The 144,179-nt window shown below is 44.9% G+C and overlaps 3 protein-coding genes and 1 long non-coding RNA gene across 5 annotated transcripts; 2 read left to right on the top strand and 2 right to left on the bottom strand.

The window, feature by feature from the left end:
- Positions 1-41,193: 41,193 nt before the first annotated feature.
- Positions 41,194-52,481, bottom strand: LOC126544937 (uncharacterized). The gene is made up of 6 exons (XM_072284842.1): positions 52,294-52,481; positions 49,193-49,423; positions 45,071-45,917; positions 44,161-44,229; positions 43,306-43,395; positions 41,194-41,500 (listed from the first exon to the last, which is right to left on the bottom strand). Exons 2-6 carry the CDS (start codon positions 49,414-49,416, stop codon positions 41,384-41,386), a joined length of 1,347 nt encoding a protein of 448 aa, XP_072140943.1. The 5' UTR covers positions 49,417-49,423; positions 52,294-52,481; the 3' UTR covers positions 41,194-41,383.
- A 19,637-nt stretch (positions 52,482-72,118) lies between these two features.
- On the top strand, positions 72,119-76,746 carry LOC140213600 (uncharacterized). Its single transcript, XR_011890498.1, has 4 exons — positions 72,119-72,206; positions 74,954-75,000; positions 75,776-75,849; positions 76,621-76,746. It is a non-coding gene; the product is annotated as an uncharacterized lncRNA (long non-coding RNA).
- A 3,360-nt stretch (positions 76,747-80,106) lies between these two features.
- On the top strand, positions 80,107-86,942 carry LOC126544942 (glycine receptor subunit beta-type 4-like). Its single transcript, XM_050192496.3, has 5 exons — positions 80,107-80,373; positions 82,015-82,097; positions 83,219-83,362; positions 84,606-84,835; positions 86,794-86,942. Exons 2-5 carry the CDS (start codon positions 82,040-82,042, stop codon positions 86,932-86,934), a joined length of 573 nt encoding a protein of 190 aa, XP_050048453.1. The 5' UTR covers positions 80,107-80,373; positions 82,015-82,039; the 3' UTR covers positions 86,935-86,942.
- Positions 86,943-124,328: 37,386 nt separating this feature from the next.
- On the bottom strand, positions 124,329-133,852 carry LOC126544933 (uncharacterized). Of its 2 annotated transcripts, XM_055077995.2 has the most exons (7): positions 133,718-133,852; positions 133,382-133,524; positions 128,315-128,702; positions 126,821-127,024; positions 125,458-125,675; positions 124,973-125,092; positions 124,329-124,576 (listed from the first exon to the last, which is right to left on the bottom strand). In XM_055077995.2, exons 2-5 carry the CDS (start codon positions 133,504-133,506, stop codon positions 125,601-125,603), a joined length of 792 nt encoding a protein of 263 aa, XP_054933970.1. In that variant the 5' UTR covers positions 133,507-133,524; positions 133,718-133,852; the 3' UTR covers positions 124,329-124,576; positions 124,973-125,092; positions 125,458-125,600. The 2 variants fall into 2 exon arrangements, with proteins under 2 accessions (XP_054933970.1, XP_050048444.1); XM_050192487.3 differs by having other exon boundaries at positions 133,382-133,852.
- Between the last annotated feature and the right edge of the window lie 10,327 nt (positions 133,853-144,179).

Genomic DNA, 144,179 nt, shown 5'->3' with positions numbered 1-144,179 from the left:
GTATTGTTCGCCGCTTAACATTTAAGGCTGCACATTACGGCAGCCGTAAAACTATCGTATCACACATCACATCACGCGGCTACCCAACACTGCTGCTACGTCGACATGTGAGGGTCGACCGCATCAGACCACCCCCTGTGACGATGTAACTCGTATTGTTCGCCGCGAGCTCGAGGCCGCCTGTTTGCCAGCTTTCTCCGCGACGCCTCCCGATCCACCAGCAACCACGATTGCGCTGATTCAGGCCGTCGTCAGACAGGAATTTCAGAACATGGGCCTCAACTCCGTGTGTTCATCGTCCCCACCCACTGTTCCCCAGTGTTCTAGCAGCCCACCTCGTCCCCGGCAGTCCTTTTCTGCCACATCTCGCCGCAACCCATCCGAATGGCGTATCCCTGATGACAGGCCGATCTGCTTCCACTGCTGTCGCATCGGCCACGTCGCTCATCACTGCCGCAACCAATGGCCACCACCTTCTCGGATATACACCGCCGCTCATTCCCGCCCCTTTGGACCTTCTGTTCCCTATGCCACCCGCCATGAACCCATTGCCGCTGATGCTCCTGCCCGAACCTTCGCTACAGCCGCTCGCCCTCACCTCGACGCCATCAGTCTCGTTCACCCCAACCCCGTCGCTTCTCTCCGTCGCCTATCGCCTCCCGGATCCAGCCGGAAAACTAGGCACTGCAGCTTCTGGAGGTGAAGCTGCGTTGTCTACCCTGGCCTCAAATCCTCTGCTCACGTTGCACACAAACCAAAATCTTCTTGACCTTGACGTTGACGGCTATCCTGTCACGGCACTCATCGATACAGGTGCACATCTTTTTATTATGAGTGCTGCCTTCCGACGACGACTGAACAAGCTCCTCACCCCAGCGTCGGCACGCGTCGTCCGCGTTGCGGATGACGGTACTGTGCCTATCATCGGCATGTGTACGGCACGTGTTAGCATCGCAGGCCGCCACACTCCTGTCCTCTTCACCCTGATTGCTCATCGCCCCCACGACCTCATTCTCGGCCTCGATTTTCACTCCGCGCATTCTGCTCTTATTGACTGCTCTGGCTGTACCCTTCGCATTGAGTTGCCGCATCTCGCAGAACCTTCTCACCCACCCCAGCTCCCCGCTGCCTACGCCGCACCGGCTTTATTCGCATGCCGCCAAAATCAATAGCCTATTGAACTCTTGTTTTCCCCACCAGTCCCTGATGGCGAGTACCTCGTCACTCCTCTGCCCGACATTCCACTACAGTATGACGTTACCGTGCCTCACAGTATACTTATTATTACTGCGAACCGCAACTTCATGCCTATCTTTAACTTTGGATTGGCGAAGCAAATTCTACGGCAAGGTATTTGCCTCGCCAACGTTGATTGTCTCGGTGACCATCACGTGGCAACTTTATCGACCGATGCTTCTTGCGAGCTTAGCAGGCCCATCGTGTCAGCCTCGGCTGCCGATCCCAAGATACAGAAAATGGTTGCGACGGACCTGTCTTCTGCGCAGGCTGAAGACCTTTACCAAGTATTATTGTCCTACAGAGATATTTTCGACTTCAACGATCGCCCTTTAGGCCAGACGCTCGCGGTCAAGCATCGGATTCTTACTGGCGATGCTACTCCTATTCACCGACGACCGTATCGAGTTTCTGCGTCGGAACGCCGAGTAATTCAAAGTGAAGTGAACAAAACGGTAGACAAAAACATCATTGAGCCTTCTTCGAGTCCCTGGGCGTCACCTGTAGTGTTGGTTAAGAAGAAGGATGGCACGTGGCGCATCTGTGTAGACTACCGCCATCTGAAGAACATTACTAAGAAGGACGTCTACCCACTCCCACGTATAGACGACGCCCTTTACTGCCTCCGCGGTTCCAGCTATTTCTCTTCCGCTGATCTTCGTTCTGGATACTGGTAGATTGCTGTTGACGATATGTACAGAGAAAAAACAGCGTTCATCACACCTGATTGCCTAAACCAATTTAAAGTAATGCGTTTGGATTATGCAACGCCCCTGCCACCTTTGAGCGTATGATGGACTCCTTGCTCCGTGGTTTCAAATGGTCCACATGTATCTGCTACCTCGGCGACGTCATCGTCTTCTCGCCCTCATTCGACACTCACCTTGAGCGTCTAAAAGCTATACTTGATGTATTTCCAAAGGCTAAGCTGCAACTTAACTCGTCCAAATGTCGTTCCGGCCGCAGCCAAATTATTATTCTGGGCCTCCTCGTTGACGCTTCCGGAGTACAGCCTGATCCTGACAAAACTCGCGCTGTCCGAGACTTTCCGGTTCCGAAGACAGCCGCAGACGTTCAAAGTTTTGTACGGCTATGCTCGTACTTTCGTCGTTTCGTTCAAGATTTTGCGGCGATTGCTAGACCCCTCACTAATCTTTTGAAGAAAGGCGTACAATTCTCGTGGGGTACTGCAGAAGCCGTCGCCTTCGCTCGTCTCGCCACTCTTCTCACCACCCATTCTCGCCCACTTCGACGCTGATGCCCCTACAGAATTGCGTATAGATGCCAGCGGTCATGGCGTAGGTGCCGTCTTAGCCCAGCGTCAGCGTGGCCAGGAGCGCATTATTGCTTATGCGAGCCGCCTCCTCACACCATCGGAGCGCAACTGTTCCATTACGGAACGAGAATGCCTTGCTGTAGTCTGGGCGCTTGCGAAGTTCTGTCCTTACCTTTAGGGTCGCCCTTTTTCCGTAGTGACTGGCCATCGTGCTCTCTGCTGGCTCTCATCGCTAAAAGTTCCTACAGGCCGGCTTGGTCGATGGGCTTTGAGGCGACAACAATTTTCATATTCCGTATTCTACAAGTCTGGCCGCCTGCACCAAGACGCTGACAGCTTGTCGCGTTACCCTGTTGACGACCCTGACTCCTCAAATATTACCAGTGCGGCTTGCGTACTCTCTGTGTCGCAGCTGCGTCATTTCGCCGACGAGCAACGTCGTGACACCTACATCAGAGCACTCATCGACCGTTTTGAACACTCTCCGGTCGACGCGACTCTACGCCTCTTCGTCCTCCGCGATGGTACTCTGTACAGTCGTAACCTTCATCCGGACGGCTCTGAGTTCCTACTTGTCATATACCTAAACACCTCCGCTAAACCGTTCTAGAAGAGCTTCACGACGCACCAACGGGCAGGACACCTCTGCGTATCTCGACCCTATGACCATGTACGTCGCCATTTTTTCTGACCGGGCCTTGCCCGTTCCGTACGACTCTACGTCACCGCTTGTGAACTTTGCCAACGACGCAAGAAGCCGTCCCAGCTCCCCGCTGGTTACCTCCAGCCGCTCGACATCCCTGCCGAGCCCTTCCATCGTGTCGGCTTCGACCTTCTCGGCCCATTTCCGGAATCTACATCAGGAAACAAGTGGGTTGCAGTCATGGCGGACTACGCGACCCGCTACGCCATAACCCGCGCTCTTCCGACCAGTTGCGCAACTGATGTTGCGGACTTCCTCCTGCATTATCATTTTGCTTCATGGTGCTTCGCGTCAATTGCTAACAGACCGTGGCCGTACGTTCTTAGCCAAAGTCATTGACGACATCATGCGTGCCTGCTCAATACAGCATAAATTTACCACCTCCTACCACCCTCAAACGAACTGCCTCACTGAGCGTTTGAACCGCACCCTTACGAAATACGTTTCAGACGACCACCGTGATTGGGGCCAGGCTCTACCTTACATTACCTTTGCCTACAACTCTTCCCGTCTCGAAATTGCTGGCTTTTTGCCTTTTTACCTCTTCTATGGCCGTGAACCGACGCTACCACTGGACACTGTGCTTCCGTCCACCACAGCTTCAACTAGCGCTTATGCCCGTGATGCTATCGCCCATGCTGACAATGGTCGCCGACTTGCTCGTCCTCGTCTACAAGTCTCTCAAGGCAAACAAAAGCAATGCTACGACGTCCGTCACCGTGATGTCCATTTTGTGCCCGGCACCCTCGTGTTGCTTTGGTCACCATCGCGTAAAGTTGGCCTTTGTGAAAAACTGCTTTCCTGCTACACAGGCCCATATCACGTGCTTCGCCGAGTGACCGATGTCACCTACGAAATCGCTCTAGCCACGTCCACTACGTCCCCCGCTGTGACAACCAGGGACATTTTCCACGTCGCCCGACTCAAACCCGACAACTCTCCACGCGCCTTGGATATTTAACAGCACGGTGACGGCGCTTTTGCTGCCGGGGGGTAGTATTACGATATCATCGAGCTATGCTCAAGGGACGAGCCGCCTCGAGAACGACGACGAAGTGGGTCTGTGCCCTTGGCGCAAGCGACTGTTGGCGGCAATATATATATATATATATATATATATATATATATATATATATATATATATATATATATATATATATATATATATATATATTGTATGGTACTATCTAGTCTCATAAAGACCACCCTAATTCCTCGCCATAACTTATACTGCCCCCAAGAGAGGGATTCTGGGTGCTTAAGATGTACAGCGCTGTTTTTGCTATCCACGCTACGTCCTATTTGTTATTTTTTTTTTGCAGTTTCATCCCTGTCAGTTCATAACTTTTCCTAATTGACTCATTCTGAAAAAATCAAATTGTCAATGAAACGTCAAAATCAGAATTCGAAACCACTGAATGCATAAAGTGACCAGCGTAATCAGCTGGAGACGTGAAAAGGCTTCGATCGCGATATACCGTAGGAAGCGAGCGCGATCGATTGTCTTCACTGGCGTTGATGGCTGCCCGCGACTGCCTTAATGACCCTGTCGGCAAGGTTGCTATTGGCGCTATCATTAGTAGTGACATTGACCTCGACGCGCTGCGCCGACCATAGCATGCATTATTAAAGAAGCAGCTGCTGCACTCATAGCGCATCACTCATGCTGCACTCATTCGCCTCACTCAGACCACGAAACACGCCATTCTATGGATACGTGCACAATATATCGATAAGGGTGCAGGTGTAGAGCGTGAACATGACCCGTGAAAGAGGGATTCGCTCGTGCCCGTTTACAACCTTCAGCGCACAGCGATCCTTTAGTAAGGACAGTGTTACCGTAGCGATGGGTTTCAGTAAGGCTCGTCGCTGTACTGTATCGAGAGAGCCATCATCCACTATAACTGCAGGTGTGCGCTTGTCGAGAAACTGAACTCGTCGTTGAACATCGTATATCCTTTCCTTCCCGGCAGGACGTCTACAGAGCGAGGGAGAGCTCTGGCACCAAGGTACGTACTATGCTGAAATTTCAACCTGCGCCTTGAGTGTCGCATTCTCCTTCTTATCGTGGTCGTTCTCTGTGCTCTATATAAGACGAAGATCATGAACCAACGAGCTCAAAATCCCACTATCTTACCAAAAGCCAGCTTTTGCGCGAAGTTATAAAATGCCCAACTAATTTGGCATCTGCGACTCAGTCGAAGCTGCTTAGGTATCGTTGCTGGCGTTCAGATTTACCCGATTAGGCGATAGGAGAAACGGGCCAAATTTATATATATATATATATATATATATATATATATATAAAGGATTTTCGTTCGTCTCTAATGTTTGAGGTGTAAACCTTAATAGGGACTGCCAACCGATGTTTGAGGACTTAGCTTTTTATGGCGCATGGCAAAGCTCCCGCTCGGTAGTGTTTACATCTGCATCAGTTACTTGTAAAATCGCCTGAATACTTAGTGAGCAGAATTTTCCGATCTGAGCAGTCTCTAAAAAAGTGAAAGTCCCTCCTCCAGCAACGCTATGAAGTGCGAGCCATGTCGATAGCCCGCCTCGCAAATTCCCAAAGCCGCCCATTGTTCTTTCATAGGAGTGAGTGTAACTGGTGGTTAACTACCTACATTTTGACCTTTTCAACCCCTTTTGGATATAAAAAAAACTAGTGCATTAAGTATGGCGTTGTTGTACAAAGACTTGTTATATGAGTACCGCGTTTTCCTCCCAAGTACACGCCTACGTCCTGGCGGGCTGGCCTTTGTCGTCGTTGTTCTGTCGATAGACGAGCCAAGCCAACTCATCGAAAGCGAAGGTGAAGGCTGCGCCACTTTTCTGGTCACTACATACGAAGGCTTACCTGCACATTGCAAATCTGGAAAAGCTTATAGTAATAAAAACTGTACTGCATTTCGATACTAATAAAAAGACCAGGAATCGCGTACACTAGCAGAAGGTCCCGTGGTGGACATCTTATGCAGATTCATGCTTCTGCCGCGTAGGGTACCAAAGGCAATTTTTGTGACTTTAGGAATGAATTAAACACATAAATTCACGTGTAATGAGAAAAACATGGCTCGTTTTAGCCACTACGATAGGGAATCATTCCATAAGCAGGGCTATCTCGATTCATGTTCTGGGGGCTTGTCGGTCCCTTTAACGTAAAAGGAAATGCTAGAATGTCATGTCAGTAAAACTTCGAGGCATTCTTTGAAAGCCCAGTTCATTGGCCTCGTGATACTATATATCGGCAAAAAATTACATGAAAGTGTCAGGGAACCGTTTACAATTTCGAGCTGGTACCGCAGCACCAAGGCCGTCAGAGCGACATCGCGGTTGAAGTAATAGCGGCTTACCCTAATTCAACTCTTCTGAAGCATTGAAGGACATCTCCTGGGCAATTTCCCTGTGCCGTTGAGCACAGGTGGTTGGACGGACGCCGTAGGAAAATGTTACGTTAGGTTGTATGACGAAATTATGCTTCCGCAACCAGCAAGATGGCTGCCCTTGTTATGAGGAGGCTTAATAGGCGAGAGCTGAACGAAAAAGCTAAAGACAGGTGGCGACACCGTGATGAAGTTTCCGCACTAGCTCCCCATTAGGTCATTGACTTGACAGCATTTTCCTTGGTATAGTTGTGCTTAACGGCAATCTAAAAGTATGATAAAGAAATGAAAGGTTTGATAACTAGCAAGTTGTTAGTTTTTCTGTGCCAGAGTCCTCCAGTTACTGCAAAATACTTATAAATCCGTGACGTCACATTGTCGTACTGGCAGTGATGCTTCGGTGGCAAATATCAAGATGCTCGGGCTTCCTTTTTCTTTCCCGTGAGAATCACTTTTTTTGCCGCCAAATGAATAAAAATAGAAATGTTTCTTTGCTAATATAGACACATTATTAGCGGTTCTTTAGTGGCATTTGAATAAACTACACTAATAGATTGCATCCTGCAGCATTTAGTGCACCTTTATTTAAAATGCACAAAGCTTACGTAATGCACACTTCCTTTCGAATATTTGGGCACGACGAATTTTTCTTGTTTCTTTTCCATTTCAGATGTCCTGGTAGCTGTACTCGTGACGGCGAACACGATCTAATGCTCTCCGGTGACGTAAAGACTAAGTTTTCTTGTTGTCATTATACGGCCGATCGTATGACAGCACCATGACATCCTTCATGACGCGACACTTCAAACCATATTGCTGGATCTGCTTAGTTTCTGGACTTGTTATTTTCCGGGGACTTCTAGCAAGAGAACGACATCCGACGAGCCTGATTCGGAAAGCCTCCCACCTATTTTACGCCTTCATCTCCTTTGTTCTATTCATGTTGCTTAATGTGTTCTTTTTTTATGAGATGACCCTAAGGTTCTTCATCGGCGTTCAGGTATTCACCAGGGGGCTCTACATTCTCGTTTTCACTGTCGTCAGTTTCAAAGTTCTGCTGAACCTTCTCTGCATTGCCCTCAAGTCGCGCCACCTCTTCGATTTCTTCAAACAATCGGCGAGGTACGAAATCTCGGTAAATTTTGTGCCACCAGAGTGCTGCCGCCAAACCAAAAGCTGCTATTTCATACGACTTATGCATTGTCTTACATTTATCGGAAATTTGTGCATTAGCAACTACCTCGTTTGCGAATTCATCGACTACCTCGAATATAGTGGTGCCCAAAGCGTGGTTCTGAAGGTATCCTGCGTCGCCGGTAACTTCATCTTCTACGTGTACCAAATGGTTGACTTCATTGTTCTAAGACCGTGCCTAGAAGTCCTGCTGTTGTACATTCGCCAGCAGCACGAGGTTGTTCGCTGCATGATCGACGGCGGCGGCAGCTTGGTTTTCGTCAACCGAGCTAGGAAAGTTGAAGAGGTTAGGATGAACCTTTGTGCTATAGCGCTGCTCAAGACGCAGCTGAACGGCATTTGGCGGTGGTCCATTATGATCTCCGGCGGAGCCGCCCTCTTATTTGCTTGTATCTGCACATATTCGGCTTTCGTAGAGGGGCTTTCAACACTTCAGTCTATAGTCGGCGTACTCTATAGTGCTTTGTTGGTCTTGGACATTCTGGACATTGCCGGATTGAGTCAAGAAATGGTCAACGAAGTGAGTACAAGGTCGTACAAGTTTCTTACACCTTTTCACATTTATACTTGTGAATTTGACGTGTATAGAGCGGAGCGAACTTGCGTATCGTTGTGCGCGCACGTGTGTGTGTGTGTGTGTGTGTGTGTGTGTGTGTGTGTGTGTGTGTGTGTGTGTGTGTGTGTGTGTGTGTGTGTGTGTGTGTGTGTGTGTGTGTGTGTGTGTGTGTGTGTGTGTGTGTGCCAGCATGCGTGCGTACGTACGGGATTACTCGGTAGCACTTGTGGCAGCATGGCGGACCATGTTCGTCAGCAAGCCTCTAAATCACTGGAAGGTTTATTTTACCACTCATCATCATTCGTTCATTAGAAAATTTAGCATGACGGAGAAGCCTGCAACATATTGTATTTGTTACAAACATTTACAGTATATTAAAATACAGCAGGCGGTTGGGCATCTATTTATGTAAACACTGGGCAACTCAAAATACGTTTCTATTTCGGTCGAACAACGTCTGAATACGAACGTCACTCGCTGTAGTAATTCTGTTGAAATGGTGCATTCTTAGGCGCTTCCTATAGCTTTATGTAGCCGTCACATATACGGGCTGATTTCATTCCAGTCAAGGGCTTCATCATTCTTGGGTAGCACGTTAATTAGGCCTAAGTCTTTGCAACGCAAAGAACCATGTTGACTTACTGCTTTTTGCAGTTGCGAAGCATGCGGCAAACTCTTCAGAGCGCTCCAACCGGCCAGCAAAACGGGGAATATTTTGCTCAGGTGCGTAGTTTGTTGTCGTTGTTCTTAATATCCATGCTTTAAAAAAATATGGGTTTTTTGTGTGTGCTTAAGAGGAAGCTTTATACCAGGAGCACTTCTATAAATACAAATGAATGGCGACTAATTTTGGTGAGGTTTGCGACTCCTAAATTTGTTATGTAAAATTGATCGACTTATGGAGGCGGTTAGGTTTTTTATTTAGCCCTATATTCCTTAAGGATTTCTTTTCCCGAATGGTGAAATAAAAGATACTTTGGTATGCCGTTTACAACTCTACTCAGCAATAATAAAATATGTCACAATTCCGTAAACTGGGCGCATTCAGATGCGTCTAAAGCTGGAAATACTAATGTGTTTTACGTTATTCGGATAAAAAGCAAGAATTTATGACTAGAACAATTATGAGTAGAACATTTGTAAAGAAATTATAAGAGTTGTAACTATTCACGCCCAAGTTCTAAACTTCTATGTTGCAATTTTCCGCTGCAAGTGCTCTACCAGACGGAGTTTTCAGAACTGCCGTCTCTATCACTGGTGCAGAGTTACCCTACTTCGGCGCCTTCTTTATTAGTTTTCGTACTTCCCTATTTCAGAAACTCCTTCTGACAAACTGAGGCCCTTGGCTCTGCTTGTGTATAGAATATAACTATTTCTCTTAAAATCCACCAATTTCTTTCAGATTGGCCTAACAATTGTCTAATGAAAGCATGCGTGTGTATGACATATCATTGAATAGTCAAGCCATATTTGGCTCCAACCAAAGGCTTTCTCCTTAATGTAAACGAATGAGTGTATTACCTTGACCATGGTCATTGTTTCGTTGTTACAGATAAGCTATCTGCGAGATACCATAAAGCCTAAGGAGATGGCTGTGTCTGGAGCTGGCTTCTTTTCGTTAAATCTCCCATTGGTTGTTTCGGTAAGCAAAATTTCGTGCTTCTTTTCACAGGAATTCATATTTGTTGCTGGTCCACCTTTTGTAAACGTGGGCTGCGTGTGTGGCTATGTCGTGTAATGAGAACTTAGGCACTCGTATGCCCATTTTGGTACATATTGAAACAACCTACGGTGTTTCCTCGATGATGATGATATGTAGTGTTTATTGGAGCAAGGCCCAAGTGTGGCCAAAGAGCGCCAAGGTTTCCCCAAATCTAGGCCGTTCACAATTCTAGGCCAACGCCCCATATTTGGAAGGTCAGAAAAAAAAGAAAGATGTCCTACAATGTCCGCTGAACAAAAACGCCATATGACTTTGAAATTAACATGCAAGCTTCTGAAGGAGTTGCACTTTTGGAGTGCACGCATTATGAGATATGCCTGAGTTTCATCCAATGTCACCGAGAGCCATTTGAATACTTGACTAAGCCAAGTAGACTTGTCCGTCATATATGAAAGTAGACTGGCGTCTCTTAAGCGATTTCTCAACCGAGCGTGTGTTTCTGGAGATTTTTTCGAGTGACACCTGAAACATTTGCAACTTCGTTTACCCGTATGATGTCCGTTATTGCAGCCATCCTTACTGAAAAAACAAACGCATCGGTCACATAACGGCCAAATCTAATAATCCGATTTACAATATATAGAATCCGATATAAAAACCCCGCTTTTGACATACTCATTGACAGCAAGCAGCCTGCCGGAATTTTGAGAAAGGGATAATTTCATGGCAAGCCCTACAAATTCTCACAGAAACGGCAAAGAACCACCTGCAAGATGCTTAAACCGCTCGGACTCCAAAGCCCGAGTCTCTGCTGGAGAATAACGCAGCTGGCACCTCCTCCAGAGCTCACGTGTACAGGGCTTTCTCACAGGGCGTGTCAAGGAGGACTGATGAAATCCCAAAAAACACATCGATATTGTGCAGCACTACAGGCTGCACATAAGAACTTATCCGCCACGTCTCCCCAGCCGAACTAGAGAGGAGGCAGTAAGGCTCAGGAAATTGAAAACCAACAGCTACGTCCACGGTATCCTATTGCATCGAACCTCACCTACTGGACGTTCATACATCTAACTGCGCGTACTTGATGTCCCAGATAACCTATGTCAAATGGTATGGGGCTGTGTAAAAAAATATGGCACCGTAGACTCACAAACACTAAGCGACGGGCAGTGAGAGGCCAACATCCGAAGACACAGTGCAGCCTGACCGAACGGGCACGGCAGATGGCTATGGCCTGCCGCTACCTGGTATAATGAGGCTTTTATAAACGACCTGTCAGGAGTGAGAGAGAGAGAAAGAGAGAACTTCATTTAGACGCCTGCAGAACGATACCGTGACTAAATGGCGGCGTGACGCGGGCCCTGACGTCTTCTCAGCGGCTGGTCTCTACTCAACTCCAGAGCGTGTTACTCCCGCGGTCGGTCACCCTCATGGGCAACGTCCCGTCGGTTTCGCGAGGCCTTTGTATTTCAAGAGCCGCCGAGACCGGTTTGTTTCAAGAGCCGTCGAGCCAGGCGGTGGAACTGTGGAAGTTCGTTGAACGTTGTCATGCGGTTCTTTGCACTACACCACGTTGGACGGTCGGTTGAAGCGGCGCGGTTAGTCAGCGCTCGTGCCACTGCGTGTGCCGTGCTTCTCCGACGCATCGTTGCCCGCGTGCGCCGGAAACCACTTGATTCTAACATATCTATTCACTCGTTGCAGGTCAGCCGAGCACAAAACGCGCACAGCCTCACCACACACTTTCCCCTTGGCATAATTCCGCGCTGCACTTCGCGAATCACACAACACCGTCTGGCACCCGGGGACGGCAATGGCCAGGGCAATTGCCACCTCCTCCGCCTGACATGCCTCCCGGACCCGTAAGCTCGCCGCCGCCCTCGTCGCGCCGGACGACGCCTCTATGACGGTAGCTACGAATACCGTGTTGTCTCCCTGGTATTCTGCCGCATCCACGTGAACCTTGCATGCTCGTCCTTGGCGTGAAAGTCGATGAGGGCTTTGGCCCTCGCCGCTCTTCTCTCCTTGTTAAACTCCGGGTTCATGTTTCTCGGGATGAGGTCTACCCGAAGCCGGTACCGGGTCCCGTCCGGGACAGAACGTCGCTACTCGCCTTTTTCGCCCCGGGCGTAAAGCCCAAGTATTGAAGTATGCGCCTGCCGGCTTCGGTCATAGAGAGCCGCTCCAGCTGGGTGACCCGTTGCGCTTCCGCAATTTCCTCGAGGGTATTGTGTACTCCCAGGCTCAAGACCTTGTTGGTGTTCGTACACTCGAATAGTCTGAGCGCCGCCTTGTAAGCTCGGCGTATCAGGGCGTTGATCTTATTCTTTTCCCACTGCATCCAGTTATGGAAGGCTGCAACGTAGGTCACGTGGCTGATTACGAAGGAGTGCACAAGCCGAATCAAGCTTTCCTCCTTCATCCCGGCCTTGCGGTTGTCGACCCGTCTGATGAGACGTACTGCGTTGGTAATCTTGGCTGTAAGGCGGGAAATGGTCTCGCCGTTGCCCCGTCGCTTGCCTATAATCATGCCGAGCACCCGTATTTTGTCGACCTCCGGGATCACTTGGCCGTTCCTCGTCGCGATCTTGCTGGCCTGGTAATCCCTCGGTTCGCTCTTGTTACGTCTGACGTACTTCGGCGGTAACACCAGCAGTTCTGACTTGCTCGGTGAGCACATCAAACCGGAACCGTTCAGCAGGTCTTCGATCTCGTCGAAGGCTTCTTGCAGCATGCTCTCAATGTGACCATAGCTGCCTCCCGGAAGCCACAGCGTGATGCCATCGTCGTAGATAGAGTGCCGGACGTCCTCCACGCAAGAAAGTCGCTTGGCCACCCCGATCACAACGAGGTTGAATAACAACGGGGAGATTACCGAGCCCTGGGCGGTCCCGACACTGCCGAGCCTCTCTTCTTGGAGCCGTAGATCGCCGGCGCAGAGCTCGGTAGTCCGCCCCGTCAGAAAATCCTTGATGTAATTGTACGTTCTTGCGCCCATCCTGAGTCTGGACACCTGGGCTAGCATCGCAGAGGGCTTCACCTTGTCGATGGCGCTCTGCAGGTCCAGCCCCAGAATGGCCTTGTTTTTGTTAGGGTGTCATCGTCAATGATATCTTTCTTCAACTGAATCATCGCGTCTTGCGTGCCGAGGGAACGCCACAACCCCATGATCGTGGTGGGGTATAGTCCCAACTCCTGCAGGTAATCCTGCCACCTTCACATGAGGACGTGCTCCAACACCTTGCCCACGCAGGACGTGAGCCAGATGGGCCGGAGGTTGTCCGTGTTCGGTGGCTTGGTTTGGGGATGAGGAGGGTCTTGGCAGTCTTCCACTGCTGGGGTAGTGACTCCGCCCTCGAGCACTTGTTGCAATAACCGGTGAGGTTTTCGATGGCCACATCGCTGAGGTTCTTGAGCTCTCTGTTCGAGATGGGATCCGGGCCGACCGCTGACTTGCTGTTTAGTTCGTGTAGGGCCGCTCGCACCTCCTCGACGCTGATGTCGCGGTCGAGTCTCTCGTTGGCTTGACCGCCGCACTCGGGATGCCTTTCCGTGGGTGTAACTGAGAGGTACTTGCTGTCTATGCGTCTGATTACTTCGGTTCCCCGTTTTCCTTGACTGCTCAGTGAATGATCTTTGTGAAGCGGTCGCGTTGGTGGGATTTTGTTTTAGTGTCGTCGAGCAGATGCCGCAACAAGTTCCAGGTCTTGACGCAATGCATGTGCCCGTCCGCAGCGCTACACATTTCGTTCCACTGTTGCGTGCAGAGCAGCCGACAATGGACTTCGATGGCGCGATTCAGCTCTGCCACCTTCTTCCTTAGGCGCCGATTTAGTCGTTGCTTCTTCCACCTGTTTAGGATAGATCGCTTTCCTTCGATTTAGTGCGCGAGGCTGCTGTCAACCTTGTCGACCTCGTCATACGTTTCTATGATTTTGGCCGCCTCCTTGACCTTCCCCGCGATGTGGGCTGACCATTCTTCGATGTTCTCGATTTCCTCCATCTCCCTTGGTAACAGACTACAGAAGGCATCCCAATCCGTAAAATTATGTTTTCTGGTGTCCTCCGAGGCCTTGACCTCCTCCGGTATGATGACCTCTACGATGTAGTGGTCGCTGCCGAGCTCAGACCCCATGTTGCACCAGGAGATATTTCCCTTCTCATCGTTCTTCCCGAACGTGAGGTCCGGCGTCGTATCCCTTGACACCGAGTTCCCAATTCTTGTAGGATCAGTCTGGTCTGTGATGAGGGTGAAGCCCAGGTCTATTGTATCTTGGAACAGGTCTCGCCCATTGGCCAATTGCTTGTTATATCCCCATGCCGGGTGCGCCGAGTTGAAGTCCCCGCAGGCGACGAGCCTGTGAGTCCCCGCCACGGTGAGAGTGAGAAACATTCAAACGGGCTTCCCCACGTCAATATAATTACCCTCTTCTCCGAATCGACATCACCTCCTTCTCCACGAGCTGACACAAAAGGATAGAAGCAGAAGCCGAGCGTCAAGACGACGTTACGCTTTCACCCGAGCTGACTCCAAGGATGGGCAAAAGGGAAAGACAGGCTCCGCTTTTCCCCGAGCGTACACACAAGGATAGAAGAAGAAACCGGAGGTCAAGGTGACGTCATGTATTTACCCGATCTGACACCAAGGATGGGAAAAAAGGAAAGACAGGCTCACTTTTATCCGAACTGACACAAAAGAATAGAAGAAGAAACCGGAGCTCAAGGTGACGTTATGCTTTTTCCCGAGCTAACACCAAGGATGAGGGAAAAAGAAAGACAGGCTCCGGAGGAAGACGGTGATGACGGCAGGACCGGCAGTGGTTATTCAAGGCCGTGCTGGCTCCGGTGTTAATAAGAACCGCTCGAGACTGAGGTGAGAATGACATCCATGTACCAATAAATACAATCTTTTATACTTTTTTTCATCATCACTATGCCCGGCTACGTCGTCGTTTCCTGATTCCTGCGGTGAAGACCCACCTCAAGCGGTCGAGATCGTATCAAGGCCGACCACAAAGGCCGCAGACTGCGCTTGTTCAGAAAAAAAGTTTATTCCTTCGCTCTCTCCCTCCCATATATTATGTGATGTTACAGCATATAGAAATTATAGGGAATGCGGAGTTTTTTCAGTAGAAATTCTCTCTTCTGCATTTGTTCTCATATTATCGGCAGCTTCTGTTTCCACCTCATGGCATCGATCTTATCGTGGTCGGTGGTGGCTGGCGGTTGCGACCAAACCAAATCCTAGAATATAAGATGGACTCCCGACTTTTGTGCATTTTCGTTTAACGAAAGGTTTCAGCCTACATTTGAGGGAGTACGGTAAGTGAACATATGTTTGAAACCTGAGGTGTGCATACATGTATTAGCCTTCCTACTGAAGGTTCCTAGAAGGCATTTTATATTTAACGAAGACACGAAATAGCTGTCTTGTCTTGAATTAGCTTACTCCATTGCAATTAAAAAGCTGGTGTATATTTTCTGGAACTTCTGCTCAGAAATATGCTTGCTGCTGACCTTTATTGTGTTGTTATTATTTATTCAAGGGCAGTGCAGGGTTTTGCTGATTTAACGCAAGGATTCGTTGGCGCCAAGGTGTAGAGCTTGTGGAGTAACAAGGGGTTGAGTTTGTACTTGTAAAATGAAATGTATACCTAATATGGGCTGTCTAGCAATGCGTCAGGCTCTTCGCATTGTCAATGAGGTGGAATCGTCTTTTAACATCGTATTCTGCTCATTCAGCAATTATATCAGCAATTACTGACCGAACTAAAGCGCGCTTGTCATCCAGGGATATCAAGTGTACATCGCTTTATTCTGTTTTAACATGTTCCTACACGAATACAGCGTTCCTAAACAGACGGAGATAGGAAAATGCTGCTTTCGGCGGTTGCATGCCCCTATAGCAGCGGCCGGTTAAGTACGTTTAACAAGGAGCGTGGTTTCGGTGCACTTTTTTCGGCAGATGTCAGTACAACTATATTGTTAGCGCTGTTTATTAATGCAATAAGCGATTTTGCAAATCAATGACGTATGCAACCAACATCTGTCATTGTTCGGTTCGAAGCTCGATGTTACATTTATTTTTGTTTGTGGTATAGCAGTGATTGTGGTGTCCCCACGCGGTAAAGTGCAATACAAAAGTGTCGATAAAATTGTACTTTATTGAGCAGGTTAAGGGATGTATTTGGTCCCTACTGCTGATCAAAAACGTTTTGTTGATTTTTTGTCGGCTAAACATAAATAATGATTACAGCCTTTGTTTATTCAATATTATAATAAAGAAACGGAGATATGCGATGAGCACAAAAACTATTAAATATGAGAATATGAGTTTATGCGATGGGAGCCCGGTCATTCTTGACCAAGCTAGAAATTGTAAAGTGACTCGCGGTTTTAAATGTGCTATATAAAGGTTGCCGCCTTCTGACTGCGAAGTGTTTGGTGGATGCTGGTGTGTTAGCACGTAACTAATACTTGAAATGGTTTTGGTGATGTTATTAAAGTAGTATTCTATGACATATATTTTAATGCTACTAATAACGTATGTTTGCAATTGGGTGTGCTGGCAAAGTGTATTATTATTGTGATACTTTTTTTTCTGAGAAACCAATGGCTGCTGCTCTAGCAAGGAGAAGGCATTAAGAGCAGCATGTGCTCCAGTTGCCTTGGCTTGCGGGCGAGCGTTGTTATGGCTCAGATAATATAAAACAACGAGAAGGTCGTTAGAATAGCCATGTTCTATATTATATATATATATATATATATATATATATATATATATATATATATATATATGTATATATATATATATATATATATATATATATATATATATATATATATATATATATATATATATATATATATATATATATATATATATATACCTTTTTGTAATTTTCAGCTCGCCGGGTCAGCCATCACCTACACTGTCATTCTAGTGCAAACAAGCGAAAGTGTGAAGACAACTGCCAAGTAAAAGCACCAAATACAGCCCTGTTTCTTGCCGCGAAGGAAGACACTGAAACGCCGCCGCAGAAAATGGCCGTTCGCCTTGACGTAACTGAAAAGCACCAGGCCTAAAACGCAGTACAGTATCTTGGTTGCGGCACTGTAATAAAGTCCAGCTTTGCAGTAGGAGGCGGGAGCATTCCACTTGTCAGTCTGGACAAGTTCATGCTAAATGGTGAACGTCTCTTTCCCTCACTGGAAGGGGACAGTGTGGACATGCTGCATCCAGCGGAAGGTGCGGTCAGGTTTAAGGACCTCTGGATGGCTCGACAACACATACCGCCTGAAGAATGTCTGAATTTATGCACAACACAGGTCTCACACAGCACACATATACTGCATACCCAACCATATGCCTCCTTAGGGCAAATCTACGTCGCAAAAAAAAATTTCGACGTCTGGAGTGCCACACCGTGGATTATTTCTTGCTTGTTATGCAAGAAAACAAAACGCGCATCCTAAGAGATAGATGAGGCGCATTAACGCGTCTATATCTTTCGAGGGAAACACTAGTTACATCAAGACACTACACTGCGCAGTGCACAGAGTATTAGACAATGACGTGTTGCAGCGCGTAAAAAAAGGCAATGAGAGTCTGAGAAAGAAAGAAGAGAGAGGAGGTAGAGCGCTCGTCTCGATTGTATTAACTTCGAAAAAAGTGATGGCAAAGTCACGTGGTTACAGAAAAGGCTACATTTTGGCGCATGCCTGCACAGGTAAGGGGGCGGGCGTGTTGCGGAAGTGCTTAGATGCCGAGCAAAAAAACTTTCTGAAGAACGTCATTACTGGGGGAGTCGACGTCATGTGAATACCTTTACAGGTAGCCTACTGAGTGAGGCTGGTGTTGCTTTACGGCGTTGGGAAATCGAAACTGGTGGGAAAACTTTATTTTGAATCGACGACGAGCACTGCAGCTGCAGAGGGGCCTAAAACTATGTACGTGAGCTATCTGGTCCTAGCGCATGCAGCGGGCGAGCCATAACCGAAAGTCGGATGACAAAGCTGGAATGGCAACAATGCAGCGACCGCGACATCATCACGAATACGACAGACAGACAGACAGACAGACAGACAGACAGACAGACAGACAGACGGACGGACGGACGGACGGACGAACGGACGGACGAACCGACGGACGAACCGACGGACGAACCGACGGACGGACGAACCGACGGACGGACGAACCGACGGACGGACGAACGGACGAACGGACGAACGGACGGACGGACGGACGGACGGACGGACGGACGGACGGACGGACGGACGGACTCAGCGTGTCTAAATTAGGCAAAATATTCTTCGCATTAAAAACTCATACAGGCTATGTTCTAACAATTACAGGCACAGGCAACATCGATCAGGCTCTACAAGTACACCGACAGAACTTTAAAGGTTTATCACTGGATGAATCATTTGTGTATCGATATCAAGCGCGTCGCATATCTCGTAATATGTGCTTTCATATGCTGCTTGCCGAAATAAAGCATAAATAAAAAATAAAGTTTTCGTCTCGTTGTACCCGCCGTGGTGGCATAGCGGCCAGCGCGAGGTAGCGAGGTAGCGGGATAAAATGCCCGCTGCGGCGGCCGCATCTCGATGGCGGCCAAATGCAAATGCCCCTGTGTGCCGTCCAGTAGCAGCACGTTAAAGATCCCCAGGTGTCCAAACTAATTCGGTGTGCTCCACTACGGCGTAACTCATAATAAGAACAAGGTTTTGGCATACGAAGCCCCAGAATTTTTTCCTTAATGTTGTTTCTGCGATGCCCGACGCCCTGATGTGTACACAGAACATGTTTCCGCAGAACAGTTACGTCAAACTCTTGCCTTTGCTTAGAGTTATTGACAAATGCGACTTCGCCCTGCCATCTGCTAGCCGCCTGGTCAGCTCAGATGGTAGTGCGGCTGACCCGGAAAGGTGGTAGTCCCGGGTTCAAGTCCCGGACCACGACAAATTGTTCTTCACCTGCGAAGCTTTTCTTTCAAGGAACCCTTGCGGGTTTACTTTGTAGCGATTACTGCGGTTGAGTAGATGTCTCATTTTGCCTTAATTAACTAAATCTAGGCAATATGAAAGCCTAGCGCGTCCCACTTGATGCGTTGAATAATGGCATGTCGTGGCACATCCTGACATGGCACATTGCCGGACATGCTTGCCAAGCAAGGCGTGCCGTATCAGTACGTGCTGCTACAGGCCAAGACATTCACTTTAAAGCTTCATAGTTATTTTCGTTACGGGACAATTTCGTTTAGTAGGCCAGCGAGATTCCCTTTTCTGCGCTTTGGGCACACTCAGCTCCGATATTGCCTGGAAATATTGTTCCAACTTGGTGATGAATTTTTTGAATTTGGTGCAATGTTCGAACTTAAAAAAATAGGGTACAATAACCGTGACTAGCTTCGAAGCTTGCCATTTCGACAACTTCTCCGATGGCACTAGCAAGAATGTAAATAATGAACTTGATGTTAATTAAACTTCTGAAGCTCACATTATTAGACACGAATATATACGAATATAAAGGTACTCCAGCTAAGTTTAGCCAGAGCTTAAAGATATGAGAATGCCACGTAGCTGGACAGAACCAAGGTAATGCTGTTTGCCCTGGCTTGAAGATAGTCAATGATCTTCTTCATTTCGCCTAATTTGCTCATTAGTATTAATTATTTGATCAAATATTCACATATTATAATTAGAATAATAGTGTCCATAAGCCATATGTCAATGCACCTATTATTTTCACTAACCCTTCTTCTCTGCCCACCAGAAGAAGTCATCATCTTAACATTGTTCCTTTAAATGCAATGATTGATTGTTTTAGGTTTTCCTTTTTTCCGCATACAATTGTGATTTGGAATGGCCTTGAGGGGTCCTTGCGCGAGTTACCAAGTGATGTATTTGCCAACCTATTACCTAATCATGTTCATTAATCAACTAGCCATTCCTGATATTGTTCTTTCTATTGTTTGTTTTCTTTTTGCCACTCAAATGTATTCTTCAATTGATTGACATACGTATGCACTCACTCTTGCAATATCTTGCTATGCAAGATGGCAGTATATGTAAATAAATAAATAAATAATAAAGAAAATTGTAGAGTGACATGAAAAACTCCCGATACAGCTTTGTGTTGCTCATTCGTGCTACATAAATGTGTTTTTCCGAGCGTAAAAGAAGCCGGCAAATTCCCGCAATATGGCCGCGCGACTGGCCCCTCGAGGCACTCTGTGTATTTGAGGGCTTCTTTCATGCTCGGAAAAACACTTTTATGAAGCACGAATTAAGTAACAGAAAGCTGTATCGGGAGTTTTTCATAGCCTTTCATAGCCTTTTAAAAGCTCCACCTTTCAGGACAAGATTTCAGCCACCCGTCAAAACATAAATCCAGGGTGCACTACTGCTCAGAGGGTTAGCTGTGCCTTTCTACCCTTGATCATGTCTTTCGTGCAGTTCTCCCCACTTCAATTTGCAACACTTCTTTATCATATCATTGTGTAAGAAGAAAATATCGTCGACTAAATTGATTGCAACGATCGTTTAATAGGAGTAGAGTCACCTCGTTCAAAACCTAATTTCAAGGCAATGAACGTGATAAAGTGACCCGCATAATCGGCTCAGGACGGGAAAAAGCCTTCTTTCGCGGTATACTACAGGGATGTAGTGCGATCGATTCTGTTCACTGGTGTTGATTACTGCGCGCGATGTTCTCAGCGACCCTGCAAAGGTGGCAAGGTTGCTATTTGCGCGGATATCATTAGCAATGACATTGACCTTGGAGCTCTGTGCCGGACATAGTGTACATTATTAAAGGAATAGCTCAAGCACACATAGAGTGGTTCCCCACAATTGCTCCAAGGCTCACGCAAGTCAGTGGATACGCGCACTATATCTCGATCCCAGTCGTGCCCTGGAACGCGAATACGACTCGTGGGAAATATATTTACCCTACTCGTTGAAAGGCTCAAGCGAACATGTATCATCACCTCTGTTGACGAAGCGCTTGGTTCTAGTACGGTTTGCCACTGCACTGATTTCGGAGAGCCACCAATCACTGGAACCTCAAGCGTCTACATACCCAAAACAGAATTCGTTGTTGGACCAGTTAAATCTGCGAGAGCACATCGACAGACCTAGGAAGTGCTCTAGCTCTAAGGTATGTACTGTGCTCAAACATTTGCCTAGTCTGTGCTTTTGCGTTAAGTTAATTAACTTATAATAAACTCGTTGAATATATGCGAGGCCGTCAATGTACTGCTGTAATCTTTAGCTTTGCCTGATTGGGCATGTAATGAATGCGTCCTACTATGGAATGCGCCTGCAATTGGTTTATTTAGTACCTGCGCAATAGGAACGTGTACTACGGAAGTTCATATACACCATAAAGATGGCAATCGCCTCAAGTCACTAAGGTCCTGTGAAGGGCATCTGTGCATGACGCCAACGAAGCACATTATCATCGTAAAGCAGTATGACCAGTAAAAGCTTTTTGCTTTAAAAAGATACTGAAAAAAAAAAAATCAGTTTCGCGAATCGGTTCTCAAGGAACTTGCAAGGTTGAGAAAGTTTCAAGAAAGAGGAAAAGAAGGAAACAACTTTACTATGTCAGTTTGCTTTAGTGAGGAGAGGCGACTAGGCAATGCCTTACCGCCACCTCCTTGGCTCATGCAAGAGGAAAATTTTCATCAGACTGACAGTGACACAAATACTCGTACGGCCGGGCATTCAGAAAGTTCCTTTGTGGTAGCGGGCGACTCTTTGATAAATGACAATGTTTCCCTTTCATAAATTTGTTAAGGTTGTTAAAGAAACACTGAGAGTATTTTGAATTTTCGGGAACTCTTTCAGATGGTTCTCGCACATAAATGAACCACGTTTAACAAGTACACATGTCGGGAAAGAAATAGAGGCTAGCCTAAATTTGATACTAAACTAATTGGGCTACATCGGATCTGGCGTCATGGTTATTGCCGCGATATCATGACGGATCATCCTCTATGTGCTTCTAGAATGCTTTGGAGCTTGGCGTTACTTTTGTTATTTAAAGACGTTGGACCGCGACCCAACGAAAAAAGGGACAAGACGAAACTATTGTCTTTACTGTTTCAAAGCATTCTATCAACATCAGGATCATTTTCTCGATTACGCCCATAACAAGACAGAAGATAGAGCCGCTAGAACACCGTTCAGAATATCCTGCCTTAACTGCCCCAACAGGAAAGTCAGAGTGGCGCCGCGAATGAAGTATCACCCATTACCCAAATCAATTTTTCGTAGCAGATTGAAAGGCACCGACTCTTTGGATAATAATGTTGTCGGACCTTTTTGAGGCACAGGCAGTTTAACTTACACTGCAGAACATCACTAAAGCTTAGCGACTAAATTGCTCTTCCACAACAGCAAAATGGCTACCAATGCAATAAGAGGAGGCTGCGTGAAGACGAATAAAGGCATAAGGCAAAGGCGGGTGCTGACATTAAAGTTCTCGCACTAGCTCGTCATGACGTCACTGATTTGGCACCACCACCCCAGACTCTTGTTGATTGTTAATCGGTAAAGGAAACTATATTGCATTATTAGGGAAGCTAATTGTCTACTTAGCAAGTTTTAAATAGTTTTCCTCTAGCAAGGTATTCCACATTTTGACATTCGTGACGTCGTACTTACAAACCGGTGCGACTTTCTGGCCTAAATATATAAAAGAAAATTGGTAATAATTTTCCAAAATAAAGCTCAATGATTCTCTGAAAGATAACCAAATGCATTTGATTGAGCGATGTTGCACTACTATACACTTAATTAGGATTGCGTTTGAGTGCCCCTTAGTTTGAAATTGACAAAAAGGGTCACCCGATATGCTTCATAAAGACTTGGCATGTTTAGAGCGGATGTTTAGACTTGCCATATCTTGTTCACTTTCTTTGTTGCAGTTGCCCTGGTAGCCGAACTCCCTGCATCGCATGCAAACTAAACCATTCCTGTGACATTCGGAGTTCTCATCTGAGAAGTATAGCGCGAATTGGATGAACGAGTCATGATGTCCTTGATGAAGCGACACTTCAAGCCATATTGCTGGATCTTGGTACTTTCGGGGCTTATGCTTTTCCACAAACTTCAAGCAAGTGGTGAAGATAAGAGAAAAGTTGTTTGGAAAGTTTGCTACTTATTTTACTCGCTCACCTGTTTTATTCTTTTCACATTGATTCAAGCCTTCTACTTTCATCAGATGGCTCTAATGTTCTTGACAGATGTCCAAGTTTTCACGAAGTGGCTCTACATTCTCGTTTTTACTGTCGTCAGCTTCAAGGTAGTGCTCAATATCCTCTGTATGGCCCTCAAGTCACGTTACCTCTTCGAATTCTTCAAGGAATCGGCGAGGTACGAGACCTCGGTAAATTTTGTACCTCCGGATCGCTCCAGGCAAACCCCAAGCTGCTACTTCAGACGGCTTCTCCAGTGCCTTGCATTTGTTGGCAACGTGGCCATTTGCAGCTACCTCGTTTGCGACTTCATCGACTACCTGCAGTATAGAGGTGCCCCAGGCGTCATTCTGAAGGTAGCCTGCGTCGCCGGTAACGCAATATTCTACGTGTACCAAATGGTGGACTTCATTGTCCTGAGACCTTGTCTGGAAGTCCTGCTGTTGTACATTCGGCAGCAGCACCAGGCTCTTCGGTGCTTGATCGACGGAGGCGATGGGGCGCTTTTCGTTAACCGAGCTATGAAAGTCGAAGAGATCAGGATGGCCATATTTGTCGTAGCGCTACTTAAGAGACAGCTCAACAGCATCTGGCAAATGTGCATCATGGTTTCCGGTGCAGTCGTCCTGCTCCTAACGTGCGTCTGCATATACACGGCGTTTGTCGAGGGTTTCTCAACTCTTCAGACTCTGCTCGGCATATTATATTGTGTTTTATCCGTCCTGGACATCCTGGATATAGCCGGATTGAGTCAGGAGATGGTGAACGAAGTGAGTGAGTAATCTTGGCTGTCAAAGTATCTTCCCTCTGACGTTGTCACGCTTATTCTGTGACTTTTTTTGCGCATAGGAAAGCCTAGAAAGTTTGACCAGCATTTAAATATGACGAGGAACCGTTTGCTTTTGTTGATGAATTTGTTTTGCTAATCCTAAATTCTAACTTTGTACTTGCGTTTAGTTTTTAATGTCTGCGCATGTGCCTGTGCGTGTGCGGGCTCAGGCTATTTTTTGGAACAACTTCTATCAGCACCACGCAGGTCGTTATGGTAGGTAGTTGAGCAAACACCCCACTACGCAAACACTTCGATACTTGAAACGAAGAATGAGGGTCGGCTACGTAAATTAATAAATAAGTCAATATCTTAACCCTGCTCACAGAGCGTCCTCGAAGGTTCATTTCTTCTCATTTTTTTGGGGGGGGGGGAGGGGGGACCTGTATGTAGCCACTAAATCTGTAGAGATGTATTTCACTATGGCGAAAGGCTTCGTCAAATTTTCGCGATACATGACTTAGGCCTAGGTCGCGTGTTGCGGCACAGTAAAGATGTCGAACTTCATGCTTTTGCAGATGCGAAGCCTGCGACAGACTCTTCAGGGTGCACAAATGTGCTTTCAGAATGGGGACTACTTTAATCAGGTGCGTAGCGTTTGTCATGACTTCTTTTATGGTAAAGTGCCTACCTGCGAAGTAATCGCTTGGACCGTGGTCATTCATATTGTATTACAGATATGTTATCTACGAGATAGCATAAAGCCCAAGGAGATGGCAATATCTGGAGCTGGCTTTTTCTCTCTAAATCTGCCATTGATAGTGTCGGTAAGCGACAGCCCGTATTCCTTAGTAAGGAGTATTTTTTGTTGCTGGGCGGGACACCAGTCCCAAACGTGAGTAGAGCGTGAACAGATATGTTACGTAAGAAAGTTTCTTAACTTGCCCGAATAATTTCGTGGAACATCAGAGCGACATCAGTAACACACTTGTTTGAAAGCTCATTTGTTATGCACGGCTATAGCCCTCTTACCCGTCTGTTTCTAGAATAAATTTTATAGTTGGTTCTTCCACTGAGGAACTGTTTTCTGATGGATGCGCACATGTGACTGTAAATAAGATGCTACACCCGTTCAGGCCCCTCAGTTCTGGAAAATTGTGGTGGCTGTCTTTATATAATATTGATATCTATAATTCATGAGCATTGCTAGCTTCCGTGAGTTAAGGGTAACGCAGATACTTACTGGCGGCAAAATTATGAGTTGTTCGCTGTCAGATCGATTTCTCGGATAACCTTATCTTGCAATTAGAACAGAAAAGATGCATATAATGGCCATTGAAAACGCCTCAGAGATGATATGTCAGTAATCAGGTGACAAAATGTTACAAAAGGTGTTTGACCACTCTTTTTATCTGAATATAGTTCCGTCGGCTTCAACCCATGGTTCGCTCGTCTACCCGTGGTTTTTTTTTTTCAGCTCGCAGGTTCCGTGATCACCTACACTGTCATTCTTGTGCAAACCAGCGAAAGTGTAAACTCGACCTCAACAACCAAGTAACAACGTCATATGCTGCGCCATTCTTGTGGTCAAAAAGAAGCCCTCAAATGCTACTGAAGAATGAACACGCGTGCAACCCGCTGTGTTCCAATCAACAGAATTGAATAGGCTGTGAGTAGGATTTTGTGATTATGACGAAACCAACGAACATATCTACTTCAGCTACTGAATTTGTGTTATCGGCATAGCTCGTGACGTAACACACTCCACCCATGCGCTGCTTTCGAAAATAAAGCATATTGTTGTTAACCAGTGATTTGCCTTTGTGGCTCTTCCTGTAACTTGTATCACACTAATCACATTTTCTTTTTGCCAAGTTGTGCTAACTAATCCAGCTGACCACATTAGCTCTCATGCAACCACAAAACAATATCGGGCCTTGGCGCAACCAAAAGTCTTTGTGCTAGCACATGATCTATTTCCGTGCTAATGCTGTAATCCTAAGACAAGGTAATTTTCCCACCAGTTAACACCCCTCGCCTTTATTGCAAAATAAGCGTTTGAGGCAAACTGTACATCTGTGCGCCTGCTGAACGTTCATCAAGGCACTATGACATGAAAAATTGCTTTTTCATGAGAAACGGCGCGCAATGCACCAGTTCAAAGGCGAAGGCCAATGGCATTGGCCACAAGTGTGAGCAGGCCCAATCGATAGGAAACACACGTCTGCCATTTGTACTCGCTTGCGAAATGACATTGTTCATTCATAAAGAAATGGCCAATCTTATCTTTCCATGGCTCGATACGTCGATCGGAAGTAGCAGGAGAATGAGAAAAGGGTACCAGTGAGTGAAAACATACGTGCTATTGAGTAGAAGCGTGTGCTTAATCGCATTCAGAAGCACGGAGACCAGGCGATCACTTCTGCGCAACGCCATTTTCGTTAGCAATGAAGTTCTTGCCTATTTCTTAGTGTTTACTTTCTTTTGTGCTTTTACAGTGAAGGTGTTTAAGGCTAGCCTGCCATGAAATTTTCATGTGCGCGAGCAAAAACTCAGCGCCCTCCCTTTGTCGTCGTTCCAAGGCAATGCGTGCTTAGTTTCCTTCCGCTCTCCCGGGATGGCGGGCACATCGCGCATGTCTACTCTGTGCCGGTGGGTGGCCCCGTCAAAATGTCACGCGTGTCTCCTTTCTGACGGCTCCTCGGGACAGCAGGGGTGCGATCTTGTACGCGTTCGAAAATCGAACGGAGGCAGTCCATTCTTTACGTCAAGTAATAGGCGGTCCGTTCCGTGGCGTTCGTCCGATAGCAGACGACACGGAATGATTGACAGCAGAGATCACGTCACAATTGACGTCATGACCTTCGTCATTGTTCAAATTGACCAAACCTGTGCGGCTCGAAGGAACGGACCACCTCCTTTTTATTTCGGAACGCGTACAAGATCGCACCCCAGCGCTTTAACCACGTGCATAGCTTGTTCCCTTCAGGGTCCCCGAGGTGGCGGTACTTCTCCACGCTGGAGCACGATAATAAAACCAGCTGCTGCCGAGCAGCGTGTTTCAGTGAGCATCAGCCACTAGTCGTGCATACACTCTAAAAATGTTTACACCCTTTGGGGTGTATATCTGCCACACAACAATAATCGTCATCTGCCTTGCTTGCGTTTCCTTTTTTGAAGACGCCGCGCCCGCTACCTTCCTGTCGACAATGCTGTGTCATGCTGATAACGCGCATGTCGTTCGTTACTGGGAAGTACCGGGCTCGCAGCGTTAAAGAAAGGAAATGCGGACAAGACAGATGGCGTTTATTGTTGTGTGGTAAGATACGACTCAGAGGGTGTGAACTTTTCTTAGAGTGTAGTTTGACTCTGGCTAAAACGTGTCCAAAGTTTTACCTGAGGCGATCACTGTGTACCATAGCGACCACAGGGCCATCGTTACCACCATCACGACCAAAAAAATAATGACCCACCGAATAAGAAAAATAAAGACCACCGGTCAAGGCAATAAATGTTTGTGCGTGCCTTTCGTCACGATGACCACACATCAAGTCAATAAATGAGTTTGTACCTTTGTTCAAAGTTCTGTGTCCCCTCCGTATCAATTGCTAACAGCTTCGCTGGTCGACCGCCTTCACAGAGTGGAATGGCTCATGATTTTTTGTTTGGAGCTAGAATGAGTCATAGCAAATAAATCACATTATGCGCTTGTAGGTAGGAAACACACAAGCATCGTCAGTTTATCTGTGCTTGTAATAGCCTAAAGAGGGAGTATTAAAGGATACCAAGCAAAAAAATTAGTTTTCAATTAAAAATTTTAGCTGAGCGAGTTCGGCGCGAAAATTATCATTACCAAATATATAGCTTACAGCGCGTTGGTAGCTATAGTTGGCTTGTGTGTAAACTATCAGCTGTCACTGGCAATAAAAACACCAATATCGCACTCCTGCTAAGCTATATTGAAGCAACACGGGTAATTATTTCGCAAAGGCCAACTACCGCAGTTTTTATATCAGTTGTAAAAATCCGGGATATTAAGCACTAGCGAACGTAGTGGCCGTTAGCCACAAATTATTTTTCGGCCTTGTGGTATGCTATGTACCGAGTGTTAATTAAGGAAACACTTTCAAAAAAATTTTAAAAGTTGCCTGTGACATGTTCTTGTCTTTCTTTAGCGCAACTCAGTCCATTTTGTGCTTCAATGCATGTTTTAAGTTCATCAGTGTAGATATATGGGCTTGTTCGTGTAACATTTTGCACTTTTTTTCTGTAGCGCAAATATAACAAGGACGTTGAAGGGAAAGCAGACACACACAGGCGTTAAATGGGTATCTGTTTTCTCTTTCACGTCCTTGTGCTATTTACACTGCAAAATTTCTTAAGTAAATGGAACGCCAATGCACTGAAACACCCTGTATATTGGTCGGGGTGCTGCCTAGTAGATTCTTTATAAAATGTTGCCCCTAACAGTGAACAAGCCTGCTCCATGAAATGATTTATATGACCTTGAGCCCCTCATTCTCTGGAATCTTAAACACTACATTTTGTCTTCAACTTACACCTATGCATTGCGCGCATCAATGACTGAGACTGGTAGAAGCAGCAGCTGATTCGAATTATTTAGCAGATTCCAGCACTCATACTGCTGAATCACCATTTATTCCTAATTACCTGGACGTACAGCTTGCGTTTTTGTTTCTTACCTGTATTTTTGACGTTAGGTCAAAGTTATGGCTGTCACGATGACTTGTTTCATAGAACATGTTGCCGTGGTGTTTTCCAGTTGTATTATTATACCTGATTTATGTGTTTCATTCTTATTTGAACTTAGTGAGGCTGTCTGTTGTCTGCTAGGCATAGCGGCTTTCGAGCTCTTAAGATGTCAGCTCACTTGCTGCTTGCAGTATTTCATTTACTGAAGTAAGATTACTATTAAAGTTACTGTTATTGCTTTCTTCACTTTTATTGTATTCTCTTTTCTTTTTTCATAAAGTACAGACCCCTTATACGCCTTTTCATGACTCTAATACTGAAAGCAGTTGATTTCTTTAAGTACATTATCAAACTCATGAAGCCGGGAAATCTGACGCGACCTTTCGGAACGCATAAAACAAGTTCCGAATTTTCATAAATTAACGAAGAGGAAATACTGCTGAAACACCAAAACCAAATTGAAAAAAATGTTTCCCGCGTGTAGATATGTCACTGAGCCGTCGAAATTTTCCGCTACATTGAGTTGTCATCAATTCTCCTTCTTTGTATGGTGCCGCTTTTATTTATAAAACTGTCATACAACAGTGTCACGCGACCTGTTGATACTTTGACTTGTCTGTCGGAGTATTACAGCATACGTTATCACGGAGGCCGTCATCTGGAACAACAGAACAGAAAGAAAGAGTTTGCTTACTTGAAAGTCTTATATGCTAAAGGTTACATTTTTTTCTATTGAATCGACACCCTGAAACTTCAATCAGAATGAATATCTCTCGTCGCCAGCAAAATACAACAAAATGTTTGCCATTGTTCTCCTATATACATGTGAAGAGTAATAGATAAATTAGCTGTTCTTTTTCATATGAATCCCCGATATAGTCATCTGAATTACATCTTGTGGTTACATCTACGAAATTATTTCACAGTAGGCGGTGCTTGTAAAAGGGAAGCATTAGGAAGTAATGAACGTAACTAAGCATATATGGTTTTACACAAGCTAAAGCGCCTCTAACCGTGGCGTACCTAACTTGCCTGGCGCTTAATACATTACATTGAGCTATAAAAAAGCTCAATTTCTTTCGCCAACCTCCTGGTACATTCGTGTCTGATCGGGTTCGCGAATTTATTTCATCCATTCTGCATCGTTCAGTCGGTTGACTCGCAGTCTTTATTGATAACTACAGTGGGTATAATGGTTACTTCGTAAAAGGCCGTGTGTTTCTCAATCCAAACTCCACTCACCTCGTCAAGAACACACTGACAGCTACTTTTTGCTTTCGGACATGCCTGTGACTAAAACGGAAGGGAAAGTACTCGATGCGGAGTAGATAACGATGGCTTCTTTTTATCAGCCAGAACAATTGTTACCACATGTGTGAGTGACGCCATGTATTACTATCTTCATCCCTCAACATCCGTTTTTGTAAGAAAAGACATCATACAGAATAAGCCTTTACATTTCTTTCTTCCCCTCCGTGTGGTGTTGCGAATAAGCAACAAATATCCTTCAAGCTGACGTGGCAACCTCCCCAACATTAAACTCTCTCTATCGCTACATCCCGAGGTCCTCGGCAAGCAATAATTCGCGTCTTCAGCGAAACGTCGAAGCAATATGTTGCTTACCGAAACCAGTAGGGACATCTTGAGCCGAAAAAAGTTGGCGCCTTCAAAAGCCATATCCTCAGGATTAATGGCATCACAGAGGAGTTGAATCTGCGGGAAAAGCAAGGCAACATTTCTTTTGGCCCAGTTTGCAGCGCCATGACGATCGCGCTGATGATTCGCGAAACCACCACTTCTACGACCTATTTGACGTTGGCAACGTTGGAACGCAAGAAGAAAACGTCTGCGATTGAAATTTGCTAACACGACAGTGTTTTGGATGTGCTGTGCCACTGGATCCGTCTGAGCCGATTTTTAAAAAAATCATGACGGGTGCCGCAGCTTTGGTCATTTGGGTAGATTCCCTGAAGAGGCGGACATTACCTACACGAAAAACGCCAGTTTCCGGTTAATATTTACTAATAAATTTCTTGAATATTCACTTTGCGATATGTATAGAATGTCCAGCCTGCCCAGCAAAAAGTCTTAAAACAAGCGCAAATTTAGAATATTTATTTATTCGTGCAGTTAGTTACTTAGCGATGTATTTATTTATTCACGCTTCGCGTAGCACCAACACGGCCTTATTGCAGAAGTAACATGGAGCACAGCACCAAATTGAACGGACCACCAAATAAAGGAAGCATAAAGCAAAGAAAAAGCAATAAAAAATATTGAACAGCAAAGGTGTACTCGGAAAGGCATGCCCGTTCCGTGCCTTCACAGTCGCAAACAGTAACCGTTTCAGGCAGATTGTTCCATGTAGAAATGAAATATGGGAAGAGCGTGCATATAAACGCACTGGTGCAGCACTGTGTTTCGCGGAACGCCTGGATATAATCGCCATCACGGGACACAAGATGTTAAGGTATAAGAAGGGATCTTTCTGCATACGACTCCTTTAAGGTATATTTTGTTCAGAACGATCAAATATTCGTTCTTTATTATACTTTTTATATATACGTTCGCTTTAGATTTACTTTAGATTTACATTATTTAAATTAAGGTTTACCTCCTTGAACCCTTTAACTGACAAGGAGGACCTGACCTAGAATGATTTTATTGATTAATTTCTTCTTAATATTGTTCAAATACATACCAAATGAAACATGAAAGGGTTTCTCTGGAAACTAAGTGGCATACAGCGGGCCGAAAATATTTTTGACCAGCTGATTATAGACCAGTTTATGTTCCAGACCTTGTGTTTGGTACTTAGTTTGACAAGGTAAACGTGTGTTCTTGAGATACACCTCCAAGGGGAACAAATGATACCTTTCATAAACAAAGGAAAAAAAGTTAACATTAGCGACAATAAGACCACCACGTGAGCTAAGACGATACCGACGAGGTCTTCGAGCTTTGTCACCAAAACATCTGCTGCTGCTCCCGATCGACATTTTTGTGATAGTCACTGTGGAGCAGCTACATAAATTAAGGCAAATTGAAAGGCACAGGCTAATACTTGGTGTTCTGTAGCTCTTGTAGTTATTTTTGTAAGGTCAACAATATTGTTGGGCTGCTAGTTAAAGGGTTAACAAGTTCCAAACTATACATTGCTGAAATAGAGTACGGAGTATAACACAATGAATTTTGCCTTTGCATTTTCTTCCTATTCTTCGCTTCGAGTGCGTTTATCTGGCAATGTCCGTTCTTCAGAGCTCTTTTCTAGGGAGAAAAGTAGTCTAGTAACGCAGAGTGCCTTGCCATTGTTGTTGCGCGTTCCTTTAACTTGTTCTGACGTTACGGGCATGATTTATTTACGTGGCAAACGATACCAACAATCTTTTATCGGCTTTCACATCCATCAGTGGAGTAAGCATGAATGCGATTTAGCATGTGCTGCAGGGCTGTTTAAGCTAGAAGTGTCATTTGTCACTACCACGGAGGAAGACACTTAGGAGGTGAAACCCGTCAGCGCGAGCGAGCGCGGGCGACCAGATAAGGTCACAATTGTTTGCGCCGACGGGGCCGTATGCACTGGCGGCGCCATGCGGCGCGTCGTAGAAGCCGCAGCGAAAAAAAGAATGCAGCGCCCGGGCAGGTGTCTCCGGCGCGGTCTGCGGCCACCTCCTCCGTGCCCTCAATAGAAGTCAGGCGCGCGCGGCCGAACGGGAGCAACACGCTTGACCGGTTGCCCTGGCAACCGAAACGGCGGTAATTTCTTTCCAGGCCGCCAGGCGCCGCCAGCATGATAGTGGCTCCGCGGGCTTGTGGCCCTTTCTTGTCGCCGCAAACATCGGAGTTTCCACTCCTAAATGTTTCTTGCTCCGTGGTCACTACCACTAGTTAGGTCCAAAGTGTGCTTTTCTTTTTCTCGGCAGAATCACTACATATTTCACAGATATTTGGACTTGAAAGTTACTCACCTGATATCCGAAAACAGCATTTTCATAACTTCTGGCTTTCCTGCAAACATTCTTCAACTCTTTGGCCTAAAAAGAGGAAGATAACCTACCATGTACAGATCTGCATTCACATTGTTGTGGAACGTAAATAGAGTGATAGAATGCAAGGAAATCCTGAGCTTTTATATCTTTTGCTAAAGTAATGGCGCTTTCATTATTAGGTAAAGCACAGCACTTTGAACAAGAGACAACTACATAGACAAGACACAATGCATTTGGTCACGTTTCTGCATTCGTACCTTTTCTCATGCGCTGACATTTAGCTATTATCAAAACCAATGGCTCAAATTTTCATTTTACTTTTACAACTTTCTTCATGAACGGTAGTAAGCACGAAAAGCGCTTACTCTTTTTCTGAAACAGCGCGCCGGTTTTTAATGTTGCTTATTTTTCTCGCTGAATAAAACATTCTTTAATTAAGAGGAAGCTTTAGCTCGGATGCTCCAATCTAAATACATGTAAAATGAGAATTCGTTTTTTTTCGGCAACCACTGCACTAAATTGGACGAGGTTTATTACATTTAACAGAAAAACCTAAATTCTAGTTACTGTTGGTTTCGAATTTTCCATTTAGGTCGTAATTTTTATTGAAAATGATAAAAATCACAAATTTACAGAAAATAAAAATATGAAGTTTATTACTTTGTAACTCAGCCATGAAAAATGATATCACATTTCTGTGAATTGCATCTAATACTACATCTAAGCGGACAAAATTGATATGTTACACATGAATCTCAAAACATCTAGCAATATGCAAATACAGCGTTTGCAGAACCCTTGTACACAACGTAATGAATTCACGTACGTTATAAATTGACATATCGACTTTGTCCGCTTTGAATGTTCTATTAGGTGTCGTGTACAGAAGCGCGATATCTGTTCTTCATGCAGAGGTATTAATTTCTAAATCTCGTGCTTCTATTTTCTTCGAGCTTTCGAATTTTTGAAAAACATTTTAGCAAAATTCAAGCCATAAATCGAAATTCCGCGGCTAACAGTCGCTGGAATTTACCTTTATCTGTAAAATGCCACACATTTCATTAAAATCGGTCCAGGGGTTATTTCAGAAAAGCGTTCATGCGTTTTTCATGTATTTGAATAGGCCGCGTCAGAGTTGGGCCCGAGCTAAAGCTTCCTCGTAACAAGGAGCTTCAAGTGGCACGGAGCTTAGTACAATTAGTACATTTAATTTTAACGGGTTCTGTATCAACAGTGCTGCTTTAAAATTACACTCAAAAGGTAATATCTTACAGATTTATATTTTATACTTCCTAATTTACAATGTGCAGTACTCGTGCAAGAACATTCATTGATCAAGGAGAATTGTTTGCGAAGCAAATGCCTATACTTGTGTTTATTTCTCTTCGCGAAATGCGAAAGAATTTCAATATACTCAAGGTGTTCGAAAGGAATGGAAAAACTTTTACACTCGAGGCAGCAAATGATTGCAACACCGTTTTTTTTTCTGTAGAAGTTATTTGTTCGAGAGATCCAATCCATCCATTAGAGACCAAATCTCTGCTTATATCTAACATCACTTGGGATTTTCGACACTTAGACATCTTGACGCTGGAGTTTCTTTGTTCTAAGCAGCTTCTGTCATCTACTATGTTGTTGTTAGCTGGTGAGGAATTGTCTTTTACATTGGACGCAAGTCTTCCTCGTGAGATGACAAAAATTGTTAGCAGAAAGCTTCTTATTTGTACTAACGGAATATTACAATCAATCAAGAACTCAGCGTACAGTTTTGTCACAGCTTGAGGTAAGCAGTGTCCGCCATGTGACAATACACTGTGAACAGCCGAGCCTTTTCTATATGCTTCAGGCTCGTGCTATAGTTGTAACATAACCATCTACTGCGCTGTGAAAGGTCGTTATTCAATGCATAGAACCTTTTAGAACGCGCTTTCTTAAAACTTATGTACGATGACAACACAAGGGTCTGAGCCAGCTTTAGAAAAGCGAATTATTCTTTCACTTTTCACTAACTTCAATTTCACTAATAACGATCAATAAATTTTTGAACGCATGTTGGTTTTTCGACTGTGATATGCGGTGATTTAGGTTGGATTTCAACTGCGAATAGAAGCACAGTTCAGTAAAAGGCACTGCAAAGGCTTACTCTGTTTATCAGTGACTGGCTCGCATGGGTGAGTGTGGCGAAGTCATAGGCAATGTACACGGCGTACAGGGCCATGCCGTAGCGTTGTTCGGCAGCATACGCTGAATAAAAGGCTTCGTGTATGCAGATGCAGGGTAGTAACAGGACGTACACGCTCGTAACGACGAGTGACCACATCCATATAGCATTGATTTCCCGTTTCAACTGGAGCACCGTAAAGACGTTAAGTCTAACTTCTTCAACCCGTCTCGCCATGTCAGCGCGCTGGTCGAAACCAATGCAGTGGTAACCCTCGAAAACCCTTAAAGCTCCTACTTCTTGGTCGATGTAGCGGCCGAGGACTTGACCGGACGACTTCAAGGCGACGGCGTACATACTGTCGTAGACTAACCAGAAAAGCGTGGCGAGCAAAATTTGAAACCAGTACAAGGTTTCCGTCAGGGGACTGTCTGGTCCGTTTGATCCTCGAGGCTCTGTCAGTCCTATTGCTATGGAGTAGAGTATGCAGACGCAACATCTTCGCACGTCACACCAGAAGATGTCCACGGTAGCACAGCACTCGCAAGATGTTATCTTGGTCCTCGTTTCGTAGGCAGAAGCCCGCTGGTAGAATGACGCGAGCTTGGAAGAGCCCAACAGCATGCACAGGTAGTTCACGATAATCCTGCATGTAAAGGATGGTGTTTACTGAATGATGGACTAAATGGAATAAAAACGTATCTGGCATTTGTACGATTAAGTGAACCGAAACAAATTTAGAAAAGAGCTCAAGTGATTGGTAATACTTTTCGTTAATCATTTGTTGTGGTGCCCGTAGCTTCCAACTCTCATGAATTCTCCTGGTGAATCCCCAATTCCAACCAGTACTCCCAGTTGTACGGACACGGCGATAAATCTCCCGCAGAACTACCTCTACCTGACCGCGGAAAAAAATATATAAAAAAAGCTCCTAATATAGCACAGCCCAATCGTAATTGCTATTACACACTAGGCAGCCAACCAAGATCCAATATAAATCCAAACCATTTTTCTGTAGGCAGTGTAGGCGTAACTCTGTTCACTTCAGATCGATACATGCGCGTGGGGCAATGGTCTAATATGCCTGGCATAATGGCCGGTTAAGTCAGCTTCGCCCTCATACAGCCGTGTTATGCGGAGAACCATACCATAAATTAAAAGAAATACTCTGTCATGGGACATACTACATGTCAACCTCAAAATATTGCGGAACACGCAATCTGCAAGCCCGTGAGGCGGCGAGGAGACAGGATCGCCGGACCTCCTCGGGGGCGGCCTAGGCCCAGGCCACGAATTTGCCGGATTGTCAATAAAGTTGTTACCACCACCACCACCACGCAATCTGGGAAAAAGCTGATTATCTGTGCAGCCTCACAACGCAACCTAGTATTTGCATTTACAGCCTGTACCAGTATATGTGAACAACATTGGAATGCTCGGTTTTACTGAATGCTGTTATAGGCCGCTCGGAAATTGAACGTTTTCTGAGGTCCCATGGTCCGTAAACCTTTGTGATTGACTGTACCCTCCTCATACACGCCATCTCCAGTCACAGTACGAAGGTCGATCTGTCTAATAATGGTACTGGTAACCGCTGAGAGCTGTTTCTGGCGTCGTTGTGACCATTTGAACCCCTCTTTTCGCCGACTTTGCACAACCCGCATATGAGACCGTAACGGGACCTAGTGCGCGTTCTGTATTATAAATGCGTGCACGCGCCGTCTCTGGTGCCAGTACAAGTGTGGAGATGTCAAATAACTGTACTGGCAGCCATTCAGAGCTCTTTATGACATTGCCGTGGCTCAGAGCAGAAGAAACAGAAAAAAAATTGATGTTTTTTTTTTCGTAAACAACATTGTATGTAGCCGCGTAGCATGCCTTTAACAAAATTTTGATGACATTTAAGGTGGAAACATGAGGTAAAGAAATGCTGCGGGTTAGTGAAGCATAATGAATCACTTCAGCTCATGAATGTCTCTTTGGTTTCTTGCCTGGACGGCCTCGGATAATAGGTTTACGTTCCCCACGATAACTCGCAGCTCTTACACCGGGGAGTCTGGTGTAGATTCGATATTTGGTTTAGTTTCTTGGAAGTGGGAACCTGAGCATAATAACTAAAGAAGACGACTGTGGCCGAAACACATAAAGATCATAAAGCAAAACCAAAATCTGAAATTTATGCAAGTTCTTGCAAATGAAGACAAGGACTTGCAGTTTTCTTAACGCACATACATGTACGTTAGCTCCCGCGGCAAACCACACGCTTTAGGGCCTTCTGAATTACAGAAAAAAAAAGTTTCTAAAGATAACTCCTACGTTTTTGTATCACGCATACAAATTACCGCAAAAATGTATTTAGAGAAGTTTCCCACTGCTGACAATAGCGGACTCGCCTTCGATTGTTCTTTTTCTTTCGCGATAAGGTATATTTACCTGAGCAAAAACATGGTGTGAAGAGTGATGCGAATGACACTCTCGAGGTGTTCTTGATGTCCCGACCATTCGTCAATCCAAGCAGCAAGCGCTTCGTACGCCAGCAATGCCAGCAAGAAGACGCATCCGCAGCTGTAGAGGGTGTACAAGCTTTTCCAACGAACCGTCCGTGCTTGGTGGTGCACGCCCTTGAAGATGTCCCGAACGAAGAAGCAACCGCAGAGCTGACACAGTCGGGCATGTAGCCTGAAGCTACGCGCCATTAGCGAAGAGCAGCTGGGCGGCTTGTGCTTACGTATAATCACGCTACGACTAGGATTGATCGAGGATTTGATGTAATTAAATATGTCATTAGGCATGATTAGACCACTCGCGCGTGTGTTCTGTTGGCGGCTGCGTCAGTGACGACCTGGTTTTGTTCGTTTGTGTCACCGTTGCGGTTTGTAGAACGGCGCCGGAGGCCTCTTGGTGAGCTGGTAAAGTTTAGAACACCCAAGTTATTTGATGAACTGTACGGCCGATTAGTGAGATTGAAGGACCTTGGATGATACGAGGCACCGAAAAAAGAAAAAACAGGGGCACGTCGGAGAGTTGTGGGTGGCTTAGTTACATACAACAGAAGACACTACACGTTGTCGGATTGGTGGCGCATGCGCCGTTCCGGGTGCCGTAGAAAAAAACGGGGCCCGTTAATATGATACGGGCAACTTGGGACAGGCGTTCGACAGCATCAAATGCTCCACGCGTAATAACACGGATGATGCTTCGTAGGATGCATGAGACTTAGAAGGCAAGACTATTCAACCATGACAGAAGCGAAGGCTTGTGGTGTAGTTGGTATTTTTCCGTGCTGTTGACCCCTTCACTAGTATAACATCGGCAGGGACCAGGTGCTTCAATGCTTCAACGCGAGACACTTCGCTCAAAAGAACAAGAGCTAAGAAGTGATGCCTGTTCCTCGGATTGTCACGAACTCTTCTTTTTTATGTCTTGGGTTTTGCTTTATAGAAAAGCTTCCTGTTTTTTTTATTGCCGACCAGAACGGTGTCGATAAGAACAAAATGTAGCGTCCTACTGTATCAGTGTTGACGTGCATGCATATTCTAAACGCAGGGTGGAGTGGTAACAAATGTCCGAATGAAACATTTCGTTGTGCGTAGCACGACATGCTCAAGCAGCGGGATTTAATATCCGCCCTGAGAGTGAAGCATCGCTATTCAAAGTGGGCATTAATAAAACACTTAGCGCTTGTTCGATACGCAGACTTTAAAAAAATTACTGCTACGGTAAGCGCGAAAGAGACGCTATTTTGTCACTTACTAAAATAAAAGAAATAATCACGCAAGACCTTGCATGCGTCTGGGCTATATCTTGTATAGGAATATAGAGCGAAATTGACGCAAAAGAACTTCAAACTACTTAAATAAAAACAAACTCGTCAGTGACAAAAGAGGTTGCTCACAAATCAAGTCGGCCTGCTTTTTGCTGGTGGGTTTCGTTGCTACGATTGTTATTGTTGTTATTGTTTTACAGGACGGAATAACGTGATGCCGTGCTGAAGCACTATTTATGAGTTGGTGGACCCTGATCTCTCAACTCAACGAGTTCAGTTGCCCAAGAGAATATTTTTTTCTTCTTGTCAAGCTGTCACCATTTAACGGGTCGGAATTTTTTATATATTTATATATTTATATATTTATCTTTTGCAACATCGAGACTATCACAGACAGCCGTAAACCTATTATCCCTATGTGTAACCCTGAAATCATGTGTTCATGAAACCACGAAACGTGTCATTTTCGTTTCCCAATTGCCTTTGCTCGCTTTCTCAGAAAGCAGTGTCACGTAAGGGTGTGTTATGCATGTAGCTGTGTATAAGGCCCAAATTACTTGTCTGTTTGTTCACACGTGATTAGCAGTCACTCTCATGGTGTAACACGTGACATTCCGTGAGTCCGCTGCGCCTGAGTACGCTATTGATGTGAGGTACACCTCACATCAATTTCGTAACAGTAGCTGCGAAACTCGCATGCGTGCGAACTATGTAGCAAAACGGAAATTAACTTCTCTTTGTTTCCCTGCTCATTCCCGCCGTCATCAAGACAATCTCGGCCTCCTAAGTGGCTTACAACCCGTCAACTATAGATATAAGACAACCGGAAACCCTGTGCACCTTATTGATCCCCATTCTTGGCAAAGGGGACGCGGCGGAAATGAGCGTTTCCGAAACTAAGCAGCAATCTTGCGTGAGGTCGTTGAGACCTTTCTCGTTCGATAGGTCGTAAACTTCAGCCATTTGGTGTGGCACAGCATATCTGCACATATAAACACACGTAGCATAGCATAAATGTGCGTGTCTCATTGATCGCGCTTTGTCTAAGCTCTGGTCCTACAAATTTCTGAGCTAAGCATTTTCTCCTTTGTGCTGTTTTTAGCTTGCGTAGTCGTTGATCCCTTCCAAACTGAACGATGAACTGGTTCGCCGGACAGACACCTTAATTACGCCGTTCATCCGTTCACAACACCCTTCATCGGAACAATACGAAATCACGTATGTTAAATAATACGAACCTGGGTTTGGCATGTCCGTCTCTCCTTTCCCCCACGCCGTCTTTCTCTCATCATTATTCGTGTTGACGTCCTCAGGCAACCACTTCATCCTCAGCTCAACAAATACTCCTGGAAAATAGTGCACATGAAAGTCGGACAAGCTAATGGCTTAGCTGTCGCGCAGCTTTCGAACACAGAAATTTGTGCGGTGTTTTGTCGTCAAGCGGTCTCCGAAATGGAAAGGGCCTGTGTACATGTATTTCAGAGGTGACAGCTGGCAACACCGTTGCAGACGAAGACGACGTTTTGTGCATTGCAATGGAAAATTTGTTCTGTACCATTTTAGTTGTTATTTCCATTTTTTTTACTTCTTTCTCAATACTCTTCATTTTAAGGTTCATTCAACGTCGGCCATATTTTTTATGTCTCATTAGAAGCATATTGCACGCCTATATATTAATTGCAGGTGTTGTTTTTGTTGAAATATTATTCACAACACTTTTAAAACTGTCGGCTTCTGCCGATTCGCGATAGTGGTCCGCGTCATCAAAGCCTGTTGATGTCGCTGTAAGTTCAGAGCCATATAGGCTTGGTGTTGTTGTTGCCTCAAAACAGCAACAACAACAATAAGCCTATATGGCTCTCAACATCAGCAGGCTTTTATGACCCTTACCCACTACTGCGAATCTGCAGAAGCCGACAGTTTTAAAAGTGTCTTTGTGAACAAGCCGTATAAGCTTGTTGTGGTAGTTGTCACCGTCAACATATGACACGTACCCAGGACGGGAGATCGCCCATAGTTCGCAATGGAAACAAAATATTAAGTCACTGCTTACCGTTAGCTTACTGGTCAGTACAACTTATATTCAAACAATAATGATGATAAACTATTTTTCTTTCTCAAAAGTAGACTGTATTCCAATACTCGCTTCTGATTTCTTATCTTCTCTTGTTTTCTCATCTTTTATGCCATTACCCTGTCTCCCTGTGCATAGTAGCCAATCGGACACTCAATCTGGTTAACCTCTCTGCCTTTCGCCTCTTGTTTCTTTCTCTCTCTCGCCATTGACGGCTTAATGGGTAGCTAAGGAGATAGTTCTCATTTTAAGTCTTCTTCCAGTTCTGACGAAGCCAGCAAAAAAGACAGCTTAGAGAATTAATTAGGAAAGTAAAAAACGATGCGGTTACTTTGCTGCCAAAACATAATGGCGGCTGAGCAGAAGGCTTCGAAACTCGACGGCACGGTGATCTGGCTCACAGAATAAGGTAGACAAGCTTTCTTAAGCTCTTTCTGCAATCTACTTTGTGTTTTTTATTGTTTCGCACACACAAACTGGTAAAGTACAGCTAGGTTCGTTTCTTAGTTTTGTTCATGTCGACGTGGAGTGGCGTCATGTCGCAGAGATGTCTTCTAGAACGTTCCAGATTTGTTCCATTAGTTTGGATCAAAGCTTTCTTCTTAGGTGTGGCCAAAATTGGAACACCTCCGCAGTAGACGCTCAAAGCATATTGATGTTGATTTTATTCTTTTTATTCGTCTTATTGTTCAGGTAGAAAGTGCGGTAGTCACAGTTGTGGAGTCAGGTCCGCAAGTGGTTGTAGCCTCAAGATCTGGACTTGTCTGCACCAGAATCACCGTGTATGTTATGATTGAGCCGGCCATCTGCGCAGGAAACGCGTTAGTGTAAGACAGCACCTGAATCTTGTACACAAGTAAAAAAAAATATGGCTCGTGTATTTGCACTGTCAATGTAAATAAGGTATACTTGCTTTGGTCACAGTGTGAATCCATGGTTCGAACAATCGTTAAAGTTTAAGAAATATTGACGATGCTCTCTACTTCAATCGGCTAATTTTCGTCTTGACTCAGAACATTACAGGTTGTTCCATACATAAATCTACGTAACTTAATAGATGAAGAACATTATATCCTGGGGTTTTACGTATTGAAACCGCTATTCAATTAGTAGGCACACCGTAGTGAGCGACTACGGATTAATTTTGATCAGCTGTGATTCTTGAACGTCCACTCAATGCACTGTGCACGAGCATATTTTTGTACTTCACCCCAAAATGCGTACCGCCGCAGCCGGGTTTCGATGCCAAGCCATCAGGCTTAGTAGCGAAATGCCATAGCCACTACTTCATACAGGCAAAATTCACCGCTTTCTGGGGAATGCGTTTGCGATTCCGGGCTAGCTTGTTCTTGCCTCTTCGTCACTTAATGACCCTTCATCTGCACGCGAGCAACAATGAACTAGCCAGGAAAGCCTTACGCCGGCGCCAACATTTCGACAAAGCCACTTCTCTTCGTCCTCGCTAAGACGAGTGCCCAGTTTTCTGATCGAGATTTCGCCCTAGTTTTGAGGAAGGCAAGCTATGGCTTCAAGTTTACATCTTTCTCGGGCCCATTCATTGTCTTATTTTGAATAGCTTTGTGTACATGTGTAGCATAGGTAAGTACACGTGTGCTTGGTAAACCATGAACGTTTGTGGCATCACCTGTATAATAGGTATAGCCCGCCACCCTCGCTCAATGGACGTGTTTATAACCACCAGTTGGTATACCGATGTTCTACTTCTCTATTTTCACCCTTTTCCTCTAACTAATGCCTAGAGGCTAGGTTACCAGCTTGCCTCATGCAATAAAAGAAGTTTGGAATTGAGTTTCTCATGCCCTAATGCTTCAAAGGCGAAGTGGGTCAGGCGTGGCAAAAAATAGAGAACCATCAGCGAAACCACATTATTGAGAGAATAGTATGTCTATATTTTCTTACCTTGTGGAAAAGTGGGTGTCATTGCATGCATCGCCTAGAATTATTTGACGAACAGCTCCAAGATCCAATGCATAGGACCAATATTAAAGACAATTTTTTTTTGGTAATGGAATAGCCACGACAACGAGGTAGAGTAATGCCCCTATTCTGTCACCAGTAAATCTTACCAATAAAAATACAGATGGGGTAGTCTAGACGGTCGACGCAATAACGCCAAGTGCATAGTACGCATAGAAAAGGAGCATGCGCATGCAAAAACGTACAAACTCACTTTCGTGCCTTGACTAACGGACATAGCAGTACTTCACTAGGTATTTCAAACGCAGTATACTAGAAGGTTGCACACAAATGCAGCGTATTAAGAAGCACGTGATCAAGATCCAGCAAAGCTAGTGGCAAATGAATCAGCGCCGTTTTGTTTCGTAAAAATAAACACAGACCTCGTAACCGCCCTTTATTCAGGAACACTCATTTGCCGGCATAGTTTTGTGTGAGCGATAGGCAACTACAGAATTGAAGTGACGACTGAACTAATGCTCGTTGAACGTGCACGGGGCATAAGCGTCCGCAAGCTGATGGACATTTTATCGGTAAGTTCCAAAATTTAGTGAATAGCATGGGCCACAGGGACTACACGCCAGCGCTGATAATCAGACTCATTTGATTTGATTGATAGTTTGCGAGCACTTACAGAAACAAGCAGAGCCAGGTTGATCTTGAAGAAGTCACTCCCATTCAGGCTGATGTCTTCTGGGTTAATGCTGTTGTGTAAATACTGCACCTGCGCAGACGTTAGTTTCTGGCTCATAGTACCAGCAAGCGCAAATCGTGCAACTAGATACGCGCAATATAATGCCAACTGAAAATCAAACACCCGGGAAAAAAATCAATATGAAAGCCGGATCTGCGCCTCAACATTCGTCAGTGTTTGTCAGTGCATGGTGTAATCCATTTATAGGCGCCTGCTTTAGGGTTTCGATCGCATGAAAGATCCTGTTAGACAAAGAACACTTAATTTTGTGCTGTTAAGCATAAGACACCTACTGCTCTTTTTCTTGTTACGCAGACTTTTTTTTTCCTCCACCAACCCCTTTAATGCGTGAGTAACTCTTTAGCAAAAACAGGCTCACTTCGGTGGAGGCCATTCTCATCAAATAGATGTCACAAATTCAGCAGCACCATTCTCGGACTCACATTCGCAGGAGTGCGGAAGCAAGCACTTCTACTGCATTCATGACGTCATCTCTTCGTTTCCTAATATAAGATTTGAAGAAATCAGTCTATTCACCAACGTGCTTAAATTTATTCCCTGTAGTCACGTTAAATGGCGTTCTTATAAAACGGAAGTAAAACGGAAGTGCAATATTGTAAACCCTTCATGCAGAAGTAAATAGGCTGATGTGATAATGAGATGATATTGAAGTAAAAATCTGTAACCTATAAATTTGTATTTCATGGACACTTTCTTTTGTATATGATAATTCAGATCACCGAAATCAGCTTTCACATTCAAGTAAGCTTGACATATTCCGGAAAACTTGCTCACCTGCTGGCTGTAGCTGATTGTACGCTCCATAGTCAGAGTTCTTCGGCACGAATTCTTGATTTCTTGGAACTGTGGAAAGTTATTGGCAGTAGTAAATCACCCTACTGAATGTATTACGCTTCTGTAATCAGTGCGGCACATGCCGCGTTGTTTCTTGCCGTAACGTACTGAGACACGTTGTAATTTAATTTCACATTGCTTCATCCTATTATTTTCAAAACGGAATCCCAAGTGCTTAGTATGAATTTTACTTGCAGCGGTGAAGTTGCATGAATGCGAAACTGCATGAAGGTGATTTATTGCTTTTGGCAAAAGCACTGATAAATTTAAATAATGATAAATCTAATTTAATCGACACCTTTATGTCAACGCAGGCGAAAAAAAAGAGCAGCGGTGAAACACGTTTCCAAACCGTGTCGTGACGTGACATGACGTAAAAGTGGCAATCAACTAGCATGATCTCGCGAGAAATAAACTATACCATAACAACACTCTACTATAACAAACACTATAACAAATTCTCTTACTGTATCAAGTACGACGAGACGGTTACATTGTGCTCATACAAGGAGATCCTGCTTTTGGTACCTAACAGTTGTCCATTGAAAATTGGTTTTTCACGTTTAGATACAGATAAGTGATAAAAATCGTCTTGAAATCAATTATGTCCCTATTTTTGATTAGCAGGACACAACACTTTTTTTCGTCCTGGCAACCTACATCACAGAATGGTAGTGGTCGAGGGTACTGACGGCGGGAGCCGCTGTCATATTTAGTGATGATGATCATTAAATTAATATTATGTCGATTATAGTGCTAAAATGCCTGAAATATGTCATGCGACATATCCCCTTCAAATACTGGAAATGTAGTCTACACACGATCTAACGGAGCCGTGGCGAGTACTCACAGCATTAGACAAGGACTGGCTCACTTGGGCCAGCATGAGGAACTCGTACGAATTGAAAGCCGAGTAGCCGATGGCGATCCACAGCTCAGTCCTCTGCAGCCCCTCGGTGATTATGGTGTAAAGCGAGATGCACGTCACCAGCAAGAGGCCCACGCTGGACACGACCACCGACCTCTGCCAGATGCCGTTGACGCAGTTCTTCAGTTCCAGCACAGTGCAAAGGTGCAGTCGCATCGCCTGCACCTCCTTGGCCGCCTCCACCTCGCAGGGCAACGCCCTGTCGCCCACGTAGTCCTCCATGCGTTCCCTAAGGTGCGTCACATAGCCGACCAGCACCTCGGCCGAGTGTCTCAGGGCGATGAAGTTGACGCTGTCGTAGGTGAAGAACAGGATGGCCGCGAATAGACTACAAACCCTGTCCACGATCTCGCGGATCGTCCACTTTTCGCCGTCGGCGTCCACCTTCTGCTCCTGGTGAAACAGCGCCACGGTGTAACTGACGAAGTAGACGACTAGGGTCAGGAAACCAGCGACGTCGTGCCAAAAGAAGTGCTTCTGGGCGCAGCACTTGCAAGAAGGTATGTCCACATCCCTCTCGAAGCTGCCCGCCATGGCAAAGAAGTCGAGAATCTTGCGGCAGCCCAGCAGCATGGTGAGAAAGTTGCTGCACGCCTTGACGATGACCACTACGTGCAGTAGGACGAGCAGAGATTTGGTGAAGAATCTGTGCGTGTCGCTGAGTTCGATCGCGTTTCGCGTCACCACGTCGATCTCGAACCAGACGTAGAAGAAGAAGCAGGCCGCGGCGTACAGCGTGTACCAGTGGAGCCAGACGATTCTCGGCGACCTGCAGCCAGAAGAGCGACGTTCAGAAGAGAACTAATCTACTCTCGGAATTTAATTAGTGTTTTATTGAAGTGTCCTACACCTTTCTGTGTTCTAAATGATGCTGCTAGGGACCAGAGCCCTTCAGCCATGCCATTTGCAGAACTCCCCACTTACTTCGTGGTTTTTTACCAGACAGAGCGGTTCGCGAACAATATGCCAGCCTTGGAGGAACGAAGAAGGAAAAAAAAGACTGAGGAGAAGTCCTACCCCCTCCGCGCGCAAGGAGATAAGTGTGAAGGAAGGCACGTGCTATTTTTTCCGCTGTAGCGGCCATGCAGTCTAGGCACAATGGTGGTTTTGTTACGGCGAGTGTGCCCGCGCGTGTGCTGTCCCGTAGGTCTCGTACCGGGGTAAAGGCGTCGTATCGGCAGGTTTAATTGCGTTACTCTCAGTGTCTTGTGCTTTCTACACCGTCCTCTCCCGGCTTCTGTGACCAGCTGTGACTGGAAGAAAAAATCGGGAAACAAGCACGCATGCAACTCAGTATACCACGCGCCACGTCACGGACGAAGGATGATACCCTTCCGTACTCCCCGTCTTCGGTGGATTCATGCTAGCATGTCATCCACATACTGAAACAGTTGCGCTTTAGAATATGTGTAAGAAACACCTTCCACGTCAGTGACAGCTGTGCAGTGTTCCTGCTTCAGACAGCGGACGATGCATTTGTGGCTCGTAAGACAGCCATGTGGAAGGACGGGAAAGAAGCCGTTGCTGTGATTAATTTGGGAACGAACCCTTCTTACCGCAGAAATCTTATTTGTGCACTCGAGGGGCACAGGGAAGTGAAGGATGGCAAATGCGGTGCAAGAGTGAACAAGGCTTGACAGAAGAACGTACGCCTGTGCGCACATCAAACGGCTGATGGTCGCAGGTGGGCCCGATCGACGTGCTAGACACACGCATACTCGCTTGCTGTTCGACACCGCAGAACTTTGTTTCCGTGAAGCTTCACTTACCGTGAGGACAACATATTTCGGGCCGCAGTGGTTGTGTTTAAACGCGTAACGACGTTCTCCTCTGCTGGTCCCTTAGTCGGCGAGAAGTGGCTGATCACATCCGCCCGAAACGCCCGAAACGCGTTCAATAAGGCAAGACGATTCCTATATCGCAACGACCAGCACACGTGTTTGTTCTCACAAACTGCAGATGGACTAGCTATTTGTTCGTGGTGTGCGTAAAGTGTGCCCGCCGGTCCTCGCCTGTGCATTCTTGCAGTGCAGTGAGAGTGCAGAGATTTATTTTCAGAAAAGGCGGAAGGAGTAGCTGGAGACCGACCTGCAGTTCTAACTTGCGGAGTTCATTTTGAATGTGCAATGAGCACAATGCTCGGACGAAATGGACTTACGCAACGGTGTCGCGATGGCGTACACCGCGATTGGATGCGTTGGTCGGATGACTACGGTGCGCGCACGGCCCCGATGCCCGGTGTGGTTGCGCGATGAAGGCGAGAAATGTAAAAAAGAGAGGGGAATCTGCCCCCAAAAAGTGGCCGAGTAACGACTTCAGGCGTCACTGAGCTTCAAAGAGCGACGTGTGGGCCTCTCCTTAGTTTTTCCGTCCTCCATGGTGCAAGCTGACGTTCACGTCGCCTCTTGACAACAAAACTCAATGTAAGCTCTTCGCTGCCGCAAAAAAAGAAAAAAATGTAGGCAACCAAGTGAGTAACTGTTCCTAAAGGTTTATTTTACACTGATTCAAGAGCTAAAAAGAATCGGTGGCCTAGAGAGCATTTGGAAAACGTGCAGCTTTGTTCAGAAATGAGGACAAAAGTTGCGAAAACATCTCGCGGTCTCGTCGCCGCCGTTTACTTTTAGTTTTCTTATGGATGCCTGAGCCGACATATTACGTTCTCGTTTGGAGGAAAGGTAAAAAATGATGCACGCTGATAAAGGTGCCCGATTTGAATGCATCTACACCTTTAACTGAGACTTACTTGGCTATAGAAAAGGTGTCCATACCTGGGGATAGTGATACGAACAAGGACATTTGCGAGAGCGCTCCCAGCCATCTTTGTTTTTAACAGACGCCACAGCCGAAATATAGCGTCATCTCGAAGCAGAGTAAACCGTGGTCCCGGCGGAGAAAGGCACGCAATTAAAAGGCTTGTCAACTTTTCGCCCAAAAGTACTAGGCTTTAGAAGAAAGTGTCCACAAATGTGCACACTGGTAGCGAACACAATAAAATTTGGAACACGCTTAAACTTCGCCTTTAGGAGTGGAACACGATACCATTCAAAGACTTCTCACTGCTTTTCATGCTTCCCAGCAACTGTAGCTTATGTAAACGCTTGCGGCAAACGCTATGCACGAAGGCGAGCTTTCTGATAGAAACGCGGCCTCTTGCGTGAGTCGATCTCCTGTTATTGTTTCGCACTTTTAATATTTCGGTCTGAGACGAGCTAACATAAACGTTATGCGCTGTCGGTGTTTCCTGTTTCATTGCATTTGTTTGTGGGCCGCCGTTCTCAAAATTCCGAGGAATGACTTTGTAAAGAATGAAAGAAAAGGCATGAGCCAGGTACTCCTTGTCTGTCCCTGCCTGGGAGACGCCTACTGCGCGCTGACGTGCGCCCTACAGGACCTTTATTAAGGTTTGTCCAATCCAATCCAAGGCATGAGCAACTTTGGCGGTAAAAGAGTGGATGTGTATGCGTGCATGGCTCGGAATAAGGTTCGAAATAATTCTTTTTTTCCGGACGGACGTCGCTTCGGCAATTGACAATTGACACTTCAATAAAGTTCTTGTAAATTGTCAATTGCTGAAGCGACGTCTGACGCCCGATTTCCTGCTACACGGGGCCCTTGACAGGCCCGCGTTAAAACGCCGCCTAACATACACACACACGCAAAAAAAAGGCGTCGGAGCAGGCTGCAAGCAAAGCCAAGCAGGCAGTGCTTTCAGTCATCACTTCTTCTCTGAGATTAACCATTTCGAGCAATTTTTTACCACTTGTGAGTGGTGATGAGTTGGACGTTCTCGCTGACTAGTGATGAATTCGCAAATTCACGCCCCATAGAGAGCTATCACAGAATTCACACGATTTGAGACTGCGTTCACCGACTGGTATGATTAAAAAAGAAGAAGAAAAGGACTCTGGTTAAAGCACTACCCCGCAGAGACTGAAATAAAATATGATAAACCAGCAATCAAACACGGTTTTAGTATAGGTTAAGAAGTTGAGCTGGAGCAAGCCATTCAGCGAGTGCAACAGAAGAACATCTCGATCATACCTCGGTGGCTTAGCCAGAAGGTCCTTGATGAACAGGCAGCCACAGAGGCGACATGCCCGGGCTTGGAGAGCGAAGCTTCGCAGCATGTTGCTGTACGGAGATCGCTTGTGTTTTTCCGCTTTGTAGAAGCCCTGCATGTCGCCTTGGACAGGCACAACGTCCACAGTATAACCACGTTTCGATAGCGCGATGCGAGGTGATGTGCCGTGCATTTTGGCGCTCATGGTGAACCTGTGAATGAATTATTAAGAACGAACCTTTTTCCCAGAGTCATAATCAAGCGGTGACTTATCCGCGGGAAGGTTTTAGTATTTTACATTGAAAAGTACGTCAAAACTGCCTAGGAGAGCTCAAGAGACTCAGAGGTGTATGCTTCATATGGCCATGGTCAAAGCAATCGAGCCCAATTGGGTTCCCCTTCTTCTCTTATATATATATATATATATATATATATATATATATATATATATATATATATATATATATATATATATATATATAGTTGAAGAAACGAAGGGGCTGACTTACGAAAAATATGCCGTCATAAAGTTTCGATGTCTCGGCCGTGGCACGGCCGACACACTTAAACTTTAAGAAGGCATATTTTTCGTAAGTGTACGCCTTCGTTTCTTCAACTACCTATGCACCGAACCTACAGAACTTCTCCTTGAATTATATATATATATATATATATATATATATATATATATATATATATATATATATATATATATATATATATATATATATATATAATGTGTGTGTGTGTGTGTGTCACCAAGGACTACAAGGACAACGTAGGGGAAATTACTTGTACTTACTAATTAAGTTACAGAAATTATAGCTTAATGGAAATGAAGGTAGATTAATAAACAACGGGCCGAGGGTGGGATACGAACTCACGAATTCGCATTACGCGTGCGAATACTCTTAGAAGTTGAGCTACAGCGGCGTCGTATTCCCATCAACTTTCTAGGTTATTTATGTTTTACTGCTAGAACTAGCCCTAAAAGTGTTAGCCAGCACCACCACTCACCAACCTTGGCGGCGGATGTGGAACATTCTTGATGCCGCAGGCGTCACGAGTATGTGAGGTGACGGCAACGGGTCAATAAACCCACACATGCCGCTTGTAGGCATCAATATCGCCGGATTTGGTAACATTGATGCAAGCTACAAGTACAAGTAATTCCCTCTATGTTGTCCTTGCTGTCTTTGTTTGTTGGCTTCTTATGTATATTTAAAAATCGTGCTCCTCGGTTCCCTTTCGTCTCGTTCATTACATTACGAGAGTCCCGAATCCGGCAACATCGATGCCTTCAGGTAGCATGCGTGGGTTCATTGAGCAGTTGCCGTCACCCAAATAGATCACGTACTCGTGACGCCTGCAGCAAAAAAGGATGTTCCACATCCGTCGCCAAGGTTTTTGAGTGGTGGCGCTAACGCTCCCAAGGTTAGTTCTAGTAGTAAAACATAATGCACAAATGGTGGATTGGAAAACTGCGCCGCGGTTGCTCAATTCGTAAGAGCATCACACGCGTAATGCGAAGACGTGGGTTCGTATCCCACCTGCGGGCAGTTGTTTTTTCATTCACTTTCACCTTCATTAATTTGCCATTTCTTTAACTCAAGAAGTAACATTATTTCCCCTATGTTGTCCTGGGTGTCTTCTATTTTTGGCTTCTTTTGATGTGAAGAACAAAATCTCTTTCACAAATGTGTGTTTATGTATATATATATATATATATATATATATATATATATATATATATATATATATATATATATATATATATATATATATATATATATATATATATATATATATGTAAGTGTGTGTGTGTGTGTGTGTGTTTGCGCGCGTGTGTGTGTGTGTGTGTGTGTGTGTGTGACAGAAACAGAGCAACCAAAGGCTCGAATTTTTTTCATCATGATCATATGAAGCCATCGGACAATGACACCATATATAAAAAATTACGAACATTGAAAAAGAGCAGTTCAAGTAAAGTGCCTGAGCTTGTCTCGCACAATTTAATAGAGCACGAAACGTAGCGGACAAAAACTAGCACATGACTGCCAAAATGATCATTAGTGACGATTGGGACGTTCTGCTTCGAAAATGGACATTTAAACACTCGCCCAAGTGAAATTCTTTGCCGCAGCTTTCTTTAGCAGAGCAGTACAACATCTTCAGCCTGCGGTCATCTATGAAAGAAGAGCTGAAGAAATTGTCTGCAACAGAAACACCCGTCCATATCTTAAAGGCAACAAGGACAAGCAGCCGAGTGTAGCGAAACATGAGAATTGGGCAAAACGAATACACATTGAATCATATTTGGGTCATTGGCGCTACATTTGTGCTAAAGTACATTGCATTTGCGTCGTTTAAAACAATCACTTCTCCCGTTAGCGTTACGTTCACGTAACATTTGAACACTTACGCAAGTGTCAAAGAAAGCACCGCTTAACAGATTCCCACATACGCGTAGACATAGGATTCGCCTTTTTTTTTAATGAAAGGAGCCCACAAGAGCGATAAGTTGTCGGCATAGCTCTGAAACTATCTACCCTAGCCTGAATCACACCTTTGGCCACCAAGCCATCGAATCAACAAGAGTAAAGATGCTTTGAAGCCTTTCTATTTATTTTTTATTTGTTTGAATGTATCCTTCATTATAAGTTCTACGTAGGCATGTCGAAAATTGTAGCGCGAGAATTAGGTTTGACAGCTGTGGCTTGCTTAAGCTGATCAACTATTTTCTTCGATTTCCCGAAACATGCATTCTTAACTTCGGCGCTGAATGTGACGACGATCGCACGCTATTTGGTGTGCCCATAACTTTATCTTATTTTGTCGTGTTTCACTTCTGCTTTGGCGTATTATCATCGGCATTTTAAGTCAGTTCCTTTCACTTATACTGTCGTGCGTCGAGTCTTTCATACTTTTTTACCTGAACTTATTTACACCGCGTAAAAATACGTCTTTGTAGGATGAAAACATATAAATGTGTTTTTTTTTCAAACGCACAATAGTGACGTTTGGTGCTTACTGTTTTTTGCACAGTCGCGCAATGAAAGAGCAAGCGTATGTAGATGCATACCTTCGCAAGGACGCCTTCGATCCAGTCTTATTTTGGGCACGTTTCTACTCGTCGACAAGGACGCACGCTTGTAGAACGAGGGTGACTCCAAAGAAGCTGCTGATGAACCGCACCAATTCCACGAGCTCCCTCACAAAAACACGCCGTGGTGCAGCGCGAAGGACGAGAACGAGTCCTTCGCTCACGGCGACCCAGCCACACTTCCAAACCGAGAGATGCTCGGCTAGTGAAGATCTTACCATCGTTCGCTGAATGCCCCGCTCGCGTGACAATGTACCTTCCAGCCCGCAGTGCTTCGCGGCGTTGTGCATAGGCTAAGGTGAAAACCCTGTCTCCACAGGCATCCGAACTGCGAGGAGCCCATTACAGCGCATGCGTGCGAAGCTTGTCACTTGTTGTGCGTATACTTTCTCTTTTGCGCTTCGTGTCTGAATGCAGAAGAAAGGACCTTCGGCTTGCTCACACCTGGACGGCTGCGAGCGGAGTAATGAGGAACAGTTAATGATGCCTCATGAATCTTCTTGCTAACCTTAGTGGCCCGTGTGGACAGAGCAGCAACCGTTGCCATGACGCTCTTGAATGAGTCACGCAGGGGGGTTGCGAGAGGGCTTGCGCGTGCGTTATTTATGCAAATGGAAGCTGCGAACATGTGACCGGTGATTGTAGTGCGTGTATTGACCGCTCTGGCGGTGCCTACGTAACCGTGTTCTTTGAATGCGTGCGGTCGGCCCGTTTGTTGACTTACTCCATTAGCGCCATAGCATCGCGATGCCAGTGGCAGGCAATCTGTACTTCTCTGACGTCCTAAGTTAATGCAATTAGGCAAGCGATACAGGAATAGCGCATTTGTTCGCTGTGACCAAAATGATGTCAACAAAACAAAATGCCTTTTCTCTGAGGACGTGCTCGTTTACATTAGCGCGTATCAGTGGGTGAACTGATAGCGTAAGTGGCTGTCATCAAGATTGCCTGCTATAAAAGCATTGTGCTTCGAATCGTGTTTCATTTCATGTATAAAGTGAATAGCACATACTGCACTCCAACGCACCTATAAAAAGCGTAACGATGTGTGTGTGTGTGTTGTGTGTGTGTGTGTGTGTGTGTGTGTGTGTGTGTGTGTGTGTGTGTGTGAGTGAGTGAGTGAGTGAGTGAGTGAGTGAGTGAGTGAGTGAGTGAGTGAGTGAGTGAGAGAGAGAGAGAGAGAGAGAGAGAGAAAATAATGCAGAGAAAGGCAGGGAGGTTAACCAGAGGTAGTTCCGGTTGGCTACCCTGCGCATGGGGAAGGGTTAAGAGGGATAAAAAGAGAAACAGAGTGGAAGGGGGAGATAGAAAGAAAGGGAGACAAGCACGAACAAAGCGCGTACACTGAGTGAGTGAGTGAGTGAGTGAGTGAGTGAGTGAGTGAGTGAGTGAGTGAGTGAGTGAGTGAGTGAGTGAGTGAGTGAGTGAGTGAGTGAGTGAGTGATAGGTAGATTCTAGTTCGTACGCATGGTAAGGCGTGCGGAGTAGTGTGGCATGGCTAACTCCGAGCTTCTTGGAAATAGTGAATGACTATAAAACCGACGATCAGAACAAAAGCAAGGAAACCATCACTTTGACTAAGTGCGTGCAATCGAACAACTTCAGAAGCAAGTGGAGCACCTCTGCTCTTCATAAACGTTGTCCTCGGATGAGAAATAGCATAGTCAGTCATCTTGCACCGAAACCTCTGACCTGTTAACGATCTCCCAAGGTTTTTGTTCGTAAGGACATTATACAAAATCTAGCTTTTGATTCAAATTATTTTACATTATATCCAGATGCGCAAAACATATTATGTGCCGGGGTTTTATCCTAGATTCATCCAATCCCAATGAAAGCAATTTGCTTAAAAAGTCTTTTCTTAGGCAGACGTTATTGTTCGATCGTTTACTCAACAGACCGCGAAAGCGATCGAAAGCGTTCAAGACTATGTTCAAATGCCTGAATGGAAGTGTATACCACGATGTGAAATGACGAGCTCAGCTGCTGCAAGCAAAACAAAAGCCTTGCCAACTACGGCTAGGGCTTGGCAGTGAAAGGGTTAAGTGGATACTTCAGCTCAGGGCCAACTTTGATTTTGCTATTCACACACAGCGCAGAAATGCTCACGTTAAAGAACCACTGAATTTATTTGAATAAGATTTGTTATATTCAAAAGAAAAATAGGTGAATTCGGATGACTGCAGAATGCATTAATTTTATTTAGAGCTGCGTATGATTTTAGATACAGCAATGCACAAACACGTAGTTAAACTTGCATGAAGTCCTACCAGGCTTGCCAGATTAATCCAACCACAGGTAGCCAAATTGCCCTCCGCAGTAGCCCAAATGTAGCCAAAAGCGAAACTTTTGGGTAGCCCAAAAGTAGCCAAAAGGCTTCGCCTTTTTGTGAAGTCATTTCTTAAGCATACTGAACAAAATTTCGGCAAGAATACCTACTTATTAGTTTTTCGACGCATGACCACGCATGACCTCCGCGCGCATCGTCACGGAGGCCATGCGGCACGGAAAACAGATGCTGCTCAAGCGTAATAGGTGCAGAAATGCAGGCATGCAGATAAATTCATGATAAGGCAAATGTGGTATTCATTGCAAATGCACTGTTTTATTTTTCCGAGGGCAACGAAAAATCTCGAAAAGAACAACACACAAATAGCACCGTGCAATAAACACGCTAAGCAAAGGCATGCACGCAGGCGTTCAGTATTATTACTTACAGCTCATGGTAATTTCGCTTAACACCACACAATGCACAAAACGAAAAACTACAAAAAATTGCAAGACAACGTCTAACACAATAGATGGCGGTTGGTACACAATGCAGTACGATATATAGACATAAAAAATATGTGATGATTAAGCATCACGAGCTTATTGCGAAGTAGAACTGCTTGGTCCTTACAAAATGTCAGAGCTGAAACGGGGCAAAAATTCTTCTCCCGGTTTAAAATCCTAGCAGCGGCCTCCGTTCCTGGCAAGGCCAAACTTCACTGGAGGAGCGCTACCAATGTCTCGTTCGACATTCTATTTCGAAGGTCGGTTTTAATGAGCGAGACCTGGCTGAACACTCGTTCGACGGCGGCAATTGAGATAGACAGTGATGGAAAAGACAGGAGGAGGGTTTGGAGTTGGGTAGGGAACGCATGGCTGTGGTGGCTGTTGGGCAGCGGAAGAGGATATGTTCTACATTGGCGTCAGAGCAAGGCCATTTGGGCAGGAAGGGTCCTAGCGAATCGCCACGTAGGCGCCATGCGGCAGGCAGAACATTCGGCAAATTTTGGTTATGTTCAGCTCGGTGTTGTTCCTCCGTTCTGGCGCCGAGGTCCCCCGCGGCGCACCGTCAACGGGAGCTAAAAGCATCTCATGCTCAAAACGTAGGACGCCGAAAGCTCACATCTGGAGAAAACAGTCTATGTTCGCTGGCGCGCTAGCGGATGGCGTTAGTTCGCGGATGGAGACGTGTTTCCTGAGGCCAGCTATCTTAATTATCAAAAGGCCGCGATCGTTGACTTCTTGACATGCATATGTGTTCTCTAACATGAATCTTGCAAATTTTGATTTTGTAGCAGACGCGCTCAATTTCTTTAACCTGCTCTCATTTGCATTTTGATTCCACGTGCTCTTCATTTGTGCTTAACTATTCTTACTTTTTTTTACACAGGAAAAATATGTAGCCCAAACATCGCCACATAGCCAAAAGGAAAATTCTGACACCAACTCGGACAAAAAGTAGCCCAATTTGGCTACGAATAGCCCACTCTGGCAATTCTGGATCCTACATCTTTTGAAATGTCTTTTTTATTTGTAATTCTTATGGTCGGCATCCAACTTTCAACTATTTGCAAAATCCTACACATTGCAACACACGTAGGAAGCATGTGAAGTACATGTCGTTAGCAATAATATAAGCTAAATTGTGCGCAATATAACTAAAAAAATACACTAATCGGATATTGCATGAAAGAAATTCAGGCAGATGCAGTAGAGGAGGTAAAATATAAACCGCATATGAGCCTAATGTCAAGTAACACGATCAAAATACGAGCTTTGCGACATTTGTTCGCGCATCTATTTCATAGCATTCCGTTCATTTTTATTACACTGTCCCTTTTTCTTGCGCGGTTGAGATTTTCTCTTCAAACGGCTGTTTCCAGTCCTCCTTATCTTCTTTTATACACGCCATGCATTCATCTATTTTGTCTTCACCTTCACTTGCGTGGCAACAGGTTTGTAGAGACATCCATCAAGTCATTGCAGTGTTGTTTACCGGACAGGTTGTGTTCTGCTGAAGAATTTCTCTCACACTCTGGCTCGTCTGCACAAGTATGACGGTGTAGGTAATTATCGCTGCCGCCATCTGCAGAAAACACAGTCAAAGATCATTAAAGGCAGTCGACTGCATTCACTCCAACTCTCGAAAAATAAGGCAGGAAAAAACAAACGCTGACACACAGTTTACCGTTGTTTTGAAGGTATATATATATATATATATATATATATATAATACGCACACGGCACTGTATATTTAATTGTTAGTGATGGAATCAAATACATTCAACAACACGATAACAAAAACACCGATGTCAAATAAAGTAAATTAACAGAAAAGCCGACTATGTTGAGCGTTCTACGATAAAACTGTTTTTGCTGTGGTACAGCAACATCCTGGCTGACACAGGCTACAGGTGAAGGAGCGTGGTCAGAAACACAAGGGGGGCAAGTAAAAATTTTTGCAGAAGAGCTCGCATCTCCGCCGTTTTGCCGAAAAACGACACCACGTAAGCTAGTTCACCGAAACAGTTCTGAAAAGACACTTTGTTATTACTTTTTTTTTACACACACGGGTGGTCGGTCAGGCGCAATCCTCTTTGTGAGGGGAGATATCAGTAGGAAAATGTAACGTCAGAAAATTTTCAAATAAAATGTCATATTACCGTAATTTTGGGTAACCAGTTCTGGAACGCTCTCTGCGTTTTCCTGAGTCCGTTCACCGAGTGTGACCAGCACGTGCCTATTGTTGTCAGATTGACTGACTTATCGATTGATTCAGTGACTGAATAGTTGATTATTTATTTATTTATTTATTTATTTATTTATTTATTTATTTATTTATTTATTTGTAGATCGAGTTCGAGGTTACGAACACTCGAGTCATAAGAGCCGCCATGACGGAAGGCTCCGGATAATATTTCACCACCTGATGTTCTTTGTGCGTCATCATCTCAGCACACGAGCATTCCACCCCCCTTGGACACCCGCCACCGAGGTTGGTCATTCGACATGCGACCTCGTGCAGACTGTGTCCAGGGAGGTACGACAATCCCTGTCAGGTGAGATGGCAGCCACCGCAAAGGATCTGTGGCTCGGCGTTTTGCACTTACCTGATGTTTAACTTAATCAAAAGCGAAAAAGGGGCGAGTTGGTGTGGAAGCACTTGCAACTGAAAGTTTATCGGAAAGGCTACGGACTTTATAAACCCGACATGTCCTACGTCATCAAACGTCACCAAACGCCATGAAAAGAGCAGGTAAAAAATGCCATAAGTATTATTCGGTGTTAGCACGCCAAAAAATGCTGCCACGCGCTAAGTCGCATCAAGAAAATCTATTTCAGTGTCATGAAGCGCTATAGAAGCATGACTGACACACCCTGCCCCTTTTTCTTTATCTCGGGGGCCTCTACAATTTCTCTTCTTTTTCTATCTTTGTGCTTATACAAGACTGTTGTATTTGCAAACTGGGGTGTGCATTTACCATGTGAATTGCAGTCTCTTACGTGCAACGTTGCACACGGCTCAGACGCATTTAAATTTCTTCGTACAGGTACTCACCGACACGAGTAGTGACATGTTGAGCTTGAAGAAGTCGCCACCATGCAAACTGAGCTCTTCCGGATCAATGCAGCTGTGAAGGTACTCGATCTGTATTGATCAGTGCAAAACGACCATCACTGGACCATATAACTTAGTCGAAGCACCACACTTTCTTGTTAAAGTTGGGTTGCATTCCGTAATGAAATGAGCAAATGCTCTAGGGGCAGGTAGCTTTTAATGTCTACTTTTTTACTACATCTGGCCACACCTGACTTTATTCCTATCCTACGAGCTGAAATTTGCTTGCATGCTCTGAATTCCCTGGAATGCGGGGAAGTAGGAGGCGAAAGGGGAGGATAACAGTATGACTGGTGTGTTTGGTAGTCACTGCTTTTTGCTGCTGGGCTACTTGGTTCATGGTCATAGTAAAATGGGCCGTCGTGCCTGTCCGATCGATCCTTCGTGTGCCTTCGCGTGTTATCTGCCAAATGGTAACTGATAGTTACCGCGATAATATTCTAAGTCCATGTGGCTATGTATAGTGTGTGAATATAATATGTTCAGTGTGCGACCCACCATGCCTGTATATTAGTATAGTAGTGCCTGGAGCACTGCCATCTTAACCCTTACTAGATTCCTTACCCCCATCCATCCTCTCTCTCTCTCTCGCTGTATGGACTTCTAATACTTCTATTCTGAGGAATAGACATGTAACGTAAGGACTATGCTTTAGATATTTTTTTCTTGCTATCTAGACCATAACTCATTTCCACGAGCGATGTCGACCAGTTGACGTTTTTGTCATTCAGGGAAGTATGCACGTAGAGACATCTATATGAGCTTCTCGAACTACAAAAATGACGATGCCTACGCGACACAAAGCCTCTTGTTTTTGTTTCTGGTGTGGTATAGCTGCTACCAAAATGCTGGTGGTGTATAGCAAAGGCGAGATATTCTATACACAGATGTAGGAATGTAGTTATGTTCGTTTTTCGGGAAGATAATAAAAGTTACTTGATATCTGTAGTGGTCGTCGCTGAGGCTCCCGGTAGTCTTACACGCTTCTTTGACTTTTTTCCCCTGCAGAGTATTCGAGAAAAAAAATCAACAACAAAGGACTGAGTTCATCAAAAACACATTGCATTTTCAACAAAAAATTAATGCGTTATTAAGCGCCACAAAACTGGCACACAAAATTTTGTAATCAGTCGCCAGGAGGGTTGAACAATGTGCTTGAAACACGCAGATTTTCATGCTTCATTGCTCATGCACTTTCTCATGGTGGTTTTAGAGAGCTTGGGCTTGTCCGTGCGTATTGTAAAGATTACCGGCTTATCACAGACGCGGACGGTAGTAACAATGCTGTTAGTGACAGATTGGGGTGCTTTGTCGAATAATTTCCCGTTATAGATGTCATTACGCAGCTTTTCTTATCGCAAAAGGCTTTTTTCAAAGGCAGCGCATTATCGATTTATATGCTGCCGAAACTCTACGTCAGCAACCAATATGAATATGGTTGGTCCCTACAATGCTAGCTCTGTGCTCTGCCTACTTAAATTCTTCGCCACCGGATGTCGCCAACAGCGTTGCTACATCGGTCCATGTTACAGTTAACTTAGTATTTCGTAACCGCCGATAAGTTTAAAGACAAGTTAAACCTCTCTTTTTGAGCCGCGGGACCGTAGTTACTTCGTTTACATTTCATTTCATTTCATTTATTTTGCCCTCAAGGTACATAGTACATCATAGAGGGAAGTTGCTAAGAGAATACAAAGTAAACATCGGTAAAAGTAACTCAAACAAAATAAATAACAGCAGTAATAATTCCAAATTTTGAGTTGACATCCGATGATAACAGAGGTACAAAAGATACAAATACAAATGTGATGTACACAATGGTAAAGAGGTTCGAAAAACATAACATGTACCGTAGATTTACAAGATGCATTGTTAACTTTTTGATCATGATGCTGATGAAAACGCTGCAATAGAGAAAGGTATATACACATAGGCAAGACAAATGGTAAGTATGTTACAAAAGTACGTTTTCGAGTGCGTTTCTAAACACACGCCGATGAATTATACCTGTTAATGAAGGGGATAAGCTGTTCCAGTCTTTGCTAGTCATTGGTAAGAATGAATTTGCGCCCATGATAGTATTGAAATGAGGTATGCTAACTTTCTGATTATGATCACGGCGAGAAGAAATGAAAGGTGCTGGCCTGATTCGAAGAGTGCGTAAAAAGGTGTTATGACAATAGATTTTGTGAAAAATAGAAATGCGTGAGTGTTTTCGGCGGTCGGATAAGAGAGGCAGGTTTAATAAACATTTCATGTGTGTTACGCTTGCTGTCCGATTGAAGTTATTTAAAATGAAACGGGCTGAGCGGTTTTGTATAGCTTCCAGCGTATGTATTAGTGTTGAATACCAGGGATCCCATATTGATGAAGCATACTCAAGTTGCGAGCGAACGTAAGTGGTATATAGTAATTGTTTTAATGATGATGGTGCATGAGAAAAATTTCGGCGCAGGTACCCTAAAGTGCGGTTAGCTTTGGACACTATAATATCAATATGCGATTTCCAAGACAAATTGTTAGTTATGGTCACTCCTAAATAACGATACGAGGTGACACATTCGAGTGATACATTAGTGAAGGAATAATTAGGAGAACTAGACTTAGTACGAGAAACCCTCATAGTTTTGCACTTCTTAATGCTAAGTTGCATTTTGCACGTGTGGCACCAATCAGTTACTTTATTTAAGTCAGTTTGTAGAGCTGTTACATCACAGTCATTGGAAATAATGCGGTATGTCACACAATCGTCTGCAAATAAACATATATTTGATGAAATATTAGTAGGTAAGTCATTAATGTATATAAGAAACAAAAGTGAGCCCAGGACAGATCCTTGAGGGATGCCTGAGCCGACAGGGGCTAAAGAGGAATTAAATTCATTAGCAGAAACAAACTGAACGCATGATGTAAGAAGGCTACAGATCCAATTAAGTAGTGTAGGGTCCATGTTTAAAATGCTTAGTTTGTGTAAGAGTAGAGCATGACACACCTCGTCAAATGCCTTAGCGAAATCGAAAAATATATAGTCCATCGTGAAGCCTGCATCAAGGTTAGAGTGTAAATCGTTTGTAAATGTTAGAAGCTGTGTTTCGCAAGAGAAGTTTTTTCTGAACCCATGCTCGTGAGGAGTAAAGAAATTATTGTCGTCAAGGAAGTTAATGAGATGCGTGTAGATTACATGTTCCCTAATTTTACAATGTACTGAGGTAAGAGAAATTGGTCTATAATTAAAGGGATTATGAGTGTCACCTGATATGTGAATGGGAATGATTTTTCCTGTTTTCCAATCTAGTGGAAGCATGCCAGAGTTATATGATTGCGAGAATAGATATTGCAATATGATAGACGAATATTCAACTGTGCCAATTAAGAATTTGGTGGTGATTTCATCGACACCGCAGACATTGATGCTTGTTTGTTCTCAGGAACTTTAGCCGGTTTGTGAACGTAATGATTTGACAGAAGAGCGAGGGCATCGATTTGAACAATGAACACCAGCGCCAGTTCTGCCATGTACTCACTCTGAGTTCAACGAGAGAGCTTATACAACTATTATTGCAATGTCGGACCCTGTAAAGCACACAGATGATGGGATAAAAGCGTCGGCGGCAACGTCATTTTTATTATTTAGTGGATATTTTGGCTTCAACGTGAGCGGCACATGAAAGGCAAGAACGCTTTAGCACATAAGATGGCACTACCAGTGTGCTGACGACGTCTCTAGTGCTTCGCTGTTCCATAAACTGTAGCACGGTTGTAGGCACTCAAGAACTACGTACTCTCACGATATGCACGAGCAACAATTGCTGCTTCTTGAGACAGTGCCACTGTTAGCGCATTTTCTCGCACATTCAGAAAATGCAGCCCACGATTATATTGCTTACAGTCACTATTTCCAATACCGTAGACCTCAGGAAGACCGCTAAAGGATAAAATTCACTTTAAGCAATCGAATAGTGAAGGAATTATATGGTTCTGATGAAATGATCGAACATGTTATGAGCGAATTCTCCCATTTAAACGCACAGACATGCATATAGACATGCGCATAGAGACTGTCCTCGATAAGTTGGACGGCAGCGTGTTTTATTAATCTTCATTTCTAGCTAGGCTCGTGGCCTTGAGAGAAGTCTACAGTGTGGGTCCAATAGCTCGGCTCCGTTTCTAAAGAACTTCAGTTTACGTGACAATTTTTACCGCATGATTATTGTAACGCACTCCTTCTTTCACTCTATCCTTCCATACCTATATTGCCATTTTCCTGAGAAGGGTAGCATACCTGTACACAACTTTGGCTAATATTGATACTTCTCTATAAAAACAATAGCATATACGCAGTGTTACATAATCCCACATGAACATATGTGGATTCAACCATAAAACTCCATATTTTTCCATGTATCATATCAGGCATGTTCCGTACGATTATATGAACATACGGGTATTTCGTATAAAAACTGATGTTTTTCCATATGTTATATGGGACAGGTATTGCATGATATGGGACATGCTTCATAAGATATATGGTAACATGCGGGGTTTCATATGGTATCCACCTATCTTAACGTGTAATAACTGAATATAATATGTGGGTCTTTCTGGCAGAGTTTCCTTCTTCCAATTTGCTTTCTCTCTCAAGAGATTGCAAATACTTTTGACTCACCATGTCCGTCATCGACTGGCTGGTGCTAGCTAGCGTGATGAAGTCGTACGTGATGTACGCCGAGTACAGGAACGCCGTGTAGTTTTCCCACACGGCCCGACCGTTCTTGCACATCTCGTAGAGTGACGTGCACAGCACCAGCAGCGTGCAGGTGCTGGACACCACCAGAGACCAGCTCCACACTTGGTTGACGGCGTCCTTCAGCTCTTGTATCTCGTAAAAGTTGAACCGGACAGCTTCAACGCGGCGCACAGCGTCGCTCGTTCGAATCGACAACTCGACGCCGCGCACGTGACCAGCTAGGCACTCCTCGAGAGCCTTGAGCTGGTTCTTGAGGTACTCGACGAGGACCTTGCCAGCCGATCGCAGCGCCACGATGTGGACGCTGTCGTAGACGAAATAGAGCATGACGAGTAGCAGGATTTTGAACCAGGACGAGATCCGCGTCCAAGAGCTTTCCACTCTAACGCTCGAAAGAACGTGCGATTGGGTCACCAGCGGCACGGCTGCCGAGAATGCGGTGCAGTAGGCGACGAAGACGCACCATCGCCGGACGTCGGACCAAAAATACCGCTTGGGGGCACAGCAGGAGCACGCGCGAATACCGACCCGCTTCTCGAACACGGAGGCGCGCAGGTAGAATTCCAGAATCTTGGAAGAGCCGGCGACCATGGACGCCGCGTTGACGATGACCTTGACGAAAAGCACGACGTGGGCCACTACATTGAGCGAGCCTTCGAAGCTGTGATTGGTCCTGGTGGCCTGGTGGCTAGCGTGAGCGACGTTGCCGACCTGCATCCATATCAGGAAGCCGATGCAGCAGCCGGAGTAAAGTGTGTACCAGCTCTTCCAGACGACCCTAGGTGAGCGTTTGTCGTCCTTTCTGAACAGGTCGCGGATGAAGAAGCAGCCACCGAGGCGGCAGAGCAGGGCGTGACATCGGAAGCTTCGAGCCATGAGGGACGTTGTGCCACTGGCGTGTTCACGTCGTAAATCTTTGTCATCGTGATTGCAAACGGTAGCTGGATTGCAGCTGAAAATCTTCCTCCAAAGGCTACCACGCTTCTCTACCGGCATATTCGCCGGCCAAATGACAGGCTTGAAAAGGCCTGTCAAAAGACACATGAACGATTCCTTGAATTTATCTTCAGCTATGCTACAAGCAATGTTGTATTCTAAGGTGTATTATTTAAACAAAAAGGAATGGCCTTTTGTAGTTATTAAAACTGAAATATAAACAGAAGTTTCCCTGTCTGCCGCCAATTATTTTTAAGACGTCTGTGGGAGCTGTTCTTCAGTCCCTTCTTCTATAGTGCAAGTTATGGGTTGCACATACATTTCTTGAGACCCAGGTACGAATAAATACAGCCATTAGGTTACTATTTTTGGCGGTTATTGACGGACTACTTGCACGAGAAATCAAAACGCATATTTAACTGTTACAACATGATCAATAAAATGTTAACAAATCTCTTGAGACCAACCATTACAACCCACAAATTCCAGCCGCCGAGTTCGTGAGGCATTTGCAATCGAAAAGAATTATGAAGCTGCTACCAGCTCAACATAACCCTTCCTATAAACTGCAGAACGAAACCCATTGGTATTCAAGCTAAATTTGTACTTCAATACTTAAAAAGGCGTTTTGATGAAAGGAAAGTGAACAACAGTGCATTTTGCCGCGAGTTTAAAGGCGCCTATCTAATAGCAGCTGCTGCTATGGTTTCATCGGTCCAAGTTCACATGGCTTAAATATGCACCAGTTTTGATTAGTCACTACCAAACACGTCGTAGTGTCATTTTTTGAAATATATTAAAAAAATCCTTGACAATTAAACGGGTAACTAACCTGACTTCTCATGCAATTATTGTCCGACTTCTCGAATAACCTCCGCCATAATAACCTGCTACAAGCTATGTTTTGTAGATTACGCTAACATCTGAAGGGAAAAAACGCATGCTATTTAGCGAGACCATGTTCTTTGAAACAAGTGGATTCCATACTCACTCATGTCCATGCAGAATTTGTCAGGTTCCCGGACAAGTGCTTATATCGGCAATTCCTGACAGCAGTTTCTTCAGGCCCGCTACGTTACCAGCCTTGCGTGAAATACCATTGTGACCGAAGGCCAATGCCAGCGTTGACTAAAAAACGCCAAGCTCGGCCCACACATCTACGAAGATTAAACGCATCGACCTAAGACTCGCTGTTGTCGCAGTGAGTTTTCTGGCTCCATTCAAAGGAGCACTTCGCTGATGATCACAATTCGAATCTGTGCCACCAACATAACAATAAAAGCTATATCATTGTTGAAAGCCCTGTACACCCCCTATTATGTAAAGACACTATTGTATATTGCCGTGAGCAACGCCGAGACGCATGAGCTGCTGGCTTAAGTTCGCTGCTTCTGTTCGCGTAGCATTTGCAACATACATACCAGCTTTCCCACCCGAAAATAAATGAAAAGAAGGCGCTTATGTGCAGAGGGTATGCGAACCACTACTTGCATTCGAAGAATCATGCAAACCGTGGAGCTTAATAAATGCTCAATAACAACTAAAGAAAGCCGACAGGCAATACAGCCAAGAAAAGTAAAGAGAAATGAATGGTTTCTTTCATTTGCGATGTATAATTGATAGCTAAAGCATGAACAATAGCTCCCAGTTTGCCTAAGCCCAGGAACAATTACGCGAAGTCTACTACAAATTTCTCATCAGTGTCATTTCGGAACTTCTAGCATGCGGATATAGGATGTGTCCGGAAAAGAAAAGGTTTACTGAAGGTAAGCAACTAATATTTTTGCTTTCGAATGCAAACACCTTCAATTCTTCAAAATGTACTTCCTTGGCGTCGTTACACGGTTGCCAGTGCTTCTGCCAAGATTTGCACGCCTCCTGAAAGGGCAGCAGGCGGAACCTCCTTTGAAAGAATGCGGCGCGGCTTCTTCGACTTTCTTGGCGTTTTCCAAATAAAGCATATGTTTGTATGCTTGTTAGTTTTCAAGCCGTGTTCGAACCGGGGGAACAAAAACAAGTCGGCTGGGGCGAAGACTGGACGGTATTGCGACTCTGCGTGAGGGATGCCACGTTGTGCTTGGCCAAAAATTCTCTTACATTACGCGATGCGTGACTCGGCATATGGATGCTGCTATTGCGGCAATATGAGCATCCAGGTAGTGCCGATCTTACTGCTGTCACGTAGAACTTTTTTTCTCAGTCGAATCAGTATCTCTGTGTGAAATTAGCGTTGGCAGTTTTCCCAGTCGGTAAAAATTTCATTGTTTGAGTTTCACTTCGAACTGCGACTGAGGATAAACAGAAACATTATTCATGTTTGTGCGACTGTCTTTTTTCTTCCTCTTAAGCGCATTGCCTCACCAAAATCACGGATCTCCACTTAGCTCGTTTGTGTCACTGAAGTAAAAAAAGGATATCTTCGTTTAGCAAGAAACGTTTTTGCTGTAACACCTCACTGGCGCAAGCCATGACGGCTATGCTTCGGCTACATTTATCTTTAGACATTTTGCTTGTCGGCGTCGCCATACAGCTGTTCAGCTCGGCGGAGAAACAGTCACCTAATACTTTTCACACACATCTTGTAAAGAGAAGTTCCATAAAATTATTGCAAAATGCCACCTTCTCACACCTCTTAAGCAGATGAGTCTTTCGTAATATTCATGTTAACCGCTTGTTCATGTTTTATTTTGTTGGTACACTTCTTTCTAACTGAGATCAATCCTTTGTAAAGTTTTTTTGCCTGCGACTATGTAATTTTCCTATGTATGTACTAATAGGAGTTCTCGCTCTCAGTTTCGCGATTTAGTTACGATACGGAGAGCAGTTTTCTCGAGTTTCACAGATTGTATGTACTTGAGCTACTTTGGAGGTCTTCTACCAGTAAATACTTGCCGATACTCACATCAGTTCAATCTATAACGAAGCGTCTCAGAGTGGTAGATATCAATAGGGAAGAATACTATAAAATGGTACGTGAAGCATGCGCCTCAAGTTTCAAAGAGGCTCATGCACGCACGTCTCAGACTCCAAAAGCGACCATCGCCGAATCTCTTAGGAATAAACTCGGCTAGCTGGCTATCGTATGAATGAGGCTCTACCAAAGCACGTTTGACGAAAAAAAAAACTTTTGTTTTTCGCTGACATAAGCGGTCTTCGAAGTTTTCCCGGAGAATTTCACCCGAAACGCACAATTTCTTGCTTTTTTTTGGCTGAGCCGAATAAGCGCGGGACATAAATGGATGTGTTCGCCTATGACGTCACATGGAAGAATCACGCCCGTAGACTATTCTAAAATAAGATTTCTCAATTCACCTAGTTTCACAGTTGATTAAAAAAACGTTCAGCACCAACGCTTCTTCGCGAAAACTTGAAGTGAGCGTTTACGACGCCAAAACTATCATTTTTTCGAGGAAAATAGATCGGTCAAACCTTGTACACAATCGCAAACGAGCAAAATTTTCCTAGAATAATTAGCGATGGTCCATTTCTTGGTCTGGTACGCTTCGCGTAGCAGGACCCAAGCGCGACTCAGGGGCAAGATAAGCATGCTGCGATCGAGGCCTAATGATTACAGTATCGGGCTGCTGTGCTGGAAGAGATTTATTCTCACGAACCGTCATATACTTTTTTTCTTTGTAGCTTTACATGCGGACTTCACGAAACTTTGGCGTATTTAACAAAACACTCTAAATGTGATCACCATGACCATATTTCGTACGCTATATGCTCACGGCGTGTACGAAATTGCAAGAGTTATAGCGTACAGCAAGGTCACTTCTATAAATGACTGCGTGACGTCACCTGTGACGCATGTGTGCGCAGCTTCGAGACGCGGCAATCGTCCAATTTCTAAGGGAACTGTAACCAACACAGAGAGCTAGTACACAGTGGCATTTAGAGAACTAGTGTTGCGAAGTTTAGGACTATTTTTTATTCAATGCATCTCGGTGTGTGTTCTCTTTTAGCTAAATGAATGAAATAACAGAGAAAGAAAAGAATGGATAAATTGCCGCTGGTGCCCACCAATCCCATACCTTCCGCATGACGCGCTGCAAGCCATACTGTGTAACAACGAAATTTCACTATAGGCGAAACAAGCTGCATGCTGCTACGGCTCGTCTGTTTCCGGTTACGAGCATTCGTTTCTTGTAGCCTAAGGAATATAAATCTAACCAAATTCAGTATATTTCATCTTCGCTAACTGCTTCTATACAGGTGTGAGAATTAAGGTTGTCGGTGCCACGAAAAAAGACAAATGAGCTGTTTTGGCCACTTCGCGGTGCGCTCGAAACTGTGCTCAATGGTCCCTGTGCGATCACCTTGCTGGATGTTATATTCTTCGTTTGAAGAGCGCACTTTCGACTACGCGTCGACGCTTCATAGCTACCTTCCTAAAAATGTGGCAAGAGTAGCGAAAGGTCTCCCAGTGGTGGTGGGGGGGGGGGGGGGGGGCACGACTTCTATAAAATATTACCAAGCGTTGGGCCGGTAGTAAGCCTTTATCAAAACAAAAAAGCGACACTGCACGGAAAACCGATGTGGGCAGCAGGCAAGATTCAATTCACCAAAATCTTTCTTCCCCCTTCCTCCAACGCACTTGACCTAGGCTTTCATATTGCTGCCATATTCGTGTACTTTTCCAAAGCCTTTGATACCGTTGTACATTGCCAGCTTTTGCATAAACTAAATAGTATTTCAAATAATCCTAGCCTAGTTACCTGGATCTCTAGTTTGCTCGCTGATAGATTGCAATACGTTTGTTTCGATTCTGCAGAATCGCCTACGGTTGCCGTTACCTCTGGTGCTCCGCAGGGTTCAGTCATAGGCCCGCTTCTCTTCCTCCTGTATATAAATGATCTACCTAAGAACATACTACCAACTAAAATCCCTCTTTACGCCGATGAGTGCCGTATCCATCACACAATTACCAGCCACGAAGATCACGCCATTCTGAATAAAGCATTTTCCAACTTTTGTACTTGGTGCAATGAGTGGCAGGTGAACATAAATTTTCTCAAAACTGTCTGCATGTCCTCTACAAACACTACACAACTGTGTCTTGCTTATTGCTTCAATTTTATTCCTCTAGAAAACGTTTCTCAATATAAATACCTTGGAATTCTATTCACACACGACTTATCCTGGTCCAAACATATTGAAACAACCTGTTCTAAAGCTCTAGCACGTCTAGGTTACCTAAAGCGTTCTCTGCGCTCAGCCCCCAAAGAGACAAAATTACTTATATAACCCTGGTTCGGCCCATCTTGGATTACGCGTGTGCCATTTGGAATTCATACCTGAAATCCGACATAAAAAAACTAATCCATTAAAAAAAAAGCTATGCAATTTATATGCCGGCGTTACGACAAGGACTTCTCCCCTTCTTCTAACCTTCCCTCCTTGGACCTCTCTTCGCTACTAGAGCGGCGTAATGTAGACAGTCTTAAACTGTTTTACACCACTGTTAACTCTGAACGTTGCTCATCCTTGGACTACATAAACTTTACTAAAGCGTCTAACGCACGAAATTTTCACCCTCTAAATATAACACCCCTGTACGCCCGCACTGACAAATTCAAATACAGTTTTTTTCCTCGATCCATTGAATTGTGGAACCAACTTCCTCCAAACATACGAAAATTGACATTTGATAATTTTGTTAAGGCAATCACTGGTTGCTGCCCGTGATTCCTAGAACCATGTATTACTCACTATGATTACATGCATATTTGTATGTATTGAGACATTTTTTTTTCTTTCTCGACATATTCCTTATACTGATATGCTTTGCTTTGTACCTTTGATTTGTGTACCCCCTTTTGCTGTGTGTATGGCACCTTTGATTTTGTACCCCAGTCCTGCGATAACCATCTCAGGGTTGCAGTATGTATAAATAATTAAATAAATAAATAAATAAATAAATAAATAAATAAATAAATAAATAAATACACTATCTCGTAATGACGTTTATAAATGCACATACGATTGTAATAGGTTTTAGTTCACATCGGCGAAACAGACAGGTTTATAAAAATGGCCACTATCCCAATGTCAAAGCTGAAAAGCTGTTAGCAAGAAAATATAGTTGACTATGAGCAGAAATATTTAAAACATTGTAAAGTGGCATAAACGACACTTACTGATAACTAAGAAAGTAACAGAGGCTTGAATATATACTCACAATCATGTGTAGCTGTAAAATTTTCGTTTCGCGTCAATGTACCCTGTTTCAGTGACACAAAGAAAGTCACCTCGGTGTGAAATTGATATAAAAAAGAACACCAGTCCAAATCACACAAAATCTCGCTGACATGGAAATACGTTTTATTACAAAAACAAGGAAAAGAAGGCCTCTTTAGAACCGGCAAGGAAAGCAAGCAAAAGTCATCATGACACTGCATCGCGATTAAAAAATACAAATTGCCACACAGCGTACACAGCACAAGTCAATATCCCCGTTACCAATAAAATTGTCCAGGTGTATCATTAGGCGCTTAATTGTGGATTTAAAAATACGGTGTTAACCACGTTAACGCCGTCCACTTTACTGAGTACAGACCCTCGTGGGCAAAGTTGAGGTGCGTGACAGTGAAGAGGGTTTTCCGTGGCGCAAGTGATAAGAGCAAGCAATAGATCGGTACCAAGTATAATTTCCCGACACATATAGATATAAATAGGACAAATAACTTTATTATCGACACAGTTCCTTGAATGATATGAATGAAATTGCTTACATTAGAGAGAGTTCATTTCTGTTGACTACAGGAAGTGAAATGTTTATTTAGGACTTGCAATTTTTCCCCAGCATTGCCAAAAATTAGTAATTTTCTGAAAACGTAAGCTTGCAGTTTACAAATATGTAACTCTTCACAAAAATCATTTATCGCAGTTCTGTAAACTGCGTCCGTTATAGAGGATCTAAATGAGACATTTGGCAGAGAATACGAATTGTTTACAATATTCTCAATGGTTTTTCAAAAGCCCTATCACCATAATGGTATATTTCATAGCGATATTATAATGCGAGAATGTTGTTCCCATGGTATATACTAATAGGACAGTTTACAAAATTGGGATAGCAGTTTTAACGCGATAGCGTCAAGGGCACCGTGTCGTAGAAAATCCGGTGTTGGCGTCCGGCGCCAGATTCCCAGTGAGCGAAAATTCCCGCATACATTTATTTATACGTATATATAGGCCACGCCTTGCTATATGACATGGGGTATAACTGGGTTATAATGCCACACCATTATACGACTAAAGTTGTTCGCACCTTGCCCTATACATTCCTGACAAAGTTATTCCACGTAATTTTGAGAATGACAGCCCACAAACAAATGTCGTGAAACTAAACACCAAGAGCGCATGTCGTTTATGTTAAATCTTCTCAGACTGAAATACGAAATATTAAACATATTAAAGATAACAGAAACCTAGAAAATTGTGTAATTCGTCTGGCGCAGCGGTGCACAACCTCCGGCATTAGCCCATGCAAGAGGTCACGTTTCTACCAGAAAGGTCGCCTTCGTGCATGGCGTTCGTCGCCAGCGGTTACCAGGAAACATTATGGTTACATAGGCTGAAGTTGCCGGGAAGCGTGAGAAACAGTCGAGGATATTTGAATGCTCTCGCATTCCACTCTTGAAGGCGAAGTTTAGGCGTCCTCCAAGTTTTGGGGGCTGATCTATGCAGTTGCAAATGTGACAGTTGCGTTTTTTCTTTCCTCCTATATTTAGAAGTCTCTCGCAAGGGGCATTTGACGGGTTTAATACAGAGCTATGCTTGATACAGTCACAAGATGTTAACCTTATTGCGTTAAATGTAAGAAACCTTAATAAAAGTGGTGCAGTGGTTGCCGAGAAAAACGATTCCTCAGACACCATGTATTTTGATAGCAACTGCCAAGCACAAAGGTTCCTCTTAAACATCAAGCATGTGCACATCAATTAGGGCATCGATTCACAGCAATGTTACTACATAGCAGCGCGACGGAAACACCGACGAATAACACGCCATCTACGCACAGAATAAAAGCCGTGTTATTACCTTGTCCAGGAGAAATCAATCGCACTGTGTTAACAAAGTGACTGGCACACGTCAATTTGCAATCACTCGAGAAATTAGTTGCAACGTTGGCACTACAACGTCGACCTTGTGCAAGTTGCTAAGCGACAAAGTGCAAACTTGATTTCCAGTTTCATATTGGGGCCAGCTGTGAGGTCTGTGTGCGGGACCGGCCTGGCGTACGCGGGGTCTACTGGGCATCGCTATGAAGATGCGACGGCCACTCTTGATCATTCTACTTCTTGCTTCACACAGGTAACGTAATCAAGAATCCTTCCAACAAAGAGTAGCTGTGAGCGGCGTGCCAGATGATTTGTAATTTGTCAGAAGGCAGTCGAAATTGCGCGCATTGCCCAAGGTCAATGTCTTCCCCAGCGAGTTGCCCTCAGTTTTGCGCATTGGGAGTACACGTTGTTTCAGCTAAGTCGGCCAAACTTTAGAAAATGCACCTCTATGTTGCGAAGATGCAATCAACTTGGTATTGTTCGCTGCCCTCTTAAGCAACTCAAGGTGTATTTAATGTGAGCTTAGGAAATTAAATACCATGTTTAGTTGAGCCACATTTTAGGCGTCAATTTAAACGCAATATCTTCAGTGTACAAGTTTTCAGAGCGTGTGAGAAATGTCCAAATTATTTTTTTTCTGTTAGGATAGCTGCTACGGTTTTCATTCCTTCGCGCGTTAAAGAAAGTGCGCGAGATTGAAAAAAAATCTCAGTGCCCTTCCACACTGTGGAGAAGACCGACCAGCGAAGCTGTGCATGTGGGCGCCTTTATGTCGAACTGCACCTCCACCGCGGGTCGGCCCGGCATTGCACTATCTTCGGGATCGGTCCACGTATGGGGAGTGCTTAACGCCTGCTTCACCTCCGCCGCGGGTTGGCCCAGCATTGGGCTATCGCCGGGATCGGCCCACGTATGGGGAGTTTTTTTCTTACAGTGACACGAAAATTTCTTTGGACGGTAGAGGTATACAGATTCGCTGTAAAAAAAGTACCGCGTGAATGCACACTTAATCGTGTTGGCATTATTGCACTCAAACATGCCAGGAACGAAGGATCAATGCTGTACGCAGACCGAAAGCACGAGCAGGCCTTGAGCAACTGAGATGAATCTCTCGTCACTCTTACCACTCTTGCAGAGATATCTTGTCGGTTGAAGCGATGAAATGTGCGATAAATAACGCAAGGTGATTCTTGAAGTTCCATCAGGGCTTTTACTGCTGTCAGCGTAAAGGGTGAGGAGGTTTTGGCAGTAGATGGCAATGTATCGTAAGATGAAGAGTGGGGCCATCACCTGTCAATTTTTTCGTGTGGCCTACTCATGCCTTCGGTCCTCATGCAGCGTATATACTTCGTTGGTGGAACCTTTGAGGGCAGTAATTTCCCTGCGCGTAATTACGTAGTCGCGTTGTATTATTTTCAAACATTGTGCGATTTTTTTGGAGACTGGAAAAATGAAAACGACAGCAACTATCAGCACGGAAATAAATTATTTGAATACTCTTGGAAGGTTCTACAACTTCAAGATTGAATGTGTTGCGTCTAAGAGAAGGCTCTAAATGTTGAACAATTAATTATCATTGAGTAATTAAACGAGGTCCTACGAAGAAATATTTTATTTGGTCAAGAAGAAAGTGAACAATACTAACTTGGTTGCCTTGTCGTAACTCACACTTGCACTTTTTTTTAAGTTTGGCCCTGCATAGCTGAAACAAACTGTATGGGTTTGTAGCCTTTTGCCTGGGCCGACAAGTAAGGCACTGCAACCTGAAGATATGGGCCGTTCTTGTAGGTACATGTAGTTTCAAAACGGGGCTTGTCTTGAAGGTTGTCTGTCCAAAAAATTGAGGAATCCGACGCTCCTACTCCCCTCATGGGGGAGTAGGAGTAGGAGTAGGTGGCACGATGGAGTACTCTGCGCAGTGATTCCGCCCCATTACCTCCTCCACTTGCTCTGGAAGGCATTTACTTTCATCGACGTCTACTAGGTGTTTTCACCTTCTAGCTTTTCATTTTTAATCCAACTGTAACGTTCCGGGGAGATTCTACTTTAATAGACAGCCTGCTCTTTTCTATGATGCTGTTGCACTTTGTAGCTATCAAATGTCATGGGCAACATTCCGAGAAAGTGGCTCTTCGATGCACTTGAATTTAAGCTCAACTGTTTCAGAGTAATCAGAAGCAATAAACGCTTGAAGCATATAATCATCTGGCTCTGCGTTTCTCGTAATATGTGTATGTTTAAGATTGCATTATCTTAGTTTAGCAAGCAGTTCCTTTTAGATAAATTGTTAAATACTTTAATAATTTCTTCCTATTGCTGCATATTTGTTTGTCTTCTATGGTGATTCCTTTTGAATCCACAATTCTTGGGATAGGAAGTGCTGTTATTGCCAAGCTTCCACTTGATCCGCCATTAATATTCTTTGACAGCCGCAGTACCTCTGAGTCAATGTGTTTGATATCTTGATCTTGTACATTTCCTTTTCCTTTTGACAATTACGTCGAAGTGCCTATTTTTGTTCATCTTAGTTTCGATTGCTATATAGACGGTGCTTGTGTTTCTCTAATATGTGCAACAGCGCTTTCTTTTTCTTGTGCAGTGCTCTGATCTTCGTATATCATGGTCTCTGTGTGTGTGTATATATATATATATATATATATATATATATATATATATATATATATATATATTATGTGTGTATGTATGTTTTTCATGAGTTCTCATTTATTTTGGTGTGGCGTCGTCTTACCTAATGCCTCATGCGAGGGGCGCACTAAATGTTTGGGCAAGGTAACAAAATACACAAAAAAATATTAATCGAAGCCTTCCTTTGCAACATAGCAAACTTTTTATTCAAGATTTTCTACAAGGGAAGCTTTAGTGGTTTGAGATCGGCACGTGCGAGGAGAAAACAAGCTTTTTTTTCCGAGCAGGCCACAATATGAAACATTCTCCAGCGTTTGGCGTTAAACCAGAATATATCTACTTTTGTCGCAGTGGGCACAATGGGTACGCCACGACTGGTCGAAAAACGGAAATGATTCGTAAGTAAAACGTTTTCTTTTTCACGAAAAAATTAAAGCACGCTATACTCTGTCATGTACCACAATATACAAAAATGTAATGAGTTTTACGTATGAGCTATGGCGTACTACATGCTGCTCATCAAGTTTTATCCCTTTCCCAATATAGAACAGAACTAAAAGCATTCATAATAAATACTTACTGATATTGTCCGCCATTTTTTCTAATTTTATTCTATTTTTTACACTGTCATGCTGTTAACAAGTGTTTTTATTACTCGTGTGCCATTTACATGTTTTGATGTTGCTCTTAGCTCTCACCTGTACTACTGTTGCTTTAAACATCGTATACCATCACAAGTGTCCTTAAAGGACATCACAAGTGTCTTTATGTATACTACGCACAAGTAATTTTCTGTGTTTTACCAATAAATAAATTATCAAATTATGAATAAATAAATCTTAGGTGATCTAGATTATGTTTCCACGGCATCAGCAAAAATATTTGCCAACTTACTCCTGTCCAAGGTAACATATAGATAGGCCTTCTGCTGAGAGCCGCATGCCTTTTTATTGTTCTTCCAAGTTTATTCAGTCTCTACTTGGTGCTAGTTGACCGGAAATGAGCAATGCGAGATAAAGCATAAAAGACATTATTCATGCAAGAAACTATATTCCGAGTTTTAGTGAAACATATACCCTGTCGGTAGTGGTTAAAACTTGACAAAAAATAACAGGGTTTCTGTGTTAAGTTTAACAATATACAACAATTCTCTTCACGAATTTTGATCCTCAGTGACTGCGTTCCCGGATAATCAGATGACTGTTCGTCTCTCCCTGGGCAACATTAAAGTAACTGAAAAAGAGAAGGTAAGTTGAAACTAAGAAGAGGAAAACCTCGACATGTGTGCGCTCCTTATCAACCTCTTATAGCCGCGCGGGTGAAAGTGAAAGGATGCAAATGCAAAATATGGCAAACATCTTGTCTGGTATCTCCTCTACATAGCCACACATTATGAAAGCAGTAATTGAATGCAGGTTAAAGCTGTGTAAGTGCATATAAATACATGGTATATATAGTTCAGAAAGAAGGAACATACACTTACGAAAGAAAAAACATATTTTACTTGCTTACGTTTCGGCCGTGGGAAGGCCTTCCGTCAGAGTTTAAAAAATTATGCTCTCACAAATGCCGCGCTACGGCCGGAGCGTAAGCCAGTAGATATGTTTTTTTCCTAAGTCTGCTTCTTGCTTTTTAACTACATGCATGCCAGACCTAGAAAACATTCCGTGTGACATCAAATGTGTGCGTGCGTGTGCGCGCGCTTGTGTGTGTGTGGGCCCCATGCTTATTAGTTACTATCACAAGCCAACAATGACACCAAGCATAGTGGAAATTATTTTCATTTTTTGGAAGTCAGGAAGTGATCAATACATGCAAATAAATGTGGCCGAGAAAACCACTGGCCACAGGTGGGATACGAACCCACGTCTTCGCATTACGCGTGCGACGCTCTTATTAACTGACCTACCACGGCTTACGTATATAATACCACAATGAGCGGGTAGGAAATCTGACGTTGTTCTAAGGCTGTTAATTCTTCTTTTTTCTTAATTCATACGCCTCCCTTCGTGGAAAAGACAATTGAACTGAAGCTTGGGGTGAATACCTCTTGGAAGATGAATTACGAGGAGTGCAATCGAACTTCAAATCTCATGGTGGAAAAACAGATGCCGCCTTTGGGGCATACCGGCTCAAGAACGATTTCGGCGCATAATGTAAGTGACAAATTTCGTCAAACGCACTGGCATTAGGCGAACTACTGCCCTCGGTGGTGCAAATCATTGTGATCTGTCGCCAGGAGAAGCGATGTCGCTTACACTTAGCACGTCCACAGATTTAATATGCAATAGTTAAGTTCTGGCTCACTCACTCTCTCTCTATGCATTGATATTGCTGTGCTGCAAGTTTTTCACTAGCTGAGCTGAGTATAGTGAAATTGTTAAGGCAGTAATAATAATAATATAAAGTATTTTGAGGCCTATTGTCTGTGCTGCAAACATCTGACAGAGGCTGAATAAAGCTGAATTGAATATAGTCACGGAAATGGCTAAGTGCATTGAGCGGCTCTATCTTTCTCTCCGTTTTTCACTGTGTTCTGTTACTTCCTGCAATTGTCAGTTATACAATACAGGAGACGAGAACGTTGTTAAGTACTGTGGAATCTCGTTGATGCGATCTTCGAGGGAACCGTAAAATAAAACGTGTCATCCAAAAATCGTATTATACCACACAAGCTCCCAAAAGCACGAAAATAGGCGCACTTGTTCACAAATTCAATAGCGCAGGTATGCCTGGGGTCGTGTGATACTGCTCCACAGAGCACCAACTGGCGAGTTATTTCAACGCTGTTGAATTAAAGTGTGCTGGTTCGTGCGGCTTCCAGTGACGCTGCTCCGCATAACATGCGAGCCAACACACTTTCATACAGCAGCGTTGAAATAACTCGTCATTTCGCGCTGCACTTTTCTTTATTGTCCTTAAAAATCTAAAAAAAAATCTAACAAATTTAAAATAGAAAAAATAGCGTGACGTCACTCCAGCGAGCGCCCTCTCTCGGTAGCGCCGCAGCAGCGACGCGCAAGGCTTCGCCTCCACCATCGATGCCACGAGCTGGGGCCCCCAAGGTAAATATACCTGGTAGCGAAGCTTCCATAGGAGCCCATACGTTCAAAACATGGCAGTCCATCGGCTGTCCATGGGGCTTAGCGCCATCTCTATGTGGTGGGAACACTTCCGGCGGAAGAAAAAATAATGTGACGCAATGTCCGTTAAAAGCAGAAGTGACGTCATTTTGTTTTCGAAGGCGCGAAATTTGTTTTGTTGTTCTTCCTTTGGAGCTATATATTCAAATGCCCCGCCATTCGACTTGATGGGCGTTTCGAGCTTTCAGCGTGGAAAGCGAAGCAGGAAAAGGCCAGCCGTACGATTGTCGAAATCGCATCCCTGCACAGGACTTACTTTCTTTGGAGGCCGACGAAAGCTTTAGGTGTAGAGTGCTGATCCTATTGTTGGATGCCAAGCCCGTCGGCCAGCGCCGTCGCACGAAAACTACACAATTATCTGGCGGTCGTAACTCACTACTTTTGACTGAACTGATTAAAAAGCAATGAAGCTACCCGCGTCTCCAAATTCAGACAAACTTCGACAAGCAAGAAAGCAAAAACTGCAAGGGGGGCGTATTTCAACACGTGATACGAGGGCGCCTTTCTGCCCATTTCAAGACGTGCAATGCATTGCGAGTGATAGTGGCGTCAACGCCCCCTGTAGCGATGGGCGCTGAAAATAAATGCATTTATTAATAACAATAAAATTAAACTTGTATTTTCTTAACTCGTCACGAATATATAAAATTGACTAGGAATTTTATTTTCGTTGAATTAATCTAACTGTGTCTCGTTTGAATTAAAAAACGCGTTTTTCTTTCTGAATCTTTGTTCCTTCCAAACATAGTCGCGCTTCAATCGCTGCTCCCATAACCCCACATGCTGATGTCGGTGACAATCTGTACTGAACCGCTTTTCGCCCGAAGCTTCGCGACCTATTTGAATCGACCTTCGGGCCCCGTCTCTCGGTCTGGCGTGACGTTACACGGTCACGTGACGTGCAGCTGCGTAAGGAGGCGCCACGACCACCGATGGGCCGAAAGTGCGAGCAGTATTGCTTTCGCGATAAAAAGGTGCCGTTTCTTCACTCAACTGAGCAGCGACACACCGGCCAGGCGAGGTGGTCACAATGCTTCAGGAGCGATTTACCGCCTGCGGTGAACTGCGGGCGTTTTGCTTTGAGTGTGGCTGGGACTAACCACGTTCGTGGGCAGTCGGTATGCTATTTAAGCTAGTGCACTGGAATATAAAACAATGAGTTTTTAGAAATACGAGGGAAATCCCCCTTCTGCTGTCGTCATTTTCAGGTGAAGACACTATCACAACCGTATGGAAATACATAGCTCCTGTGGACGTGGGGCCGGCGAAAGGGGGAAAAGCGTATTATCCGAACAACGCACTGTGCGGATCGTATCAACGAGATTGCACTGTAGATTCTGTGTTTTTTTTTTTGTGGGGTCAGTAATACTCTTGTAATTGGAAACAAGCCATAATGTTTAATAATATCGAATATAAAATTAAACAGCTTTAGGCGACTGGTAGCACACACCCTTTTTGAGACTTCGACAACGTCTAAAGACGCCACAAGTGTTCAGGCTATGCATGAGGTGGTAATGCCGTAGCGTTATCAGGATCGGCCCACCCCATACAGGGTGTTTCACGCAACCTTAAACATGGAGTTACAAAAACAGCGGTTAACCACGGCTGACTGAAACCAACGACATAGAGTACATATTATATTCTGCTTAGCTACTTAATTAACAAAGACCAATTATGCAAGTTCTATTATTATCTTTATGGCTTAGTGCTCTTCGTGACTTTGCAAAGGGGATTCAGAAATGACGGATCCATTTTTTTTTTGTGGCAACGTACAGGCTGGGTGTTGACTTTTTTTTTGCGTTTAAAGAAAGCCCGTGAAATATGAATTACAGAGCCCTCGGCGAAAGAACCGCGCATGCGGCTACGGCGAGAGTCATCGGCTTCACAGTTGGTCAGTATCTTTGACGATGGCACACGGAAAGAAAGTGCCATCATCCCTGATAAGCGATAGGTTCGAAGCACAGTTGAGAGCACTGCAATACGACAGCGCATGAGCGCAGTCACGTGGTTTTATTTCTTACTTCACGGGCTTTCTCGAAATGCCAAAAAAAATCACCACACAGCATGTGCGTTAGCACAAAAATTGGATGGGTCGTTTTTGAACTCCCTCTACAACGCAAGGAAACGCACTTGGCCCTGAAGAGAATTTCAAAAAAAAACGAATAATTGATTTCAGTTAACTAATTAGGCGTAATATAAGCATATACTGAGGAACGCCACACCACGGCAAACCTTACGTCGTAAATTTCACCCAGCTGCGTTTAACCACTATGATTAAATCCTTGGCTCAAGCTACGTGAAGCACCCTGTATGTGATTGCATGACGTTTGTGATCGGCCTGGTTTATGTTGCGTCGACCCCATCTAAGAATGCTGGTTGGTGCTCTGTAATAACGCTAGCGCTATAAAAACATGAAAATTTGTTATGTACATAAAGGCCTACTATAGTGCTGGCCCAGACTGACACTCTCGTTGATCTTATCACGCCTGTTCCTCAGCTCGATGGCTTTGACGTGCCGTACCTCCGGTTTCGAGAGGCCGTCAACGTGCGCCCGCTCACCAGCCACGATCGCACACTCACGGTCGAGCGCACGGGCCGTTTTAAATGTGGGGCCAGCTATGTAGTCAGGTGAGTGGCCTTGGTTCCGTCATTGTCGCGGATCAAATTACTAATCTTTATCGAGGCGGGAACAATGGATAAGATTTTCTAACGTTTTGCGGTCATGTTGGCTGAATTAGGACAAGGAAAGAGGGGAACTGAAGGCTACTTTCCCCGTAAAATCTTGGCTGGAAAAATTTGACACCAGAAGTTCAGGCGTTGACGTACCACTTACGGTGCTGCTGACGTCCAGTGGCCGGCATTTAAGGCGGAGCGTTCTTGTCCAATTCAACCTAGGGTTTGGCGTGTATCCAGGTGGATCCGTGGGCCAATCCGGCAGACAGTTAGCCTGAAAATGTGTGCCACCGGGGCAACTAAGGACGTGTCACAGGGCATGCGCACTGGATATGTGCCCCAGGGGCCACTGGGTATACTCGCATGTCCTTGCGGCCACCCAGTGAGCACCTGCCATTGGTAAATGTGACCTAGGGCGAACGGTTATGGGTGCTGGGTATTTGGAACAGGGGGGCCACTTGGTATGAGCCACCAGGTATGGGCCGTTATCCGACGAAGCTTTTTGACGCCAACTTGTGTGCATGCCAGTAGGTGGGTGACACAAGGTATGTGCGACCCTTCCATCAACCTCTTTGTCGCCAACTTACGTATGCGCCACTGTGTGTTTGGCACTACGGTCCCTGTGAATATGCCACTTAGGCCGCTAGCTACATGCCATTTTGCATGTGCCGCTCTTCAATGTACCTCTTTGACACTAACTTAAGTCAATGGGTATTGCAACAGCAACGCAATCAATCGCCCCTTCCTATACACGTCGACAGAGTTATGCTAGCAATGCGCAGATGCAACACGCCTTGCTGAAGCTTCTGTGTTTTCTGCGGTCTAGTAAGGCGGCGCCACCTGGTGTGCGCTCGGCTAATGACGGCTGATGATTCAGAGATTTATGTGTTTACCACATGTGTGTACTTGCTTCCCGATTGTGTTATTTGGCTCAATAATCTTTTGACACACAAGAAGCTTCGGAGATGATTACACTAGCCACCGCAAAAGGTAAGTATAACGAGCTATAGAAAATAAAGTTTCACCTGATAAGAGATCCTGCGAGCAAATAGGGCATGTCATATGAAATGTGACAAGAATCTTCAAACAAAAGATTTCATAAACGAGTGCAAACACGGAGTATAACTTGTTGTCGCAAGGTAAAATGTAAGATGCCTTAAAGTGTATACCGTAGAGCTATAGTCAAGCATATTATTATGTCCTCCTCATTTATGATATGTCCATCATTGCGCCCCCACAAATCGTTGAAGAACATAACAACGGCCCTTGAATTGTTTGATGAATAAGTCTGTGGAGCCGAAGAAAAGCAAGGAGACGAATACGACGTCGTTCAAACACGACCAACACAAATCCGTCGACATTAACAACCTAGCCCAATTTATTGAGCTTGTGAATTGAACATACCAACGATGTTTCTCAGCTTCAGCGAAAGTGCACCGTAGGATTTATCAAAATAAAATTCAGTGTAGTCTTGTGTCGCCATTATCTTGAGGCCTGTTATTCTTTGTACCTAATTCCATAACGTAAAATATCCACTTGGCCCAGCATTGCATTTTTTAATATCATTTGTGATGTCTAATGTCCTCTTCTTTATAGGTACGCTATCCGTATCGCTTGTCCGATGGTTTTCAACAATTTTCCTGCTGATGAACAAATATGTGACATCAACATCCAGCACGGTACGTCGTTCTGTGAGCTGCTCTATTTCTACGCGTTTTTTGATAATCGACTAACCAAACACTGCAGCCCCCCCCCCCTTAGTATAGTGCTTTCTAGTATACAAAATGGAGCAGAAAATCAAGTTTCCGGAAACACCGCCCCAGCTTCTTCAGATTTCTTTTAAAGACGCGAAAATATGATTGACTTTCATAAATTATTTGACAGGTGAATTTTATTAGATAGATAGATAGATAGATAGATAGATAGATAGATAGATAGATAGATAGATAGATAGATAGATAGATAGATAGATAGATAGATAGATAGATAGATAGATAGATAGATAGATAGATAGATAGATAGATAGATAGATAGATAGATAGATAGATAGATAGATAGATAGATAGATAGATAGATTATAGCCTGTCATGTCCAAAGCAGTTCCACGTCATTTGAGGTATAACTCAATTAATGCGGGTGTGCGCTACGTTTCGCTTCCTCAAATCAGAAGGTTGAAACCAGCGTAGCGCTTATGAAACGTTAGGTATTTCACGTTTCACGTCCTGAAAACACACTGAGTCTTTGAGTGACGCCGGGAGCAGGTTCCCGAAATAAGTTTGAATGCCTTCGGTTCTTGAACGCGCCCCCGGAAATAAGGCATACTAGAGGTATTGCATTTTGCTATCTCCACAACATGGTGGTGTATCAAACCAGCGACCTATAGTACTACTTAGCGGGAGTATACCATAACTCTGAGTTGCCTTCTCAGGAGTAACAAGACGTGCCATTTCAGTAATCTATGAACCTATGAAAGATCTCATTTTCAGCCGCTACTAGTCGAATTATTCATTTCTTGTACTGATTTATGGTCCTTGTATACTCTGCATTCTACCTTTACTTGGCCATGAGGCGTATGGCTTCACATGATCTATTTTACCTATTCATAAACCATCAATAGAAATTACGAAACAAGCAAAAAAGCTTAGTCAATAAGATGAAAACCCCTTTGTTTGTTGTCTATCCGCTTATTTCGCTCGTTTTCATCTTAGTTGACCAGTACCATCTACTCCACACTTCACCTGGCTGCACCAAATATTGGAAGGCAAGCGAGTTGAAAGTGATGTTATGTTTTCTCTTTCAGATACCGAAGAAAGATATTCAGAGACATATCGTTACCTCATCTGGGAAAAAAAGGACCCGATTCATTTGTTACCTTCTTTCAAGCATCCGGAATTCCACCTTGAGGCCAGCAAGAGAAAGTTCAGACAGCACTGGAGCAGCACGGGTGAGCCTCACCTGCCATGCTTTAAAGCGCTCGGCAATGTTTATAGGCCTCAATGTCCAATTCAAAACACTGTCACAAATGCTAAGATCTAAAAGAATAAGGTGCGCCGATGGGCACGATTATTTGTTATAGGTAACACTACACAACGAAAACGGACTACGAATCAAAAGGAAGCAAAGGAGAACTTATCGTGGACGACAAACAAATCCACGTCTTCCCCATGTCCGCTTCTTTACCGGGACCGATATCCTTCTCGCCCCTTACTCGGCATTTATGCATATATACGAGATTAGCCTTAAGGGTATTGTGTTAGCCAGCACAGCAAAGGTCATGGTGGTGGATCCTGAATTTTTTTTTCTGTCCACTGGCGTAATGTACACGTCATTTTATGCGAAGAAAACTACTGGCCAATGTGACAAAATTGCTTCACTAGGAATATCGCTTTATTCGATATTTTCCGGTACTGGCAACACAAAACGCTCTGTGTTGTCTCGTGTGCCTTCTATGTCCGTGCCATTGTGCCCGCGCTCCGACAAATTACAAGGTGGCCTCTCATGTTGATGGGAATAGGGGCATGCAAATGTTCCAAACTTTGGAATAACCAGTCGAATAGCGTCGTATTCGATACATCCTTCGAATCGAATGGTAACTATTCCTAACCAAGAATATTTTTCAAATACTTTTCCAATACTTCAAGGTGCGAACTGCGTCCAAAAAACATAAATTTGTAGCGAAAGTACGGCAAGCTCTCACCCCGATGGGTATAGCAAAGACATGAAACATGCGAACTCGCGTATTCGAGCAGGCTACGTCACTTAGGTAGCCGTACTGTACAGGAACCAGAGCGATCCCTCTCACTCTCTGAAGAGCTCCGTGCATGCGTTAGAAACTAATTGTTTGCTCGTAATGCTGCATTTGTGTTTTTAATAAAGAATGCTTCATAACATACTGTGTAATGCCAGAAACTTTACACCCCAAAGCACACCGAGATGTTAACATTGAATTAAAGAGAAGAAAAACTCCAACCAAAGTTTCTCCAGGCAGAGATCTGCCGAATATTCACCTTAGATGTGAACATTGATTTATTCTGACAACGGCTCTTTTTGTTCGCAAGCAATTTGAAAGGTATTGGATATTCGGTTTGGTTCTTACACAATTCTATTCGTATTCGATTCGGTTTCAAAAAACCCTATTCGCACACACCTACAAGGTGGACTCGTCACCTTCGACCTCCCACGCGCAGTGCCCAAGGTGTCCGGTGGTTTAGGACTCCGTCTACGCCTCACGCGTCGCCTTTCAGCTCAGCTGCTGCAGACGTACGCGCCCAGCGGGTTCCTCGTGGCACTGTCCTGGTCGGGTCTCTGGCTCCGGGGTCTGGGCGAGCGTTTGGGCCTCTGCTGCATGCTGCTGCTGGCCCTCTGCGCCCAGATTAGTCAGCATCGCAGGATCCTGCCTCCCTGCGCCGGTCTCACGGTAAGGCGCCGGAACGGAAATGTCATCACCGCACTCGGTGACAACCTAAGAGTTCGGAATATTCTCCTCTCACCGCACCATATGCCGGCTGTTATTCTAGGCTCCTGAGATAGATTTTGGGAAATTCTTTTATTCAAATAAGATCGCATATTTTTTTCAAGGGGTGGAAGTAAGCGAACGTAATTGGCTCGCGCATATATAAGATGTGATTTGACTTGGGGAACAGTGTGTTTGGACTGCATTTTTATATTGTTGCCTACATTTGCTAAGTCGCGGATGAGTGAGTGAGTGAGTGAGTGAGTGAGTGAGTGAGTGAGTGAGTGAGTGAGTGAGTGAGTGAGTGAGTGAGTGAGTGAGTGAGTGAGTGAGTGAGTGAGTGAGTGAGTGAGTGAGTGAGTGAGTGAGTGAGTGCAGTTCCTTTCGTTTTGCATTTCTGCAAGTCTAATAACTCGTCAATTATAGAACAAGCATTACTCTCGGAGATGCTGGTGACCAAATAGCTGGCAACCGCCTCCAACCTTATTCTAATAAATAACTTATTCACCAGGCCTACTAAAGACAGTCTACGAGCTTTACAGAGAAAAATATTTTGAAAGTTTTTATATACGCTCTCTGAATAAGGCTTTGAAGGTAGACACCACTGTTACCATCTTTCTTGTTCTATACCTTCTTTTCTGACGCGCTGCTCACAAATACTGTATGTAACAAGCCAAGCTTGCAGTGGCGACTGCCAATTCTCCAGCTCAAAGAGGATTAGTGTAAGTGCACCAGCCAATTAGGTTCGTTCATTGCCGTAACGTGACTTCACGGGTGATGTTCTTTAAACTTGAACGTAACTGAATGGAACTATGCTATGAAGCGCAGTGGCACAAAGGACAGGTTCAGTGTGGATTTCTAAGGTGGAATTTTTGCTGAACTGTAGAACACTCCCCGACTAGACACTCCACATCCTAAGTAGGTGATATGATGATGATCATTTTGCCATCAATTTTGAAACAGGGCGGTGACAGGTAGTCAGCTAGCCTGCATAACCTCATCAAGTAGTCTATAGATATTTATCAGTCTAGCAGTTTGTCTATGTCCCTTTAGTCTCTTCTCACTTCCTTAAAACTTCTACATCTACCTTATACATTCACCTATGCCTGTAACGGATCCGGTCCTATTAATTTCATCCCTGCTATTTTTTCCCACCAATACTCTAAACGCCTTGTGCTTATCTCTACTGCTGACCATGTTAACACTTCCATCCGCTTTAAATCCCAGCGCTTCTTGAAAGAAAATGGGTGGTAGCCTCACCCATCGGCTGTAACCATCGATTGTTACTGAGTTTGAATGAAACTGCTACAGGCGGTGCCAGAGCGAAAATTTGGCAACCGTGTGCTGTCACCATTTCTTCGGAAGCTGTGGAAGTAGAGGAAAAGTCTTTCTCAAGCAATTCCTCATGGTGATAATCTCCGAGGAGTGTTGTTGAAGCCGTTTTTTCTTCTATGAAGATGCAGTTCCTTGCTCCCTCGGTATGTATGTATGTACGTACGTGTATATATATATATATATATATATATATATATAAAGAACTTGAGTGGTGCTACAAGGTAAACAGAACAAGTATTTAATGTCGACAGTTTCGATCGGTGGACCGATCTTCATGTAGCACCACTCAAGTTCTTTACGTTTGAAAGGTAGCCTGAAGAATCCCTCTTTGCCTACTATATATATATATATATATATATATATATATATATATATATATATATATATATATATATATATATATATTCCAGGAATATAATTGGGTAGACAACCATTGTTTGAAATCGTTAGGTTACGGTTAAATCAGGTTACGTTATGGTTAGTTTGCTTTCGAGTACAGTGACCGCCTCCTAAGTTGCCATTTTGGCCGCGCTTCTCCTCTCCGCTTCTCTTCAAATAAAGCCATTCCTTCTTTCTTCGCGGTGTAGGGCGTCGACGTCTGGATGTTCTCGTGCCTCCTTTTCGTCTTCGCTGTGATGGTTGTTTTTGCCGTGAGTCACAACATCGGACTGAAGAGAAGAAGCGGAAACGCCTGCGAGACGCGTGATCGTGGTCGCCACCGCAAATAAAGCAAAAATCTGCTCAGGTCACTGTCTTGACCAGTATGCAATATAACTTAGTGCATGTCAACGTGCGGTACACACTCATGTTTTCTCTCTCTCTCTCTCTTTCACTCCCCATTACCCTCCCCATGTTTAGGGTAGCAAACTGGACTCAGTCTGGTTAACCTCCCTGCCTTTCCTTCTTCCCTTCTCTCTCCCTCTCTCTTAGCGCTGCCAAATATTCTGCTGCTCGAAGTGGAAGCCTCCCTTCAAAACTAGACGCGCGTGTATACTAAAGAAAGAACATATTTATCTGCTCCTCTGTCACCTCCTCGCGCAACTTTCAAAACTAGGAAGTAGCATCAAATTGAATGTATTATCAATAAGCGACCATTAGGAAGTGGCATCTCAGATTTAGATATTAAAGTACACGAGAAGCATGGAAATGCGCTTGTAAGAAAATTACTGTACTGATGTGGATTCTTTTTTTTTTGCGCAAGTACGAAAGAAAACAATATTCTACAAAATATTGTAAACAAATGCACATGTACAAGAAAACTGTCGGAAAGCTGAACATTCATGAACAGCTGAACAGCATCGAGCTTACAACTCTAATTGTGCACTAAAATCAGCTATCACATTTCTGTAAAATATATCTGTTAACTGTCGTCTAAAGCGAACGCACATAAGGGCTTAGTTTAAAGCGCAAAAGAAACGGTAACACATGAATGTTCAGTGTTCTGTTCGTAAACAATTGGTGTAACTATAAGAGTGGTGTTTAGTACATCCAATTTTCTTGTCTTTACACGTCCCAGCAGATGCCGCATACGGATGTAGGACGTCTTTATTTCCCAATATTGTAAAGGTGACGTTTCGTTTTCTTGTAAATAACTATTTCATATTGTGCAGTCTTTTTTGTTGCATACATATATATATATATATATATATATATATATATATATATATATATCTGTGTGTGTGTGTGTGTGTGTGTGTGCAGATCTACCGCAGATGCTGTGACCTATGTTGAGCGAAGCTTCAGTGAAACGTTCAGTTAAATACTTTAAAAATAAAAGCATTGGGTACAATTTTGTCTACATTCTTCTGGTGCAATGCGCAATCTCATGGAACGTTTACGCTTATCCACGACAAAGTTCGCAACTTTACCGTCGTGCATTTTTTTTTTATTTTTATGCACTACATCCTTCACACGCTATGCCGAAATACAAACTCCGATTCGGGGGGATGCACAGTGTGAGACGTATACGCAGTGACGTCACAAGGACGAATGCGGTGGATCACGCTTGCTGAAGGAACAATGGTGATGACAGGTGTATGCACACACACACACACACGCGCACACACACACACACACACACACACACACACACACACAAAATCAAGATATATTTAGAGAACCGGTGTATCTCTTAGTGTGTCACAGTGAGTTGCGCCCATTCTGGTAGACTGGCCAAGAATGTAGACTCCTAATTGCACATACCAAATGGCTAAGTTAAATAAACGAAGTAAACCAAAGAATATGTCAAATGTAAATCACCATTCTATAACTATTTGCTGTGCCTTACAGATAGATGCCTGTGAGCCCAAATTATGTGTGGATGTTTTGTGTCAGAATCAGTTGGACATGCCCATTCTGTAGGGTATTGGCCGAGAAAAGGACACAACACCTAACGGCACATACTGAGTTACTAAACCAAATAAAATAAATGAATTAGTGAATCCCTTCAGTATATTTCACCATTCCATTAAGAGACCTCTGTGCTTCAGAGATGTCTGTGCGCCGACATTATATGTTCGGGTTTTATTTAGGTAGGAGACGTTGCCTTTTGTTACGCAGAATAGAGGTGTGTATACTTGATGAACACATAGAAAGGCTACACAAGCAAATTCGCTGGTACTTTCATTCGGCGCACATATCCACAATTACTGTCATGATAATGACCAACCGAGCCGCGTCAAACCCATGATAGTAGGCAAAGAAAGCTTCTCTTTAAAAAAAGATAGCGACCAGTAGGCTGTACTGGTCACCTCTAACCACGAATCTAACTTAGCGAGCTTGAAGGGATTTGTCATGATTTTCTATGATAGGAGCCCGACATCAAAACGGTCTCTTCTGCCTGTGCAGCTAATGCTAACGCCACCTCTCAACGTGACGGAGAAGTATCCGCAATGTAGGCGCAGGGAGAAGCGGTAGATGGCGCACCGCGTCTACTATGCGGAAATGGCGCTGAAAACAAGTCCATCCTTCTGAGTCTGTCCTACTCAAGAAGAAAACATGTGTGGCGATGCTTTGACGCATCGGGCCGTGAAAACATAATGTTTTCATAAATAAACATAAACATTTACCGAGTGGTAAACGAAATCATAATAAATAAATAGCGGATCGCTTGCCAAAATATTGCATGGCGCTCCTTTTGCGCGCGATATTTTATTTCACAACGTTCTAACGTCGGTTGTTGCAAGGAAGCGTTGCTTTCTTTCAATAAGTTCACCTTTCCCCCTGCTAAGCTTCGATTTACTTTACATCGCTTTTCTTATTCGAGAGGCGAGTGATAGGTGCAATATCAGACAAGAAGACACTATACCAGTATTATGGATTAGGGAGCAAATACTGTGTCTCGTACTACAGCAGAGTTTAAGCGTAGTTGGTCAAGTCATGAAAAGCTCTGAGCGTGTAATTATTAGTTCACCATCATCATCATCATCATCATCAGCCTGGTTACGCCCACTGCAGGGCAATGGCATCTCCCATACTTCTCTAACTACCCCGGTCATGCACTAATTGTGGCCATGTTGTCCCTGCAAACTTCTTAATGTAATCCGCCCACCTAACTTTCTGCCGCCCCCTGCTACGCTTCCCTTCCCTTGGAATCCAGTCCCTAACCCTTAGTGACCATCGGTTATCTTCCCTCCTCATTACATGTCCTGCCCATGCCCATTTCTTTTTCTTGATTTCAACTAAGATGTCATTAACCCGCGTTTGTTCCCTCACCCAATCTGCTCTTTTCTTATCCCTTAACGTTTCACCCATCATTCTTCTTTCCATAGCTCGTTGCGTTGTCCCCAATTTAAGCAGAACCCTTTTCGTAAGCCTCCAGGTTTCTGCCCCATACGTGAGTACTGGTAAGACACAGCTGTTATACACTTTTCTCTTGAGGGATAAAGGCAACCTGCTGTTCATGATCTGAGAATGCCTGCCAAACGCACCCCAGCCCATTCTTATTCTTCTGATTATTTCAGTCTCATGATCCGGATCCGTGGTCACTACCTGCCCTAAGTAGATGTATTCCCTTACCACTTCCAGTGTCTCGTTACCTATCGTAAACTGCTGTTCCCTTCCGAGACTGTTAAACATTACTTTAGTTTTCTGCAAATTAATTTTTAGACCCACCCTTCTGCTTTGCCTCTCCAGGTCAGTGAGCATGCATTGCAATTGGTCTCCTGAGTTACTAAGCAAGGCAATATCATCAGCGAATCGCAAGTTACTAAGGTATTCTCCATCAACCTTCATCCCCAATTCTTCCCACTCCAGGTCTCTGAATACCTCCTGTAAATACACTGTGAATAGCATTGGAAAGATCGTATCTCCCTGTCTGAGGCCTTTCTTTATTGGGATTTTGTTGCTTTCTTTATGGAGGACTTATGGAGCCGTTATAGATATCTTTCAGTATTTTTACATATGGCTCGTCTACGCCCTGATTCCGTAATGCCTCGATGACTGCTGAGGTTTCGACTGAATCAAACGCTTTTTCGTAATCAATGAAATCTATATATAAGGGTTGGTTATATTCCGCACATTTCTCTATCACCTGACTGATAGTGAGAATATGGTCTATTGAGTAGCCTTTACGGAATCCTGCCTGGTCCTTTGGTTGACAGAAGTCTTAGACTTCTGTCAATTATTAGTTAGCTCGACATAAATGCCGCCAAGGAAAAGCGAACGTAGTGGACGGTGACTGAGGATTACGTCGTATTATGAGATTAGGAAAGTCGCAGGCAATGACAGGGGCGGGTGGTAAAATATGAAGGTGGTCGGACGCCGCTTGTAGAGGATCCGTCCTGCAGTGGACTTAAAGAAGGTGGTAATCATGATGATTCGCTTCGGGACGCAATAGACAAAATGAACACAAGGATCTGAATGCACTTGGACTTGAAAGCAGCCTCTTGATGATGATTTTCATGTCGCAGTAATAAGGAAAACACCGACGCAGAGCGATGCATAAGGATGACGCCCTTGAAAGAAGTTAGCGTAGCATAACATTCCCTTTTAAGCAAGGTTACACCTGTCAGCACCAACATAAAAAAGTGACACTTTCTTAAAATCTGTCGCTGTCCTATGCTTGCTATAGGTGCAGCTGCAAAGCGTTACGTCATGAGCAGAGCGTAGTGCCGCCATCACATTTAGAAACAAAAAGAATGTTCCATGCAGAGACTCGTGTGCTTTTTGTTATTTATTCAGTAGATACAGTAAACCAGAAAAAGGGCAAAGTGCAATGAATGCATCATGGTAAAATAGACATAATACAGAAGAAAACACAAATAAGAACAAATTAAATATGGCAGGTGAAGAACAGGAACAGTTCGGTGATGTTGGGAATATGCTATATGACTCGGTAACCATTCATCGATAGTGTGCAGGAGGAAAGGGTACTTATTAAGTGTTACTTTCCCGAAGTGAGGAGCTTTGACAATTTTTCTAAGAATGTTCTCAGAAGTTACCGGACCAACGTTATTTTTACATGCGGCGTAGAGTGCGGGACAAACGTGTCAACGAAGTCTAATGCTAATTCTGCCCGCACAATGCCTCTTTATTTTCAAGCGTGCACGTTGTCTGTCTATGGGCGAGCGCTGGGGGCATACATCAAGGAGCGACAGATATCTCCACGAAAGGAGCACTTCAGCGCCCAAGTGCTTTCTAGTTTCAGTTGATGTTATGGGGTTACGCTGGCCCGAGCATTTAGAGTTGTACCACGTGGTCTACCGCCTCTTTATTAACCTTTCGTTGGCGTTTACTTTGCAAGCTAGAAAACATGCACTGCAAAAGCCTACAAATTTCCTATCTGTTTCTGAGATAAAATATTCGGCCCTTTACTGCAGACCCCATGTTACTTGACGTAATAAACGCTGTGAATCAAGCAGTAGATGATATCTGCCAGATAAAATCCAAGAAATATTTTTTACCCTTTGGTGCTTGTGTTGTTCACAGACAAGACTTGTCTTCTAGTAGCTTAGTGGTTCTGACGTTCCGTTACCGCGCTCGAGGTCACGGGTTCGAACTCGGTCGCTTCAGTCGCGTTTCGCTCTGGGCGAAATACAGAAACGCTCATTTGCTTACAATGAGGTGCACGTGCAAAAATTCCAGGCGGTGAAAATTAGTCCAAAGTCCCCCTATACTGCCTGCTTTGTAATCAAGTCGTGGTTCTGATACCAAAAAACGCCCGATTGTATTCTTTTTTCCTTTAACCTCACGTTCCGTACACTCTCGTTGCCAACCGCACGGGCATGCCAGCGTGACGTAGCGTTTCTGACAGGGATGTAGAGAGTGCAGAGTTTTAAATAAAGGAGATGTGCACTGAACCACAAAACATTACGGAACACGAGATCTGAGAAAAAAGTTTTGATGTTCTGACAAAAGTTCTTGACATTTTCATGCTCTTGTTTCCTGACTACTGTTACGAACTGCTCGGAAATTGAACGTTTTCTGAGATCCCGTGGTCCGTAAACTTTTGTGTTTGGCTGTACGTACGAACGATGAGGGACTGCTGTGTGGCGGAACAGTAAGCCCAAAAAGCTTGCAAAAGCTTTTTTTTTTCAGAGCGTACGCGACAGCTGTTGCTCCGAAATCTAATGTTGTCACGTACACACAAATTGTTCTGCCAAGAGCTTCCACTGCATTGCTCACACTAAGAGGCTACTGACACAACAAGCGGTGGGTCGCGCATCAACACTGGTCATTGCCGGGCACGACCCAATTTCATTAATTTATTTACAATACTGCCAGTCTCTACTGAAACCATAGCAGGTGGGTACTATGTGCATATACAAAGAACGTTCATCATGTTAAGGATCAAGCAATACATGTATAACATCAGCTTCGTACTTTACACATAGACAACTTACACTACATAATTTGCACACCAAATACAAGTACATGCTAATTTAATGAACGCCAAGGCGCAGAAGTGGCTCTGCAACACTGCCGTCCGTGCGCCACGAGTGCCCTCAACGATATGCTCTTCTTTCATTACCCAGCGAATGCGGCGAGGAAGTCATGCAACGAGTGGGCAGGAATTTACTGCAGTCTCACCTAAAGGTGTACCGTGCGGTCAATCCTCCCCTCGCGTTAGCGCCGACGGCAATGTAATGGCGTGTTGTCTAATGTTGCGCGCGTGCTTACGCTTTATTACCGCTGTATAGCATTCGCACTGCCCTCGAATAATCCGAGGCAAAGCGAGGCGATGCAATCTTCGACTCGATCGCACCGCTTAATGAACTAGCTCTTGAGGAAGCGTTTTGCAACGCTTAGCGCGCGACGTCCATCTCGATTCCGCGTATGCCGGAGATAGATCGAGGCTCGTGAAGGAGTATGACCAGTATGACCCGCGGCGTCCCGACGAGTTTCAGTTCCTGTCGCTTGGGGGCAAGAGGCGAACTCCTTCCAATGCAGCAGCTGTGTTACAGATGGCGCTACATGTCATGCTTGTTCTTGTTCTTGCAGGCGCATTTAATTGCCGTGCGCGTGTGCATCGCAGAGCTCCAGGAATTCACGACTGAGCTATCGACGATTCGCAGCGCAGGGGGAGCGGACACTCGTCCGCCTTGTTCACAAACGCATCGAGATGCGATGGTAGAAATGCATGGGACAGAAGAAATCGTTTTGCTCGGCTGCCAGTTACGCCTAAATTTCGGAGGATTGTGACTTTTAAGCCAAAATTTCAGGATTTCTCCGGTTCCATGCACTTTACTGTTGATCATTTTTTTTTTAATTTAGGTGTAAATACATGGAAGATTACTAAATATAGGAAATTTTTAAACATTGCTGAAATCGAGAAAAAAAAACTCCGACGCTGAAGCTTCAAGTACAAAACTGTTTCATTCAGTTACAAAGAATGATAGTATATTTTTATAGGCTGCCTCTTTTACGAATATAGATCAGACAAAATTTGTATTGTGTATGTCTGAAATTGGGATTTAGCAGAACCCCAATAGACAATGTGACGTATACTTTCTAATACGTCGGCTTTTTTCACTTTATACGCTCCAGCAGAGGCATTTTTACTGAATTGTGATCTCACTTGTAGCGCTGTGGTAGGAAGCTGCAAGCTTTGTTGATTACTCTTTTAAGAATTTGCCGAACTACGGCACTTTTCGGGCGTATTTCATGCAATAAATCAAACATCTGATCCATATGATCGGTAGAATCTTGCCTTTCTTCACAAATGTGCACCAAAAACACCTGAAACACTCAATAAAATCGGTTGACTTGGTGTCTAACCCATAATGAGGACATTTCTACTTTTCACGTATATTTGACGCTGGAAATGGGAGTTACATTTGAGCTTGTTAAAGCTTCATCTTAAGTGCAGTAGCTTATGCCCGATATGTCGTTCTTGCTTGTTCGTTGACAAACGGGTGGAAAGATATTACAAAATTGATATGGTATCCAGCATCGCCAGCCGACGAGCAGACGGGCACATTTACCTCCCCTTTTCCATAGCTGCGTTGGCTGCGCGAAGTCAACGTACTCAGCGTGGTTATTACAACAGTTTTCGTCGTCATCATAATGATCTCATTTCCTAATTTCGCCCGACGTAAACATGCCCTGCTAGTGGTTCATCCAATAGGTGCCACATGCAAGGGCACCTTTCTTCAAGGCGTTCGCAAGCTATCTGACATTACATCTTCACATTGCATTACGCCACTTACATTAACATCTTTGCGTCATTATATTTCCACATTAGCGTCTTCACGCACACGATACCAGGTGGGTGCTCTATGGCATTGCACGTTCTTATCTGCATGTGCTGTGTGCTGTCGCGTGAGTTGGGTGTGTTACTCGTACTGTCCTTCATCGAATGCAAACGTGCAACGTCCTCTAGTGCCTCCATCAGAAAGATGCGTTCTCCCAACTTGCGTGGGTGCGGCCGCTTTCGTGCTTGCCACCATACTCCATCGCCTTGCAAGAAAGACAAATACACTGTCGTACTGATGAGCTTGGTGCATGTTCGATGAACTGAGATACATTTGCTGGCAACAATACGTTCATCCGTGCTCTTATTCCTCTTCTGCGCACGTCAACCGTGCATTCATGGAGAGAATCCAGGACTCCTGTCAGGGCCATGTTAATACATACAGTGCGAAAGCTAATTGCTTTTTTTCTCGTCTCAAAAGCTACCCGGATCTCTGCGTGTATTTCGAAGTGGCTGGCGAACAATGCGTAGTGGCGTGTCCGTGTCGGATCTCAATTTTCGCCAGCTTATTGACTCCGCATTCCATCGTTAGCGTAAAGCACATGGCATGCATTCTGTGCACAGTGCGTGCGGTAGATAACTGAACGAATAAGATCTGCGTGAGCTCGTTGATTGCTGAGGCTGGCATGGGGAAGGGGTATCAGAAGTATGTATGTGCATCCCTAAGCTACAATGTGGTACACGGAATTACTAACAGTGCGCTCTTTGCTCGCTATGTGTATAGCATTACCATGTAGCATGACTACTCTTTTTATAGGTTACCACGCAGATGGCACAGACGCTGGTGTTTTTTCAATTGGGGATATTTCTATACAGATAACAAAGCAGACGACATCGGCACCGTAGCTTTTTTCGAAACAAGAAAAAAAAACACTTACCATAGCTTGTGAGGCCTACATTTGCCCTCCCTTTTTGTTTTCATCTTATTTATAAGCAAGTCGAATGCAGTGCCAGGTAAATTATTCTGTTTCTTTTTTTTTTTTATTCAGATAGTGGGATCCCATACTGGACATTTAAACAACTATTCCTGGCTTTTCGCTATCTTCGCGTGTACAGATATTGTATAGACTAATAAATTACGTCAACGACCCAGCAGCATTAACATATGTTGCTGGACTGGATACTGTGCGGTTGCGCTTGCAAACTCACTCCTAATTGCTTCCGGGACCACCGTATCCAGCATACGATAAAGCCATATACCTCTATCATCCTGAAATCTACACTCTTGTGTCCTTGTATTCTCCGGCTGTGTTGACTTTTGCGCAAAGCAGTGTCACTGTCAGAAACGCACAAGTCTATGCCTCTTGATATATGTATATGTATATATATTCGTGCAAGAATTTGTCAGTCCCTATTTCGCTACCAGAACCTAGGCTCGAATGTTTATCTGTGCCAGCAGCGTGACTTATGGTGACAGGTAAACGAAAGACAACGCGTCGTTTCCTTAGTCGAAGCAGAACCGCAATGGCCTGTTTGTTTTGTTTGTTCTATTCGAGAGTTAGTTTCGTCTACTGAGCTTCTTCGGTGCCGGGAAGGGAGCGCCCTTATCTGTACACGCCTGGCTAAACACAGTGGCGTGGGACTAATAACGACAAACAGTGAGACTCTGTTGTGGCTCGCAGCCGTGCAAGCCGGTTCTCGTTAAGGTCCCACGAGGGACCATGTGTGTACTCAGTAGTCAGTCGGAGGGCCCATGACTACATTTAACCGTAATTCTGTATAGGATATGAAACAATCACTTGAATAGAAGCATTTTCTTGTATTGTATGACTATTAGAATCACTGCCGCTGTCGCAGCCTACCATACCAAGATCCACTCAGTAGGCTACTTTCTGACTTAGTCTTCGCTCATGACAGTATGACTGACTTTATAAACTTCAACTTTCACGTACAATAAAACTCCAGTGTTTTATAGCACATTCGAAAAAAAATCAGTTCCGTGTGTTTCCGGCAAGCTGTACCTTTTACGTAGCACTTTTTTTACCGCACTTTAAAGAACACCCGACAATTGTGAAAGCCGCTGTAGTGGCCGACCTACGCATACAAGTGCTCTTTTATGCACATTGCTTGCGATTACGCAGCGCACCATGGAAGACACAAGCCATGAATGCATATGGCACGTGTTTATAAGTTGTTTCTTTCTTGTGCCGTTGACCGTAACGTTATATGTAACATGTACCAATGGCACACCTGCAGGCCCAAATGGCAACAGTGGTCACTTACGGTGCAACCGAGTTGGTATTTTTTGAGCGCTCTCATGTCGCCCTTTGCATTCAGCTAGTCAAACTCGAGGGCTAGGAACACATTTCCCTTGTCCATTCAGAGCACAGCGCTCGAGCTCAGAGTGATCCGAGGCAATAAATGTGTTAGACTCACAAAGTCTTCTACGAAGGCACTGCCACCATGAGCACGCGAAGCTACAAATGTACACGCATCAGCACCACAGTGGTTGTACAGCCCTTCAAACGTGCCCACCTTAATATATGCTATTCTATATGGACATTAAGCTATACAACCACAGTATCGTTGGGAATCAGTATAGGCCCCTTCTGAAAACGTTTCATGGAAGCCTCCCAGTATCGTGCCACCAACACGCCTCCGACAATGTATTCTGCATCAACTGCAAGCGTGTTAATGTCTTATGCAATCGTCGTAATCTTAAGCCTGTTTCCTGTCCACTGCCGCACGAAAGCCTCTAACGGGATTCGATCCTCCAATTTCAAATTGTGATTTATTTATTTCGATTCATAAAGTTAATTTGCACAACATACGTAAATAACAAGTTTGGTGAATAAGTTACACATTAACAAATGCCGAAGAAAGCATATGGGAGAACGGCCGCCACTACTGTAGCTATATGCATGGTACAGCATCACTCGAGTTATGTGGAAGAAGTGGGTATCGCCTCCCACCAGGTCAAAGTTGTTCTTTCTGTCTTTTCTTTTCCTTTTAAGCTTCCTAAGCTTCCCTTAACGAAAGCAGTTAATTTCGCTGGCAGTTTCCTAGGCTTTATTGTCTGTCGGCGTCATGTGATTCTAACTGGCAAATAATCGAGCGGCCTCTGTTTTTCTTAATATTTTCCTTCAAGCTTCGCACATGTGTGCACTAGCGCAATTAAAAAAAGGTAAACAAGCTTAATAAGGACGGACGGGCAATTTTTTATGTCTGCTGCTGCTATTAACTTCAGCAAACAAATTACAGTTCTCACTCAAGCCCCATATTATCCCCCTATGGGACGATCTTGTAGTAGTGCTCTGTAGTCTAGAGTCTCCAACAAAAATGACTAGAAAGAACCACGGCGCTAATGTCTGAGGTAGCTCCAAGCAGGGCGTTTCAGCCAGAATGGCAATAATTGTGAGTGTATGAATGTGCCTAAACATCGTTCTTGCGGCTTCGAATAGCTCTGTGACTGCAAATCGATAATCTTCAGCAAGACATAGCTTTGTACATGAAGCAATTCGCAATGAATGCGCCCGTGAATAAAGACTAATTGTCGTGATGTGTTTTTTTTTAAGCTAACAGTGTTTGGAATTAGGAAATGCCTAAAACCTGGCGTCCATGACGTGTTTCCGATTCTGCGATTGCATCCGGCGTTTGCGGCCAGCAATAGCATAGCCTTCGAGATTTGTTCCCGTTACTCGGTGGGAGCCGTTGCTGGGGCGTGGATCCGGACACCACTTCTTCAGAAACAAAGAAGAGTAATAACTAACCTCAGAAAAAAATTGAAGCCACACGCACATAGGTTAGACAAATCCCTGTATATATAGGGATTAACCATCGTTGTCATGGCAACCGAGCGAGCGTTGGGTCTGTGTTGCCTCTTGTAGCCTTTGCGCGAATTTCTACGCTCTGTTCAGCCTTCACTTAATCGTTGTGCGGGGTCCAGCGTTGGCCTTGACGAGGTCATCACCACGACAGAAGCAGTGGCCAACAAGGCAGCGCTTTCCCGTAATCTGCTCGCTTCATCGAAGAGAAAGAGAGGGAGAGAGAAAAAAGATCATTCTGACTCGGCGCGAAGGGTACACGAGCGCAGAGGAAAACGCCGAAGGGAATCAATTATTGGCCCGCAGCGCAGTGGGCACGAAACACAATCGCCGGCCCCTAGGTCCACCCACTGGGTACGATGTTGGGTCACGCCCTTACTGCGGTAAATGAGTTTGATCGAGAAGGCGGTGTGGCCGGGGGCGGTACAACGCCGCTCATTATTCACTACGTTCAAGCTTAATGCATGTCAACTCTCTGGAGACAACTCTCTGGGCGGCGGAGACTCCTTCTTCCACGGTGGTAGCTTTTCTTCATATTATTGTTACTAGTATCGATTTTGTTATTGTTGCTACTATTATTATTTATGTTCTGGGGATTTACGTGCCAAAACCACGATATGATTATGAGGCACGCCGAAGTGGCGGACTCCGGCTTAATTTCGACCGCATGGAGTTCTTCGACCTGCACCCAATGTGCCGCACACGGGCGTGTTTGCATTTCGTGCCCATCAAAATGCGGCTGCCCATAGCGGGGATTCGATCCCGCGACCTCAGGCTAAGAAGCACAACGCCGAAGCTGCTACCCCACCACGGTAGATTTATTACTATTTGACTCCTTTTGTTTGTTGGACTGTCCTTGTACTTCCCGATATAGTGCATCTTCGGGATGCTTACGCCACAAACGCAACAAATCTACCATTCACTCCTATCTAAATGCCGGCATAGAGCACCGGCATCCGAAGCCGCGACTTCGTGCTTAGCAGCACGGCGGTATTCTTTTGCAAATAGGCCAGAAACTGAAGTTGGCCCATTTCCAGAACTTTCTCTTCGGCCACAACGGACACTGAAATGTGTGACGTCACACTCACGTACTGGTGCTGGAGTTCGGCACCAATTTTTTTTAGAGGTATCTTTAACCTTTCTTCTGTTTTCTGCTAGTAAACCTATTAGCCCAGCACAATGAAAATACTGTTTGGAAATGTTAATTTACCACTCCAAATTAAGTTTGTATTTCCTTTTGGTCTCCCTTTAACGGCCGGGCTACTGGTACACTGAAGTCAGAATTTCGGAAACGCCATGTTGTAACTAGCGTAGCATAGCTTCTTTGACAAGCAAGCGGTGAGCACAATATGCTACATAAAGTAAGTGTATGCAAGATTCATGATGATTACTATGGTGGGGCAGCACGAGCCCCAGAGGGTGTAAAATATTTCTGATTTGTACTTCGGAGTGTTAGGGCACTCACGGAATGGACTCAAATGTGGAACTGCCTTGGCGGAGTTACTCGTACGCTCGTTATTCACAGAGTAGCAGATTTGCCGTTTTAAATATGAAACAACAACAACAATAATAATAATAATAATAATAATAATAATAATAATAATAATAATAATAATAAACACCAGCCTGCTTTATGTCCACTGCAGGACGAAGGGCTCTCCCTGCGATCTCCAATTACCCCTGTCCTGCGGCAACCGATTCCAACTAGCGCCCGCAAATTTCCTAATTTTCTCGCACCACCTAGTCTTCTGCCGTCCTCTACTGCGCTTCCCTTCTTTCGGTATCCATTCTGTCACCCTAGTGATCCAACGGTTATCTGGTCCGGGGCTCATAAGTCCAACTATTTGTAAAAAGAAGACGTCGTCACTCTCCAGAATGATTCCTGAAGCTACCACGAGTTTGATGGCAAAGAAAAAATACCTTCGCAATGATTCTTTCCCTTGCTTTCTTCTATTCTGTCCTAATTCTTTCGTACCCTCGTCAACTCCTTCAAACCTGTGGAGGACAATCCCGAAACGAATAGGTATCTGAACTAATAATTCACTCTTTTGATAATGCTGGAGTCAATATGGGAAGATGACTATTGTGAGCCAAAACAAAAGTATTTTTCTGAAGCCAGGTGTAGGTAAAGAGCTTGAGTATGCGCGTTCATTCGAAAAGCATATTCTTTTTTTCAAGGAGTGAGATGCTGTATATACGAAGTCGTAAAAGCATGCATATCATTACCCAGCATACTGAAGTATACGAAGAGAATAAGCTTGGTTATTTCGTTGTAACTTAATTGACAAATTTCACTTGTAAGCCCTTGAAGACTGCACAGAACTTGCGAGAGAGTTATTTTAAAGTTTTCGAGCTTGACTTCAAAGCATTACTGATTTTCCGCCGGCTAGGAGATTCGTAAAAAAACATTTCATTACGTCTTAAACGAAGAAAATTTAGCTATTTTTCAACAGCCATCGAAAGAAGTTATTGAAAGAAGAAAAGTAAGAAAAAGTAAACAAAAGTCGACAACACAAAGGAATACGACTGAAACAAGCGAAACATATCGCTACTGTCTTTATCGCCTTTTTTTACCTCGTCATAGTCTTATGTCATTCAGCTTATCACACCAGGAACTCAGACATTCGGGCAGTTCTCGCAGGCTCAGTCAACTTAGCAAAAACACAAAAAAAAGCCCTCGCAGCTGTACTTGGTTTCCGACTGGTCAGATCCACTTGAACGCATGGATAGACGCGATGATATCCATTGCTCATTTTTGCTGTCGCCCTTGTTCCCCTCTCATCGAACATAAATAGATAGAGGAATAATATTTCTCCGCTTCGTTCTTGGTTTAGAAAAGCGACCACCGACCTCCAGCAGGGAAGCTGACGTTGCCGTGGCAGCATGACATATCGTTTATCCTCTTGCTTCAGCCGTTCTCTCTCGCATTCGAATCGATCGGGCAGCTTTATCCACTTTAATCTTTGCTTGTACCTTGTCTCACAGGATCACTTCCGCTGTTATTTTTCTTCCCCAACGACCGCTCGTTCGGCAACCCTACATGCCTCTCAATACTGCAACAAACGAACTTGCGCTTTCAGTTTGATTTTTTTTTCATCGCTACGCGGTAACGACAGCCTTGAAATTCTTAGATTCCTACACGGTCCCCTAAGCTAGACCGATGAACTACGATATGCCATGGCATCTGGAGACCCGACGCCAATTTCGCATGCCGCCACACAGTCTGATGTCATCGGAGTCGCGTGTAATGGATTTGCCCTTAAAACGGCCATCCGCATTCGTTTCGCGACTAGTTCGCTTTGTGCAGAAGAGTTCAAACTTTCGTTCTCTTCTTACAGTATAGTTTACCGTGCGACGATCTCGGCACTGAATATGCGAGAATGATTGGCCGCGCACGGCGCTTCGGTCCAGTGATATAGCCAGAATACACTGTAGAATAATTTACACCCTTAAAAACAAAAAAGCGTGTAAATGTGTCTTTTAACTCCCCCTCTTAGGGTGTGATTTATACAACCGACACCTTAAGAGTGGGAGTTATAGACACATTTACACCCTTTTTCACTATTAAGGGTGTAGATTATTTTACAGTGATAGGACTCAGTTTGTACATCAAACCTCGTCAATTCCACTCACGGCGAAATCGAAAAACAGTCAACCAAGCGCGATCGAAGGTGTTCTGGTCACCAGAACGGACACATTTTAAATCGACACTTTCTTAGCGAAAGCCTTGGGGCATTGCTTACCGTGGTTGCTGATGTATTCTAGGCTAGTAACAGACAACAACACAAGCGCCGATAAACCGAAAATTTATTGAGGAAACGAGTTTATATGCACATCTTACTGCGCATGCGCCTGCAAGGCAATGCAATTAAATGACCAAGGATCCCTATTAGGCAAGTTACCATGAAGTGAAGATATAGAAGCGAAACAGGAATGACCTGAAAACCGCAACAAAACCAGTGCATAGAATGGGACTATCTGCGATTCGCTTATAGCCTAAAAATAAAAACGTGAAAACTCCTCTGCTCGCAGGGCATTGTTTCGGGGTGCTATATTATGCTGTTCTGCGGAATAGCTTCAACATTCGCAAAGAAAATATTCGTAGACGCGATCGAAGATGTCTGTCAAAATAAGCGAATCGCTGATCTGGCAACGCAGTAATCCCACAGACACACTTGCAGTGCTTTCGAAGTATATACTTCTGACGTCGTTATTAGTGTTTGGCGATGGTGGCACATTGACACTGGTTGGCGTGCATGGCGCATGCGCGTACCCTTATCAGTAACGTAGCCGGTTATCACGAGGCTGTGCGACAGGTATCAAGCAGCGCGCACGTGCTCGTGACCTGTTAATCCTGTGAGCTCTCTACGATATCTGTATTTTTATTAAGATTCGCTTACCGGTGTACACATTGTGTGGTCCCGAATCGACGCCTTCTTCTTTTTTTCTTGATCGGCACCCTAATGACGTGACTGTCGTCGATCGCTCTCTTTAACAACGGAAGGTGAGCTGTTGGTTCTCGACGTTTAATTGTTCTCACATAAACGGCAGCTATTTGTGACAGTGCGCCTCTTGTTTATGTTAGAGCTCGGATCGCAAGATTCAACCGGCAATTTTGCAGCATAAAAAACACGACATTGTCGCGCTACCACTGCCACTGCAAGATGAATCGGCGATAACGTGAAAGCTTTGAAAATTTAGTGCGCGGCGAGCTGCAGGCCTAACTGGCCCTGTTTTTACCTGCTTTGAGCGGCGTACATTTTTTTTCCACTCCTAAGCAAGTTAACGCAATCTTCAGAATGTAGTTCTTGGTTTGTGTTAGTTTTCTGATTAAGATTTCCGGACAGCTGCTGCCTGAAACCAACTCTAGCCTCGAGAACATACCCCACAAACACAGAAAGCTACAGTTCGGAGTCAACGTTTTGACAAGGGGGGGGAGTACCTTGCCGATAACGCATTACGAGCGCATTCCATTCGAGTATAATGGCTGTGAAAAATATTGCATAATTGCTATAAAACCAGCTACGTTCTTTAGGCGAATGTCGTTCTATGATTAAAAGCAGAAGGCTGGATTTGGCGGACACTCGAAGTTCCTCTTGAGCAGAACCTCATCAAGTTACGAATTTAGGTCGAAACGTCATTAACCTTTAATTTGGACAGCAACCAAAAACCTTAGTTTTTCTGTTCCAGAAGTGGAACGTTCAGTGCGACTCCAACATCACTTTTTGTAAGATGTAACCCGCTTGGCATCTTGCGCTGCTGAACTGCAGGTCGCAGGTTTCATCCTGGCCTCGGAAAACTTATTTGAATGGGGCCGCGTGCGTATATTTAGGGGCCGGTTAAATAACCAACAGGGCGTCACAATTACTCCAGAGTCCCCTACTACAGGGGACCTCATATTAGATCGTGTTGTTGGCAGGTATTATCCAGAACATAGCCAAATTGTTTGTAGATGTTCTGTCACCTTTCATCTGATGCTCCTGGAGAGCAGTTTTTTGCGATACAAGGTACGTTCCAACTTTCTGCTGTTCATAGCGAACTCGCAGCACAGGCTCATCGGAGGTTTCGAACGATGCTATCTATCGACATTTCATCAAAGAAAATAACTTCACGATAATACAGATTCGCCTTAAACGGACGTCGTTTTCTTGTCGTGAACACAGTTCGTGCTTCTGCAGCCGAACTTGTGGGTTTCCAGTTTGCAAGACTTCCGGTTTGTGGACACCGATTCGTCAAGAGGGGCGTGTCCACAATGACCACGTGTTCCGCAGCCTAATATAGGGCTGCTGGTTGCTGAGTAATTGCACGCTGATAATTGCACGCTGAGACCCTGTGTATTCCGTAAACAGCCATCCTTACAGCCTACGGCAGCTCGAACTTAAATGGCCGTTCTAGATTTCGCGTTTCCAGACTTCGGGACGCTTTTTCCCGTTGAAAAATAAACATATAAATAAAATGGGGCAGCCGTTCTATGCTACCGGCAAAGAACGCACACCTTCAGTCAGATAATGAGTAGCAAAAATTGATATTTCTGCTTTTCTTTCTTTTTTCAAGACTTGCTGTACAATATTTCTGTTCATTTAACAGATCATTAGCGTGACACCACTTTGTTCCTTTTCTCGTTGCTCTTTATTTGCAAAGCCATACTTGCTTTTAATCCAACAGTGATGACGGCAGTATTTTGTATAAAAGCTATAGTAGTAGGCGAGATCTGCAGGGAGTGTCTCGGAATTATACTGCGACATATCACGTTCTTGATCGCATCTTTGCGCTTAAGAAGCTGGTAAAACAATCACATTTGTGAGGCAGGAGAGACCGCATATATATCCTGTGCTTGTGCAGGATTTAAAATGCGGTAAATTCGCGACGTTTCATGTCCGTGAAACTGTATAAGTGCTGCGACAGACTGATATATATTAAAAAAGGAAAAGAAAATGCACACAATTATTGAACATACAATTAGAAGTACTTCGTAAGTGAGTAACTTAAAAAGAAATGACGCTTAGGGATCTGCAGATGGATTTTTATTGACGTCATCGTTGCCGCCATCTTGGCTTTACTGTAGGTGGAGAAGCTGTTTAAACAAGAAACGTTAAAGCGCAACATGCGGGTTTTGAGGTAAGCGACATCAATAAAAATTAGAATCTGGTGAAAAAAAAAAAAAAACGGTCAGAAAATGCGAAACAGTGTGCGCGTGATATTATGGTGCGCTGACGTCATTGTAGCCGCCATATTTGGGTACTATACTTAGCACAGTGAAAACGCTGTGTTCATGACGTCACGTGCAAACTATATGTACATTCTTAAATAAATGTACACCATTTGGGGTGTATATTTGCCATAAAACGATAATCGTCATCTGTCTTGCTTGCGCTTCCTTTTTTGAAAACGCTGCGCTCGCTACTTTTCTTTCGAGTGCTGTGTCGTGCTCATACCGCGCAGGATGTAAATGCGGTTCATGGCTTGGAAGTACCGGGCTCGCAGCGTTTAAGAAAGGAAATGCCGACAAGACAGATGACGATTATTGTTGTGTGGCAAGATACGACCCAAAGGGTGTAATTTCGTTTAGGAGTGTACAGAGTGCGTGTTCACGATGCGCAGACCACCCCAAGGTTCGGTACATAACCTCATGTGCGGTTAACAAAGATTTGTTTTGCGGCCTGAAATTCCCTTTGTCCAGGTTGTATCACATTTATCTAGCCACTTAGTTTGCCTTCTGTGTTTTGCATAACCAACGATTCCAGACGCAGCCGTACCTGTCTATTCCTTTCCATGATAATGGCCGCTGGCTCGCCTCGTCTTGTCGCTTGGGGCGCGTGTAGGACGTTCTCTGCGTTGGTGTTTGATGCCAGAGTGTCTAGACGACCTAGTTTTTTTTTTTTTTGTTCTTTCGGCGGCCTTTAGAATGTTCCCGTTTTTCCGATGTAAACAGATTCGCAATCTGCACAGGGAATAATAGTAAGCATAACTTGAGCTGGGCCAAATGACTCTCTCACGATGACGAGCTCATTCCTTAGGTTGCCCGTTAGGATATGTTCCAACTACACACCAACCTAACTGAAAATTTTGGCCAGCGGTCTGTTAGTTTCTAGATTCTAGGGGATTCCTCGAATGAGCAGCACAACACCAAGAACTAGCGCTAGGACCCTTCACCGCCTTGAGAAGAAGAAAATGCAAACAGTATGTATTCACATCGCTCACATCTAAAGCAGTTGGCTAAAAGCAATGGGTTTTATTTCCCAATGTTACGCTTACAACATGTACACACTTGCTGCACCTTCCAACATATGCATTCTTGCGTAACGTGTACGGATTCAAATCGGCGCCAGAAGAAGATTGACAAATGCTCGTGCGTCTCCTATGCCACATTCTTCATTTCTTATTTTTTTTTTTTGTAAACTGACTTGCTCATGCGGCATTCATGAGTCCTTTTCGACAAGCATCATTCAAACGGCCTCTACAAGCTTATCGCTTTCCCTTCGGCGTTTCGAAAGCGGGTAAGAACATCGGAGCGAGTTATGTGCTTGCTTCTGTAGATCGATGTCCCGACAACGTTACACAGAGGGAACTAAGGGGCAGCACCAAAAGTTGCGCGCAGCTGCGACTTTCCGAAGAGCGGATCTTAATATTGCGTGCTCTCGGTCCCAGATTACTGGTCGCCGAACCCGCCGCAGTAGAAAACCGCGATCGAGATAAGTATAACGCGCGGTAGCTGTGAATCCGTGTTCGACCATTACCGGCGCGGCACTTTGAAAGCAGTCCGTGACGGACGCCGGCAAGTGCATGCAGACGACACACGGCGCATGTCTGTTCGCATTTGTACGTCTGCCCCACCGGATGCTGACAGACGAATAGTAGCACACCATATGCGAACCATCCGCAGGCAGCAGCAACAGCGTACAGACGCAAACCAACAAACAGGCAAGCAAAAGGTGACGCCGATAAGAGGATGACGCCGTTGAATTTCGCCGGCGGTGAACTTGCGTGCCAGTGCCTTCGGAATGCTCACATGCGTAGCCCCGTCACGTTTTGTTTTCTACACTCACGTCTGCTGTGGACGCCAAAAATCGGGCATCGATATTCTCCGCTTGCGTGTTGTCGTGCATCGCTGCTTGGATATATATGTGCTGCGACCTTCAGGTGATAAAGTCTTGTATAGATAGACGCGCACGCGATGGCTGCGATTTATGGTTTTGGACAACGCACTCGTCACCCATGAAGCGTCAAAGTGCTTCGTGTTGCCGTTATCTCACCTAAAACGAGTTCCCTACCCTCCCATAGACTCTGTCACTCTCGCTGGCACCTTCCGCCATCTTCGCACCGCCTTTGCTCGACCGAGTGAGCTATCCGAGAGCAGATTTTCAAACAGGATGCTGAAAATGTATATAGCACGTTATTGTCGTTTCGCGATAGTTCCACAAAATGGAACGTGTATTTTTTTGTAAGGACTTTCCACTTGCCAAGTGGTACCTATGCTGAACAAGAATAAATATGCTCCGCCTAATGGAACATACATAAAACAAAAGAGTGCAAAAATGTAGGACGGACAAAAAGCTCCACTGTTTGAAGACCCGATGCTCAAAGATATTCGTCCCCTTCCCCCATACGTTCCATTTATTAGGCGGAAAATTTTTGGAAATATGTTTTCCATACTTAATGTAACTTAATTGGGACGAAGTTAGTGGCGCAGCAATAGTCAAGAATGGTCGAACGAGGGATGTCTCAAGCTAGGGCTGCCTGAGCCCGAGACATGCCTTCTTCGACGACTGTTGCTCAATTGGTCTCCAATTTCCTGCGTGAACATCTGGATTATTTATATAACATCCAGTGACGGCGTGCGCAACGGTGCGTGATTAGCTTTTGCCGGTTCTGTACATCACTGGCTAGGAATAACTCGTCAAATTAGCTCTTTGCTCTCAAGCCTGACTACGGTGTACTTCAAACAGTGGAGTATCGCTGACAAAAGTAAGCAAAATACTCGCACTCACTCGCCAATAAATTCGAAGGCTACATATTTACTCACACTCGCGTGCGCTCACCTTCCTACCCTCGCCCACTCGTGCTCACCAAGACTCACTCACTCGCACTCACCGTCACTTCCACTCACACTCACACTAATGGAGGCGCCTACTCGCACTAACCCACAGCTCGCTCACTTATTGCAAGCATGCTGACGTCCTTTGACACTCGCCGACAGTCACTCATGTTCATATACACGTCCACTCAGACTCATCGTCAGTGACGTTCCTCAGACGTTAGGCTTAACGTGCATCTCATTTACACCGAATGTGTGCTCGGCGTCACGCAGAATTCTTCCGGGCCTCTGTAAAACACGCCGGATGGCGACCGTGTGTGACCCGTTGGAACGCTTGAATAAGTAACTTTCTACTGAAGCTGCGATTACACATACACACATGTTAAACACACGTTACCGTGTGGCACTCACAGCGTGCTTCCTACTTGAGCGTAAGGTAAACAATGTGCCTCGCGGAGTTCGGCGAGGAGACCGGGAAAAACGAACCGCACTTCCCGTATAACGCTAAGAATTTGGAGAAAACGGGCATTCAGTAAATATTTTATTACACGTATAGAGAAGAATTGGAACGGTATACAAAGGCATAGAGGACGACCCACTATATATAGTGGGTCGTCCTCTGTGCTTTTCCGCACACAACTGATTCGTTCAGACTCCGCCATGGACGACTTCCAGAATGTCTTCCAGAATGTCTTCCTTGCATAAATCCAGAAAATCCAGAATCTCTGTTAAATTCCTAAGCATGGATTACCACCAACTCGCCCAAGTTTCTCTTCTAGTCTTTAGTATAACTGTCGAATTATTCACGCGGCTGCTGAAAGCCTGCCCGCAATTGCTACGCATCACGCAGCTTACGAACAGCGGGGCGACCAAATACATCGCCAAGGAGGCTCTTAAAGGCGGACAAGCTCAAAAATCCGCTTCATATTTGTCACACCATAGGCTGGCGACACCCGCGAGGTAGAACAGCATGTTGTTCAATTAAAACATTCGCTGTCTATCGGGATTCGGTTTTGTAACCCCTGCTTTTTAATGAAGCCATGATCCCTATGGCCCGAGAGCTTTAAACAGGAGCTGGCACCTGCTATACAATAAATTAGAATGACATAACCAATTGGACCGAAGCAATGACAGTGATAGAAAAGCTGCGCTTTTCAACTTATAGTGGAGTGTTCTAACTTTACGCTGCAGTGCGACATCAATAGCACGTGCCCTCGAGGTCGCGGGTTCGTCGTCGATCGTGGCGGCGGCATTTCGATGGGAGTGAAGTGCAAAAGCGTGCCTTTACTTCAATTTTGGTGCAGGTTGAAGAACCGCAGGTGGGCAAAATTAACGCGGAGTCGCCTACTGCGACGTGTCTCATAACCAGATCATGGTTCTGGCACGTAAAACTAAAATTTTTAATGAATTTTGTTAGAGCGCAAGCGCACTTTAAATTGACTCCTTTGTAACGGGTGCTCGACCGCATAAACCAACCGACCACCACGAAAACTGGGCGAAGGAACAAACGAAGGCTTCTGCGCCTAAAATTGGCGATTTTTGCTTGAGCGCGAGGCACTGGAAGCGACAGCAACGTTTAGACATGCGTTCAAGCTCCTGACGTGGTTTTCTAACAGCACCTGGAGGTGACATGGCGAGTTGCAGGCGTCGCACCTCGATGCTTCACGAGCCGAGATTAATGAAAAAAAAAACTATCGACGTTTGTCAGGGTCTAGTGAGAGATAAGATAAATCTAGCAATCTAGCCTGACCTTTACTAACCGTTCCACTCGCATTGCTGTATGTTCACCGCGGTGTGATTCGCACAGCTCCTCAAAAGTAACGCTATGACGTGTTTGTGGGCAACGCTCCTGCCAGCAACGTAATACAAAACGCACTGCGTGTCTCCTGCTAATTAAGCCACCACATGTGGGCCACGCATGGGCTGTCAATAAAAGGAACGTGCCTCGGACGTCCCCAAAAAATTTGAAGAAGAAGAAACCTAAACGCAAATACTAGTGCGGTTTTGTCCGGTGCAAACCGTTAGAAGATGCACCGTGCGACGCGGTCTAACAAAATGATGCCAATTTGATAATTATGATTACGGCCCACTTGCATTACGACGGGTTCCTTCCAGCGACCAAAACCTCGGGTTACGACGACCTGACCCCGTACGGCTTGAAGCAAGGCTTGACGCCCGAAAAGAGCATCGCGTGTGGTTGAGGCTTGGACTCAACGAGCGGACAACTGTGGACACAGAGCCAATGCACGCCTCCTTGACTCGAAGCCGCCCTCGTTTGCATAATGGTTGTGCCGACGCTTTTTCCACTGCGAAGCAACGTTGCGGTTCACGCGGTGGCCGCGCTAATATCACTTGGGCGTGCCCACAGACGCCCAATGCGTCGTTCTGTAATTGCAATGCGCATGAACTGCGTGTCCCAGACACGCGTCGCACGATAGCGCGCAACGCAGACCTTTCGTGCTTGAGGGTCGTAAATGTCGTGGCAACCGACGCACCTTTGGTGTCCAGTGCTCCCATGGCAAGGATCCCCCTATACTGGCGAGATTGTTATCGCGCCGAGACCCCACACGATGACGGACAGCAATGCGTGCACTGCAAGAGAGGGTGTCGTCGCAAAATGAGAGAACACGAGTGCCAAGTGTGCCCGCTGTATTGGCATGTGCCCAGGCCAAGATAATTACGTTGTTTCTATTGCTCGATAAGGTGACACCCTTGCTGCTTTCTTTGTGTGCGCATGTTTAGAGGATGTTGGTATATCACCGTTGGTGCCACCAACGCTTTTTGCTATTGTTTTACAGAATGGGATTTGACATGACCCCTGCTATGATTAACTAATGCTGAAATCAACTACAGATATAATTCAAGAGAATCAGCTTGAAAATTATTGAACTTAGGCACACGGGTAAATGTTCGCGTTAACCAACAGAAGAGGTGCGTGTGCACGTCTGGTACAATTTCGACCATGGGACAGGTGTCTAAGATCGACAAGCGTTTTGTTGAGCATTAAGATACCACTGACTTGGTTTCAAGGTACAAGTGCCTTCGAACCATGGGAACCCACATGTTACCGTGCGGGGTTCAACCATGCCTGGGCGAACGGGGACCCTAGCGGAATAAGAAACTCGAAGTGAGTTGTGAACATTTACAGTCTCCCCTGACGAAAGCTGCCCTGCAATTTTTTGTCTGTTTCACCTGGACCTTAGTCGTGGATTGACCAAACTAGACTTTTAACCAATGTTCGCACATATGCTAGGAACATCTGATGTGCTTATTTGTACTGAACGAAGTTTGCATTTTCCTGCACTTATTGTTCTAGGTTGTGCTCACTGCTGTTGTTGCCTGGTGGTGGCCACCTGGCCTCGTCGGCCTGTGAGCAAGGGTGTCGCCGCAAAATGAAAGAACACGAGTGCCAAGTCTGCCTGCCGTATTGGCATGTGCCCAGGCCAGAATAACTACAGCTTCACTGCCAAGGTACTTGTCGAGACTGTGCTCTGTACATGCTGTAAATGAACTTGACTTGGTTGTGATTCAAACCCCTTGGTATGTATCCACCTCCACTGGAGGGACGCGCTATTCAGAACTTCGAAAAATTGGAATATTGCGCTTAAACATGGAGCATTCAGGTGTACCAACCTGAGTGGCAACGCATACCTTCGTTCATCGCATTTAGATCTCTCAACTTTTCGGCTACGTGCGTGCAGGAACAACATCGAGGACTGCGTGCAGGAACGTGTATTCAGAGCTTCGAGGGCATTTGAATATGCAGCTAATAATGGGGAATTCAGTTGTCAGTATGAAAAGCATGCTCCTCGAACCTACACGGCGACCTTTCTGCGAAAGGCAAACAGATTTATCCTGATGAGGGTGCATCACCCCTTTTCCCTCACGTGCAACAGAACGCCGCACTGCTAGATCTTGACGTAATCATGGTGCGTGGGACGGAATGAGAAATGAGCCAGGCCGAGGGTGCTCTTCTGCAAAGCATCTCTGAGTCTAAGGTTTGCGCAGATCCACAACGAGTGAGCGGGAATGCGTGGGTGCCTAGCCCCTGCCATGAAGATCCGCTTGTAGGCTTTGGCGAAGGCAGGAAAAGCCCGTTGTATGCAGAGCGTGCATTACACGGATAAGCAGCGAAGGGGTGGCTCTGACACGCCCTGGTGATCATTACTTTCCTTCGGAATGTAATTTGCGTTCAGCCTTGCCCGCCATGACGGAATCGTATCCGTTAGTCGTGCCAGTATCCTCCCGGTTCTCAGGGGCTTGGGTCATGACAAGATTGCATCGTACATATGCACTTCTACGCAGACATCTAGTCTGTTCGCTATATAAGAGCTTTTCATATTGTCAGCGTTCTCACGAGCGTGCTAGTCTGGTTCATAAAAATGAAACGATCAACGTCACGGGCTCAATCACCGGCACAACCAAACCTTAGAATGGCTCAGAACGGCTACACTCTGAAAGTGTCTTACGTACCCTGTCACGTGCACATGCGCATGTGTCGTTTTAGTGATTGTGAATTGTGCGAGAGACATCGCTTTCAGAAACACACGTTTGTGACATAACAGTACTGATCAGTGACGCTTATCGAAGCGCCCCTGTGCACTGCTGCTGTCTCCTTAGTTATGTAGACATTTTCTTGGCAGCGCAGCATAAATTGTATGAAACAAATACTAACCGAAGTTGTGCAGTAGACTTACTGTACATTCTGGCGAATAAATTCCATCCTTGGGCATAAATGCAGGAGAGGGTGCCTCTGCCTCCATCCCCTTCCTGCTGTCTTTTTCACTTCTCCCTACACTGTTTGACAGAAAGAAAGGAATAAAAAAACCTGGCTACCGTATGCAGACTCAATTTCGTGACTGCTACTGTGTGTGGGCTGAATGGAAAGGATGATTGCTACCATAAAATCTTTTTTACAAAGCGAGACCACACAATCACGACGCACGCCTAGGCTTTATATCTAAGAAACACGTTTCGTTTCCTTTCTCTGTCTTTCCTGTCTTCGTTCAAATGCTCATCGACTGGACAAGTTCGCCGGTCACGTTTCTCAAACCGACAAGCATGAAGATGAGCCCTATTACGCGTGCCTTCCAGTAGCGAAAGTTGTGATCTGATGTTGACCATCGATAACTCGACAAGTGGTCGTTATAAAGGCCCGCAATTATCTTGAGATAACAAATGTGCCGGCGATCACTTAGAGGCAGATGCACGACCTATCCTCCCCCTTGATCACGAAAGATAAGATCGCGCTTAATCAGGGGACCTAAAACTACGTGTGTGTGTTAGACGAAGGGGCTGTTGGTGTTTGTAACGCATCCATGTGCGTTGGCTTCAAGAAAGAAGCGAATATCACGCCGGCCTGGCTCATCTTTCCGCGCTTGCATGATGCGTTAACCTGGAGCGCGGGCATAACACATCACCGCGATCACGGCTGCTACCACGTAATCATGCACAGTAAATTGTGCCTGCCAGGATCCCCGAAGGCTTGCATACCTCACGCCACCTGCAGCGCTTTGAACGTTTTACCTGTTTACACTGTTGATCGGAACGTACAGCTATTCTGTCGCGGCTTCGCCTATTCCGTGCAAAGTTGTTCCAAGGAAGCTGTTATATTTGAAATGGTGAGCCGCATAATTTATCTTGCACATCATAACACACGCAATCATTGCTCCTCTAAGAACCACCAAACACTCACTCATCATGGAAAACGTGCGTTGTTCTCTTTTCTTGTTCCATTTGATTGAACTTAGTATGTGGTTTTCATTGAAGATACTGGTGGTTTATTGTATTGAAGTGCAGTGCACACACGATTGTTTGTGGATTGGGCTTTTCACACAATAAGTGTAAATGGCTGATTAATTATTGCACTACCTGATTGATTGATTGATTTCATATAAGGCCCCAAAGGAACCTCTCAAACATAATATACAGCTTAGCGGAAGGTTTTGAAAGATTATCGACGACAATTTAAGCGATGACAACAACCTTGGCAGTCCAACGCCATTAGCTATGGAGTGGTTTGCTCAAACCTCGCGGGAATTTGTGCAACAGACTGCGCATACTTTCTTTCAGCTCCACTATACTTACGTGTAGTCCCTTTGTCTTACCAGGCAGGAACTGCGTGCAACAGGTTTTGTGTAAGCTCACTGTTGAGCGGTGATGAATTCTTCGGTTTGCAGGGCCAGGTGGTGGTAACAAATAGAGCTACTGTGACAATGTTTTTTATATAATGCCTAACTAACTTATACAATGAAGTTATTCTTTCGTAGTTCATTAGAACTTTCCTTATGACAAAAGAACTTTCACTTTTAAATCTATATTTACTAGAAACTCACCTGGGCTTGGAAAGGCAGCGCAGGTGAAGTAATAGTTAAAAGATGAACAGATGCTATGTCTTTCTTTTTATTTTTTTCTAGTGGTCCCGTTCGTTAGCGTTGCTTTTCCGAGCTTTCAAAAAAATTATGGGGTTTTACTTGCTAAAACCACGATCTGATTTTGAGGCACGCCGTAGGGCTGGACTCCGGAGTAATCTGGACCACCTGGGGTTCTTTAACGTGCGCCTAAAGCTAAGTACAAGGGCATTTTCGCATTTCGCCCCCATCGAAATGCGGCCGCGGTGTCCGGGATTCGATCCCGCGACCTCGTGCTTTGAGGCCTAACACCACAGCCACTAGACTTTCGAATTACGCAATCGCCCAAATAATGACCTCGTTGAATTTCAGCCCGGCTGCCTTGTCGACTATATCCGGTAAAGCCATGCCCGTAACCATAACTTTACCGTGAGATTCAACGCAGACGCGGGAAACGTAGTGCACGTGCCCTTCCGTTAACCCCCTGGCGACCGAGCTTTCCGTGCATGCGCATTTGAGCCGCGGACTTTGAAAAACACTCCCCACAAAAGCAGTCCTATAATCGGCCCAGGAATTTTCGCAGCCTCGGAGAACGTCGCGCCTTCAGGACATTTTGGGCATTATTTCCCCGAAATTGAATGCCGGGACGGGCCCGTCCTTGAGGGGGGGGGGGGGGGGGGGGGAGTGACGAGGCTCCGTGAACTCGCGGGCCACTCATTAATCCAAGACGAGCCGCGCACCGCAAATGTTTCGAGCGATCTCCCACGACGACGCCGAAAGGGATAATTTCCCTCCGTGCGTGGAACCTCCCTGCTTATGCTACCGTATATCCTGGCTAGGCCACACCGGGAGCTGGAAGATTACAGAATCGGAGGAGGGAGGGGGGGGAGGGCAGAGACAGGCAGAGCTCTCTGTATCGCGGCCTCTTTAATAAGTGCACGACCAGACGGTGCCTAATTGTGGGCGCCTGCATGCTACCGTTTACCGATGTGCACGGACACACCCTACTGTTTCTCCGTGTGCGTTGAGTGGACGACAATTCCGATACCTGCTATTGCAATTGGAGAATAACGCACGAGAAGCAAGTCGTAGCAGGAATCCCTTTAATGTTTAATTTCTTCGTTGAAGACACCCGCATCTTGACTTGAAAGCCTACTAGCCGTAGTGTAAATAGGGTTGGCTTCAGAGTTTCCGTGGACGTGGTTTGTCGCTTTAAACAGAATTCAGACGAGCATAACCTGCTACTCACTAATTGTGGGATAATACCAGATTTTAGAAGGAGAGTACTCGCTTAGGTCGATCTGCGTACTTGTCTGAGATCAGCCCTAAGTCCACGCGCACAAGTGAAGGAAGGGACTTAACAGGATCTCCAATAATGCGTAATCGCGTGACGCTTCGTCGGTTCAATTTCTATTAGCGAATTTTTAATCAACACTCGAACTAGAAATAATAAAAAAAGGCGAAAATATTCATGGCTACTTAACCCCGTATTATTGTCAATCGCATCCAAGAAATCCCAGTTATGTCATCATGTTTTATCAGCGTATTTAAAGTAACCTCTACGCCCCGGACTATTCATTTTTTTTTTCAAGGAATCGCAAGGTATGGCAACTTCTGAAAGTCAAAGAGGTCACTTGCAACGCACATGTCGCTAACTGATTAAAGCGGGAGACCATATATGTAAGTATCGCCGCTGGCGTATCCATTCGCCCAAGCGAAACGTGGACGTCTACGCTTCTGTTTTGTCAAAAAAACCTGCCAGAGGTTGCTGCCGGCTTGCTGGTTTGTGAATTTTTTTCTGTTTCCGAAAAACCAAAGCGTGCGCGTGACACGCCCACCTAAGAGAATTCGATTTCGCGCTGGCGCACCTCATGTGCCGATTGGCAGATCGCGGATTCGATTAAGTGACTATCGATCCAGGCGCGGGGATTCCCCGTGTCTGGCACGCGCATAATGCGCAAGTTCTTGCTGTTTTTTGAGGAAGGGAAAGAGAGAGGAGTTAAATATGGAGGGTTTGGGAGGAGGGGGGCTGCGAGGTTATTCGTTTAATTGCCTGCATGTCGTAAATTAAAGCAATTATAGGAGCGGACCTAAACCTTTGTGGGCAGGCGCATCACGTTCTTCTTTTTCTTGGATCCCATGTGGACCACCTAAAGTTTCTGTCGTCGGGGGCAGACTACAAATAAATTTTGTTAGTGAGGCCCAACACTTACTATAGCGAAGGGAAAGGAAACTAAAAAGAACAAGTTGGGCTTGCTTGTTTCATGTTGGGAGAACAAGGTATAGAAGACAGCCGTTACAGAATTTACTGAGCAATTTATAAACTGCAGGTAAGCTGACATCACTATTACCTTGCAGGTGCGCAAGCTTTGTGCATAGCAGGCCTATACGGCAGTAAGCTATAGGGGAAGGCTGTCCAGTAAGTATACTATATATTTCACCCATTATTTGGATTAGCATGACAGGTCATCAGCTCGGCGATAGCACGTTCAGCTTTCATTTAAGACGGCATCTCTCTCTCTCTCATGTTAAGAAAAAAGAAAGCAGTTGTTTCTCTTCTCAACCGCACATGCCGTGTTCTACGGTTTCCAACACAGCCACGCACTGCACAAACGCGGCTGTCCGCAGTGCCCATGTGAAATGCGTAGGAGTTTGTAAACGCCACGCCAAGCCCAACACAACCTCGCTTCATGTCCGAAAAGGGAAACTAGGGGCAGGAAACAGCCCAACCGCGATAAACACAAATTTGTTGCAGAACTGTCAGTCAAATATAGCTCAGAACGGCAGAAAGTTCAACTATTTGGCAGGGATTCATGTTAGAAAAAAAAATGTTAACCGTGCTGACACCGCACAGGAAGAGCTAGGAAAATAGAGGTTTGTGGAAGAGAAAAACGCGTTTGCGTTGTCATTTTCCCTCCTCATATGTCCGGGTCAGAACTATACTAACGGTTTTTTCTAGCATGAACAGTCAAATGTGTCATGTATTTACACCAAAGACACATTCTATTACGATAACACTTGCGAAGCGCATTCCCGCCGTCATTGCCACTGGGTGCCGTCATGCTGTATACATCCGCCGCCTTCTATATAGCACTAAGCCGGTGCACTTAGATCCGTGACGTCATGCTACCTTTGCCGACTGTCGCAGAATCTAATGGGGATGCTCCCGAGTAAGTCGCGGTGATCTTGACTCTACCGCTTTCGTCACGCTGGGCTTGACAATGCGAGTTTCGGTCCAAGTAGCATGACGTCATAAAGCAGAATGCACAGGCCTGCTAGGCGTAGACACAGCTGTCGACGGTGTGTGGGCGGCTCGCACCCGGTAGTTGGAGGGCCTCGAGAGACGCAGCTGCAAAAAAAAAAAAAAAAAGCGACTAAGCGCTTTACTCAAAGCACAGCTCAATTGGTTCGGTGGCGTAGCCAGGGCAGCGTTCTGCATACCGTTGCTTGCAAGACCCTTGTGCGCACGCATACTAATAAGCACACTAGCGTCGCTGATCAGCTGCTGTGTGCACACAGTGGTCTGAGCGGAGCGTATACATTGAATGATGAGCTGACGTTATGTAATATTCCACCCAGCGCTGAATAATGCTCTCACGGTTGCCCGTTGGTGCATCGAAGTGCGACACCTCCAATGCCACTGCCTGCGCTTTTAATAGCGCCAGCGTTGTGAGATGCCTGGTAGTTGCCAGGGTGATGTTTCTTCGGTCCAGCAACACTTACCTTGCACGCTGCGTGCCAAGCCAACCTGTCGCGTCGGCGTTTGACTCGAACACTGTACAACGTATCGACGTATCATACAATGTTTCATATATGCCACGTTGTGCTGATACCTCAAAGTTTTTACTTTGGCGCTTAAAACTCCACGTGAGCATATACTATCGTTTTTCGTGTACTGAATATAGGTTTCAGCTGTGAATAATTCATTAAACTATTGATTAATTAGTCACTGCACCGATTCAAATACAATTTGAATGGATTTTGGGCAGATTTTCTCTCTGTGGCCGGAAATTAGGGTAATCATGCAGGTTCATGTAGATTTTTGATCTGGAACTGCGTTCGGGGTGTTACATGGTTAGTAAACGTATTGCCGGAAATAGCGGAAATTTTGATGTGCACCGCTTCTATGAAGTTTACTGATTACGTTTACTGATCATAATCAGTAAACGTTAATTGGCATTTTGTTTCAAATTCTCTGCATTTAATAATCACACAAAGTTTTTTTACAGAGATGTGCAAAACACCGAGAGAAGAGAAATACTTATTTTAGGCTTTGATTTCACCTAGAACGAATAGCGAAAAATTCGGGCAGAACCCATTCCGGCGATGACTGTCGCAGTTATTGCGGTTAACATTCTAGCAATGTAGCTACACACTGTATTGCTGAATACATTATTCATATAGAGTCTGTAGTGGTTATTCTAATATTTTCATTGTTTCATCACTTCACACGAGTCAGATAGCAAAGTTTCTTCTCGGACAAAAGCAATCGAGGCATGCTAAGACAGCCATCGCGTAAACTTGTCATCTCCGCGGTTATCAAGACTTCGCGAGACATTCGATGACTGCCCCGGCCGATTACGCTGGCCAGATAAAAATTTGGTTGGAAATCGCACTTTTTGCACTGAATTACTGGGTATACACCCCATTTTTGTCGCGCTAATCTTTTCTTATATTCGTTCTTGCCAAATGCTATCATAGATTGGAATCACCCTCTCCCTTCCAGCCGTCTCTACCAGAAAAGATCGCAAGTTATTCAAGACTGCAATCACGAACTTCTGTTGTAATTAGATGCACTTGACTGTTTTTGTTTTTTACTATTGCAATTAATATGTAACCCACCCCCTCCATAACACCTCTTGGGTCCTGAGTGAATAAATAAATAAATAAATAAATAAATAAATAAACAAATAAATAAATAACCACTTATCAGTTTACAAGGTTTTCGGCTAGGCTAGTTTATTCATGGCATACAGTAAAATTAAAAGGGCGCATAACGGAAATGAGTGCCTGTGTTGCTGAGTTCTGCTCGCGTTCTTTTCTGCGCTCTTTTAATTTTACCCCATACCAATCACCTATCTCTCGCAATGCTATTAAGCGATATTTAATGCGGTTAGCGACCTTTATTCCCTTACCATACACGCGCAGACCTTGCACTTCCGGGGGGGGAAGGGGGTGGAGGGCGTCATGGCGACGCCGCCATTCACAGCCACCGCGGTCTCCGGCGGAATTTATCGCGCGACCAGGCAACAATGGGCCGTTCGTTCACCGCCCGAATGAGAAGGAGCCGGAGTGTCATCTCTCTCTTCCGAAAGGGGGTTTCTCGCCGAACGAATGATTTACAGCCCAGCGCAGCTCTCTTTTCTCGAGGACCGCGGCCACTCACCCCACAGTTGCACGCGCACTGTGAATCCTTCGCTGCACGCTTGCCGCACACGAACCGCACGCGCGGCCACTGAGCACGGCACCCAGCGAAAAATGCCTGCCATGAGACCCGCTAAGCTGGTGGTTGACAATCGGATAATCCGGCTTTGATCGGCCTTCGCAGGGGTGCTCCGTCGGGTCGGATTATGCGCCCCCCCCCCCCCGGCTTAGTGCAATAGAACTCTCGCTTTCTCGATTGCGTGTAGTATTGTTGGTTGATCTCTGAAATACGTCTTGCTCTTCCGCTATTGCTGGTCGGCTCACTGTTTGGTAACGTTCAATAAATGCCTTCAGCGAGGCAAAACAAGAACAAGGTGAAAGCAGGAGCCAACGTTTCGACAAGTGGACATGTCATTCTCCAAGTCCGCTTGTCGAAACGTTGGCTCCTGCTTTCACCTTGTTCTTCGTCTTGAACTTCCATCTCCCGGCTTCCCCGTGTTTTCAGCAAGGCAGTCATTTCTCCTCATTTTTACAGTCACCTATGTAGCGATACAAAATTAGGCGGATAGGATTGCGTTCGTCTGAATTAGCATGCCAGGCTTGCCGTTAGGCAAACTGGACCAAGTTTTCAATACAGAGCCTGTGTCTGTTTCTCTCGACATTGACAGGCTGAGTTCCTCCTCAGTACTAGAAATTATAAGACTAAGCGTAATAAAAGCTTTAGTCTAAGTAAGTTCCATCACACAATCGCTTCATTCATTTATTGTTTCTATCGTAATCGCGAAACGCATGAGAACGAACAAACCCTGTTTACATAGTGCCTGTATCAAAAGGACATGGTAGCCGTTTACCGCACTTCCGCTATTTCTGTCGTATGCAAATCATGGGTACTTGCGTACGTTCTATCTGCACTAGAGCAGACGTCAGGACGGCTAGCTGCGCAGGTAAATTCAGGTCAATGGCATTTAACCCCCCGTAACACGTCTGGATATGTGTACAAGTTTTCGTCGAATCTTTTATTCTCTTGCGGTGATTGTGCATATCGGGGCATCTTCATCGCGTAGCACAAGCGTACGCTGCACTGTCAGGTCGCTAAACCCTGCGGTACCCATCGAACGGTCGCCATTGTTCCGCCTTCCTTTCCGCAGTAGCCATATTTACGACCGCTCGTCTGCTATACAGTGGCTGCATAGCAGACGGAACGGCGTACGTCGCATTCGGTTCCACTCCTCCAGAAGGATGCCCGCGTTCCGATGCCGGCCTGGCTCGCTTTGCACCCTCACTTCCTGGCAAGGCCTCCCAGTGTCTTGACCTTTGGCCGTGAGCTCGTTCGTAAAGTGTAAGTGGCTCGGGCGTTCTTTGTTGCCACCTGTTGCCCGAGAGAGGAATGGCATAAGGAAGTGGGCGGACTGCCAGAGACGCGTCATCGGGAAGAAAAGAAGAAAGAGCCCCGTTTGCATGACCAAGAAAGCCGAACGTTTCCTCCTACATGCTGCCGGAAGCGGCAAGGTGGTAGGACGAAGCTTCAGCCTATGAGGCGCAGGAGTTATTATTCCGATAGTTATAGTAGCGCGAGCTATCATTGCGAAATTATCGTTCACGTTGTCGGCGCCACTGCCAACGTTGTCCTGCTGTCCCCCTGACGGCGCATGCGCACGAGCCGCGCATGCGCTCTGCGGAGTGCGTTTTGGCCCGATGCGGGGTGCGTTTCGTTGCAAAAAAAAAAAAAAAACTACGAAGACAAGTGGAAGCACCGTCAACGCTACGCCGGCTGCGCTCAAGTTGCCTCAGTGATGCAATGACTATAAACATACTGAATGTTCGCAACTTTTTTATTGGAATATGCGATAGCTTAATACGATAGGCTCTGAAATATGTACCGTGTCGCTGGATTCCTTTCGCTGGCCTGGCATAATCTAACGTGCAATTGCTCTTTAAAATGAGTTTGCTGCTGCATAGCTCACCTTCACAGCTTTGCAATCAAGTCAAGCAGGGATAGGCGCAGCAAGTGAACGCAGGAACGTTGCCGTGTGGAATATAGAGAAAACGCAAGCGTGTACACCCTAAACATTTGAACAGGCTTACGGGCCTATTAAAGGCGCTTGGTTTGTCCCATGGCTGATCGAATGCCATACTAAAATTACTAGAGGGATCTCTAGCACTGCGATTGGTCTGCCATCATGGGAACGATGCTTAGTGCATATTTTTGTCTCGTGCTTGCGGCTTAAGACGTTCTTGTGACAGTTCAGTAACGCAACGTTTTGGGCGTGTTGCTATGACACATCGACTGTGTGTAGCCCGTCTTTCTGTGCCCTAGTCCTTTCGTGCGCTATAAGCTTCATTTTGTTACAGTACTTTATTACGCTTTGTCTTTCTAAATTCCCGAGCAATATTATTTTTGGAAAGCATGCATGAAGGCGACAATTTGGCGCGCATGCTTAATCAACAAGTTGTGGTGTTTGTAACGCAAGATCGAACGACCAGCCTGCAAGATCACAAGCCTGGTTGAAGCCAGAAGGACGTTGTTTAGGCAAATGCACAAACTGTAGTCATTATTTCTATGCCAGCTGAACCGCCATGCTTGAAGCTTCCGTATACACTGGCGCCTGAGTTCTCTCTAGTGATTTTTCTAGGAAACTATGCCAAGGCCAACTTCGTCAAACTTAATGGGCAAGATCAAATTAATGGATGCAAATGCAGTTTTTTTTTGCAATCTATCGTTGCAATTAAACATGACCATATAGCAACTACAGATGGCACAAAAACTGCATGAAATAAATTTCAGTGTCTATGACTGTCAAACTGTCGGGTCAGATATCTTAGTTAGCGACAAATGGTCGAAATCGATGCACAGTTTTCAATTTCACCCTCCCAGATTGCAGGTGTAGTTTGAGTTGGCTGTCGCGTACAATAAAATCTTTTACTGCCCTAACTGTAAGGATTTTAGCCATGGGAGAAACCATCGCCATTAAGTGCTCAAAATGTTTCAGTGTAGATGTCATTCTGGTTAAGAAAAAATTGAGCTTCGAGGTGTGTTGCGCAGATAACCGATGGTCTAATAGATCCAGTAATACAGCATGTTTCGAGGAAATGGTGATTCAGTTCAAAGCAGCAGGGAGTAAGGCAACATGATAGAATAAAAAAATCGAAGGCCTAGAATGAAGTTTTCAAATGCATATACCACGAGCAATTGGGATTTTTGTGACAGGTTCTCATTCAGAGAAATGAAAGGCAGGCTAGATAGGAATACAAGTTTGTGCTGGTGATTTTTTTTATTTAAAAGCTTTTTTTTTCACTTGGAGGGAAAACGTTATCAAAGAAAAAGCGGGCAAGATTACCGCTTCAGAGCCTGCGCGTCCGTATGACGTCACGGATTTCACGTGCTTGTACAGATTTGAGCCATTTTTATGCAAGAGAAGCTCGCGAAACGTGCTACGTTAAATGATTGGTTGCTTCAGAATAAATTGCAGTCCTTCGTTACTAATAAACAATCACCTAGAACAATGTGTTCTCAATGTCGAGACGTAGAGATGCTTATTGTCAATTGCTGCGAGAACTTCATGGCGGCTGTGCCAGCCGTAATTAGCGGGCCTTGTCTCAGGGTATGATTGGCCGTGTTTCTTGCAAGAAAGCTTAACGGAATATTCCTTTTAAGCATTTCTTTAAAGGGACACTAACGATAAAAATAATTAATTTTTGCTGTGTTAGTTAATTACCCTTTTACGATACCAAGAAAGCCACCCTCACTCGCCAAGTTGCTGCTCACATGGCCATGGTAAGTGGATCAATAGAAAAATCATTGAACGCACGTTCAATATTATTCCCGTTATTGAAGATGTGTTTGGGGACACCGATATACACAACATATACAAGTTGTTGCGCAGACAGCTATTCTACACTTCATTACACAGGTGGTAAAAGTGCATGGTGAAGCATCGTTTTCAGCGCCAGAATAGAAAAAAAAAGATAAGAGACGAAGGATCCAGGGCTACTATGCGTATCTTCTCTCTTTTTCTTTCCGTTGGAGCATTAAAAACGATTCCTCAATGCCAAAACCCAACATAGTGAAACAAGAAGCTCTGCTACGCCGCGCGAGACTGTGCAGTTCGAATGGTTGTGTTCTTCATAGTCGAGCGTCTTCTATATTAGTGTTCGTGTATTCCCTCTTGATCTCTGAATTTTCACCGCTCATACCACATGAGGATCTTGTGTGCTTTTCGAAATCGTTGACAGTAATTTCATACGGTGCACCTTATATTTCGACCATATCGGTACCTCGTGTTCTATATTGTAACGGGTGGTCTTCGCGTTCACGTTTACCGAAGTTGCGATGTTGCTTTCTGCATGACATTTTCCCTTATTTCCACCTGAAAATAAATATTTACCGTTGTCGAAAGAGGCAAAAGATGGCCGGAATCCATGATAACGTTATTTTTTTTATTTCCATACAATACAGCTGTGCGAAAATTTGATACATTATTTAATATCCCCTGTTCCTGGCCTTCGTGTGTCCTTCTCGCAACTTTATCCGCATCCATCTTAAACTTTTGCACCAGGAACATGTATCCACAGCCCGTGTGGCAACGGTATTCGCCTGGAGCACTGGCAATGGTGTGAGTTCCGTATCACCAGCTTTCCAATATTGAAATGAGGACCACCAAGTTCCTGCAAATGGGAGGATAAAAAGAAGCGAGGAGATATGAACAACTAAGACATGTAACTGCTGCAAATTTGTCTACCACCAAATGCGTTTTAATACAGGTTATCTCAATGAATGAAATGGTTATCATCGAACTATAAATGGAGCTTCCTGAAGAATGCGCAATAAAAATGAGGATAATCTTCATGTCTTTATGTTCCGCCTTTCAACATGAACAACACACATATCACAATGGTACGCATAAGCTAGCACGTTCGAGAATTCATTGAACCATAGTTTTGTTAGCACTGCACGAGAAATTAACAAAAATATAAGTTGGTGCAAACGCATGTAAGTCATGCGTTATTAGTGTGATTCGCTGTATTTAATTGTGTACAGACATATTTGCGTGTACTACTTACAGCAAAGCAACTGCATCATGTCGCATTCAAGCCTGATGTCCTGCTTTGCATGGATGAGTGAATTGGACGCAGCAGCAGATGATCCTCAAGGCGCCATGAATGCATCCCTGATGGTCGCAGCTGTAAAAGGTGGGAATCATGTATTTCACGACTTTTGTCGCATGAGCATGAGGAAATATATTTACGCAACCCAGTAATACTTTAAGCACTAATAACTAACTCAGCCAGGATTGTTTCACACGAAGCCTAGAATATATTCTTAAGCATTGATGACCCTCTGAGCACTGAAGTTCACTGTTGCCATGAGAATATGACAACTTGAAATTATTCGATAAACATTTCATTCACTTCAAGTGCTTGAAAAATCAGCATAAACCTTCATAAGCAACTTTTGTTTTCATGCAAGACTTTCTAGTAGTACTGTTTTTACAACCTCGAAGAGTAAACTCTGCTGTTAGTGAGTTACAGAAAACAGCTATGCATACCGTATTGCAGAATGAAGCTGTGCTTCTTTCCTAGTGCATTCCTACTTTCGTAGCTCGCTTGAACCGTATAATGCACATATATCACTTCGTCTGCCCATCAGCGTCACCGCCAACTTGAATTCCACCCTTCGTACACACTGCATTCAGGTTGCATACGTTGTTGGAAACTGTTCGTAGAAGTTGACGAATCCTTGGTAACTCTCTGTGCCTCGATCAACCTGCAACCAAAATGGAGCATTGAAACTAATTACCAGAGTAACTCCACACAGGTACAAGCACTTTCTGTCTTGTAACCATCACAACTGAACACATTTATCTGTGCCATATTTTTAAGCTTCCATTCGGGTCCAGAGAGTGAGAGTCCATTTGAGCAAATGTATATTCTAAAACTAAAATATCAAGGTTCACATAGCAAGTTCCTTACCTAGAAAAAGATGTCAAAGAGTTTATGAAAAGCACGCTTTGTGCACTTTTTCGCCCCATTTCCATCTATTTATAATTATCCCGTCTTGGAATTGAGTTGCACGTTGCCAAGGCTCGAAATAAAGGAAACTTGTATGCCGGAATAAATGGTTTCTCAAGGTCATTTTAACGTAATACGCGTATATTAAGGCCTCTTAAGGAATCAGTACTGTTGATTCTCGAGAGCACTGATTTTCGTTTATCGTGTATTAGTGAGAAGCCTTTTTCTCTAAAGGTTTGTCCTGCCGTAATAAACGGGTAAAGCAGGGATCTACGGTGTGCACCATAGGTGCACAGACGGGGGTCCGGTGAGTTCATATTATTAGGTTGGTGAGCCCAATGTGCTACTTATATCATGCGAACTTATTATAACTGACAAACCTTCCGCAATATCGTATGTGAACCCTTCTAAGTTTTGTGCCTTGTTCGTGCTATGCATCACAACTTCGCTTCAAGGACCAAGTAGCCGCTATGGAACCCTTGGACTTTTGAGCAAAGGACTCCCATATAAACAATGCAGATGTTCACTCAAAGATGGAGACATAAAGTAATCAATAGGGATCGAACAAACAATGCATCATGTTGAAGCCAACGTTGTGACGAGCGTACTTAATATTCTTTGCTAGAGCGAAGACGAAAACCCGTATGCTCGTGTCGAATTGTTGGCTCCAGCTTGGGACATCACGTGTTCGGCCACTGTTGAAAACTGCCATCAAGGAGTTAGAGCGCATTCCATCGACTACTTCAAAAATGTATCTACGAATGAACTGTTCAACCGATGTACTGTTAATACTTCAGTGGGGGATCACACCAGAGATTAAAAGTTTGGGATAGCTGACTTTTTTTGGCTAAGAGAACTTCCGTACTTCACAGATAATAAAGAAATGTTCTCAGTTCTTACATTTTCGAGATTGATCCAGCGTTGTTGGTCACAGGGTGGTTCGTTTCCTTTCTGTTTCATAACTGAGTGTTCATTCTTGCGTATCTCTTCAACCTCTGCCATGCTCGGTGCTGCTACCGCTGGTGCTCCAGCTTCTTCGTCGGCTTGGTCGAGAAGGTCCTGAAGAGCATATATGTACTCGATTGCCTTGTGCAATGTTTTGACCTGCAGCAGAAAAGAAGAAAAGAACATTCAATTAGGCATTCAAGCTGATCATGTTGTTTTAACACATCAACAAGAGCCAAATACCAAAATAGGAACCTGAGACGTGGCTACAGCTTCTAGTACCAGTTACGTGCTCAATCATATTATACTACGTACGATGCTATCTCGAATTCATGGGCCTAGGATGAACTATTATATTAGCAGCTGCACGCTTGGACGATAACCATTGTTTGCCGTTTTGTGCACGTTGCTTTAGCAGGCAGAGCTTCTACAGTTCTTCTTGCAAGCTTTTCTTCCTGTTGTTAGTGTTCTTCACTGATGCGATGTTATTTTACACGTTTCGCCTTTGTGTAGGTACCAAGAAACATGGCTGTTTTTCGTCCGCTTCATTGCTTCATACCACTTTGCCGATACATTTCCGCCAGTGCGCCTCAGAGACGAAACCGTGTAACAAATGTTGAACTTGCATTTTTGTTACTTTTGAGCATTGTGCCCGCTCATTAATTAGGTTCAGTTAAGCAAATTAAGTAACTAGAACGGTGATGGACGTGTTAGCAAATAGATAATTGTTGGATGTTAAAACTGGCACTTCACTGTGCAACGCGTGTTGAACTAAGCGTGTTGAACGCGCGTCATTCATTGAGCAACGTTCTCTTTTTTCACCAACACACGCAGTTGAGTTGGTGCCTGAGAGGCTTACACTGTCGGTAGTTTTCAATACACGGCACGGAGATTGTGAGACTTAGTCCAAACCACTGTGCTTATGCTCAAGGCCATCGGTGTCTCCCATATCATGCATTCTAAGCAATGAAGCGCTGACAACTTGCAGGAGCTCTGGATCCGGGAAGGGGAGCAGTTTGGGCGAGAGCCCCCACAGCTTCCATTGCAAGCGGGGCACAGGTTTCAAACATTCCGGACGAGCTCTCCTCAAATATAGTACAGTAAGCGTTCCTTAAGATACAAATATAAACAAAAAGGTTTGCGAAGGTGAAATGAGCCCCGACTCCGGCACCTCCCACAAAAACCCCCTCCTCTGGATATGCTCCCGGAGCTATTGGTAGGAAATTATACCTTGTCGAGCATTCAGCTTCGTTTGCAAATAATGTCTTAATTCCGCGGCAGGGAACATTTTGTCTCCTTGTTCTTAATCAGAGGGAACGTCTACTCTATCATGTTCATGATTACTAGAAAATGTTGGCAAATGTGGCATACAGAAATGGCCCCATCAAAAGGTGTTTGCGGTTGCTCCATTCGCTCTTACGGCGCGAGCACCGCTCAGCGTCCACCCACCTTTGACAGTCTCTTGGCCCTGTTCTCGACCGGCACGCACTTCCGTAGCCTGCAGAAGGCGTTGTTCACTGCCTGCACTCTGCGTCGCTCTCTGGCATTCCTGCGGGCCACAAGGTGCGGCGGCTTCTCCCGGTGCGAAGGAACGGCCTTGACGCCATCGCAAGAGCCAGAACCGGCGGCTGCCGCTGACGTAGAAGAGACCACGACGGCGGCAGGATCAACGTCACTGCTTGCGATGCCAGCGGCGACGAAGGGACCCTTGACGGGAACAAGGTCAGCCACCGTCCTGACGGCCTCTCTGGTTGGAGAGTCAGACTCGAGCTGTGACTCCCAACTGGAAGAGTTGTCCGGTGATGGCGTTTCCGGGTTGAAACCACGGGTTCCATGGCTGCAAAAAGATGAGTGAGACTTTAACGCAGGAAAAACAGTGCGATAATTGCTACATATTTTTTTGACGTGCTACTGTACACCCTATAGCAAAGAGGGGTACATGACAACATGAACGTGAGAAGCATCGATGAAAGCAAAGTAAAATTTGAACGAACGCTATGCCATCGAATACAGCGTGATACGGTACAGAATGTGCACGATATCGTCGCTGCTTAATCAATTGATTCAGCAAACCCATCAACCGCTCACGATTTCTAAAGTCAGCCCTAGTGAACCGAGCCTTGGTTGTACAATAAGTCGTGATCTGTGGGAAAAAGGAATTACGTGGAATGGGAATTGGAGCTTCTAGTTCCTATAGAACAAGCCAAGTGCGTTTGTTGATCCACGTCTACGCAACAGTGCGTTCACGATTTGTGATGACCATGTGATCTGTTGCCGTTCGAAGCGCCTGTCCATGTAAGCGAGTCCATGGGACTGAGTTATATATCCAGCTTTTACTGTCTTAAGCTTTAGTGAACATCCTACAGAAACCGCACTTAATATGATAAGTTAGCTCTATGACAGTGATTACTAAGTGGGAACTTCAAGACGTCTAAATACACTGAAACTGTAGGGTTACGGCGTCAATGGGCCGTAGACATAACTCATGTCCTACATATCTAGCGTAAGTGGCTCTGCGCCAAGTAAAGTAGGATGTCGCGAATAACATTCCTCCTTCTGTACAGAGCTTATGCGCTGAATACACAGAGTAAGTGTTTAAACCCGGAAATAAAAGTTCATTGTCACAATTAAAACATTTACTGTTTTAATCTATCAGTCACTCGCAGATCTATGAGAACAAAATTGGAGATGGTTCTTCTGGGCCGTTATTCACAAAATTCTTGTGTGATTGAAGTATTCCTATGAGAAAATTTCAGTCAGTGCTGCTCCTGCTGTACATATCAGCGGACGCAGCTAGCCAAAGGCTAAGAGCACTTATGAACAAAAAACTTTTCCGAGTTCAGTCCCTGTCCCTTAGATTTCTGTTGCACCGCAGGACTTCTTTTGTGGGCGCGTTACAAAGTACGTAATGTAAGCATACACCAAGCAACGTCCGTTCCCACGACAGACATGAGTTCGTTTTACTGCGTTCCCACGACTGTCCGTAAGCTAATGGTCAAGTGTCTACACCGCTCCAGGGTGCCTTGACTTGACCGCCAGCAGCGTCAGTCCCTCTCGGCTCAATAAAAAGCGACGCACGTTCAGCGTGCATCTAATCACTTTCGTTTCTTTCTGTAGCTAGCAGATGAAACTCTGCTGATAACCGGTGTATACCCTCACCCCGTCGCCCTGCCTAATCATAGCGTTACATCTCGCCATGGTCGCTACCTATTGCGAGGGGAAATGGACAAGTTGTGAAAGTGCCCGGGGTGTTTTTCTCACGACTTAGCGTGCGATGCATCAAGAATCGTCAGTGCTCGTTGAGTATACGCGATACGCGCCTGACTTCCGTTCCTCTCACGGCAAGTGCGAGTTGCGCATAGTACAGAATTACCACGCTGGAGTAAGATCCATGCCACATGTAGGAGGTCGGTACAATCAGGTGTGTGAGATGTCGAGTGTTTAGTGCGACTGTGTCGAAAGTTGCTGCTACATGCACGTTTTTCGTAAGGGTAAACGTCGCGATGATGACAGCTAGGCTAAGGGATTGATTGATTCATGCAGTTTAATGTCCCGAAGCTGGGACAGCTGTAAGTTAATTCATTAATAATCAGACTTAAAAACTTCTATCAGATAAAAACGTGTAACCCACTAAAAAAACACAGGCATATCTTATATAGCACAACGTCACGAAATGTGTTTTTTGTGTAACCCGTAACTGCAAACATTGCGAGTGAGGGTATATGCGTTGGAAAGCAGAATTAGTTCTCAACACATGTTACACCGCAAGCAGCACGAATGTTTAATACCGTTAAGTATTTAAGTGTGACTATCGGAAGAACTGTCAAATCCTAAGTCATTGAACAGTTAATGTATTCTTTTCTCCTCTGTTGACCAGGGCTGTAACCCTCGTTTTAGAAAATTGCGCTTAGTAGTCTTATAAGCCCTCGTTCTGATTGAATTGCGAAGCCCTTTCACTTGGGAGAAAATCTGTGCCAATAGGTAGTTGCGGTGGAATAACTGCAACAAGCATGCGTGAGAACAAGCTAAAGGTATCCCGTTTTCTGGTCCTGTCCTGAGTAATACATAGAGGGTTTTAGTCAGGTGCGAAGAACTGTGAGACGAGATGCTCTTTGGAAACCTTAAGCTAAGCTGCTGAAAACAAGGCAAAGCTTGAGGGGCCAAATTCACAAAAGGTTTTTGTTCACAAGAGCTACTTCTCATTGCCCGGCATCTTTCGCAAATAACGTCCAGTATGATTATTGGTTTGCACCTATTCTTACAAATACTTATAATGCCCGAATTTGTGGTGCTGGTTTGTGTGCTTCCTTCATTATTCAAAGCACTGGCATTAAGTTGCAAGTTTAACTGACCCACTAATGATATAAAATTTCCAGTGTTCCCGCAGCCAATTGGCAGCGCAGTATCTGTTGGTTCCTTTGGTGAAGCAAGCCTTTCGGATGGTGTAAAGTACTGTAGTGACTCTGTTAGTTGTAAAACTCTTGGTGAGTTCTTATCCAAGTTATGTACAAGTGTGCGCAATCTTGGGATGCCACGGAAAGCTAGGGACTTTCGTGTTTCTTCAGTGTGCAAATATTTGTCGTGGTTTGATCACTTGCTTAAAGCTTTACTCAATTTTTCTTTTTTCTTCTTATGTGGCTTGATATAAGCGAAGAAATAGGCTGCCTTCCTCGGCAAATTTAATATTCGTCTGTGTTGCCGGATCATTTGCTGAAGATGGCAGTGAGTGATACCGCTAACACTTGAGCATTGCAGGAAGGTTACGCACGAATAACTCACAAAAACGAATTGGCAGGTTAAACGAACTGGGGCTAAAAGGCGCGTCCTTACGCGTAGATAAGTGCTTACCCATCGAATTCCGAGAAAGTGCACGGTAACCCAGTCGACGGACTCTAATGTACGTGCCTTGGCGAGTGCTTATCACTACTGCCCGTAGCAACATGTTCGGCCGTCTCTACAAAGAGTGCCGCAAGGCAATACGCGGGGCAATTAACCTTCTAGAAGGCGTTGTTCTTCAAGGTTGCGCGGTTACTTTCGTTTTTTATTTGTAGTTAGGTTCATATTACGAAAGCTGAGTGCTGCGAGGCATACTCGACCTTACAATACCCAATGTTCTATTTTGCTACGCTAATATTGAGGCCTAAAAAATTTGACGTGTGATCAAACAACATAATGCCTTGTCTACAGTTGCGTTTGTGGTACTGTGGAACAAACTTGCACTTACGGGCATTGAAGCAAATTCATGACTAATCACTTCGTTACTATATTATTGCATAACTTGCTATACCAATTAACATATAATTGTTCTTGTTTTTGCAGAAGTATATTCTCCATGGCCAGAAACAAAAATTATCAACTTCTAATATTCCTAGTCTACTGAAACCATTTAATAAAGAAATAGACAGTCACAATTGGCTTGGGTGATCTTCAATGATAAATGCACTTCATTTTTTTTAGCCACTTTACGTTTCGTGTAAATGTCTACTTGCAGAACTTTGTGTTAACGTAGGGGGCCATAATAGTATACGATACGGACTCCGGAATGACTGTGTTGGCTGCTGCAGTGTTCGAAGTCATAAAGTCACAATAGCCTAGAAACGCTAATTTCTCTACCTGTTCTTTCTTACGAGCACGCACGGAACAGCGCCTGCTCGCCACAGAAGTCAGCAAGATTATAACAGCGAACATACTAAGAGATGGCATAGAACAGCTACATATTACCGTGAGAACTCAGCCGCCTTTTCCCGAATAACCGTTTTGTATCACGCTGATTATCATGCTGTGACAAACTGGCAAGTTCTGTTCAATCTACAGTCATGCAGTGTACGTCCCTTATTCAAACATGACGCTCAGGGTGTCACACCTACAAAAAAAAAAGAAATATACATTATGGTCCACCCTAAAGCTCTCGCCTCACAAACTGTCTCTACCTTGGGTCCCTGAAATTATTTCGGTGTGCACGGAACACTATGTTAGCAGCTTAAATGTGTGGGTTTGTAGAAAACAGGTAATTGAAAGAGCAATATAACACAACAATCACTGGATAGAATGCTGATATATGCGACCAAACTTCCCCAAAATTATTGGTTAGGAACACAAAAACGACGAGAGCGAACAGTTATTTAGATTTTCCATGTAGGTATAACCCAAGCAACCATTTAGGTCAATCAACGTACACTTGGCGCGTAAGCTTAAAGCATAATCCCATTAGTCCGTCGTTCTGACGTAAGCTTCATTGCTGTGCAAATAGCTTGATTGTGTCAAGCTTCACCCGACAAATAAATTTTATAGTGTAGCTAGAAATTGAGCTTCTAGGTGTTACTCCATCATACTTGCTTTCTGTCGTCTTTGTCTGGTGTGTCTTGTCGTGGCTATTAGCCGTAATCAGGCTGGCCGCGTTATAAAATGAACGTTTGATGGCCTCTCACGTGAACCATGTACACTGAAAACCACTCCATAACTGCAACGTTTAGATATGTCCCCAAGGGAGTAGGGAGAACTGTGTGAAATAAATACCTCGAACAAAATCCAGGCAACGATGACAGAGGCGTCGCCGACCACGCAGCGGCCAGTTGGTGGCCGTAGTAAGCCGAAGACACCATCTCCTCGCTCGAGGCCGGGCTGGGCAGCAGGGCTTCCATGTTTCAACGCCGAGCCTGCTGCGCAATCGAATCCGAAGGAAGGTGTGACTTCGCCCGGAGGCCACTCTCGCTTTTTCCCTTTTCGGGAGGGCAACCCTGAGCTCCGAAACCAGAGAGGAGGATGAGAAGAGAGAGAGAGAGCGGATGCTCGTGACGTCACAACCAATGACGGGAGAGCGCGCGCACGCGCGTGAGCCGGGGACCCGCTCACCTTCTCTCCTCGTCTGCCCAGGCGGCATTTTTCTTTCCTCCAAACCAGCCGGATCACCGCACGGACAAAACCTGCAGAAGCAAAAAAAAAAAAAAGATAAGCTCATGGGAACTGCGCGCGTCGTACGGCGCTTTGCTGCCCCGAGTAGGAGAGACACGTCTGCAGCTTGCAGAGGGTTTGAGTGGGATGAGAGGAAAGGCATCGTCGATCCCATGCCGTCTTTGCAAGACCAGTATTGAAGCAAACACATACATGATAGCGCAGCAGGCTAGTAGTCTATGGGAGCACTTGAGCGATGCTATCGACTTTTTATTTCCCTCTTTCGCTGAAAACTTTTGCTTCTTTCTCTTTGTTTCTAAACTGCAAGCTTATTTTCTTACCCCGCTTATCGTTATGCGGGCGGGGCACCCTCCCCCCTTCTCCCTTTGCGGCGCGGCGGCTTTCAGCTTGCATTGCGCCGCGGCGCCTGAGATTTCGGCGCTCTTTCTCCTTTCGGCGTCGTTTATTTCGCGCGCTTTTTGGACGCCGCCGCCGCCACTACTGCCGTACGCGTGCGGATCGCGCGACTCTCGCGTTCGGTAAGCGTGGCTCGCTCTGCGGCGTGTCGCGCGCTTTTTCTTTGCTGGAGGAGGTTGACGGTGATATTGCGCGAGCTTTTACAAGAGGATGTCGCGATCGATTTAGATACCGGGAGACCTGAAATTTTAGCCCGGATGTGCATGAGGTGGTCTATTTTTTTTTTGTGCTTGTGAGAGATCGTTTTCTTATTGCTGTTCAGAATTATGTTCACGCTTGGCAAAATGGAGGAAAATGCATGCGTAAACTTGAGTTAATGTATGGTTGAGGTAGTCAGGAATTCGAGGTTTAATGACTTCAGTTGTAATACTGGGTGTCTTGCTTATTTGCACTTACTTCTTTTTTCTTCTTTTTACTCGCGAGACGTCACTTATCAGCCCCATGCTATGGTAGAATTTGATATCTCTCTGCTGACTTGGCTCTTTTAATGTTGCACACAATTTTGAAGATAATTGTGGTATTCTTGGTGTGGCACATTCAGCAATATTGTTGGCTCCCGGAAGACGTTTACATATATCGTGTACTCACCATAAGCTGAAATAAACAACTCGAGGAAAAGCGTCAAAGGACACTCTGAGATGCATCTACAGCGCGCTGCGGTTCCTAAAGAGCATAAAGAAAGCGTGTGGGTGGGTGTGAACGGTGAGACTACGTCGGAAACGGATTGTGCTTGTAAATACGCCTATCATCGGTGAACTTTCCACATACCTTTTGTTTCCGGCTGCAAACATTAACCTCAAACATTTCTATGATTTTGTGCGCAAGGGTGGGCGTAAGGATGCCTAAGCGCCTGTTCTGTGGTGAGAGGGGGGACCGAGGGGCAATTTCTCGTGATCAGGAAAGTGCCATCGCTCGCTGCTGAAGTCCGCACTTGAACTGTGCCATCCCACCGTACTTTTACTTAAGTGTTTAAACTTTGTCGGAGTACCGGACTACTGTCACCTGCCTCTCTGATCGTTTTTCTCGTTCTTTTTGCGGAGGCTTCACAACGCAGCCGGCCCGCTAACGGTTCTCGCGAAGAAGATGCCGACAGGCACGCGCCAATTATGCCCGCCGCCGCAGGCAGGTGCCGCTACGCGCGACTGGCACGTGGCGTGTCTCAGGAGGATGCCCATGCTTGAGCGAGTCGAGGGGCGGGCAAACAAAGAGAGGAACTAAAGATAAGAAAAAAAAAAGACAACAAACTGGTGCGAGAACCAACCACCCCTCGTCCTATTCTTCCTTTGTCCACAGCTTCCCCTTCCTCCACTTTCTCGTTCCGTTTCTTCTTTTTTAGTAAAGAAGGCGTTTCTCTACTCTGCCGAGCCGATACTCTGCGTTCACAACGTCTGATGACCTGTGGGGACGAGTGAGGCTATTATTTGAGTGCGAATTGGCTTTCCTGCTGCATGACTTATATTTTTTTTTTAGCCGTAGACTTTTTACCTTCTCCTGAAATGTTTGAATAAAGTTAACATGCACGGACGATCCTCCAGGGCTCACTGAAGCGCCAGTGTTAGCAATCTGAATGTGTCTGACATCGCATTTGCCTGTGTTTTTTTTCTTCTTCTTCTTTTGTGCGCTTCCTTGGTTCAAACTAGCGCCTGCTGTATTTTTTTTTAGGAGGCGCTGTTCAATCGAATGCCAGAACTGGTTCGCAAGCTCTTCGGTACTGAGATATTTCATTTCCATTACTAGTTTTCGTGCTTTCCGTTCATAACTGTTCCACCACTGACGCGTCTTTTCTCTTTTTCTAGCCTCGAGATCTTCGTATTTCTCTTTTTCTAGCCTCGAGATCTTCGTATTTCTCTTTTTCTAGCCTCGAGATCTTCGTAAGTTATCCAACAATCTCGTTAATAACCGCAACTTCGGCTGTTCATGAAGATCTTTGGCCACAGCCTGATGGCGGTCCGAATTTCAAGAAGAGACTAAATGACGTCCAACGGTCAGTGAAGGCCCGTGGTGCGTGAAGTACAAAAGCGAAGGCGGTTCTTAACCCTGCCTTCCGAAAAACCATCTGCCCCCAGGCCCTGCCGTTTACCGGGAGAGCGCAGTCTGCTTCTGCCATGATGGCCCGGTGGTAACGGTGACCTGTGTCTGCTGGTAGTGTCGTAACGGACACGAGGAGTAGGCCCTTCTGTCTTACACCGCGCGAGCGTGTGCGCATGCGCGAAGACCCGGCAACGTCTGCAAACATCAGCTGTCCTCCTTGCGCTTATTTTCTTCTTATATTAGGCGAGCGAACCACCTTACCGTTCAACGACAACTTCGCTTCGCTTTATTCTCTCTTGCTGCAGACTTAGCTTTCTTAGTCGGCAGGTTTAGGCAGGCCGACGACATCGCAAGCTTGTTTATTTGCTTTTTTTTTTCTTGCGCCTTGATCACTTGCCTTCCTGCCTTACTTTACCTTGCCTTGTTTGGCCTGTTTTTCTTTCTTTCTTTCTTTTTTGTTCTCGATCGCCCCCCCCCCCCCCCCCCCCCCCCCCGCATCGTGTTTGTTGTGCGGGTAACACGCCTTTACTTGATGGCTTTTCGTCCGTTTTTTTTTTAATGTGTTCTCCAGGAGCAGGTGAAGCCGACAGCCTGAAGCTTTCCAACGGCCCTGCTTTTTGCTACAGGCATTTAGTATGCCAAACGGCAAGCGTTCTTTGGGGGCCGGCGCCGACAAAGAGGTGTTAAAGCGGCCTTGCTGTGGGAAGGAGAAAGGCTCACTGCGGTACAGTGAGTTTAGTAGTAGAGTCAATGGAGAAGCTGGCACGTGCCACTACATGAACGACAGCCCGTGCATAAGGAAGTTAGGTAAAAAAGAAAATGGGCGATAAATATTAACGGTCCCTTTTCATGGAAGCAGTACCTACAATGACAACGACGTGGAGGAGAACTGGCTTTTCATAGACTTTGAATACTTGTACAAGAACATAAACAATGCCTCTTTGGTCATCTTGGAAGAGCCGTGGAAGGGGACAGTTATATTGCCGTAGCCGGAAAACCAGGTGTATTGCTTCGTAATGATCTGAGTACAACTGAGTTAAAACAATCACCACGACAGGACACGCAAGACAAAGAGGACAAGGCGCGAACTTGTCTGGTGTGTCCCATCTGCGGTTGTTAGCTTTGCCCAGTTGTACTCGAAGCATGGCAAGATGACAACACACCAACTAGAACGCAGATGCACCCGTAAAGGAATTAGCTTCTTTTTTTTTCACTGCGCTTCTTGAACAACAAAAATGCGCACTGTTGAATTCTACGCAGATTTCTTAGCTTAATAAGGTTTCCATGTGGAAGCCGAAATGTCTAACCCTAGTTGCCACACAGCTTTAGTCGGCGTTCTGTGTCTTGTTTCCTTAACCTCAGATCTCTTACACTTTGCCTACCTTGGTACTTGCGTTCTGAGTATAAGGGTGGTGAGTAGAGCAACCAGCGAGACATTGCGTGGGACTACAAGTATTCATCAGGCTGCCTGCACTGAAAGTTTCCCACTCATCCTCAACTAATGTTGACTGCCAAGACGACCCCTCAAAACTCTTCTCCGAACCTCAGAACCCAAGCGTAGAAAAGTATCGTAAAGTTGATATCGTAAGCCATCTATCTTTCCTTTTTTCTTTCACAGATATTGCAGCTGAAACATATTGAAAAGGATGCTATCTCCGTGCTCGGCTTGCTCATTGAACTTGAAACGATTTGCGAGTTCGCAGTCAATTTCCCATAGGTCCTGGCGGTCGTGAACTGAATTCTGCCCACAGTTTACAATATATTGTGCAGATGGTGATGCCGAAATGTTGAGGCCACGACGTAATTTATTCCAGAATGCTTCCTTTTTTTCTTTTTCTTGAGAAACTTGGGTAGAAGATCCAGAGATTGAGCTGATTAAACGGCGAGTAGACTCGGAGCATCAGCCTGGCTGTTTCGCTGAAGGTTGTGAGTTCGTTACGAAGCCCACGACTACGCTCTTACACATGCGCTACCGCGGCAGAATAAAAACATCGAAGGGAGGTCATTCACTCGATCGCAGTTGGGTAGACCTGATGCTGCAAGGCTCACCGACTTACCTTGAGTCTAGCCATCTTCGCGTCAGGGAAGTGGTAGAGCATTGCGCTGATGAGCAATAATGTGCTGTAATGTAATGCATGTAATAATGTAATGTGCTGTGCATTAGGTGCGCGTTACATAACTCCAGGCCGCCAAATTTATTCCGGTGTCTCACACCGCGTCGTGCCCCATAGCCATCAGATTGTGGTTTTGCAACGCAAAACCCCAGATTTTAATTTTCTGTCATGTGAGAAATTTATTACTTAGAACATTGGTCATTAGTTTGAAGCGCAGAACTGACAGCGATGAGACACGTCAGAAAGTTTAGTGTATAGAAGATGCCAAACGTCACGTGCATTCTGACGAAATTTCGTCGTATCTCACGATAACGTAAATTGAGACGCACAATCAGCTCAGTCCTCAAAATGGTACTTTATGAAATTATAATGGATTCTAGAGCAACGTGTTGCTACTGCAGGTAATCTGCGCAAAAGTTCTTCGTTTCTTATATACTCACTGGGAAATGGTGCAAGTTATCCTGTACTTGCTTAACTGGAAAGACCGGCAAGTATTACCTTCTGTACTTCTATACAGGTTTTCCGATCCTGAACTCCTACCACAACAGCCGATAGAATCAGGGATCAGAGCGGCGGGCCGAAGTTGAATGTCAAAGGCGGGTATAGACACAAGGAAGTCCCGTAATGACTCACGCATAACACCTACAGCAATAGTGATGGTGATGGCCTGGCAACACGCTCCTTCTTTTGTTCGACATAGGCAGCGCTTCGTAAGGGGCACATTTTCGTCAAGATGTTCCACTTACTCTGTGGAACATGACATAAATCTCTAAGTCCGGGGCCATGACGTCTTACTAATTTGCGTTTCCACTATTTAGACACGGTGGCTTAGTATTCCGTTGAATATTCTAAAAGAGTTCTGCACCCTTTCGGACTGATATTGTCGGCCAACAATAATACTGATAAATTTTGCGTACACTTCCTATATGTAACGCTCGGTGCTCGCAATACTTTCCTTTCAGGAACGCTGGGTCACACGATGATAATCGGATGCCACTCGGGACCGGAAAATTCCGGGAGCTCGCCGCTAAGTCAAACAAGTACACGCAACGTACATTGAATTGAATTCTTGTGTTTTACGCGCTGACACCCCGATTTGATCAAGAGGCACGCCTTAGTGGGGGACTCCGGTTTAATTTTGACCTCCTGGGAATCGTTAACGTGCCCCCAAGGCACGGGACATGAGCGTTTTTGCATTACACCCCCATCGAAATGCCGCCGCCGCGGCCGAAATTTGCTCCCGCGATCTCATTGCTTAGCAGCGCAACACCATAGCCACTAAGTCACCGCGGCGAGTGCGTCATAGATGACAGTCATTGTTGGAAGGAAAGATCAGTCTGAAAGGGAGGACATTTTTCTTAGGGTGCTGTGAAAGTCACCCCCCCCCCCCCCCAATGCTAGACATGTAATCGTGTACACCCTCGTTTAGTGCGCAAACTACCCGGGATGCATGTTGCAACAGTGGTCTATACAGCTATAACTACGGCACAAACCACCGACAAGGTGAGGCAAGGCTACGTCAGAGCGGAAGAAGAGGGCGCATTCCATGCAGCCCGGCGCCTAATAAACCACTGTCAGGGACCGCTCGCTTTGTGCACCTGATTCTTCGTTACGGCGGATGATGCTACGTGCCACCCCCCGCCCTCTCCCTCCGTGCCACCCTCGTAAATAACTCGAGGCAACTTGAAAACATCCGCGGTCGGAAGGGGTTCAGGGACCTCTGACTTCCGTCAGGGTCAAAGGTCGTTGCAATAGCTGTGAATCGCTAGCCGCCCTTTGAAAGTGCTGTGTTATGCCATGAATCACTGCGGTGATAAAGTGGATATAGAAGTCACATGCTTAATGTGTACATGCGTAACGACTAGCAAAATAAATCGCCTTTCCTTCCGTAAAAATGTTTAATTCACCGGCAATACTGAGTTCCTCACTGTTCGGCCATCACAAAATAGATTGTGGTTCAGGTCATATAGCATATGTTGACGCTTCAGTTGCTCACTGCACACAAAATTCGCCGGTTCTTTTATTTTGACTATGTATCCCCATCGCCTGCCGAGTTTTCGTCGAACATTGGACCAAGTTAACAGGAAGTAGTCAGAAGGGCTATGGCCACCTTTGAACTGGCCTTTACAACTTATGCCTTTCTATAGCTGTTTTCTTTTTTTGTTAAGATCGTGTCTCATCTTTATGGGAGACGATCTTTTTATTAGAGTGATCTTCACATTGGCCTTTAATTTGTCTATAGTTTTGCACTTCCTTTCTTTGAGCTCCCTCATTACTTTTTTTTTACTGCGATAGCAATTACACGGTAGCTCGAGGCGCAAAAAAAACGCTGTCGCCGCGGCCATTGTCGTGCTGTGCCGCTCGTTGGCGCATGCGCTGCTTGCGCGCGCAGGTAGTATCTTTGCGTTGGCAAATGACTTACGCGTCCCTAGCTTGCTCTGGAGGCGGGTCGTTACGAGGTGTTGGAGCAGCCTCGGTATTGGCGCCGGCTTGGGACGTGCAAGATCAGCCCAAACGAGGGTCGGCTGCTTCCCGCAACGGTTGGAGACGCAGAGTGCGTTTGCCTGCAACAACGACGAGGCGAAGACGGTGCGCCATCAAAGCTGCGTATATACGCTGAATCACCTCGGTTGCGTTCTACCAGGATCTTTCGTTCTACCTTCCGCTGCTGGCACGAGCCTGATGCGTGCGAATCCATACTATTCAAAAGTATAAAAGGACCGTTCTAAAGGCCTACTATAGTCGATGGCAAGCTAACAAATACAAGGCTATATGTAGAATGACTCACATGAGTTCGACTTTTATGCGCCAGCCGAATAAGTTAGCTTATTGGCCTGGCGCGACGACGTTTCAACGGTTTGAAAAGAACCATTTCCTCCGTAGAGAACGGTTTTAGTGTCTCAGGTTTCACGATGAAATGTGAACACCTAGGAGAAATTTGATGGGAAGTCTTGTTATCACTTCACAAAAATAATTAGCGCTTGAGCTTCAAGCACGTGGCTTTTATTTATCAAATGGTCTAGCATTTAAACTGTGAGATCAAAGATATTAAGGTGTGAGCGGACTCCAGCACGCTCGGCTTTCTTTCAGATGGGAAAGACGCATACCCTGTGGTTTTGTGGGATGAAGTTGCTCGTCATTGTTAAGTTGTCACCGATTGCGTAGCGTTCCTGCTGAGCTGGTATGTGTGGGCAATGGATCAGAGCAGAACGGCAGTAAACGTCAAGCTAACGTTATGTAATATTTCACACAGTGTTGTCTAACGTCAACGCTTTCTCAGCGACTTTGCATAACATCAAGGTGCGACGCCTCCAACGCCACTCGCTAGCTTCTTCCTCGTCGTGGCAGCGTACTAAGATGCCTGGTACCTGCCCGGACGCTGTCTCTTTCGCCCAGCAGAAGCTGCCCTCCTTGATGCGTCGAGGCAACACGACGCATACACGTACAGTCAGAACACCGTCTGAGCAGTTTGAAGCGCAAGCGTTGCTATCGCTGTACATTTTTGGCCCTTCAGGCAAAACTGCCAAAATTCTTTTTTTTTTCTTCCTTGTGTGAACTATGAGGAAAGACACCATTCAATGTCTTCAGGCTAAATCACTCATGGTAACACAGTGGGCAAAACCCGGAAATTAAGGCTTGCCAAAAATACTGCGCTTTAAAATTATTAGGTAACTTCCAAATGTTTCGCCGCCATCGGCTGCGTTCAGATGGGTTCTGTTGTAAAACACGCTTGTAACTCTCAGGATCGCTTAAATACATAATTAACAAACATTGAATTTCGCTTACACATTCCCAATAACTACGGAAAAGACGAAAAAGAAGGTTTAGTAACTGTTTCGAGCTCTCTTAATAAGGGCAGGAGCGTTAAATTTTGCAAAGCGAACCGTTATAAACGGTCCGTGACGCGCCATTGTGTGCTATAGCGAAGCTGTATATGATTAGCCGATTCATCCGTCCATCCGTCTGTCTGTCGCCTTTACGCCGAAATCTCTTCCGGCGCAACCCCATGCGCATGCGCGAAAAATAAAAGACCAAGAGAGAAAGAGAGGCGCGCGATTAGCCAACACCACTTAGATAGCACAAGGTCTATTTACTCCGATCCATGACGTCACGCTGTTTACGTCAACTGTTTCTTGCGTGAGCACACGCCAAATTTGCCTTGCAGTGAAGTTTTATTGAATCGGTACTTTCAAAAGCACGCAACCTCCTCCGTCACAGATGGCGCCATCGTCGCATTTCTGCACTCGCCTTGGGAGACTTCCGCCACGTGCTTTTCTGGCCAGCCAGATTCGTCGGCGGTGCGTGCTTTTGTGCTTTATGGATTCTCTTTTTATGCTGAGTGCTTTCGTCTTTGTCGTTTTGCTTTGGCCAGACCCACAATTTTTGATGCGAAAGCATCAAATGGCCCATTGAGTGAAAAGGCCGGCGGCATCTGTACCAGAGAGACGGCATCTAAATTCCCATTGGCAGTGACGCCACGTCAAGAGCGCGCCTCGGCGGAGCGGAGTGGGCGAATCGGAACTCCTGCAGTTTCATTAGCGCGCCAGGTGTTGCGTGAGGGGAGAGGACATAACCGCGACGCCACGTCACCAACGCACCTCGACAGAGCTGATATGCCGACGCGACGCCGCGTGCAGACGCTGTTCTCTGGTTGCTTGTGCTACCCTCGCGTCCGGTGTCCACGCAAGCTCTCCTCGCCTGCGTTCTAAACTGCGCCATAGAGAAGACTTACAAAAAAATTGTTGTAAGGTTATTGAAACATCATTGTTCAACGTCAACAAATGACCTTGAAAGATCATTGGGGAAATGTTGAATCATTGAGGAAATTGCTGACAAATGTTGATAATTGGCCCGCGACATTTTGTCGAAGCATCATTGTGGCCTCTCAATTTGAAAGATCATTGGAATATTGTTGAAACTCGGTAAAGACAAATCAAAACACGGCAAGCGTCGCTCGCTTGCCCGCGAGGAGTTGATAACACGAAGGACCACTCAGCGGTGATCAATTGGACATTAATGCTTTCGCATTCACGACTCATACAGAGTGCGTAGCTGTTCTCGGAGTTTGGAGCGTTTTGTCAGTTTCAGTTTAAACTAGCGGCGCCTTGTCCTGCTGTGGCGCTTATTGAAACAAATGACAAGACCACGCTGTACCGTGTCTCCCCGGCCAAACTGTCTTTCCTAGATGATTTTTCCGGGCATAGTAAAATGTGTTGCTTCAAAGAACTTTCGTTATCCCATGTGTCCGGGTATTAGGCTGATGGGAGCAAGGAGAGAGGTTTGTTTCCTCCCGGCTTTCTCGTACTAGCTTACTTCTGGTCCTGGGCATTCCTTGCCTCTGTGTCCTTGCCGGGTAGTTGCTTGGCCAGGATACAGATATAGAGGAGCTCGGTTCGTACATGGCTTTGCGCGGGCCACGAAATGCGCCATTTAATTTCTCTCCAATCCGTCGTGTCCTAGGATTGATATGATGGGAACCTTGAGTGTGTTTTTCTGACCGCCTATGGTTTCGAGAGTAGCCTCGTATGGTAGCGCTTAAATAATTTTTTCTCGTATCATGCGCGTAGCCACTCTTCTATGTCACAATACTGTTATGTTCGTTTGTTACGGTGCAATTCTATGTCGTCAACCATTGCTTGTGCCTCCAAGCTCGTGCGAGATTGCGCATTTTCGCACCTTCTTCCGTCTCGAGCGATCACTTTTACAACGGCGGTCGCTCAGGGTTCATGTATCATGCCTGTGTGCTGTGTTAGTGTATGTTAAAGCGAGTTCGTCCTTTAGCTGCTTCTATCAGTTTACAT

The sequence above is a fragment of the Dermacentor andersoni genome, chromosome 10, assembly GCF_023375885.2.
Source record: "Dermacentor andersoni chromosome 10, qqDerAnde1_hic_scaffold, whole genome shotgun sequence".
Taxonomy (NCBI): Eukaryota; Metazoa; Arthropoda; class Arachnida; order Ixodida; family Ixodidae; genus Dermacentor; species Dermacentor andersoni.
Note: the sequence above shows the minus strand (reverse complement) of the source record. Positions and strands in the feature narration are given on the sequence as shown.

Coding starts and splice junctions, on each gene's coding strand:
- LOC126544937 (XM_072284842.1), bottom strand. CDS start 49,416: ATGAGCGCCAAAATGCACGGCACATCACCTCGCATCGCGCTATCGAAA. Junction 45,918..49,192: donor CTTCTGGCTAAGCCACCGAG/GTATGATCGAGA, acceptor TTCTGGCTGCAG/GTCGCCGAGAATCGTCTGGC. Junction 43,396..44,160: donor CAATCAGCTACAGCCAGCAG/GTGAGCAAGTTT, acceptor ACGTCTGCGCAG/GTGCAGTATTTACACAACAG.
- LOC126544942 (XM_050192496.3), top strand. CDS start 82,040: ATGGTTTTCAACAATTTTCCTGCTGATGAACAAATATGTGACATCAAC. Junction 83,363..84,605: donor ACAGCACTGGAGCAGCACGG/GTGAGCCTCACC, acceptor TCCCACGCGCAG/TGCCCAAGGTGTCCGGTGGT. Junction 84,836..86,793: donor CTCCCTGCGCCGGTCTCACG/GTAAGGCGCCGG, acceptor TTCGCGGTGTAG/GGCGTCGACGTCTGGATGTT.
- LOC126544933 (XM_050192487.3), bottom strand. CDS start 133,506: ATGGAAGCCCTGCTGCCCAGCCCGGCCTCGAGCGAGGAGATGGTGTCT. Junction 128,703..133,381: donor TTGCCTGGATTTTGTTCGAG/GTATTTATTTCA, acceptor ATCTTTTTGCAG/CCATGGAACCCGTGGTTTCA. Junction 125,676..126,820: donor GCTGGATCAATCTCGAAAAT/GTAAGAACTGAG, acceptor TTTTGGTTGCAG/GTTGATCGAGGCACAGAGAG.